Here is a 110,929-nt window from a genome sequence, read left to right as displayed (position 1 = left end):
TAAGGGGGATCAAATATATGGTGATGGAAGGAGAACTGACTGGGTGGTGAACACACAATGGGATTTACAGATGATGTAATACAGAATTGTACACCTGAAATCTATGTCACTTTACTAACAATTGTCACCCTAATAAACTTTAAAGAAAAAAACACATAGGGTGCATGAATGGATAAGAAAAGAAAAACCTTACATATGCTGCCTACAAGAGACTCACTTCAGATTGAAAGTAAAGGGATGGAAAAAGTTATTTCATGAAAATGGAAATTGAAAAACCAAAATCTGGTTTTTCAACCAAAACAACAACAAAAAACAAGCAAACAAAACAAAACCTACAGTGACTGAAACACACATTGTTTTTTTCTTTCTTTCTTTCTTTCTTTCTTTCTTTCTTTCTTTCTTTCTTTCTTTCTTTCTTCCTTCCTTCCTTCCTTCCTTCCTTCCTTCCTTCCTTCCTTCCTTCCTTCCTCCTTTCCTTTCCTTTCCTTTCCTTTCCTTTCCTTTCCTTTCCTTTCCTTTCCTTTCCTTTCCTTTCCTTTCCTTTCCCTTCCTTCCTTCCTTCCTTCCTTCCTTCCTTCCTTCCTTCCTTCCTTCCTTTTCTTTTTCAGGAAGTTAATTTATTGTTAACAAAAGTGTGGCATGGGTTCAGCTACTCGATGGTACCATGAAGGAACCAGGCTCTTTCTAATTTTTTCTTCCTTAATGTGTTGAATTTTCATCTTCATTCTTATCCTCTCATGCTCACAAGATTGCTGTCACAGCTCCAGGCAACACGACTATATTCAAGGCAGAAAGAAGAAAGAAGGAGACAGTGTCAGCTATGTGTGTCTCAGGAAAGCCAAATCCAGTTCAGAAGTTTGCCCCCAGCAAACATCTCATGGCCATAACTGGGACACATAGCCATCTGTAGCTGCAAGGGAGTCTAAGAATGTATCTGGCTCTTCAGCCTCCGAGTGGGAGATGGCCAAGGAGAAGGGAGCTGAGAGTGGTAAGTGCCAGAAGAAACAGCCAAAGACTGGTAAAATAGTTTAAAGTTGCTGCCTCTAGGGTGCAGGACTTGCAGAGGGAGTTGGACAGGATATTGCTGCATTTTATTATGAGCTCTTTAGCACTATTTTGTTTTTCAACAGTGCAAATATTGCTTTGAAGGAAAAATTAAAATTTAGAAATAAAATGTTATGGTTTCTATGACAAAAAAAAAAACATTTAAGAAATAAAAACTGGTGGCAGTTTTCTGTCTCCAGAGGAAAGGACATCAATTCACTTGGAAGCAAACTACCCAGAACAGGTTGTTTACTTAGACTAAGGTATCTCAGGTACCCACCCACTGATCTTAGAGAAGATTGTGCTATCACCATTAACCTGAATATGGCTGGTGGAAACCAGTACAGCATGTTGTAGCAGTTACATGGGTTGGCTGTGGTTTCACAGTCCTGGTGCAATTTCCTGTCTGCCATTTATTAGTTTTGTGACCCTGGGCAGGTGACACCTGGGAGCCTCATTTTCCTTCTTTGAAATGAAGGTAATTCAAGTGCCTGGTACAGAGTAAGCACTCAGCAAATGCTATCCAGTCTGATTAAAATGTTAAATGCTCTGAGCAGTGACATAATTGGGGTGTACTTTTACAGTATTGTGCTTCCTCAGAGTTTCTTTTTCTACGCTAAACATGGGTCTGGACTGGACTGCCCCTGAAAATTATTATTTACTCTTGAGAGCTGTGTGTGCATATTTTTGCCCAGACCTTTGCTCACAGAGACACTCAGTTTGGACTACATCAAGAGATATGCAGGTTTGGATTGCTGTTGACTCTTGTTCGAGAAAAGATTGTAAAGAAGAACTAGACTGGATTGTTGTTTCCACTACGTATATTGTTATTTATCATTAAAAGCAATCCAGTCCATGAAATATGCTGCTGAACATTGTGATTGCCTCAGGTGGGCCATGAGTACCAGGTCAGCACTATGGGAGGCAGGTATGAGAATGTCTGAGGAAGAAAATGTTTATGTGGAGTGTTATGCTGGAGCAGAAAATACATTTGGCCTGGGAGTGGGGAACAGAACAATAACTGCCTCTTTCTAATGAGAAGGTGAGAGCCGTAGATCTGGACTCCAGGTAGGGAGCACATGGCCAAAAACCATTCAGTTGTTGGACAATCGTCTTTCCCACACACATTATCAGGCTAGGGGGCTAAGGAGAGGGACAGCCCGCAGGAAGCCCCTTCAGAGGGGCATTGGTGACATTCTCTTGGAGAGGTAATATCTGATATCCATTTACAATTTTCTTTTCTGTCCTAGTAATTATCATCTGTTATCCTCAAGACTCCAGTTAAGTTCTATTAAGCACACATACACAGAAGGTATTGCATCCATTAAAAAAAAAGGATGCTATGAAAAAGGCACCTTTGGAGAATAAGAAAGACTGCTTTGAAATTAAAAATGACTGCTAAAATAAGAAAGTTCAATAGAAGATAAAGTCAAGAAAATATCCCATAATTCAGGGGTGGGGGGCAAAGACATGGGAAATGTGAGAGAAAAATAAACAGACCAAGACAGTCATCCAGGAGATCCAAAATCCAATGAGAGGTTTAGAAAGAGAGAACAGAGAAAATTAGCAAAGAAATAAAACAGGGATTTCTCAGGAGAGGGACATGATTCTTCAGATTGAAAGGGCCCAACCACCAGGTGCCCAGCAAAACACAGTTCTGGGCTCATCATTGTGATATTTAAAAACATTAAGTATGGATAAAGAAGACGTGGTATATACACACAATGGAATACTACTCGGCCATAAGAAAAGATGAAATACTGCCATTTGTGACAACATGGATGGAGCTTGAGATTATTATGCTAAGCGAAATAAGTCAGACAGAAAAAGTCAAGAACCATATGACTTCACTCATATGTGGGGTATAAAACTGAAGGCAACAAAGGAATAAGACAAACAAATAAAGAAACAAAATCTCATAGACACAGACAACAGTTTAGTGGTTATTAGAGGGTAAGGGGCGAGGGTAAAGGGGGTCAAATATATGGTCAACTATATGGTGATGGAAGGAGAACTGACTCTGGGTGGCGAACACACAATGGGATGCATAGATGATGTATTATATCATTGTACACTTGACACCTATGTAATTTTACTAAGCATTGTCACCCCAATAAATTTTAATTAAAAAAATTAAGGAAAAAAATAAACTTCCAGAGGTGAGGAAAACAGGTCGCCAACAAAGGAATGACAATAATATTAGCACCCAACTTCTAATCAGCAACACTACACACTAAAACCAATACCTACAAAATTCAAAGGAAAAAAAAATTTAACATAGAATTGTAAAGACAAACTATTAATTCAAATATAAAGGTAAAATAATGCTACATTTTTAGACATGTGAAGACCCCAGAATTTACCTTTCTCAGGAAGTAACTTTAGGATGTTTTCCAACAAAATGTGTGATGTATCAGGATTTGGAATGCAAGTAGCAGAAACTGACTCTAGTTAACTTAAGCAGAAAAGGGATTCATTACAAGGTTATCAAGTAGCTCACAGAAGTCTGGAGAATCAGGCAGGAGAAGTCACACTAAGGCCACACTGTGGGAACAGGTGGGTTAGAATGCTGCTACTTGTAGTGCCACCCCCACTTCTGCGACCCCTGGACGTCATCCGACCATCACATGCCACTGCAGTTGAACGCTAACCATCTTCCTGTCTGTTCTCATTTATTTGTAGTCAACTTTGGGATTGTGTTACTCATGCGCTTCAGTGTGTTACTCATGGCATATTATTTTCCTCAGTCCATTCTAGGCTCCTCTTTTGTTTTATTTCATTGTATTATTACTTCTTCCTGTCAGTCCCGATCACCACTCCCATTCTCCTGCCCACCTTAGTGAGTTACACTAGTGTATTTCATGTATATACACTTCCTCCAATCCATCTTCTGTGTTTATTTAGATATATGCATATCCATGAAAATATACAGTCTTGTTTTATATTTATATGAACGGTATTGCAAGTAAATCTCATTCTGTTTTTCTACCTTTTTCACTCAACACTAGGTTTTGGAGACGTATCTGTGAGGCTATAGTAAATTTCACTCATTTCTTTTGACAGAATTGTGGAAATAATCCAACTAGAACAGCAAAACTAAAAAAGAATTTCAAAAAATGACGATAGTATTGTTTTATATTTTCCATCCTATGACTACGCTACTGTTTGCTTATCCAGTCCCATGGTGATGGACAACTGGGTTGCTTCCAATTCTTCACTGCCACAAACAATGCTAGAACTAACAACCTCAATTATAATTCCTTAAGGACCTATGTGAGAATTTCTCTGAAATATATACCTAGGAGCACAATTGCTGGCTTGTAGGGTATACGTAGACAGTAAGTCCTCACTTAACCTTAACGTCATTAATAAGTTCTGCAACTTTAAGTAAAATGACATATAACAAAACCAATTTTATCGTAGGTTAATTGATATAAAAAAGAGTTAAGTTCCTATGACATCTCATGAACATTATAATGAAATGAAGTTGAACAAAACAATGTTCTACTTGCAGGCGGTACTGCCAAATTACTCTCTGGAATATCTGTACCAGTTTATACTTCCACCCACAGTTTTCCTTTCCCTCACATCCTCATCAGCACTTGATAACATCTGACTTTCTACATGTGGCCATTCTTATAGTGATTTATCACTGTTATTTTAATTTTCAGTTTTCTAATTATTAGCAGAGTTGAAAATCTTTTAATACACTCATTTCCCCTTCGGCAAACTGAAGTTTCCCCCTCTGTTAATTACTCTTCATATCCTTTGCCCATTTTCTTATTGGGTTTACTGTCCTCTTTTTCTAGTTATCCATCTTTTGCCAGTTATGCACATTGCAACGATAGTCTCCTAATCTATCATCCATCTGTTAATTTTGTATATTCCTGTCTCCATTGTGTTGCTGACTTCAGATTCAAAGCCATGAACAGAGTATTCAGCCCTTGCTGCATAGTGGGCAGGGAAAGGAAGTATCTGACCAGCTTCGGTTTCAATAGTCAGAAGTGAGGCCCTGCCTCCCAACAAGATTCACTATTGGGGAATCCCCCCAAACAGGACAGAGATTTAGATGCTAAGAAGCCACTAGACTTAATTCCTTTGTGTCCAACATCTACACCTACCCTTCTTCCATTATGTACGCTAAAAAAAAAAAAATGCTTCCACCTAATACAATGCCCCATATAATCAACCATGCATTCATTCCCTCTCTAAAGGGAGACAGCAAAAAGTGTGTTAGAACACTTTTGGTGCAAGCAACAGAAAACCCAATTCAAACTGGCTTAAATAATAAATGCAACTCATTGGCTCACTGTCGTGCAGGAGACCCTGCTCGCTGCGCCATGTGTCGTGCGGGGGACTCTGCTCGCTGGACCAGTTGTCACGCGGGGCGGCCTGCGGGGTCTCAGCTCCCACTCCCCACATAAGAACGCAGGACATGGTGAGGCCAAAAAGGAACACCCACGGAGCCATAGGTAGGGGAATCACACCACTATACTCTCGCTGGCGGCTGGGTTGGAGACACAGGAAACAGGAGCCACACAATTCTCAACCCTCACTGCTCCACTTGCAGGCTCAGCCACCATCTTCTTGCTAGCTCCCCCTTTTTTTCTGCTAGCCTAGCCACGGCAGTTATATTAGTGCCCAATGGCTCACTGGTTACAGCTGACGGCCAACTAGCCACAGCTGATGGCCATTTGATCACAGTTGATGGCCATTTACTACCTGAGCCAGCACCTATCTATGTGAGGCCGAGAGCCTGGAAACTGCTTTTTGGGGCTCTGTCCCCACACTCACTTAACTGAGAAGTCCACAGGCAGGACAGACTTCAGACATGGTATGATCAGGACTATGGTTCCATTTCTCTGTGATTCTCTTGGCTCTGCCCTCTTCATTTGTCAGCTCCATCCTCAGGTAGGCCTTCTGTGTGTTCACAAGATGGCTAACAGTAGTGACCAGACTACATGCTTCTTTGTTCATATCCAAGGGAAGATAGGCCACCTTTTCCCTCAAAAACTGTACAAATGTCCTAAGTTTCAGTGTGAATGGATCATTCCTAAACCAATTGTCACCATGGCAAGGAGGTGAGATTACTCAGATCAGTTTATACCAATAAAGACCTATGCCTAGAGCTAGAGGGGGGGTCAATCCCACTCAAAATGCATAGTTATTATACAATGGGGGAGGAGAGGAATGGATATTGGAGAACAACCACTACAAAGGAGCAAACTAAGAAAGAGGAATACATGGGGTCCAGGAAAGATTGGGTCTACCCGAAGAGTACTGAAGGGATGTCCCAGGATGACAGTTGTGCCACAGGCCTACAGAGCGATCAGTCCAAATTGCAGCAGGAAGATGGAGGGCTCCAGGAGGACATTATCTGGGAATAGGGGGATTCAAATGATTTTATACTTTCCTTGAGAATTTGGAACAACTTAAGAAGGAGATAAAGTCAGACAATGCAAGAGAAAAAGAAAGGCAATTAGAAACTCTGGGGGGGAGGGTGACCGTTAAGAAAAGAAATGTAATCCTAGCACACTAATTGGAGCTTTGGGGAACAACATTTATATAATCATAATACATAAACACTTTATTGACTTTAAACTTTTGGAATGACCTGTCAGCAAAGTATGAATGACTTAATTATGATTCTAGAACAGAATGTAAATGTTGCTAATCTTGTTGATATAAAAGTGAAAGTACAAAAGAGAAGTTGAGAGATTTAAAGAGGGAGTATAAATCTATTGCTTAAAGGTACAAAGGTTAGGAATAGAGGATATATAATTAATGATATGGCTATATTAGGGGCACGGGAAGAGGGCAGTTGGGTGGTATAAATAGCAGGAAATCAACAGGTAATACCTAAAAGAGATAAATAAGTTGATAAATAGAAAATTCTGTATATTATTTAGCAATATGGAGATAATTACCAGAAAAATTAAAAACAAACAGTTAAAATTAAAAAGAAACAGTTATAAATAGTCTAGTATATTTCCAGGTCAAGATGGCAGACTTATCACATGTTTTTCTCCACTCCCATTTGAGGCCTAAATGATAATAAAGGAATTTTTAAAAGTATAAAAAGACAATGATGAAAAAAATGGGAGCAGGTCCATTAGCAAAAGAGAGATTTCAACAAATTTTGGGAAGATAGGAAGTAAATGGAGAAATGGTGACTAATGAAGCATGATAGAGAAAGCCATAGCCTAGAGTATGCATGGAGGCGATGGCAACAAAGAAGGAGTTGATCTTTCTCTGCAGAAGCTTGGAGCGTCTTGGGTCTTAACAATGCCAGGTATGATGTAAAGTGGGAGTGAGATATGGGGCTGAAAACAGGGAGATTAATTGGAAGGCTGTATATCAAACTGTTAACCCCCCCCACACTGTGTGTACGGTTCACAGCAGCCAGGTGTCTACATATTAGGCAAACACCAGAGGGTTCTTACCTAAGGACAACGTCAGAGAAAAAAAAATCTTTGCATTCTGGCATTCAGGGACTATGCAGTCCAGCAGTCGGTTCTCTTTCAATCATCCTAAAGGAAAGCCACCAGTCGCCTAGCCCTGTCCCCCATACACAGAGCTTCCAATCAGATTTTTATTGCTACATTCTTAAATATGAGTAAACAACCATGGATCACCAAGCATTTGAGAAAAGACTGCAAATTGAAAGAGACCAAAATAAGCAAACGGGAAAACAAATCCCAAAGGAAACAGATATTTCAAAGAAAAGAAGGAAATATAAAAATACCTACATTATCCTCAGAAAGATTCAAGATAACAGTGCATCCATTTAACAAGAATAGGCTACTATGAGAAAGGAAAAGAGGACATGAATGGATATTTGGAAATTTTAAAATGTGATTGTCAAAATGAAAAGAAATGCAATAGAAGAGTTGGAAGATAAAATTAAATCTTCTCCCAGAAAGTAAACAAAAACAAAAGGAAGAGAAGGAGAGCTAAGTAAGTAGGGGTGAGGGAGGGAGGAGGAGAGGGAAGGAGAGAAAAGATAAAACCTATAATCAATTCAGAAGGGCTAACATCGAACTTTAAGGAGTCCAGGAGAGAACAAAGATCACAGAAGAGAGGAATGTACCAAAGAAATAAAAGAAATTCCCAGAGTTAAATAACTTCAAAATGAAGAGACCTAGTGAATGACCAGCACAATGAATGACAAATCCTCAAACCTGAATACATAATTATGAAATTTCAGAACATCAAGAATACAATTTTTAAAAAATAACTATTTAAAGAGGGGGTGGATAGAGTAGAAGTACTTTTCCTTAATCCTTTCCTCAACTACAGCTAAAATCCTGGGACATTATACACTGGGGCTGCCAAAAAAATGTATACAAGTGGACACTCTGGTCAACATTGCTCAAGCAGTAGTTCACCGTCATCAGAAGGGTCTGGACACTGATGGAAACCACTTTGAGCACCTCTTGTAATTGCAGAAGTCAAACGTGACTTGTATGCATCTTTTGTTATCAGTATATATTGAGTATTACAATTTTAATACAGTTTTCCTTTCTTAAAATGTGTATACATTTTTTTGGCACTCTCTGTATTTACATAAGAAGACTCTGAGAGGTGGAAAGAAGAAGGCAAACCTGCTGAGGACCTTGGTAGCAGAGTAGCAACAGGGTGGTAAGTTCCCTGGGTTTGCTTTTCACCTCACATAACCCAGACTTAGTGTTGGAGAAGGTGGTAATTAGATAATAACCACTCTACTCCAGCCAAATACCACAGAAAAAAACTGTGGTCCCACTTGCAAAGGCAAAGTGGGGAGTCTCGACTTCCCCCTAACTGAATATAAAGAGTCACCCCTCCCCCTTCCTGCTGGGGTGGTATCAGTGAAGATTGAGTGGGGAGGCGGGACTCCCATCCCCCATCCAAGAGTAATGATGAAACTTACCCCCTGGGGAGTCAACACAAACTGACTGTGGATTCTGGACTTCCACACTCATCTGGCAGTAACAAAGCAGTATCCCTCTTATGCTGCCATTCAGAACAGTGTCTGAGGAGGCAAGCTAAAACAAAATACTTAAGTAAGATCCAGAGTCTCAAAACACAATATGCCAAATGCCCAAATTTCAATCAGAAATCACTCATCATACCAAGAACCAAGAAAATCTCAACTTGAATGAGAAAAGACACTCAGTAGACTCCAATACCAAGATGACAGAGATGTTAAAAATTATCTGCAAGGGTTTTTAAGAAGCCATCATAAAAATGCTTCATTGCACAATTAGGAACATGTTTGAAACAAATGAAAATAATAGAAACTTCTATTTCGGTAAAGAAATAGAAAACATAAAGAAGAACCAAATGGAAATTTTAGAACTGAAAAATACAATCACCAAAACAAAAAGCTCAATGGACGGGCTAACATCAAAATAAGAAGGACAGAGGAAAGAATCAGTGAACTTGAAGATAGTACAATAGAAATTACCTAATCTGGAAAACAGACAGAAAATAGACTAAGGGAACAAAGTGAACAGAGACTATACCAAAATATCTAACATTCATATGACCGGGGTTCCAGAAGGAGAGAAGAAAAAGAGATGCAGAAAGTTACCTATAAAGCAATGAGACTCAGACTGATATCAGACTTCTTATCACAAAAAAATTGGGTGCTAGAAAAAAATGGAGCAATGCCTTTAAAGTTCTGTGGGAAAATGACATTGAACCTCAAACTTTATAGCCAAGTGTAAGGGTGAAACAGATATTTTCAGATATGCAAAGACTCAGGAAGTCTACCTCCTACATAGCCTTTCTGAGAAAGTTACTTGAGAATGTGCACTATCAAAACAATGGAAAAAAGGCAAGTGTCCATCAGATACCCTATAAAACCTTTACAACATTACTGATTATATTCCCGAAACTGTCTTTAGTATCCCTGTGGCAATACTGCGGTTACCAATCTGTGCTTTCTAATCCCCTCACCTTCTCCCTCATCCCCACCCCCCTCCCATCTAGCAACCCTCAATATTTTTCTCTATGTCTCTGAGACTGTTTCTGATTAGCTTGCTCATTTAGTCTATTCTTTAGATTCCACATATAAGTGATCATATGGTATTAGTCTTTCTCCGTCTGACTTATTTCACTTAGCATAATGTTCTCTAGGTCCATCCATATTGTTGCAAATGTAAGATTTCACTCTTCTTTATGGAATACAGCACAGGGAATAGAGTTGATGGAATTGTAACAGCTATATACGATGTCAGAGGGGTTGTAGATTGGGGAGGGGAGTTATCACTTTGTGAGGGGTGTAAATGTCTAGTACATTGTTTTGTACACCTGAAACTAATTTAAAAAGTGGAAAAAACAAAGAAAACAAAAACCCTGGGAATCAGTAAATAGTGGGTATAACCAAGGAAAGCAATGAGGGGAAGTCCCAAAATGAAGGACAGCTTTCCATCAGGAGTAGAGAGCTACTAAGTCCAGATTTAAGAAAGGGGATGGAGGGCTCCAGAAAGAAGGTCTCTTGGGGGGAAAAGGGGGGCTTGATGGAATATTTAATGTAATAGAGATTGTGAAAAGAAAAACAAATGGAATATACAATACAATAAAATAGTGAAAGAGAAAAAAAGAATTAGAAACTTGAGGAAAAATGAAAAACCACTACAAGGAAAAAATTATAAAAGTACATTAATCGGCTCTGCAATGAATATGTATAGTCATATTAATATAACTGTCTATTGCTTTTCAACCTTTAAAATCAAACTATAGGTAAAAAACACACAAAAAAAACTTAGTCGTGATTACAGAACAGAATTCAGTGTTATCAATTTTGACAATATAAAAGACCAGATGACAGAAGTTGGGAGGTTGATGGTGGGGAAGAGAGCAAAAGTAAAAGATATCATCTAACAGAGTTCTGGTCAAGAAATATTCTCTAGTTCATGGAACAAGAAATAAAGGTGTTACTTAAGTTCAGAAAGGTATCTAATAGAGAAACTAAATTATATGAGAAGCAGGAAGGACAAGAGCTGAACTTGGTGTAAATTATCTAAATCCTCATTTGTCATAGCCGGACACCAATGGGTGATATCTGAAATTGATAAAAGACAAATGCCCACATAGCGTATATTTAGATATGGATATAACAATCAGAAGAAATAACTAAAAGTGGTTGGTAATAATTAAATGGTAGAGTGGGCAGTAGGGATGTATGGAGCAGTAGACCCTTGCTTTTCATAATGTCCTTTTGCACTGATTTTATTGATTTGCTTTCTAAATAATGTATATGCCTTATTTCCATTTTTAAATGAACATGTATTTCAAATTGATTTGTAAAAGCATAGAAACAGGACACTGCTGCCCACCACTTAAGCCCCTCCCTGCAAATCCCCTTGTCCCTGCAGCCCTAATGGCAGCAGAACATAGAAAACTTTGGGAAAACTTCACTCTCCCTTCCTGCCTCTCCCTTAAACGCAGCTCTGCTGCAGTCAAACTGGAATATTTGCGAGCCCAAACTTGCCATATTTACACCCACCTCCTTGCTTGTTTTCATGTCTCCCAGGCCTGAAAAGCCCTTACTCCTTATCTTGGCCAGTTGGAATCCTCCCTATTCTTCATGGCTCAGCTCAAATTCCACCTCCTCCAAAGTCTTCCTTAGTCTCTTTGTAGAACTTCTTCCTTCCTCCTCTAGGACTCCAGGGTCTTCATTCACGCCTCAAATGATGACACTTACGTGTTCTTTCTTCAAGTATATTATTTAGGTCAATGCTTCATGTCCCCAGCTGTCTACCAGAGTGATCTTCCTAAAATACGACTCTGACTCTGTCACTCCCCTGCTTCAAACTGTTCTATGGCTTCCCATTGCCTATAGGGTCAAAGTTAAGCTTGATTGCCTGGCTTCTGCCACTTCTTCCACTGCATGGGACAATGCGGGCTCCCCCAAACCCATGCATTTTCACATTCTTCACATAACTGTACTTAGGCAGCTTCTCTGCTTGGAATGTTCTTTACCTGCTTTCCACATGGTAAACACCAACTCTTCCTGTAAGACCCAGTTCGAGTGCCCCCTTCTCTATAAATGTCTTTTCTTAATACTCCCTCCTCCCCACGCCACCCCAGGAAGAACCATCCAATTGGTCCTATATTCTCACTCTGCCTCATCTAGACTTCCGTATATCGTCCATCACACTTGGTGCACTTATCTGCTTATTATCTGAGTTCCCAATTAAACTGTGAATTCCTGGAGTCTAGGGAATATATCTTATACCTAGAACGCAGTGCAGGGCCTGACACACAGCAGGACGCTTCCTGAAGGAATGGATGGAAAAGTGATGACCGAGTAAATACAGGAAAGAACAAATGAGCAAGTGAATGAGTACTTATATTAATGCATGAAAAAAGAAGCCAACATGTAAATGAAAAAATACCTGTACCGGTGAGAGTATGAGGGAAAGAGAGTGAGTCGAGTTTCCACCTCTGTGTCTTGGTTCAAACCCACCTGGAAGAGCTTCTGCCCTGCTCTTCTAAAATGCACAACATGGTGTTAGCCTCTTTTCGATGACAAAGAACAGACATATTCAAGTTAGACATGGAGATTTATTGAAGCATTCCCAGAGAAATAAGGAAGATAAAAACAGCTACACAGGCAGCCTCACGGAAGAGCAGAAACTTGAAAATGGTTCATGATCCAAAGCAGCTCTAGCGCCTGGTTTATCTCGTCACTCCCCTCAGCTGCAGGCATCTGTTGATCCCTTCCCTTGTGTTTCCCAAAATGGTGACTCAACTTCTTTCTGGCTGTATTTATACTCCTACTGCTACTGACAACCTTCTCTCTGCTCCCTTCCTCGCTAGCCCAGGGCATTAGGGGCCTCACAGCTTGTGGACCTCCTGGCTTCTGGGGCTTCAGTTCCAAATAGTCTGGGGCTTCTCTGTGTTGTGTCTTCTGCTTGCCTTGTACCATGTTTCCCCGAAAATAAGACTTAGCCGGACCATCAGCTCTAATGCGTCTTTTGGAGCAAAAATGAATATAAGACCCAGTATTATATTATATTATATTATATTATATTATATTATATTATATTATATTATATTATATTATATTATATTATATTATATTATATTATATTATATTATTATATTAAAGACCCTGTCTTATATTATATTAAGACTGGGTCTTATATTCATTTTTGCTCCAAAAGATGCATTAGAGCCGATGGTCCGGCGAGGTCTTATTTTTGGGGAAACACGGTAATTCCTGCTGCCTCTTCGAAGCCTGTTGCCTTGCTGAGACGTGGTTCGATACCTGTGGCTCTTTCAGTGTCTTCACTTCTGCTGTCTCATGGATCTTATCTGTTTGAGCCTTCTGCTGCCGTATGGATCTCAGATTCAGGGTTTTGTCTCATGGTTTCTTTCCTCATGGCTCCTGCTACATCGTGGCTCCAAACGCTTCATGGCTTCCGTGTCCTTTTGGCCCATTGTTGGCTTCATGCTTCATGGCTTCTGCTATCTTGTTGCCCCACGTTCTCATGCTACAAATGTCTCATAGCTTCTGCAGGGTTCTCCTTGCTTTTGCTATTTGGTTTATGGCACCCCTCATGCACTACCACTTCTGTCTCACTAAACTCTAATTAATTGTTCATTTCTTCTGAATGCCTCACACTCAGCCTCACTGAAAAAAGATCTGGTTGTTTCATACATTGGTCATTCGATACAGACCGTCCCTATCAGGCAGAGTTCTTACATCAGTCCACTTAACAGGCCTCCGGCCAGCCTAGAGATTGGCTGTCCTTGAGTCCGATACTATCCCAACCTAACCATCTGTGGCCAGGGTTATGAGGTCACATGTACAGAGCATGGCCACTTAGGGTTAAGAAATGCCTTAGAAGGGACTGTGGGCATGGCAGGCTTGCTGAAGGTTTCCAGAAGAGGGCAATGTCATTGGCAAACTTCTTTTTTGTCAATCTGTGACTTTTCTTGCATCTTTAAAATATCACAAATAAGTCTGAGGAATCACCCGACATCTTGGTGTTTCTGTAGCTGGACAACATAGATCTTATTCATCAGCCTGCTGAACTGTTCCTTTTTCAGAAACATAGTACCACCCAAAATTTTTCTGATATCCTTGTTTTTAACTGTTGTGACTTGTTGAATCACAGTAGCTGAATTTGATACAAATTCAATATCATTTCCTTCAAAAATTAACTCATCTTTCTGGGCTTGAGATACTGAACAAGCAACACCTGATTTCATGTGAGCCCCATGGGTGTGTTCTTCACCCAAGAAACTTCACATTTCAACAGGAGAACCATTCTCCTGAATAACGCCGTTGCTGAGGAAGTGAGCACACACACAGCTCATCTTGTAACAGAAGCCCAGTGTTACATCCTTGATTATATTATGTACGAGACTACAGATAGGAGCCGGTTCCTTTCTATTTCCCCATCATTTGTCAACCCGGAGCCTCTTCTTTTCTTTCCAAGGAGACTGAGTTCTACATTGATACGATCGAAGTCCCTCCGCAGGGTGCCTCTGGGGTCCTTCCAAATAACTGTGCGTCACTTCACAGTGGTGTTGACATTTTCTGGAATGTCCACAGACTGATTCTGAGAATGGTCTTCAGCCTCGCAGCAGAAGCGGCAAAAAGCAACTGGCAAGCTTCTTGTTTGGCCTGTCCAGTGTATCGACCTTCAAGGACAACCTAAGTCCACCTCCTCCCTGGCCACCTCTGCCTGTCCTGATCTGCGATGGGGGAGATCAAGGCTCTAGGGCTGATGTGGAAAGGAAACAGGTTCCCGTTCTGGCTCCAACACTTCCCAGTAGTAGGGCCTTGGGGAAAGTTCCTTCCCCTCCGAGGGCTTCAGGAAGGCGTTGGGCAGTCTCTAAGTTCCTTCACAGGTCTGACATCTGGGCATCTCACTTTAGGTTACTGCAAAAGGGATGTGAGTCTTACCTGGGGGAGCCCTCAAAAATACCTCCTGAGGTAGGAAAGATAAGTCTGAGTCCTGACTTGGGAGAGCCTCACTGCACACAGGAGGTGCTTAGCCAAGATTTATTGAACTAGATGAATGAATCAATGGCTGGTGGCAGGGGGAGACCACACAGCACAGAGAATGTTTAACCTGAGGGAGAAATTCCAATTGCTGAGGAGTCTGGAAGAAGATTCTGATCCAGATGGATGAGGAATGACTGGGCCAGGGGAGGAATCTTGGCTGTTACCGGCACTCCTTCTATCCTCGGTCAGCGTCCTTATCCAGTCCCGTCCCGTAACAGCTCACACCTTATCACCTCCAAGCCACTCCCGCTGCCCTGGCCTTTGAGGAGGCCTCCTGGTAGTAGGTTGGTGCAAAAGTAATTGCGGGTTTTGCAATTATTTTTAACCTTTTAAACCGCAATTACTTTTGTACCAACTTAATATTTTCAATAGTTTCCCAACTAATCTCCGTCTCTTTCTCTCCCTCACAAATGCATTCATTGATGCATTCACTCATTCAGAAACTATTTATTGGGTGCCTGTTTTAAGTCAGGCACTGTGCTTCCGCTGGGACTATAGCAGTAGCCAGATAACCCTGGGCCCACCCTTGTGGTGCTTACTGCTTACTCAGAGACAAAATAAGCATATACAATACACTGTGAGAACTGAACAGCAGGGAAACTACAGGCATGGGAGCATACAGCATGAGCATCTCAACCCATCCATTTCCGTGCTGGCTGGCCAGACAGGTTTTTTTTTTTTTTAATTCACATCTGATCCGGAGTCTCCCCTGCTCAAAATCATTCCATCATGGCCCCTTCGCAGCCTTCACGCTACGGCTCTCAAACCTGGTTGTGACCTGAAGTCATGGGCTGAACTTCATATCACTCGATTCTGAGGCCCCACCTCAGAGTTACTGAAACTGAATTTTTAGAGGTTGGGGCTGGGACGCCCCATGTGTTTCTGGTATGTAGCCAGTTTGGGAACCACACTGCCCCATGAGATAAATCTGAACTCTGTAGCCAGGTTCCTAGGACCCTCTTCAAATCTGGTTCCGATCTCTCCAGCTTCATTTCCTGCTGCTCCCCCCACCCCAGGACACCTACGCTTCAGTGTTTCTGAACTGCTTTGCTGTTTCTTGCCTTCAGGTCTTTGTGCAGACCAACTCCACTACCTGGAAACTCCGTCCACTTCCTCAACTTGCTAATTCCTACCAGTCCCTCAAGACTCAGCTCAGATGTTACCTCCTAGAGGTAAACTGCCTCCTAGAGGTAAACTGCCTCCTAGAGGTAAACTGCCTCCTAGAGGTAAACTGCCTCCTAGAGGTAAACTGCCTCCTAGAGGTAAACTGCCTCCTAGAGGTAAACTGCCTCCTAGAGGTAAACTGCCTCCTAGAGGTAAACTGCCTCCTAGAGGTAAACTGCCTCCTAGAGGTAAACTGCCTCCTAGAGGTAAACTGCCTCCTAGAGGTAAACTGCCTCCTAGAGGTAAACTGCCTCCTAGAGGTAAACTACCTCCTAGAGGTAAGCATCCTAGAGGATGCTTTCCCTTAACCTGTACCTAAGCCAGATGTCCCTCTTCTTTCTGTGCTCCTCTCAGAACACTGTTCACACTGTACGGTTAGCAGTTGTTTTATGAGTTGCTTACGCAACTGGAGAGTGAGCTCCTCGAAGGCAGGATAAAGACTTGACTTGACTCATGTTTGTGTTTCTGGTGCCCAACACTGTGACCCCCCCGAGTGAATTGCCCCATTGCAGGTAGACACGGTCACGGAGTCCTCTTCAACTCCCAGAACAAGGCTACAGGGCCCAGAGTATAAGGGATTCAACCTAGCGTCCTCCAGTGACCCCTAAGGAAGCTAGTCAGAGCCGGCTTCCTCTTGGAAACACACCACGCTTTCTGCTCTGCTCTCCTCTGAGCGCAGCCTTCCCGGAGCCACGTCACCCTGTGATGATACAGGCAGGACGGCACAAGGGTAAAGCACTGGGCACGCAGAGGATTCAAGCTGAAGTCTAGGCTCTGCCACTGAAACACTCGATTCTCAGACACGCCATGTCACCTCTCCGGTCCTCAGGATTTAAGGCCTTCGTAGTAGTGGTGTTCCTGTGGGCCAGGGCCCTAGCCTAAGGCGTCTCATGTAATCCTTTCCACCCTGTGAAGCAGGAATTAGTTATCCAGATTATTACCCACACCTACTGAATTAGATTTCCAGGGAGAGCAGAGCAAGGAGCGCCACATCCCTTGGACGTGCACCAGGAAACTGCTGCTTTGCATTATAAGCCCTTCTGTACTGTTTATTTTCTAACCAGTGTATACATTGCTTTGATTTTTTTAAAAGGAAAAAGCTTTACAAGTGATTCCAGTGCCCAGTCAAGGTTGCTAACCAGCCTCACAGTGGAGAAAGCCCAAGACTGAATCGGAGAGCCCAGGTTCAAACCCTCACTTCTACCTCACGGCTGGGTCACTTAACCTTCCTGGGCCTGTCTGCTCATCTGTAAATGGGGAGAATAGCAGTCAATACCTTTAAAGGCCTGTGATTATGTAGGTGCCAACTCATTTGCTTCAGGCATATTTCCTTTCGTCCTCCCCACACTGCTGCAAGGTAGGCCGCTATTATCTCCTGTCCTACGTGAGGAAACCGGGGCTCAAGGAGGTGAAGTAATGGGCTCGTTTCTATAGCTGGTGCTGGAACCAGGGTGACTCCCAAATTGTGCTCTCCCACATATGCCAGTACTTCCCAAACTACAGCACACAGTCCCGCACCGGTGGTAGGGGCCTTCTTTAGTTCAACACAGATGCATTTTGTTTTGTTTTGATAGTTATGCCTTTTAATATGCATTACAAAAAACATAACACATCAAACCCGTGATTTCACAGATATCACTACTTAGGATGAAACTGAAATAGGTAACAATGTTAGACCTAAGACAACCTCAGAAAGATATTGAGTAAATAGTACAGGAGGGCAATTTGGAAACATCTATTAAAAACAAAAATATAAATAGTCTATGACTGCAACTCAACTTCTAGGAATCAATCATAGGCAAATTTTCATATACCTACACACACGCGCGATGCTCCTATGTGGTATTTTGTAATAGCAAAATAGTCTTACTATTCCAAGAGAGATGGGTAAGTAAATACGGTAGTCACATGACGGCAATCTACACAGCAATTACAAAAGGATGACCTGAATCTACTAGCAACATGCACACGTCTCAACAACTTTAAAGAAAGCAAACTGCAGAACAGTTTCATGTGCCATTTGCATTAAACACAATAACATTTCCAATGTATTCATATATGTCAATCTTAAAACAAAGTCTAGATAGGTGTACAATAAAGAGAATAGCAGTTAAGGGTGGGGGGAATGGTAGTTGCACGAGGCTAGCTTTATTTCTAATAGTCTAATTTCTTAAAAAGAATGAATTCGTGCATTACTTGGGTAGTTAGTACTGATTTGACTTTTAAGAAAGAAAAATGCAGTGTATGGATTGGGACAAGGTAATGGTGTGACGGTGTCTGTGAACGAGCAAAGGCTGACCCCATGGAAGCAGGCTGTGCTGTCTCGGCACAGTCTCTGCAGCTGATATGGTTAGTTCCCCAAAGGAATGTCACGTGTCACTGGCCGGGGTATGACCCAGGCTACCTCTCCCCCACTTCCTCACAACTCACATTGGGGCTCGGGCACCCAGTTATCACATGATAAACGCTACAGGTTTCCTGAGACCCTCCGCTTACCAGGTAAACCCCACCAGTGCTCTGGAACTTTCCCAGTAGCCAGCACATTCAGCAGCTCCCAGATTCGGAGGCTCCTTTAGTCCCCGACAACCGGGATCAGAAGCCCTCAGGGGTCCAGGCATGAGAAGGCGGTATTCTGAGGGGTTGGCACCTAGTGGACTCCAAGCAGGGATAAGGCCTCCAGCGAGGAGCTTGACAGTATTAAATCCTGAGGCAGGTCTTACTACTAGCCCCATTTCATAGATGAGGAAACTGAGGCACAGAAAGGTCTAATTGGTGAGTGATTAAAAAAAAAATGGGACTAAAACCCGCAAGGATCTGTCCCCAGAACCCGGGCTCTGCTCCTAGTGCCTGACCAAATCCTGCCAGTTTCTCGAGGTCCAGCTCAAATGCGACCGTCTCCAGGACGCCCGGAGGTGATCCTCCTCCTGAAATTCAAAGTGCCTATACACGTGATCCAGCTGCCACAAGGACCCCGAAACCCACCGCACCTCCTTAGTAGGAGGGATCACGTCTCATTCAGTTCTGTATTCCTAGCAAAGAGCCTGACAAACAGAGGGCATTGAGTGTGTCTGATGAATACACAAATAAATAAAAACACAAATGAGTGAATGAGGGCAGTTCCATGTGACTGCCTGACGCCTATGAGGTCCTGAAAACCTTTGCCCAGCTCTGGGGTGCTGTCACACTAAGCTCTTGGAGTCAAATTCAGCCCAGTCTCCTTCTAAAATGGGTCTCCAATATCTTCATTATTTCACAAACACTCCCACATGCACACATGCGGACGCACACATACACACACCCACACACAAGCAAAATGCAAGGGGCCTCATAGACCCATGGTTACGGGTAGATATTGGGGGGGACTAGGAGGGAGGAGAGGGGGATGGGCAGATGGCCCTGTCCAGCTCAGTTCAGTTCAGCTCAGCCTCGCACCTCCTTCCAGAGGCCAGGATGCTCACTCCCGGTAGCTCAGGGGTTTTTGCTCCAGACCTAACATCACCTCTGTTCCTCTTCATGCTGATAGCAGTGCCGAAATCCCATGACTACAGCAAACAGGGACATGAGGTAGGGGAAGGTTGGCAGCCAAATATCCAGAGATTGGAAGAGGGGCAGCTTAGGGATCCAGACAGCGCACGAGGGCAGAACTGCTGCTACTGCTCGTTGGGGTTGGGGTTGGCATCTGGGTACTTGGTAAGGTCGAAGGTCAGGACTTTGCTGATCACACAGTCCCCTTGCTGGATGGAGGGAGAAAAAGAAAAAGGAAACTGTGAGCAGAGAGTAAGAGGCCTCTAGCATCCCAGGGGTGGGGGCCTCAAACCCTCCTCCTTCCACAGCTGCCCAAAGGCCACGCAATGCTTCTCTCTGGGTGCGAGACGAATGCACGCCGTCCTGTGTACCTTCTCTCCCTGCCTACCTCCGCACTCTCCTCCTTTCTCTGCTGTCTGGCTGCTTCTGCTTGGCCTTTCCGCCTGTCCCCAATGCAACGGCCCTGTCCGGCCGGGCTGCCTAAGCCTCCAGGGCAGGGTTCCAACAAGCCCAGATGGCCGTGCAGGACCTAAGTCTCTGCCCCCCTGCCGCCAGCCCCTCCACTGCGGCCTTTCCTTCCTGCCTTGGGGCGCCTGGCAGGGAGTGGGGCTGGCGTCTGAGCCGAGCCCGCCCTACCTCCGGGTAGACGCCAATGAGACTCTCAGCCTTGGTGTAGAACTCCTCCTTGAGAGAGATGACGATGGCCTGGAAGTTGCAAGCCGACTGCTCCTTGATGTAGTTGGCCACCTGTGGGAGGGCCGCAGGCACTCAGCGGGGCTGAAGCCCCAACACTGCCTTGTGTTTTCCAGTCAGAACCAGAGGCAGCGGGGTGGGGTGGGAGGTGGAGGGCACGGGGAAGACACAGTGCGAGAAGGTCACTCACTAGCACGGCGTGGATGACCCTGGGCCCAGGCTCCCAGGCACAGAGAACAGGAGCAGGAACAGCGAGGGCACACTCAGGAGTCGCTCGCTGAAATCCAGCCCCAACCTAGGGGCCTCCTTCCCGGGCCCCGCTTTCCTTGCACCCACCTTGCCAATGTTGGTGTTATCCAGCGCAGCATCAATCTCATCCAGGACGAAGAACGGGGCTGGCTTGTAGCTGGGAGGGAACCAGTGAGTGAGATCACACTGCTGGGGCAGGGGTGTGGTGGGACAGCCCCCGGGCCCACCACACAGGCGCGCTTCCCCTCCACTTCTTCAGAGACTTAAAAACCCAGGCCTTCACGTTCCCTGAGCCTCTAAAGGCCTATAGACCAACTGAGCTCTCCTCTGCATCAGCCCTGTGCTCCCGGCGCCTGCAGAACCAGAAGACATGGTCCTCTCCGGAGCTTCCCAGCTGGCTGGGGAGATAAGGTGTGCCAGGCTCTGGCCACACCAAGCAGGCTACGTGGTGTGCCGCTGCCTGTACGCGTACTGTGCCCTCTCTCTGAAATGCCTACTGGTCTTCCTGGCCACCTTCTCCTCATTGCGTGCATTTCCTGCTCGAGCGTTAGCTGCTCACCCACACCCTCCGCCCACTGGGTGGTGTCCCACCTCTGTGCATCCACAGCATCCACCCTCACCCGTCCTAACACTCAGCTCACTGTCTGTTTGCACATCTGGCTTCCACTAGACCATGAGCTCCTTGAGGACAGAGAGCATGTCTGACTCATCTGTGTCTCTAACCCCCTAACAGGGTCTGGTACAGAGCAGCCCTCAACAAATGTTCGCTGAATGATACTATACAATTAAGCACTAAGTTGTGGGGGGTCAGGTTCAGTGCGACTGGCATTTAGGAGGGGCAGGGCAGAGTAGGCCGGTGGTTAAAGCAGGTTTCCTAGAGAACAGGAGGAGAACGAGACGTAAAGGGGCAGGAGGTGCCAATCAAGCTAGATTTGCATGGAAAGGGCTGAGTAGCCAGCAACCACGGCAGCGAAAGCCTGGTGGTAGGCCTGAGTACCTGCGGGAGCCAGTGAGGGAGGGCGCGCTGCGTGGAGAAGGGTGGATGGGGAACACGGGTCTAGGACAGCAAGGGCAAATGTGCTGTAGTAGGCAGGGAACCAGGGGTACAATCCAGATTCCAGCAGACCATCTTCACCTCTGCAGACCTCTGCACATCCTCGGGCCCCCGAGAGACTCAGTTCAGTCTCTCTGCCACCTGCCCTGGGGGCCACAGCCTTACCTGTGGATGGCAAAGAGCAGGGCCAGAGCTGCCACTGTTTTCTCTCCCCCTGACAAGTTGTCCATAGGCCGGAAGCGTTTGCCAGGGGCCACGCAGTTGTAGTTGATGCCATCCAAGTAGGGCTCCTCAGGGTTTTCAGGGCCCAGGAACGCCTAGCGGGGAGGCAGATGGATCTGGGTCTCGGTCTGGACGGGGATGGGGGCAGGGAGCCTAGAGGGAAAGGCAACTGAGGATGGTAGGAGCTGGATGGGTGAGGGGCCCCCGCCTACCTGGGCACTGCTGTTGCGGGACAGGGCCTTGTAGATTTCGTCAATGTTAGTGGCCACAGACTCAAAACAAGCATTGAAGCGGTCAAAGCGCTCCTTCTTGATCTGCTCGAAGGCCTGCTTGGCCTTCTTGGCTCGCTTTCGGGCCGCCTCAAACTCTGCCACGAGAAAGAGAGAGGTTACCCCTCAGTGCCCGGGTTCTGCCAAGGCTGAGGACCATGCTCTGGCAAGAATGGCCTGCAAATGACAATCCACAGAGCAGGGACATCCCAGAGAGGGAGAGGAACGCCTGGGGAGGGTCCCAGGAGGACGGTCCGCCACCTCCTGTATCCAGTGGGCCAGCCACATAGTGTGAAGAAACACGGGTTTGGAGCCACAGAAACACGGATTCTCCCCTGGGCTCTACCAGCAACCAGCTGTGTGACCTTGGGCAGGTCATTCACTCTCTCTGAACCTCAGCAGTCTTCCATTCTATAAAACACGTGTGATAACCCCTACTGTTCAGGCTTCTTGGGACTTTCAAGAAAGCACGTGAAAACGGGAGCTGCTGTGATGCACCTGACAGGCCCGACACACTCCAGCCTCCTGTCTTCATCTCAGGCCCAAATGAAAGGGGAAAGTCCTACCATCTGAGGTCTCCTGGAACTTGTCTCGGACACTCTCTAGCTTTTCCATGGCCTTCATGTTGGGGGCAGCAATGCGCTGCAGCACACTCTGCTGCTCGTTCAGCTTCTGCTGCAGTGTGTTCATCTCCTGCTTGATCTCCTCCTCAGCCTGGGCATCCTGTAAAGCCAAGGCACAGCAATAGCAAGAAGGGCCAGGCCCCTGAGCCCAGGCCCCCAGAGCTGCTTGATCGCATGGGGCCTGGGGGCCTGTTCCCATGTGGAAGGCAGGTTCTTCCCCAGCTCGGTTCCTCCCATAGAAACCATTCGCACCAGCCCTGGAAATAACAGGCTGACCCTGCTTTCCCATCTCGAGCCCTTCCCCCAGGCTCTGTCAACCTCTCCGTCTCTCAGGAGGAGCAGCTGGTGGTGCCCTTCTCTGGCTCTCAGCCCAGGCCACGAGCCAGCGTCACCCCAGGGTGACCTAGAAGCTCCCACACAGACTGGTCTACACTCCACAATGAGTAAGGCAACTCACGTTTGCTGTCCCGATCACTGTATCTGAGCAAATCCCAGTTGAGTTTGGTTTTAGGTTTCATGGATATGGCAATGCATGTCTGGGCTTGTGCCTTTCTGCCACTTCTAGTCAATAACTATTCACTGAATGGGGGCCTTGGGGCCCCCAGGTCCTGTGAACCATGGTTCCTGTGCTCACAGAGCTCACAGACTAACAGAGGAATGCATATAAGCAAATAATGAGAACACTGTATGGTGATACCACGACAGTGCTAAACACACATGGCAGGCGAGCACACAAGGGCGCCTAACTCAGAGTCCGGGGCTCGGGAAGGCTTCTAGAACGTGTTTAAGCGCAGGCCTCCGGGATGAAAGGTGACGACGGAGCAGGAACAGTCTTCTAGGCAGCAGACTGAGCATCATACGCAAAATCAGGGGTTTGCTCATGGTTCATTCAAGGAATTCAAAGCAATTCAAATAAACTCCAAAAGCCCCCACATACACACAAAAAAGGCAACTCAATATGGCAATAGTAGCAACTGTGTGTACGTGTGTGTGCACACGCACGGGTGCTGGGGGGAGAGACAAGGCAGCCTGATGACGAAGGGCCTTTCAGGTCTTGTAAGAGGTTTGGACTCTATCCTATGGGAGGTGAGACATCACTGAACGCCTTCAAGCACAGGAAGAACGTGAACGTATATGCATGTTAGAAAAGCCCTTCTGATCTCTCTATACTGCTATAAAGTGGTCCTCAGGATATGCTGTAACAAAATGTGAAAAGCATACAATACAATGCTATCTTTTATCTGAGAGAGGGAATATGAACATATTTGCATACAAATATATTGGCATTTGAAAAGTACAGCGGAAAAAAGGATAAACCACAAACTACCTAAAATGGTTATGCCTGGAGGAAGGGAGGTAAAGGGGACAGGAAAGGAAGCTAAACTTCTCTTCATGTACCTTGTACTATACTTTTGGTTTTTAGAACCATATAAAGATTTTACATAATTTTAAATGAAATCAAAATGTGAAAAACACTGGGTAAAAAAATTGTTGGGGAACAAGACAGTCACAAGATGCCCAAGAATTACCCTAAAGATTACTCACAAAGGAGAAAATGTTTAGTGTTGAGATCTGGCAACTGATACGTTAACTGAGGATCAAACTTAGCATCACAAATACAGGACATGCTGACATTCTATGCCTCCTGGGTAACACGATAAAAGGTACACAGCATTGCCAATGACATGTTCTTGTCAAACAATTAGTTAACCCTAATCCATCAAGCCTCCAGGCTAGGTCAAACTTCCAATTTACAGGAAGAACAAGTTAAACAATAATGAAAGGAAACTAAAGAGACAGGACAACCAGAAGCAATATGTGAATTTTGGTTGGATCATAGTTTTAAAAAAACAAAAAAAACTATAAAAGACACTTTTGGAACAACTAGGGAAATTTGAATATGGGCAGAACACTAGATGTGAAATTACTATTAATTTTCTTAGGTGTAATATGCAATTGTGGTTATAGAGGAGAATCCCTTGTTCTCAGCATTCTGAAGTATTTAGAATCGAAGTCTACAACTTCCTTCAAATGGCTCAGCAAAAACAAAAAAGTATAGTGCAGAGGGAGGGAGGTAGGGAAGGAGGGAATCGAGATGAGAGAGAAAGCACACTGGCAAAATATGCATTGGTGAATCTAAGGTGAAAGACACGTGGATGTTCACTATACTATTCTTTAAATTTTTCTATAAGTTTGAACATTTTCAAAATTAAAGTTGGAAAAAGTCAAAATGCTAAAAAAAGCAATCCCTTAAAAACTGGAAACAAAGAAAGCTGACTGTAAACATTAAGCTGGTTAAACATAAGAAATTTTTCAAATTACTTTAAAACATAGGAAACACGACTGTACATGGCCAATGAGCCATTACCTTAACGACAAAAAGAACCTCAAGGAAATCTTAAACAGCATTCAATAATTAAATTGTTACCAATGATATCTAATTGTGATTTTCAGACTATTCTATACAGAATAGCATAAAGTAAATACATTACTATGTTAGTGCTGCTAGGAACCAAGATTTTTAGCAAGAATAACTGGAGACTCAAATATAAAATCAATGATGTTAAACTGTGAGAATTACAATTTCAATTGGAAGTATCAATACAAAATCATAATACATTTTCCCTCAAAGTGAAAAAAATGCATTTCTTAGCCTAGTCTACTGAAAAGTTCTAGAAGCACCAAGCAGCCCAGCAGTCATGAGCACTCCAGTGTCCAGATGGTTTGTTCTGAGCTTTTTATCACTCATGCCCAGCTCCTACTCCCGACTTAGGCAGATGTTGACCACCCACAGGCATCGCCTTGGTAATCACTAAATAATAGCATTTCTCACTAAAAGAAGTCAGACCTTCTAGGAGAAATGGCTAATTCTAGGTCTTGGCATGGGACATGTAGAGGATGAGCCTGGACATACCAGAAAGCAAAGAAGATACAAAAGACTACAAGAGTTCTGTCAAAATGATTCAGAGCCACATGCAATAAAATGAAAAGCCACATGCAAAAGAATGAAAACTAGACTGCTATATGTTGCCATACACCAAAATTAACTCAAAATGGATTAAAGACCTTAAACATAAGACCTGCAACAATAAACCACACGGAAGAAAACATAGGTACTAAACTTATGGACCTGGGATTCAAAGAGGGTTTTATTAATTTGACTCCAAAGGCAAGGGAAGTAAAAGCTAAAATAAACGAATGGGACTATATCAAACTTAAAAGCTTCTGCACAGCAAAAGAAACCATCAACAAAATAAAGAGGCAACCAACTGAATGGGAGAAGATTTTTGCAAACAGTGCCTCCGATAAGGGGCTAATATCCAAAATATAAGAGGAACTCATGAAACTCAACAACAAGAAAACAAACAACCCCATTGAAAAATTGGCAGATGACCTGAAGAGACATTTCTCCAAAGAGGACACACAAATGACAAATAGACATCTGAAAAAATGCTCAACATCACTAATCATCAAAGAAATGCAAATAAAAATCACAATGAGATGTCACCTCACCCCAGTCAGAATGGCTATCATCAACAAGACAAATAGTAACAAGTGTTGGAGAGGCTGTGGAGAAAAAGGAACCCTCATACACTGTTGGTGGGAATGCAGACTGGTGCAGCCACTATGGAAGGCAGTGTGGAGGTTCCTCAAAAAATTACGAACAGAATTACCATATGACCCAGCAATCCCTCTCCTGGGTATCTACCCAAAACATCTGAAAACATCTACACATAAAGACACGTGTGCTCCAATGTTCATTGCAGCTTTATTTATGGTGGCCAAGACATGGAAACAACCAAAGCGTCCTTAGATAGATGAATGGATAAAGAAGTTGTGGTATATATACACAATGGAATGGAACTACTTGGCCATAAGAAAAGACGAAATATTGCCATTTGCGACATGAATGGACTTCAAGATTACCATTCTAAGCGAAATAAGTCAGACAGAAAAAGTCAAGAACCATATGACTTTACTCATATGTGGGATATAAAACTGAAAGCAACAAAGGAACAAGACAAACAAACAAACAAAACCTCTTAGACACGGACAATAGTTTAGTGGTTACCAGAGAGTAAGGGGAGAAGAGGGGTAGTAGAGGAGGGTAAATGGGGTCAAATATATGGTGATGTATTATACAAATGTACACCTGACACCTATATAATTTTACTAACCAATGTCACCCCAATAAATTTAACAAAAAATAATTTAAAAAAAGAAAAATATGAAAACACTTATTCGTAAAGATATAGGTATCCCTTTGTTCATTGTGGCATTATTTATAATGGCCAGGACATGGAAACAACCTAAGTGTTCTTTGACAGATGATCAGATAAAGAAGACGTGGCACATATATACAATGAAATACTACTCAGCCATAAAAAAGATGAAATAGTGCCATTTGTGCCAACATGAATGGATCTGGAGGGTATTACGCTAAGTGAAATAAATCAGATGGAAGAGGAAAAAAAATGAATTTCACTCATATGTGGAATATAAAACAAAAAGTAACAAACAAAACAAACAAAAATAAACTCATAGATAGAGACAATAGAATGGTGGTTACCAGAGGGGAAAGATGGTGAGAGGAGGGAGAAGTGAGTAAAGGGGGTCAAATATATGGTAACAGAAGGAAACTAAACTTCGGGTGCAGAGCATACAACGGTACACAGACATCCAATTATAATCTTGCACACATGAAAATTATATGTTATTAACCAATGTTACCCCAATAAATTTAATTTTAAAAAATGATTCAGAAGCCAACTTAAACAAGTTCCCACTGGCCAAAAATGCGACAACTTGATCAATAAGGATAATAACCACCGCAGAGTACAACACACCAAACGTGTTTAAACCCGTAAGTTCATAATGATTTGCAAACAACTCAGTGGGCAAATCTTGAGAATGCCAAAGAAACAATTCATTATTTTATAAAATGGTAAATCAAGGGAAAGAATGAAGCATATATATCCTGGCTCTTCTATACAAATTGTACTTCAGGGTAACCAAAGAATTGATGAGAGGAAACCTCTGGTATTCCAGCTAATACACAAAAAAGAAATGATAGAATAAAAAGATCACCATTTTGCAACCCCGGATGAATTTATGGACCTAGGTAATGATCACCACGCCTGGAAACTACACAGAAAAGGCCACACAACCAGACATTATAAACCTCCCAATGGAAGTCACAGTGCTACTTATGAAGCAGTCTTCACCAAAACATACCCCAAAACTTGAATCTAATCAAACCTCCACATATGAGCTGTCCAATAAGGTAGTTATTAGCCACATGTGACTATGGAGCACGAAAAATGCAATTAGTGCATCTGAGGAACGAAAGTTTTAATTTTATTGAATTTTGGTTAATTTAACTTTCAAAACTGATATTCAATTCAGTTACTGGAAAACTTTTAAGTATATTTGGAACAACTTGGGTACATGGTTCTGCTTTTTCAATTGTAAATTTTAGGTTATCTAAATACAGATCAAGTATTTCTGAGGAAAAGTTAGCATCCAAATTGAGATATGCTGTAAGCGTAAAATACACTGGATTTTGAAGACTTACTACAAAAAGAGACTGTCAAATATCTCATCAGTAATTTTTAGATTGCTTACACACTGAAACAGAAACTCTTTTGGATGTACTGAGTTAAACAAAATGTAGCATTAAAATTAATTTCACCTTTTTAAAATTACACACGTGGGTAGTAGTATCTCTACTGAGCAGCACTGATCCACATCCAACTCCCCACTTACAAGAGCTATGGGGGATCGCAGAAATCTTTTTTTGCTTTGTTCTGGGGAAAGATTTTTTTAAAAAAATCACAGGATATAATCAATGAAATACAGAATGTAGAAAATCTCCAGGAGAAATGAGCCAATTTCTTCAACAACAAAAAACATAGCAAAGAAAAATAAAAAGGAGGGTGATCTTATAGATTAAATGGGACTTAAGACAGTTATCAACCAATTGCTGTACCAATCAATCATGCATCTATCTGTATCTCTCATCTCACTTGACGCCCAATTCAAACAAGTTAATTACATGTGAGAGAGAGACAGAGGGAGGGAGGGAAGGAAGGAAAGAGAGAGGGGAAAGAAGAAAGAGGGATGGAGGGAGAGGGAAAAGGAGGGAGAGAGAGACAATCAAGGAAATGTGAATACTAACCATAATATTAAAGAATTATTGCTTTTTTAGGTATGAAAATGATTCTACATATTTTATAGAATTATCTCTTTTAGTCCGAAGTATTTACAAATGAAATGACATGATGTCCAGAATTTATTTTTAAATAACCTAGGGATGGGAAGGGAGGGTGGAGTGTACAGGGGTGCACGTAAAAACAAGTTTGGCCATGAGCTGATCACTATTGAAACTGGTGATGGCAACATGAGATAGCATTATATTTTACTTTTACATATGAAATTTTCCATAATAAAAATCTAAAAATAACAAAAACAAAAATCAACTTGAAGTGGCTCCCAATGGCCAAGGATGAGACAATTTAAATATCAAAAAGGAAAATGCCTGGATGGCTCAGTTGGTTAGAGGGCCTGCTCTCAACCACAAGGTTGCCGGTTGGACTCCCGCAAGGGATGGTGGGCTGTGCCCCCTGCAACTAGCAACGGCATCTGGACCTGGAGCTGAGCTGCACCCTTCACAGCTAACATTGAAAGGACAACGACTTGATGTGGGGAAAAAAAGTCCCGGAAGTACACACTGTTCCCCAATAAAGTCCTGTTCCCCTTCCCCAATAAAATCTTTAAAAAAAAAAGAAAAGGGGCAGGCCCGGTGGCTCAGGCGGTTGGAGCTCCATGCTCCTAACTCCGAAGGCTGCTGGTTCGATTCCCACATGGGCCAGTGGGCTCTCAACCACAAGGTTGCCAGTTCAATTCCTCGAGTCCCACAAGGGATGGTGGGCAGTGCCCCCTGCAACTAAAATTGAACACGGCACCTTGAGCTGAGCTGCCTCCCGGATGGCTCAGTTGGTTGGAGCGTGTCCTCTCAACCACAAGGTTACCAGTTCGACTCCCGCAAGGGATGGTGGGCTGCGCCCCCTGCAACTAACAACGGCAACTGGACCTGGAACTGAGCTGCGCCCTCTACAACTAAGACTGAAAGGACAACAACTTGAAGCTGAATGGCACCCTCCACAACTAAGATTGAAAGGACAACAACTTGACTTGGAAAAAAGGCCTGGAAGTACACACTGTTCCCCAATAAAGTCCTGTTCCCCTTCCCCAATAAAAATCTTAAAAAAAAAAAAAAAAAAAAAAAGGAAAATGACTCCAAAAGACTGAAACAGATCAAAATACGTTTAAACACTTATGCTTATAATAGCAACAAATTTCAAAACCTCGCTGGTCACCTTCAAAGATTACAAAGACAACCAACTCATTCTAAAAGCTGGTAAATAAAGGAAAAGAATAAAGTATCCTACCTTCTCTATAGGAACTGTATTTCAAGGCAGCTAAACAGTTGCTGCGAGCAAGTTCTTTTTAAATATCCAATTACTAAGGGGAGGAGGAGTGAAAGCATTAGAAAATTACCATTTTGAAACCATTAAGGGACCTAGGCAATGATCATTAAGAGCTGCTAAAACCAACTCGTGAAAGGCTGACAGGGAACTTCATCAAAATTGACGGAGCTAACAGCACCTGAACTAGTGGTCTTGATTGCTTTTCTTTTGTTAACTTTACGTAAATTTTCAAACATATACAAAAATGCAGAGGATGTAATGATCTCCCATGCACCTATTACCCAGCTTTAATATTTATCAATTCATGGCAAATACATCTATATCCAATTCCTTTCTATATTCAAGTCTTTTAAAACCAATCTCAGACATATTTCATCCATAAATACTTCACTATGAATCTTTAAAACAGGGTTTCTGAATCTCAGCACTACTGACATTGGGCCAGATGACTGGCTGCCGTGGGGTCCTCCTGTGCACCGCACAGTATTTTGCAGCATCGCCGGCGTCTCCCCACTAGATGCCAGTAGTACCTTTGCCCCAGTTGTGACAAGTGGGTGTGACAAGAGTATCTCCAGACATTACCAAATGTCCCCTAGGGATGCAAAATCCACCCCACCTCCACTGAGAACCACTGCTGTAAAAGACAGGATAGATCAACGGAATAGAATTGAGAACCCAGAAATAAAACCACATAAATATGGACAGATAGTTTTTGACAAAGAAGCAAAAAACATACAATGGAGAAAAGACAGCCTATTTCAATAAACGATGCTGGCAGACTTGGAAAGCTACATGCAAAAGAATGAAACTGGACTGCTATCTGTCACCATGTACCAAAATTAATTCAAAATGGATCAAAAACCTAAGCATAAGACATGAAACAATAAACTGCATAGAAGAAAACATAGGTACTAAACTTATGGACCTTGGGTTCAAAGAGCCTTTTATGAATTTGACTCCAAAGGCAAGGGAAGTAAAAGCTAAAATAAATGAATGGGACTGTATCAAACTTAAAAGCTTCTGCACAGCAAAAGAAACCACCAACAAAATAAAGAGGCAACCAACTGAATGGGAGAAGATTTTTGCAAACAGTGCCTCCGATAAGGGGCTAATATCCAAAATATACAAGAAACTCATGCAACTCAACAACAAAAAAACAAACAACCCAATTGAAAAATGGGCAGAGGACCTGAAGAGACATTTCTCCAAAGAGGACATACAAATGGCAAATAGACATATGAAAAAATGCTCAACATCACTAATCATCAGAGAAATGCAAATAAAAACCACAATGAGATATCACCTCACCCCAGTCAGAATGGCTATCATCAACAAGACAAATAGTAACAAGTGTTGGAGAGGCTGTGGAGAAAAAGGAACCCTCATACACTGTTGGTGGGAATGCAGACTGGTGCAGCCACTATGGAAGGCAGTGTGGAGGTTCCTCAAAAAATTACGAACAGAATTACCATATGACCCATCAATCCCTCTCCTGGGTAACTACCCAAAAAATCTGAAAACATTTATCCATAAAGACACGTGTGCTCCAATGTTCATTGCAGCTTTATTTACGATGGCCAAGACATGGAAACAACCAAAATGTCCTTCGATAGATGAATGGATAAAGAAGCTGTGGTATATATACACGATGGAATACTATTGGGCGGTAAGAAAAGATGATACAGGACCATTTGTGACAACATGGATGGATCTTGAGAGTATAATGCTAAGCGAAATGAGTCAGACAGAAAAAGCAGAGAACCATATGATTTCACTGATATGTGGCATATAAACCAAAAACAACAAAAGAACAAGACAAACAAATGAGAAACAAAAACTCACAGACAATAGTTTAGTGGTCACCAGAGGGTAAGGGGGTGGGGGGTGGGAGATGAGGATAAGGGGGATCAAATATATGAGGATGGAAGGAGAACTGACTCTGGGTGGTGAACACACAATGGGATTTATAGATGATGTAATACAGAATTGTACATCTGAAATCTATGTAATTTTACTAACAATTGTCACCCCAATAAACTTTAAAGAAAAAAAAAAGATAGGATTGTTTAAAAATAAAACCCAATACCATTAACTCACCTAAAAATATTAATAGCAATTCATGAACATCATAGATTATCTGGTCAGTGTTCAAATCATCCTGTTTTATAAAAAATATTTTTACACGTTTTTCAAGGCAAGTTCCAAATAAGGTATGCACATTGCGATTGGCTGACACGTCTCTTAAATCTCATTTATTCTATAAGTTCCCCTTTCTCTCTTTTCTTTACAATGGTTTCAAGGGAGAGCCATGTATTCCAATTAGTTCGTTTGTCTCCTATAGTCTATAAAAGTTCTTCCTCTCTATTTATTTTCTTTCTTCCCATTTATTTATGGAAGAGACCAGGTCTTTTGTCCTTTAGTTTCCCAAAGTCTGGATTTGGCTAAATGCATCCCTGTGCTTTCATTAAACATGTTCCTCTGGTACCAGTGTTTCATATAATTGGTGGATATAAAGGCTTGATCAAATCCTTGTTTGAGGTTTTGGCAAGAATATTTCATAAGCAATGTTGAACACTGATCAATCTTATCATCACACAGAGAGAGAACTGACATTCAGCGTCTACTGAACGATACAGGACAAGTACACAAGTACACAGCACCACCTATGATATATTCTTGCCAAAAATACAAAATGAACCCAAATGCAATCAAACCCTCGATTTAACTATCAGTTTACAGGAAGTACAGGGGATGGAAGAACATGTTCAATGACATCATGGGACATCATCAGCCAAATTCAGAATGTAGGAAATTGTGCAGGTCCAATGACTCAGTTTCTTTCATAAATAGGAAGAAAAAAATAAAAAGGGATAAGAAAATGTTATAGACTAGGAGACAACAATTTTACCATATGGACCTCATTTGAATCCTGATATAAACAAACTGAAAAAAAAAAAGCTATTTATGGGACGTTCATGGAAATCTAAACATTTACAGATATTACAGAGTTGTAGTGAAAATTATTTTGGCATCATACTGTGGTTACGTTTTTTAAAAGAGTCCTACGAATGGAATAATATCTGGAATTTGGTTTAAAATAGGCCAATGGGGAGGGGGAAGGGTATACAAAATGAGAGTGACCATATGTTGCTAATTGTTGAAGCTGGGGGATGGGTACCTGGGGTTCATTATAGCATTCTCTCTACTTCTGCGCATGTTTGAAAATTTCCATAACAAAAAGCTTTTAAAAAAATCAAGTTTCCTGGCCATAATAATGGATTGGAAAGCATCAGAAACTATTTAGGAGTCTCCCGCAGCAGTCCATGTGAGAGATGCAAGTAGCCTGCGCTAGAGAGACAGTGGAAACAGAAAAAAGGTGACTAGATATTTAGGAGGCAGAATGGAAAGGGCTTGATACACTGAATACGCCAAGTGAGAGAGGGAGGCAAGAGCAAGGCTCAGATTTCTGGTTTGAACCCATGTGCTTGGCACTGAGGAGAAGGGTCAGGTGTGGGAGGAGGGCTGGCGTCTGAGGTACCTGTGGGACCCAGCATAGCAATGGCAGCTGAAGGCCGGGGAGGGAAATAAAGATCCAGGATGAGAGACAGCCAAGTGAGAAGGAAAGAGTGCCTAGGAGAGCGCGCTCAGGAACCCCGAGGCCTAGCTGTTCACTGTACAGGAGCCTGCTCCGTGCATGTGTATCTGGGCTGAGATGTGCACATGCGCAGAAGGGGAAGACGGGCAGCAAGCAGGGACGGGGGCAACTGGGGATGTGGGAGAAGATGTGCCGGGCTGTGTGTGCATGTAGGAGTGTGGATTGCAACTCGACCCTCTCTCTGTTGCTGGCTTGCCCCATTTTCGTCCCTAGTCTCCAGAGGGGGCCCCCGGATGGGCTGACCCTGCTGTGGACAGCTGAGGTGTCCTTACCCGCCACTTCCCACCCTGAGGCCGGTCCTCACCTTCAGATCCTCACACAGGTCCCCGTAGTCAATCTCGATGAGGGCCTCGCGTGCATAGATACTGGAAGTTCGCTGGGAACCACTCACTGAATCCTCCCCCTGGGAGCTACCCTGCAAAGGCAAAAGGGAATAGAGTGGAGCAGACTGGCTGCAAGGGAGCTGCCAGTCCCTCTAGAAGCGGCTGGGGGCTCCCTTGCAGCCTTCAATGACTGAGAAAGCACCTGCTTTGAAAGAACTGATGGAAGGACAGCAGCTTTGAAGGCAGAAAGACCTGAGTTCAAAATTGGGCTCTACCACTGTCTGCGTGTGATCCTGGGCAAGCCATGCTATCAGACCGGAGTTCGCTCATCTGCAACATGGGACAACACCTGCCTGGCAGTTTGGATTTGAATTAGGAGTCATCATTATGTCATGTGCTACCATGAGGCCTGGCACATTTCTGGTGTTCAAAATATTTTGCAATTTAAATTAGACTGAAATGGCATTTGGGGAGGGGGCAGGGAAAAGGACACGTGGGTCGAAGACAAGATCTACGCAAACCTCCTCTCAGGGAACATTCTCCCCACCTCGCTACCAATCTTCACTTCCAGTGGATAAAATGCCTTGGCTCCTCTATCAGCTGGTGTCCCTCCCTTTCCTGTAACAAAGCTTCGTCACCTCTGCATTGCTGATGTCCCTTACCCAACCCTCTCCTGGCCAACCTCCCTCACTGCAGCTGAGCTGTATCCTGCCTTGGGTCCTCCAGCTTCCGTCTTGCTTTGCTCTTGGCTGTCCCTCAATTCCTGCTCCTACCAATATCCACCACCTGCTGGAGCTAACTGAGCTCAAGTCCCTAAGGTTAGTGGTTGCTTTCATCTTCTCCGGGCTTACTTCCCTCAGCACCTACTGACATACAGGAGTTCTGCCCATGCCACTGCCCTCTCACAGCCACACTGCTACCTTGCACCTCACCGGCCTTCACAGCCTCACCCCGCCATCCCTACTGTCCCTCACCATGCCTGCCCCCCGTCCTTCTCTCTCTCTCCCAGGCCACTTGCACTTTCATCCCGTCCCTGATTAATGTTGTTCACAGCCCGCTCCCACCGACAGCCACGCACACCCGCCACGATACTCACCTCTTCCTGACTAATATCGTCCATGGTGCCCTTAGACAGTGGCAACTTGATGTCCTGCATCTTGCAGGCCTGTAGCAGGTTGTGGCGGTCACTGCGCTTCTGTTCAAGTTTGGTCTCGATGGCTGTCACCTCTTTCTGTAAATGGGTCATTTCCCTAAGAAGATCCAGGGAGATAGGTGAGGCCCAAATCCAGCAGGCTGTCTGCTCAACCTACTTGCCCCAACCCCAGGCCTGAACCCACTCACTTGTTAGCGCCCCCCAGTTTCTTACGAATCTCCTCCATCTCATGATTCTTGTCATTCACCTCCGACTTCTTGGCTAAGTGCTGATTCTTCAGATCTTGTAACTGGGCCATGGTCTCATCTATGATCTTCATGTGTCTTTGCTCCTCCTGGTCCCAGCAGCGGAAACAGGACAATAGGTGAAGGCTTTCCTTATCTCACCTTAGGACCTTCTCCCCTTGCTCCCACCCTTTCCACCAGGCAGTTTGTTGGAGCCTCTCTTCAATGAGCTATCTTCACAAACTCCCATCACCCCTCAAGCTTCTTTTCATCTTATTCTAAATGATCTGGTTGCCCTCTCCCAAACACCCCATTTTACCAGTTGCCTGCTATAGAAAAGTTCAAAGTATAGAAAAAAGTATTAAGTGGGGGGGGGGATCACTCATAATCCTACCAGCCAGAGACAACCAATCAACATTGTAGCCTATTTCCTCCCAGCGTTATTTATAGATAGCTCCACAGCATTAAGACTAGGTTGTAATAAAAACTTGATATTGTGACTTAATGTCACACTTGAGCATCTTTTCCACATCAAAACTAATGTCTTGAGCTATACAACATTAATGTTGTTTTTTTTAAACCCACAAACAATATGGTGTATTTTCTACGAGTACACATACATGAATGTAGAAGGACCTAAGTAAACACCTGCCTGTCTAGCAGAATACACTCCATGGGTTAGCCCCCGGAAGAGTAAGTGGACTGGGATTGAGAGGGGTCAAAGGGGACTGTTGTGTTACTTACAATGTTCTGATTATTTAAAAGGAGAACGTTTTATTTTCATTTTGATCTTCAAGTCACATAAAGGGGATGTGTCGGCAACTTACTCTCAAATGGCTCATAAAAATATGCATACAGAGATGTGCAAAAGCAAATATAGCAACGTGTTAATGACGGATGAAGCTTGGTGATGGGTAGATGGGAGTTCTCTGTACTATTCTACTAGCAACTTTCTGCTAAGTTTAAAATGATTTTAAAATAAAAAGTCAAAAAGTCATAGAAATATATGCTTCTGGATCACCTAGATGTCCACCTCTTTCTGCCCCAGATTTTAGTGCCCAATCTGCATCTGCATTTACAATTCCGGTGACACCAAAAGGACTGTTTTCATCATTGGGGTTTAATGAAAAAAAAAAAAACCACACACACACACACACACACACACAAACCAACAACAACATAGGCAGACAAAGAAGCCATGATACGTTCAGACCAAGTGAGGCCAAATCACCTCAGGAGGGGATGCTGCGAGGAACAGATTTCAGAGAAATGTAAAGAGAAGGGGTGTAGGAAGTGAGTCACCAGACCATAACCGGTGGCACAGGCACGCTCAACTCAAAGGAACTTAGCCGTGGCAGTTAGCAGCACAGGCGCACTGTGAAAAGGGACTCGCTTTCAGCAAAACACCATCATCTGTTGCACTGAATTAACGTGGTTAATTATAAAATTCAATTTGTAACTCTGTCTTGGCTTTCTGGTTAAGTGTTCCAAGTATGTATGTTTGTATATATATCTAAGCAGCATTAAGGATTTTTTAAGCCAACACTAGAGATCTTGGGAGTATTTTTCCTTTAAAAGTGTATTACCTTTAGTGTATTACTAAAATTTGAAGACCATTAAACTACACAACACTTGTATGAATGTAGCATAATTTGCTAAATTCCTAATTCCCAGGGGACACTGGATAGTTTCCCAATGGAACTACAAATGCTTGTAATAAACATCAGCCTGTGTGCACAAAGCTGTGCCAGCATTCTGGATTTGCTCAGGTATTACTGAGTTAGAGGGGATCAACATTCAGAAGACTTGTTATTTGGTTGGAGAAAGTCATCTGACACTTTATGCTTTATTGCTTTGGGGGGTAGGTGCTCAGGAGCTCTTGGTGGGGTGAGCCGGCTTCCTCTTCAGCAACACGGGCTCCTGGCTATGCAGGATGGCGCTGGCTCTGCCGATGGCAGCCACGCACAGGTCCGGGCGGTACTTGTTCTTGCGGATCATCTGCCGGATGCTGCTGAAGGGGGCCCAACTATTCTAGTTGATGGAGATCCACACGTAGGAGGTGGCCGGCTCTCCGCTTCATGATGACCACCATACCTTTGCCATTGGCCGCTGGCTCCAGGCCCACTATCAGGCAGCCTGTTGTAGCAGGTGTGGGCCTTCAGATTACTGGGCTCGGTGCTGCTTGTTCCTTTTGATCAGGAAGCTGGAGCAGTTGTGTAGGACCATCCATTGCAGATGCGCGGACATGGCAACAGTGCCTCTCATTTCGGCAGCCAGAGACGGAAAGAGCCGGAAGACTCTTGATACATGGTGCCATATGGCCTAAGAATGCTGGTCTTATGCGCCACGGCCAGTATTAAGCCTTATCCTTTTAAAAAAAATCTTGAGTAATGTGATAGGAAACAAATTACATCTGATTGTTGTTTTACTTTGCATTTCTCTGATTTCTAGCAAGAAAATTATGTGTGTTTATGGGCTATTTGAATCTCTTCTTGAACTGCTTGTGCCACATATTCCCTTTTTTCCTATTTAGGTCTTGGTGTTTTTCTTATTTCCATTAGAGCTTTATAAATTATGGATATTATCCTTCTAGTATATCTCTTCTAATTTTTCTCGCAGTTTTTAGTCTGTCTTTTCATGCTCTCGTTCCTTACCTTCTTGAGCTTTTCTATCTCATTTTCATCCTTTTTCACTGTCTGTTCCCACATGTGTACTTTATCCTGGTCCTCCTTCAGTTGGTTCTTTTCAAAATCCAACTGGATGCCCAAGCGAGTCTTCTGATTCTCAAACTCCAAACTGTGGGGAGAAAGGAGAACTAGGCCCAGGGCACAGGGGCCCAGGATTACTGCTGAATATCAATCACCACTCAGCTCATCCACCCATATCCACATAAAACCATCCCATGAAGTTGGAGAACTAAGTTCCTCAGCCTAGTGTTGTGGAAATGGCACAAAGCAGGGGAGATTGAGCCAAAAATCCATTAATCATTAATCCCTCTTTAAACACTAGAGGACTCCAGAGCACACTGACCCTGCCCCCGCAACTTCCTACAAGGAAGCACAAAAAGGTCCACATGAACCTACCAGCTATAATTTATTTTTATTAATAAAACTTATTAAGCTTGTGTACTTTTCATACATTACCTCTAATCCTCTAATCAACAGCTCTACAAGGAGACATTGTTATTCTAACTTTGCAAATGAGGAAACTTGGGCCAAGAGGTAAAAGACGTTGCCCAAAGTCACAGAGCTGGTAAACGGCAAATGTGAGACGGAACCCAGGTCTAACACGAAACCCGGGCTCCTTCTGTGGCATCAGTGCAATATAATGTGGTGGGATAGAAGGATTGGTATCCCAACACTGCCACATTTAATAGTAGTGTACTCTTGGGCAAGTTAGTTATCCTCTCCATGCCTGTTTCTTCATCTGTAAAATGGAAATAATAATAGTACTTACCTCAGAGTTACTGGGAGATTTTCCAAACAAGTTAATATGTATAATGTTTTTAGAACTGTCCCTTGCACATAGTAAGTACTCAATAAATTTTAGTTACCATCATTTTTACCAGGTATTTCGCTCATATCGACTCTTTCCAACTACCACCCCCACATGCACACCCTCACCCCAAGATTCCAGAACTTTTAAGCGGCAGAGCTTGAGTAGTAAAAATCATGGAGAAAATACTAGATGCCTGCTATTGCCCTCCTCCCCATCTTTTCAGAAACTCAAATAGCATGTAACCAGCACACAAATATTAGTAAGGCCAGGCAGGGCTAACTTCCAACTGCCCCCTCCCCACAATATCGTGTGACAGATGCTGCCAGATATCATGCCAGCAGTTTAAACCTATTAGTCACTATAATCCAAATGGAATGTAATTAACTCTATATAATTCTAAGCCATGCAATTTTAAGTCCAATCTCCTTAGCGTGACTCATAAAGCCCTCTGTGATCTGGCCCCTGCTGACCTCTCCACCACCCCCACCTTCCACCGGACCCCATTTTTATGCTCCAGACATTCAAAACTATTTAGTTTCCAGAACAAGGCACGGTCTCTCACACCTCTGAGCATGCTGTCCTCACTGCTGGGAACTCCCTTCTGTCTGCTGCCTGGCTGGCTAAAGCCTATTCATTCTACAGGTCTCCTGTTCATCATTCTTCATTCTGTAAAACCGTTTCTGAAGGCGGTAAGCAGGTTCTTTGTTTCTATCACACTTTGTTGGGTTCCTCCCCTTTTGGCCCAGTTGAATTAATCACATCTCACAGTTCATAATACACTTGATTGCTATCTGTGCAAGACCCTTCCTTTGTATCCTCTGATTCAATCCCTGATTTCCATTCCTATTACCTTCCTTATGGTGAACATGTACTCCAAACTGACATACATGCATACACGCATGCATACACATACACACACACACACACACACACCAGGGGTGCCCAAAAAAATATATACACATTTTAAGAAAGGAAAAAACTGTATTAAAATTGTAATACAATGAATGCCGCTAACATTCATTTCATTAATGCCATCTTTTGAGCAAACGTCATACTACACATTGCTACTGTAATTCAACTTTGAAAAGTAATACATAGATAACATGTTTTAAAATGTGTACATTTTTTTGGCCCCGCAGTACATACATATGTATATAGCCTTACAAATGCATATCCTTGTAAAACGTCATTTTGTTTTTAAATTTACACAAATGCACGGTGTCATAAATTTATCCATGGTACTGCCTGCAAATCTAGTTCTTGCTTTGAACTATTCCAGTCAGTATATTTATCACATTTAACTTATACTTCCCCTTCAGCGATGGCTATCTACATTGCCAACATCCTACTATCACAAATTATGCCAAGATAAACTACCCTACATGTGTCCCTTTGTGACCCTGTGGCAAGACTCTCCCTGGGATATACACCCAGGAGCGGCTTGGCTAAGTCATAGGGCTTACGTAGACTTATTCTCACCAGATACCAGTGGACTGTTTTAATTTGATTTCTCTGATTAGGAATGAGGCTGAACATCACTTCACAATTCAAGCTTCTCTTTCCATGAAAGGCTACCTATATCCTCTGTCCAGTTTTCTATTTGGTCTCTAGTTTTCATTTTTCCTCTTGTTGACTTGCAGTTCTTTGACCATCTCCTCTGTACCTTATATGTCAGGTACAGCATCAATCACAGAGTTCTGAAATTGCTGATCTACTTGTTTGTCTGCCCCCCACCATGACTCAACTCCTTGAGGACAAGGACAGTCTCTTAATTCAATTCTGTATCTCTTGAGCGTGGCTTGGGGGTAGAAGAGCAATGAATAGCTCTGTCTGGGCGATGTGCTGGATGAACTGCCGACTACGGTCAGGGTCCCGGGACGACCCGTCAGGGAGACTAGGTCGCATCCCCACCTCCGGGCTCCTGCCGATACCTGGCACAGGACAGTCTGGCACAACACAGGTCCTCAAAGATTTGGTGAATGAATGAATATACTAAAGGGGGGAAGAAAGGAGAAACTGCTATTTTGTTCTTAGGATCCTTCCAACCTAGAACTTCGTTCCTCCTCCCTTGCATTGTCCATCAGGATAATGATAATAATAAAAGCCAATAGTCATTGCTCTTAGTAGGTTTAGTAGGTGCTAAGTATTATGCTAAATACTTTGTAAGAATTATTCCATCTGATCTACCCAACAATGCCATGAGACATTTTATAGATAAGCAAACTGGGGCTCATACAGATCAAGTCACTGCCCAAGACAATGAGCTGTGAAGCTGGGATTTTAACCAAGGTAAACTCTTAACCACTAGACTATGTGACACTGCCTCCCCACGGTCCCTGTTCTATAAGGCTGACCTACAACAAATGCCCACTGTTCTAGGAGCTGCTCCCTGCCTTATGATGGCATCTGACTCCCCCCGACATCAGGCTGAGGGCTCTAAGGCGTCCCAGGCTCCTCTTCTACCCACACTTCCACCTACCGCTTCTTGGCGATTTCATTCTGCCGCTTCACCTTCTCTTCCTCAAACTCCCGGATGTTGCGCACACCGATCTCCCGACAAAACTCTTCAAACACCTCATCCTCTACCTGAGAGGAGAAGCAAAGGAGGGCAAGTGGCCCTTTGGGTCAGAGGGCTGCTTCCAGCCCCGGTTCTGCCCTGATGCACATGCTGGCCGGGCTCATCCCCCACCAACCTGGTTCATCTTCTCCTTCAAGTCTTTCATTTCCCTCTCTCGGCTCTGGATGATCCTCTTGATATCATTGATGCGAGGCCCAAAGTTGGCTAGCTCACTCTCCAGCTTGGACTTTTCCTGCAGGAAACAGGGTTGAGAGGGCAAAAAGAAATCAGGCTCCTTGGAGGAAAAGAGCCACCCCAAGCGCACTGTCCCCATGGGGGACAGGAAAGGCCAGCTCTCCACACACTGAGACAACATGCCTTACTACGAGTCAAGCCTCCATCATTTCTCACTTGAACCAGCACACAGCCTCCTCCCTGGCCTGCAGCCGGCCCGCTTCCGTCAACAGGGCTGGGCACACAGTGAACGTGATTACTTACAGGTACACGCTCCCTTAGCTATAACCCTTGCGGCCAGATGTGTTTTAGGACAGACTCTTGGACAGACTTTTGGATTTGAGAAAAAGGCAAAACAATATACGTACTACATATTACATAACACCCCAGGGTGGTCTGGGGAAGCACCTCATGATCAAACACATTCACATACATGGAAGAGTACCCCTACCCACAGGGACTGAAATGCCTGTAGCTCACTTTCAATTCGTTTTTAGGAGAAGCTCAAATATCTATTAAGTGAATGAATTATACCAATAATAGCACCTAATGTTTATTAAGTACTTATTGGGTACGAGGAATCAGTCTAAGCACTTTACATGCATTAACCAATTCAATCTTCACAACGACCCTATAAAGCACATAGCATTCTAACTCCCATTTTACAGATAACAATGAAAAAACTAACACTGAGAGGTTAAGTAACTTGCCTAACGTCATAGAGAGTTAAGATCTGAAAGCCTGGCTGGTTCTATGCCATGCTTGGTTCCCTGCAGCAGCGTGGGAGGAGAGAGGGAAGTGGGACAAGTGCCCGCCCCCCCGAGAAACCGAGGCCAGGAACGGGAGGACGGCCTTTAGGAAACAGGGCTGAAGGTCAGACCCCACCTGCAGATTCAGGGCTAGGTGTCGTGTCTTGGTCTGTTCTAGGTCACTCTGGGAGTATTTGAGCCGCATCTGCAGTCCGTGGGCCTGAGACTGCACCTGACGTAGCTCTGCCTCTTTCCGCTTTGCCTTCATCTGCTCCTGAAATGGACAAGAAGGAGGGACGAGGTGGGAAGGAGGTGGCCGGCCTGGGCTTAGGACCCCCGCTCCGAGGGACAACGGTGCTTACTTTCAGCTCCTCTGTCAATCGCTCCTTCTTCTCTTTCAACTTGTCTACGGCTTTCTCATCCCAGCGCCGCGCCTTGGCCTTCAGGTCACTGGCCCCACCGGAGATCACTCCTGACTTCTGGAACAGGGTCCCATCCAGCGCCACTGTCTGCACAGAGCAGGAGAAGGAGGAGCTGAACAGAGGACTCTCCACCACGAAGCCTGCCCGGCTGCAGTCTGGGCGGGGGATCCATCCGTACCTTGTGACGCTGGTGGCCGCCAAAGGCAATGCGGCGGGCATCCTCCACGTTGTCGCAGACGAGGGCATTGCCGCAGGCATACTGCAGGGCCTTTTTGATATGTGGTGGCTCATAGCGAATCACGTCAATCACCAGCTTGGCCCCCTTCAGCTCCCGGAGTTTCTCATCTGTAGGTTTCACCTGCGGGGAGAAACGCAGTAGGTGGCAGAGCACAGAGGGCTGGGAGGGGCCTTCACGTGCTGTCCTGACGCCATCCCCACCGGCCTCACCTCCAGGTAGTCCAGAGGCAAGAAGGTCTCAGGCTCCCCACGCTGCTCCTTGATGTACTGAATACAGTCCCGGCCTGTCTTCTCAGAGTCCACAATAATGGCATCCATGTTCTTGCCCAAAACTTTGGTTACAGCGATTTGATACTTTTTTTGTGTGGGCTGGCAGAGGTCAATGAGACGGCCGTACTGAGGAAGTCAGAAGGAAAAAGTAAAGCATGAGGCTTTGGGGCTGGCTCAGAAACCCCCAGTCCCAGCTTGGAAAGGGAGACAGACCAGAATCTGTATCAGGAACACAACCCCCAGGCTATGGAAGAAAAGCCTCCTCTGGCCCCAAAGCAACGACAACTTCAGGCAGTCATGTCTGAATCCCAAGCCATCTTTCTAAACCTCTCTCTTACCGTTTTGCAGACCGCTGCCACTCCAGGCACTACGCCGGATAGCCTATATACACTATCTCAAATTCTCACAATCACTCAGCAAAAGAAATCTCTTTTCCCACTTCACTTCCCCATGCCCCCCAAACCAACAGATAAAGGGAAAGATCTTCAAGGGCAGGGACTAAGCCTAATTCACCCTTATAAACTCTCCAGCAGTGTCTAGAGGAGAGACCAGGAAATACAGACGGTGCCAAAACAACGTACACACATTTTAAGAAAGGAAAAACACTGTATTAAAATTGTAATACTCAATCTATACTGATAACAAAAGATGACTACAAGTCATGTTTGACTTCTGCAATTACAAGAGGTGCTCAAAGTGGTTACCATCAGCGTCCAGACACTTCTGATTACGGCGAACTACTGCTTGGGCTTGAGCAACGTTGACCAAAGTGTTAACATCTCTTAAAACGTGTATACCTTTTTTTAGCACCTGGTATTTATGGAACCCAATTAAGCTGAACCCAGGGATGGGCTTTACAGCAAGATGGACAATATTTAGGGAACCCAAGAACTCAGGATTTGGTCCAAGAGATCTGATAAAGCCTGGTGAATGAGCCAGTTGGTACACGGCAACCAAGCTCATGTTAAAGCCTGCACAGAGCTACTTCTGGGAGACTGATTCTTGTTCCACGCCCCCTCCCCTTCCAAGGGCCTCTCCAGTTTCCCCACCTCCCACAGAGGAGTGGACACAGCACGACAAAACCTTCAGGAAGATGCAATTGGTGGGATAAAAAGAACGTCAGGCTAAGAGTCAGAACAAGTTCGGTTTGAATTGCAGTTCTTCCACTGATAAACTGTGCACCTTTGAGCAAGTCATTTAACCTAAGTCTCAGTTTCCCCAGTTGTGCAAATGCAGTTAGCAATCCCGTCCTCACAGGACTGCTGGGAAAAGGACGACGTGAGCATGAAAGGAAGTGCTCGGGAAACGAGTTCTCTCCCCACTCTTACCACAGAGCCCGGGTACAGGCGCTTGATGCTTTCCATAATCTCTGCCTTTCGCTGTTGGCGGCTGCTCTCCTGGCGGTCGATGCGGGCATCACCCAGCTGTTCCATCACCTGGTTCAGCTCCTTATTGATCTCATCAATACGCCGCTTGGCCATCTCCACCTCCTCTGTTAGCTCCCCCTCCAGCTTCTTCTGCTCCTCCAGAGACTGCCTATAAAGTGAGGGGACACACAAGTTACCCTGGCTGGTCAGGAAATGCTCTCGGCTGACAGTGCCTCTGCCTAGGGAGGGTCAGGAAATGCAGGGTTCACAAGAAGAACCTGTGGTACATTTATACAGTGGAGTATCACGTGGCCGTAAAGAATGAGATCTTACCATCTGCAACGATATGGATGGACCTAGAGAACATTATGCTAAGTGAAATAAGTCAGACAGAGAAAGACAAATACCATATGATCTCACTTATATGCGGAATCTAAAGAAAAGAATAAGTGAATGAACTAATCAGAAACAGTCTCAGAGACACAGAGGAAAAACTGAGGGTTGCTAGATGGGCGGGGGGGTGGGAATAAGGGGGAAGGTGAGGGGATTAGAAAAGTCGGTAACCACAAGATGGCCACGGGGTTTTGAAAATTAATTTGGGGAATGTAATCAATAATGTTGTAAAGCTTTTGTAGGGTATCCGATGGACACTTGTCTCATTAAGGGAGACCACCTCAGGGATGATGTAGATGCCTGATCACTGCACTGTGCACCTGAAGCTGAAGCTGAACAATAATGAATGCCAACTATAATTTTATATATACATATGTAGTTACCAGAAGCGGAGTACAGCATTAGGAATAGAGACAGTGGAAATGTAATGGCTCTGTGCGATGTCAGAGGGGTAGTGGGTGGGGGTTATCACTGTGTGAGGGATAGAAATGATAAATGTCTAACTAGTACATTGTTTGGTGCACCTGACACTAATTAAAACAAAAGTTAAAAAAAAAAAAAAAAAAGAAGAAGAGGCCTGGAAGTAAGAGGGAAGGCTGTGGAGCACATACTTGCTGGTCGTGATGTACTCCTCCAGTTTCTCAATCCGCTTCTGATTCTCTTCAATCTCCCGCAGCTTTTGCTTGATCTTGGCCTGGGAGAGAGACAGATATGCTCCATGACCCGGGGCTGAGCAAGTTAACTCCAAGGCCATGGGGTCTGGGCTGACAGCTCCTACGGCCCACTCATCCAAGAGCCCCCCAGTCTTGGACAATCTATCACAAACGCAGGAGGCATACTGAAAAGCAGACACAGACAGTGCTGGCACGGCTCTGCTAACTGACGGGGCCTCCCCGAGCCCGACGAGACCCTCTCAAAGCGTCCTACCCAGTCTGGCCTATCTTCCTCACCACTCAGGGAGGCTCACACCAAAGCCAAGTAAAGCTTTCAGGGCCTTTCTGCATCCGTTTTCTCATCTGTAAAACGCAGGTAACCTCCCCTTCAGAAATACACATTAAGTGCTTAATATAAGGCAGCTATTAATATTAATGCCTACTGCCGAAGAAGCGCTTAGCAGAACACCTGAACACTGTAGGTTCTTGGGGTACTATAACAACTTTCTATTATTGTTATTATTTTACTATTATTATTAGGAAAACGGTATACTTGATAAGAGTGCGGGCTTTAGATCTATATTGCCGAGGTTCATATCCTGGTTCTGCCACTTAATAATGAAGTGACCTTAGGCAAATTACTTCACCTCTGTGGTAGTTCCCTCACTGGAAAACAGATGAATTCAGGGGGTGAATACATGTACAGTACAGTGACTAGCCCACAGTAAGTGCTCGCTGGATGTTAGCTATTGGCGTTACTGTTAAGGCAACCATCATTGCCTTTCCTCTGGACCATCACCCCATATCCTATGATGCATGCCAACCTCTGTCTCTACTTTCTTCCGCTCTTCCAGATCCAGTCGGTCCTGGTCAGCTTTCTGGTCTCGATTGAATTTCTCCAGCTCCTGGGCCAGGGTAGCTGCTCTCTTGCTGGCTTCTTCTTTCAAGCGGTGGTACTTCTTGACCTGTGTTAGGGACAGGGAAGGAGGACACAGATGACCAGTCAGTCCATGTCAGCCCAGCGATCTCCCCACCCACCTCCAAGCCCCCAGACCTTACCTGATTCTCCTCCAGGGTCAAGTCTCTGCCCTGACTCTGACTCTCCTCTTCCATCCGTTCCTCGAACTCTTGCCGGGCTTTCTCCACCGACAGCATTTCCTTTTCCAGCTCATCCATGTCACCTTTACGCTTCTTGTAATGCTTCTGAGCATTCTGTAGGGACTTCTTGGCTGCTTCCAGCTTCTTGATTTTGTGGGAGGTATTCTCCTTGGCTTTGATGTACTGAGGCCGCTTCTGATTCAGCTCTGAGTCCTTTTCCCTTTAGCAAGAGGAGAGGGAGAAAACCAGTTAACGCTGTCAGAGAAGGGAGGGTTCCCCGGCTTTTTACCCAAAGCAAAGGGGGCCTGAACCCCACCCCTACGCCTAGCCAGCCTCGGAGAACTGCCTAAAAGAACAAGGGCCTGATGCCCCACAGATCCTCAAAAAGGGGCAGTGTGACTACCCCCTGGAATCTTCAGCCTGGCATTCCAGCCACTCCATAAGGAAAAGCGACCACCCCCACCTCAACCAGCCAGGCCAGGCACCTCAGTGAACAACTCCCATGAACACCCCGTGTTCACTTAGCTGACCCGCATCTGCTCTAACCTTTCCAAATTTCTGTCCCGTAAACTCCCAGCGCCAGTTTTCCTCTTCTAGGAAGGCACTCCCCGCCAGTCCAGTGCCTGGGCCTCTCGTTACCTCTAGTTTGGCAAGACCACGCCTCTGTCAAGTTCTAAGTTCTCTCTCTTCTGAGTACCTATCTATCCAGAGCCTGAGTACTTAAATACTCTATTCGTCTAAAATGCAAATCAAGAAATGTGCCTGGTTCTGCCCAAAGCAAGTCAAGGGGAAAACAGAGAAACTAGTATGTGCGCAGGACTTCAGGTTCAGAGAAGCCCTAGGAAACAGGACAGCCTCTTGGTTTCCCACAAGTTGCAGGCCCAGGCCTGCCTCTTACTTGATCTCCTTCTCAATCTGCTGTTGTTCCCGCATCATTTTGCCCAGCTCCTTCTTCTTCTCCTTCAGCTCATCCTCTACCTTGTCCATACGCTTCTTGTCTTTCTCGATCTCCTTGTTCTTAGAAGCCAGTTCCTTATTGAGCTTCTCGATTTCCACTTCGTTATGGTAAAGCTTGAAGAGCTGGAGCTGTACCTGAGCGCGCACCACCTCATCCTTCAGGCGCTGGTACCGGTCAGCCTGTACAAACAGGGGCATGGGGGCAGGAGTACATCAATAAGGCACTGGCTCCCCATCCTGGCCCATCAGGGCTCAGAGGGAGCCTGGCCACCTACCTCTTCTTTCTCCTGTTTGGCCTCCTTGCGCTCAGCTGCAATGTTTTTCTTACGATGGTAATTAAACTGTGTGTCCTCTTCAGCTTTCACCATTTCCTTCTTTCGCTTGTCATACTCCTGAGCCAGCTCCCCAGAGCGACTGATCTCTTCAAATAAAGCTGTCCTCTCTTTGGGATTCTTCATGGCAATAGATTCCACAGCACCCTAGTAAAGATCAAAACACTCTCCCTACTTAGACCCTCGCCAGGCCAGTTCCTCCTATCTACTCCTACTTGATCATTCAGAAAAATTTCACTGACTCCCCCACACATACACACCGGGTGCCATATTTCACATTGGGCTTTGAGGACACATTCCCGGCCTTTTGAGGTGCACAGGGAGAAGAGACAGAAGCAAAGCCGACACTGTGTGTTATGTGCAGTGACAGAAGTAACAAAGAAAAGGCTAAATGAAGCTTGGGGGTAGGAGACGGGTAGGGGTGTCCACATGGGAAGGCTTCCTAAAGGAATTTGGAAGATGGGGAAGAACTAACCAAGAAAGTAAGAGACGAGGTTATTCATGGAATAACATGGAAAAAACGTTAATGTGCAAAGGCCTGCAGGCCAAAGAAGGCAGGTCAATTTAGGGAGCTGGAAATGGTTTAATTAGGCCAGAGTGCAGGGCTGGAGGAGGGGAGGATTGGCAGAGGAGGCGAGGGAGGTGGGCAAGAACCAAAGGATGGTGTTTCCCGGATGACAGGATTTCATGCTAAGGCAATGGTTTTCAAACATTAGTACGCATCATCAGAACCCGGAGAGCCTGGTAAAACACAAATTGCTGGGCTCCACCCCATAGTCTCTAAGTCTGTAGGTCTGGGATGGGGGCTGATACTGTGCATTTCTAGCATGTCCCCAGTTGACGCTGATCTGGAGACTACAATTTAAAAACCACCACTGTAAGGCAACAAGACATCACTGAAATATTTTAAGGTGAGAAGGGAAAGAAACAGATTTCTGCCCTCATAAGATGAACCTGGTCTAGGGGATGAACTGGAAGGGGCCAGACTGGAGTCAGGAAGCCCAGTGAGGAAGCTGCGACATTAGTTCAGAGGAGAGGTGAAGCCAGAGATGGAGCAGGCCCAAAGGCGGGCAAAAAGCAGAGAGCCGATCATGACCACAAACTCCTACCTGGAAGACAAGGAAGTTACGAGCTTTGATGAGAATGCCCAGCTTCTCCAATTCCTCGCTGTACTCATGCAGCTGCACCACTTTATTGTTGATCTTGTACTCCGAGGAACCGCCTGCGAGACAATGCACGAGTCACTCAACGATCAAGTCTCCCTCCCACCCCCGCCAACTGGTCCAGCCACCTCCCAGGACACAAGGAGAGCCTTCCGGCCAGCCTCACCCACCAACAATGACACGGGCAAAGGTGCGGTCCTCAGCACCCTCCTCAGAGTAGACCATGCTGACAAAGGCCCGGTTGGCAGCTGGCTTGCCCACAGGAGCTCCATGGATCAGATCCCTCAGGGTCTTTACGCGCAGGTTGCTGGTTTTTTCACCCAACACAAAGCTGATGGCATCCATGAGATTTGACTTACCTGCGGGAGAAGGGGACAAAACAGAAGAGGAGAAGTCAAGAAGAAGGAGAGGAGAAAAGCAATAAAGGAGACATGGAGAGGAACAGGAATGTTCCCTCAGGACTCAGTGCTCAGACTCACGGGAAAAGAAAACATTGCTCTGCCCTCATAAAGACGGGGGCCAACCAAAGCCCTGAGTCAAAGGCTTCGAAAAACAGTCCCTTTGCAGTGACTACTTACAGCAGCCAAAAAACTAGAGCCCCTTCTAAGGAAATAGTATATTCACAGAATGGATTGTTCTACAACCTTTAATGAAATGGGAAAATGCCCACAATAGGATAAACAAGCAAGATACAAAACCCAATATAGTTTGATCTCAACCAAGGTTTGTTTTTTTTTTAGGAAAAAAAGGGGGGGCTGAGGAAGGGGGAAATGGGGAGTTAATAGGTATAGAGTTTCAGTTTTACAAGATGAAAAATTCAGGAGCTCGGTTGCACCGCAATGTGAATATACTTAACACTACCGAACTGCACACTTAAAAGTGGTGAAGATGGTCACTTTTATGTTATGTGCATTTACCACAATTTTTTTAAAAAAAGGCATATTCCTATTGTGATACAACACGAAGGACACAGCATCATCTATAGTTATCTTGCCAAAATCTAACGTGAACTTAAACAAGCCTTTAGACCTCCCTTCAAGCTGACAGGAAATATAGCAGTCAGAGAAACAAGGTAAATGACACCATGAGGCAATCTTAAGACAAACACAGAATGCGGGATGTTCTACCAGACAACTGGTCCGGGCTTTTCAAAAAGTCAGTGTCTAAAAAGAAAGGTTGGGAGAATCACTCCAGAACATAAGAGGTTACTGGGATGTAAGCAAAGGCAGTATACGAACTCTGATTGGATTCCGATTCCAAAAAAACAAAAAACAAACAAACAAAAAAACCCAAAAAGACATTTTGGGGAGCAATTAGGGAAGGCTGAATATAAGCTGGATGATTGATGACATGAGAAAATTAATTTTCTTAGGTGTGATAATGGTATATTGGTGACACAGGAGAAATGACTTTAGGAGATGAACGCTGAATCCCTTAGGGGTGAAATGTCATTAAGTCTGCAATTTACTTGCAAATGATTAAGCAAAACACACATGTATGCTTGAAAATTTTCCTAATAAAAACTTGGGAGAGGGAAATGCATAGGAAAAAATACAAGAAAATGTAAACAGTGTAATAGTAGGTAACAAACCAGGGAAGAAATGGAGTCTTCTTTTAACTGTATTATAGCCTTTGGTATTTTTTTGAATTTTATACCATATGCATTGATTAGCTATTCAAATACATAAAATTGTTAACATTAAGAGTGACAGTTTTTACTTTCTTCGTTTTAGACTCAGGAAAAAAACATTTTAAAAAATCTGGACTGGGACTGGAGGTGGGGAATAGTTTAATCTCTATAAATTCTATCTCAAGATTCTCCCCAACTATGTTATATGACAGTGAACTTTGGATCTGATTTCCAACACCGATCTACTCAGCTATAAAAACGGTAGCCCAGGTCCTTCCATGGAGGCAGCACAAGACAGATTAAGAGCTCGGGGTCTAGTCCAATAGACCAGGTTGTATAACCTTAGTTTCACTACTCCTTAGCTAACCTTCTATTCCCTCACCTGAAAAATGTGAAAAAGCATGACTCATAGGTGAAGCATCTAAAACGATGCTTGGCACATAGTTGTCTGTTAGAGTGGCAAGAGCAAAAGCTTGCAAGTGTAACAGACATGGGTTCCGATTCTGGCTCTGAGAACCAGTATGCAAGTCATCACAACTCTGTGCCTCAGTCTCCTCAAGTATAAAACAAGGATAACGGGATCTCCCTTCTAGGGTTATTGTGAGAATTTAAATGTAAAAGGTCCCAATAAATAAAGTACTTGACATACAGTAGGTGCTCAAAAAAACAGTAGCCCTATCCTAACAACAGTTCTAGACTCAGCTGTCTCCCTCATCACAGCAGGACTAGCACATCATGCAGACCCGGAGTCAGCCTTTTAGGCACCCATTTCCAACCTTTGGGCTTGTCCCATGCTCTCCAGGAACAGTAAGAATATCTCACAACCCAAGGCCTCCCTACTCACAATCACTCAATATTGTAAACATTTTTAATAACATGTATTATGAGCTGAATGAACAGTGATACAGTTTTAAGGAATGTCTTCTTTGGGGCATTCATAGCACAGACCAGTGATGAAGATACAAAAACATGCCATGAATACGAGACAGGAGAAACCAAATGTTCAAGTGTATCAAGTGTCTACTGTGTGCCTGAGAGGAATCAAGGAATGCCTTGTGGAGGTGGGCACTGAAGAATGGGGGGCGTGGGGGGGCGAGGAGGACAGTCAGACCAAGAGCCTTTTGGAGCAGCTGAGGGGGCTATACAATGAGGGGACTAATGCCAAGAGGTGCATCCTGGCTCTTTCCCCCACACCAAAATACTAAGAAACTGGAGTGGGACCCCAAGTATTAGCCCTCCAGGCCAGTGGTTCTCAAACAAGGTTGGGAGGGGATGATTTCCCGCCCCCTTCAGGGGACATTTGGTAAAATGTCTGGAGACATTTTTGGTTGTAACACCTGGGGGGTAGGGGTAGTACTGTCAGTAGTGGGTAGTAGCCGAGGATGCCGCTAAACATCCTACAATACACAGGACCGACCCCTTAACAAAGAATTATCTCGCTGGAAATGTCAGTAAGGCCGGGGTTGAGAAACCCTGCTCAACCGAGCCAAACCGGGGCAAGACTCCAGGCAAGGCTGTCAGTTAGAGCTACTTCAGCAAGGGCAGCTCCCCTCAGGCTAGGAAATGATTTAGCTAGAACAACTCTGGGGTGAAGCACAGCAGGATTCCAAACAAACACTCGTGGGGGTAGATGGGAGGAATCCATGGTGTATCGTTTAGAGATGGGAAGTTCAGATATGTAACAGAGGCCTTATCTAACCACCCTTTCTTTTTTTCCCAGTTTCACTGAAACAGAACTGACATGACATATTAGTTTCAGGTGTATACCATTATGATTCCACATTTATATAAATTGCAAAATGATCACCGCAATTAGTTAACATCCATCACCTCACATAGTTAACATTTTTTCCTTGTGATGAAAACTTTTAAAATCTACTCTCTTAGCAACTCTCAAATATATAACACAGTACTGTTAACTACGGACCACTCTTTCCAAAGACACCATCCACGTCACTCTATCACATCAACCTGTGTTATTTCCTGCACAGCAGTTATCACAACCGAAAATTATTCTATTTTCTCCTTTATTATTGTCTTTCCCATCTGGAATGTAAATTCCCTGGGAGCAAGGCTTATTCTATTTTCCGCTATTTCCACAGCACCTTGAATAAATTCCTTATAAAACAGTAAGCATTCAACAAATTTGGTGAGCGAATAAGTTCCGAGTTTTAACGGTTTCAGTGGTAGCAAAGGGGCGAGTTCGAGGCATCCCCACCTCTAAAATGGGGACGGGGTGGAGGGTCGAGACGCGAGCGCTGGGTCTCAAATTCAAAAGTGCCGCCTCCGAAAAAGAGTTTAAAAAAAAAAAAGAGGAGGAGGAATTGGAGCGTACCAATGCGAAGCGGGACGGGTAAGTGTACCGTTTGAGACCGGAGGTCACGGGAGGGCTACCAGCAGTCCCACATCTTCCGGAGGGTTCTTACAAGGCGGGGAATCCAGCTAGCTGGCAGCGGGCTCGGGACCGCCACTTTTGGCGGGAGGGGGCAGAGGGCGGGGGAATATAGAATCCGGGGCGTACCACTGGGGCCGGAGCGGGGGCCGCGCGAAGAGCGGCCAACTGACACCTGGGGAAAAGGTTCAAGTCAGAGCTCCTGAACCGGGAAAGCAGGTTTGGGCCGAACCCCCTGAGGAGCGGCAAGGAACCTGTTAGGGTTCCCGACATTTCAAGTGGCACGGGCTGGGCTGTACTACTCTGCTGCTGGATAGGGGGTCCGGGACGTGCCCATGGCCGCAGCCGGGTTTATCTTACCAGAGCCATTGGGTCCAATGATGGCGGTGAACCTCTGAAATGGTCCGATAATCTGTCGACCCTTGTACGACTTAAAGTTCTCGATCTCAATCAATTTCAGGAAGCCCATGACGGCTACGGCGCCGGCGGCGGTACGAATGGCCGCGCCGTGCGCCGAGGAACCGAGGTAGCCTGCGCGGGAAACACCGCAATGCAGGCCGGGCGGACCCCAAACGTCGCGAGAATAAGTGCAGGTCGAACGGGATTCCCAGCTTCCCGTGGGCGGGAGCTAGGGGCGGGGCCTTCGGGCTGACGCGCAGGTTTGTTGATCCGTTGCCAAGGAGCGAGCCTACGACGAGCGTTTGGCCCCGCCTCCCTTTCTTGTTGCTTGGCAACGCAGAGCGCCGCCACTACTGAGAGAATTGCAGAGGCAGCGGTGCGGGAGACTGAACAGCTTTCAGGATCTGAAAAAGCAGACAGAGTTCACTCTTGCTAACACAAGTCTGAAGTCACTACAGGGTTATGCCCTGCAGGGCGAGAGGAAGGTGGGAGTTCGGCTTTAGCCTGGCGGGCCAGAAGGCTCAGACAAGAATAGAGTGGGGTACTGGAAGGACCCCGGGGAGCGGGGAGCCGGAGGCTGTACAGGAAGGAGGGGCCAGCGGGAGGATTCGGTGTTAGATGGGCTCAGATCCTACTATGGCTCGGGGTTGGAGGCGGAGTGGGGTGGAGTTAGAGGTGGGATGGAGTGTGAAGGGGGATGGGGTGTTAAGAGCTACGAGGGTACTCGAGCCACAGGGATAGGGCTGGGGAAAGCCGTGGCCAGAGGTGCTACCCCTGTCCCCTGCCTCCCTCCTTTTCTTCCAAGCAGAGTTCAGAGACTGACGCTGTAGCCCAAGAACAGACTTGGACCTGAGCCACTTGTTGGCTATTTGAACCTAGACCCCACCTAGGAGCTTCAAAATTGGGACGCCTTGATAAGAAAGGTATTTTGTGTGAACCCTTAGGAGTCAAGGTCCCTAACCCAGTGTTCTCCACCTTTATCCTTCTTCTCTTCTCCCCCCTTTATCTATCTCTCTCTTCGTGCCTCACCTCCATGCCATTCCCTCCTCTCCATCCCCCTCTGCCCCATCCCTTGCTTTCCCCTTCCTCTTCTCTCTCTGCCCTCTGTCCTCCACACCCACCAACCGCCCTGTTGCTCTCCTTCTTTCCTTCTCTGCCCCCTCACTCTGCTCTCTCTGTCCCTTTCCTCTCTCTGTTCCCAATCTTTTTTATCCCTCCCCTTCGTCGCCTCATCGCCGTATCACCTTATACCTGCTCATTACCATGGCCATGGCCTTAGCAGTCCAAGAAGTTTAAAATGTCTGCTGAGTCTTCCCCTTCAGTGACCTTATATTGTGGTGACAAATGGAATGAGTAGGCTGGAGTTGGTGCTTAGACTTAGACATGGAAAGGGTCTGGTGGTTGCCATAGCCATTCCTGTAACTATTGTTTAAATGATGTCCAGAGGCTGAAAAGAGTCTTAAAGTTGTAGGACAAGTCCAGGAAAGTGAGCAAGTTTGGTTGATAGACTCTAGTAGAGAAGAGCCATAAATGAAGTTCAACTGGGAGGAACAGTCATGGTCAAGCTGAGGAGTAAAATGGCCAAAGGACAGCAATCTGACGTGAACTATTGTTTCATTTTAAAAGATGAGCTGGAGCTTGGGGGGAAGAATCAAATTGAATCACTGCCTCTCATACCATACACAAAATGCAATTCCAAATGGATTAAAAACTTAAATGAGAAAGGTAAACTTTAGAATTTTAGAAGAATATACAGGAGACTATATGACCTCAAGGGATTCTTAAATAATAAAAACTATTATCAAATAATAATAAAGTGAAAAGACCAGACACAAATTGGAAACGTTTGCCACATATAAACTAAGAAATGGTTAGTGTGTAGAATGCATAAGGAACTCCTAAGATTAATAAGAAAAACAACCTGATTTTTTAAAAAAAGAACAAAAGATATGAATGGGCACTTCACAGAAGAGTAAACAAAAATGGCCAAAACACACATGAAAAGATATGCAACCTCATTAGTGATATGGAAAATTCCAATTAAAATTGGTTATTATAATTTTACACCCACACATTGGCAAAAATCAAAAAGTCTGCAATACGAAGTGTTGGTGAAGATGTGAAGTAACAAGTTTTTATACACTATCGTCAAGGTGTAAACTGGTACAGTGTCCTTGGAAAACAAGTTAACATTATCTTGTAAAGTTAAATACGCTTTAAGTGTTATGATCCAGCACTTACACTCCTAGGTGTAGGCTAGAGAAACCTTCCCACCTGTATATATGTCTCTTTTAATCTACAGGTTCCTCCTCTCTCTTTTTCTCTTGCAATTACAAAAAAATACACTGAGTTTGTGCCACAGAGTCCTAGTCTCTGTTGAACCCACTTCAGTCAGGCTTTTGGCCCCATAACCCCCCCCCAAGAATGTTCTGGTCAAGGTCATCAGCAATCCTCATGTTAGTAAATCACTTCTCAGTCCTCCTCTTAACCTGTCATCAGTTGCTCACTGTCTCCTCCCAAAAGCACTTTCTTCACTTGGCTTCTCTGACTCTCCTGGTTATTCTCCCACCTCCCTGGCCAGTTCTCCTGAGCCTCCAGTGCTAGGTCCTCCTCTCGTCATCTCCCCCTGGGACACTGTTACCCATTTACATGCGCTCCCTTAGAGATCTCTTATAGCCTTAGAGCTTTAAATTCCTTTGTATCAGTCAGGATTGGTTAAATGATGCGAAGGTGATAAACAACCCCCAAATCTCTGCAGCTTATAAAAACAAAAATGTATTGCTCGCTCCCCCTTGTCCATTGTGGGCTGGCTGCATCTCTGCTGTGTCATCATCCCAGGACCTAAGCTGAAGGAGCAGCCCTTACCTGGGACATCACCAGTCTCATAGCAGAGAGTAAAGACAAAAAGTGGCTCTCACCTAACAGCCCGTAGTTCTGCTTAGGAATGGCACGTGTCAATTCTCACACTGGACAGGGCAAAGCAAACGTCATGGCTAACCTCGAGGGCAATGAGATAAGGACGTAGAATGTTCCTGTAGACAGGAGCAGCAAATCTTTTTGAACAATAATAAAATGTATCATACCGTTTGTATGTGATTGATGGACATCTATTAGACTCTCAAACTCAGCAGTCCAAAACTGATCTCCTGACCCTCCCCCCATCCCATACATCCCATCTGCCCACACAGACTGTTCAGTTGATAATAAGTGCATCCCTCGGATTGCTGAGGCCCAAATCCTTGAAGTTATTCTTGATACTGCTCTCACACCATACATGCAACCCATCAGGAAGTCCTGTCGGCTCTGCCTTCAGAATCTAACCACTTCTCACCACCTCTGCTGTTACCAACCTGGTGTGTCTCTATCATCTCCTGTCTGGACAACTGTGACAGCCTCCTGTCTGGTCTCCCTGCGTCTAGCCCTGCCTCCCGTACCTCCAGTCTATTCTTCACACAGCAGCTAGAGTGATCCTTCAGAAATCAAAGGCAGAACACGTCCTTCCCGCTGCTCAAAACCCTCCAATGGCCGCCCATTTCTCTCAGAGTAAAAGCCACAGCCCTTACAGTGGTCTGCAAAGTCCTACATTCTCTGTCCCCTCTGTCATCTCTCTAATGTCATTTCCTACCTACCTCTCCTCCACTCACACGCTTGCCACATGCTGAATGTGTGCCCCTCATGTCCACCATCAGGCCTTAGCACTTTCTGTTCCCTTTGCTTGGAGTACTCTCCTCCTAGATATCTGCATAGGTGACTCCCTCACCTTCTTTAAATATTCGCTTAAATATTACCTTCTCAGTTATGCCTCCACTGACTTCAATATTTAAAATTGCACCCCCATTTCCTTGGCACTTCCAGTTCCCCTTATCCTGTTCTATATTTTTCCCATAGCATTTATCATCTTACAAACTATTTAATGTACTCTTTATTGTATATCTGCCCCCACTAGAAAGTAACATCCACAAAGACTCAGATTTTTATCACTTATGCTGCTTGGTGTCTCCCAGTGCTTCAAGGAGTGTCTGACAGTAAGAACTCCACAAATACGAGGTATGATCAAACAATATAGTGAATGTTTAAATTTGAAAAAATGTGTTACAGTAAAAGACACATTGCCCTTAATCCCCCTCAAAATACTCCCCCTCGCTTCGAACACACTTATCCCATCATTCTTGCCACTTTCTGAAGCAGTTCTGGAAGTCCTCTTTCATTGAGTGTCTTTAGTTGAGCTGTCGTGACTGCCTCAATGTCCTGAATCGATTCAAAACGTTTTCCTTTCATGGTCATTTTGACTTTGGGGAAGAGCCAGAAGTCGCACAGTGCCAGATACGGTGAGTAAGGTGGAAGAGGACACACTGTAATGTTTTTGACAGAAATTGCCATATACCAGAAGTGATGTGTGACATGGAGCATTGTCATGATGGAGGATGAAGTAAAGACATGAAAGGAGACTTCCAGAACTGCTTCAGAAAGTGGCAAGAACGAGGGGATAAGTGTGTTCGAAGCGAGGAGGAGTATTTTGAGGGGGATTAATGGCAACGTGTCTTTCACTGTAATAAATTTTTAATTTAAACATTCACCATATTGTTTGATCACACCTTGTATATTCTAATATTTCATAGTTACAAAATGGTTTTTCAAAAAAGATTGCAACTAGCTAGAAGAAGAGTTGAGGAATGGTGTTGCAAACAAAAGAATGGCAGTGTATAAAGGCGGAGGTGGGAACAGTTGTTTCATTGGAGGACGTGATGGAGGTCAGTGTGCCTGGAGCACTGTCAGCGAGGAAGCCGGCCACATGAGATCAATTCCAGACGTGTGCAGGGACCAGATCTTGAAAGCCCACAGTCAGGAGTTTGGATCTGATTCTAAGGGCGTGGGAAGCCAGTAGAGAGGGTTTTAAGCCGGTGAGAAATATGATCAGATTTATGTTTGCAAAAGTGTTTTTGGCTGTGGCTTTGGCTGGCTCACACGCGAAAAATAGGCTTCCCACAATATGAAGGAACATAGGCAAATTTAAGCCCTCTAGCCTTTCATTTGACAAGAGAATAAGTAATACAAATAAAGGGAGAATGGTGGCACCAGTTACTGAAATGGGGAAAAGTGAAGCATAATGTGAAGGGGAGAGTGTTGTGTGAGACTTGTAAGGTAAGCAGGGATCAGATCATGGAGACCCTTATAAATCTAGCAGAGGAGGTAGGCTTTATCTTGGAAACACTGGGGAGCCATTTAAGTGTTTTAAGCTGAGGGGCACCATGGTCAGATTTGTTTTTAGAAGGATTACTCTGGTCATCAGTGCAGAGGAAGAAATAAGGAGGGTAACACTGGAACAAGGGAGGAGGCACTGAGGCGTCTCGGAATGTTGTCCTGGCACCAGACCGTGAGGCCTGAATTACAGTGGTGACAGCAGAGCTGGAGGACACAAATAGGAAATATATCAGGAAGTGAAATGAGTGGGACTCAATAACTGGTGAGATACTGTGAGGACAAAGGACTGGGGGCGGGGGGTAGCGCTGATGGGCCATCCCACCTCCTCGTTCCAGATGTTTAGGCTATACCTGCCACCAGATCCGAAGGAGGTGGCAGCCATTGAAGCTAGACGAAATCGAGAAAAGGAGAGACAGAACCAAATCTTCAATGTGCGGACTCGAGTCTTAGGGGTGAGTGGGCAGCGGGGACTTTCTTGGCAGCAGGAGCCCCCTTACTCTCGCACCTGGAAAGGAACGTAGCAGTGCCTGGTACAGCACCTCCCTGATTCGAGCAGGCCCTAGGGCTGGAAAAGAAGGAGAGGGGGAAAAGGCACCCCTCCTCCCCAGTCATGGGAAGGGCCTGGGAAGGAGGCTGGGGCTTCAGGAGAAGAGGAGCCGATGACAGCTGACTCTTTAGCCAAGTGGCTTGGTTCTCGAGAGACAAGGAACATGGAGCCAAAAGAAGTGTAAAGGTATTGCATACGCCTCAACTCTTCTGGAAGGCTACATAAGAAACTGAACTGGGCTGCGGAACAGAGAAGGGAGGAACGCGGACTCTTCACTAAATGATATACCCTTTTGCACTATTTTGAACCATTTTAAATGAATTATAGTCAAAGAAAATATTGATAGTTTAAGAAACATAGATTGCTGGGTGGATGCATGGAGGGAGGATGCAGCATGGTATTCTGGAAAATTCCCCATACCTGTGCTCAAGGGCCAGGTCTGCCATTTACTAGATCTGTGGCTTTGGCTACATCCCCTGTCTTCTCTGAGCTCCAAGCTCCTCCTTGGTAAAATGCGGCTAACGGAAGTGTTGAGGTGAGTGTTAACACGTGGTGGCTCGAAACCAGAGCAGAGTACCTGACACAAGCGAGTAGTTGGCTGACGGATGGAGATCCAGCTGGCAAGCATTTCCTAGGGCCTTGTCTGTGCCAAGCACTGGGCTGCCCAGTAGGGAGACAAAGCTGCAGCCCAGCCTCGGCCCTTAATGGGCACACAGTCTGGTAGAGATCATCATTGATAGAGGCCAACTTTTCAATATAATGTGGACAGTGGGTCCGAGATCCTGTGAGACTGGCACCTGCCAGAGGGGTCAGGAAAATGAAGCCTGAGCTGGTCTCCAGGGATGAAAGGAGTTTGGGTAAAGAGGGAAGGAAAGAGTATTCCTTTGGAGGGAGCAGCTGGAGCAAAGGCTGTCGATTCGAAACAGCCCAAGATGTTGGGGGAACTGGAAGCACAGAGCTCCTGGGGGTGGGACGGGGAGGAGGGTATTGAGATGAGTGTCGTGCAGGGAGTCACACAGGCTCTCTGGTCCCGCTCCCCACATTAAGAACGCAGGACATGGTGGGGCCAAAAAGGAACAGCCACGGAGCCATAGGTAGGGGAGTCATATCACTATATTCTCGCTGGCGGCATCCACGTCTCTGCAATCTGCGCTTGCTACCTCAGCCACCGTCTTCTTGCTAGCCCCCATTCTCTGCCAGCGCAGCCATGACAGTTATACTAGTGGCCAATGGCTCACTGGCCACAGCCAATGGCCATCCAATCACAGTTGATGGCCATTTATTACCTGAGCCAGCATCTTTCCACGTGAGGCCGAGAGCCTGGAAACTGCACTTCTGGCTCCGTCCCCACAATGAGGCTGGAGAACGAGGCAGAGGCTAGACCACTGAGGGGCTTACAAACCACACTGAGATGGTAGAATGTTGTCCAGTACGTATTGGGGATCTACAGGAGCATTTTGAAGCAGGTAAATTCTGAGCAGATTGTTTTAGAGCAGTCAAGGCCTGCTGCTGGGTTACCCTTCCTCCCCAATTTAGCTCATTTCTTTGCGATCAGGTGGATGTGGCAGCCCTGAATAGCCAGGTGGAAGAGCAGAAGCTCTGGAAGGCAACAGAGCGGAGCAAGGAGGCAGCTTATGGTAAAAGCCCAAGGCCAGAGGCCAGCCCCGGAGGGTGACGTGAGGGCCTGAGTGGGCTGAGGGAGGGGCAGTTCTGCCTCACAGCGGGGCCTGAGGCCCCGTGTGTGGCGGGGCAAACCAGATGGGCCTCGGGAGCAGAGGACGTGCTGAGTGGGCTCTGTCCCTCCTGGGGGGCCTTCTCCATGTCCCTGCCCACCACCAGGTACCAGCCAGGTGCAGTATGATATGGTAGCCCAGATGCTACAGAAAGAAGAGGCAGAACGGACACGTCGCCTGGCCAAAAAAGTCCAGGAGTTTCGCGAGCAGAAGCAGCAGCTCAAAAATAGGCATGAATTTAACCTTTCGGATCAAGACCAACACTGGAAGGAGTTTCCAGCCCATGCCGGTGATTACGGGCCAGCCAGCATGCAGTGCTTCGCTGGCGAGGATCGGGACAGGGCCACGTGCCTGAGAATGCAGCAGGAGCAGTTCAGGTACAGCCTGGACAAGCAGATGCAAGAGCGCCAGCAAGCCAGGCTTGATGAACAGTATGCAGGTAAGCCACAGGGCCCCCCAGACAGGGAGTCACCCTGAGTCGGGTACAGCATGCAGGAGACCACAAGTGTGGGGGGAGGTACAATTACTCATAGGGCTGCTGCTGAAAGACTGAGCGGACCCCAACCTCCCTCCCTGACGTCCTTCAGTAACTGACAGTTTAGCCGTTGGTCCCCTGTCAGCCCAGCATTCCACATTACCTGGAGGCAGTACAGCAACGACAGACCTAATAGCCCTGCTGCTTACTAGCTGGTTTGGACAAATGAATTTTCCTCTCTGTGCTTCAGTTTCCTCATCTTTCAAATGGGGATGATAATCCATGCCACATAGAGCTTGTATGAGAATGAAATGAGATTCTGTAGGTGAAGCACAGCGTTAGTGCTCAATAACCGGTAGCTACTATTCCTGGGACATCATCTGGGGCCACATCCTCCTCTTCCATTAGAGTAAGCCCTTCGAGGACAAGGACCGTCTCTTACCTACTCGCACTGCTCACCTTTCAAACCACCCCTATTATCGAACGCTGTGCTGTTGTACCACTTATCATAGATGTAACTAACTCTGCAAGTCTTCATGGAATGTCTGTCTTCTCCCCAAAAATGTCAGCTCACTAAAGAGGAGCCACATCTCTCATTTCCACCCGTGTCCCAGTTGCCTAGTATAGTGCCTGCCACAGTGAGGAGCTCAGTAAATCATTGTTGAATGAACAGTTGAAGACCAAAGTAAACAAGACGGGTACCCTGCCCTCCAGAAGCCCATAGAAGTACACCTTCCAGAAAATCAACTTAGAATAAGAGGGAAAGATACATGCAGAAGTCATTCATCAGCAAATGTTTATGCTGTAACATTGTTAGTTCCTCTGACAGGTACTGTGGTAGAAGTGCATACAGGACGTGGAGGGGACATGGAGCGGTCACTTCTTAGGAAGAAAGGGAAGCCGCGTAGGAGGGTGACACAGGTCAGCTGTCAGGAACCAGTTTTGAAAAGTTGGGTACATTTTGCCAGGATGGGGAGAGGGAACAAGAAAAGGCCATTGTAAGCAGAGGGGGCAGCAAGAGGAAAGGTACCAGGGCTGTGAATGGTCTGGGGGTTTAGGATACCCAAACAATCTGTCTCCTGTCAGTGCAGCCCAGGGTTGAGAGCTTGGAGGAAGACCATTTTCCACCAAACTAAGGAACTGCAACTTTACAGTGTAGGCAGTGGGTAACCACTTACCAGTTTTAAGCAGAGTGACAAGACCATTTCAATATTCAGCCATATTAAGCTACCTACTTTGTGCCCGACACAGTGAACAGAACAAAAAAATCCTTGCTGTCATGGAGTTCACACTCTAATGGGGACAGACGGATAATAAACAGGATAAAACAGTGAAATATATAAGGTGATTAAGATAATGGCTAGGGAGAAAAATAAAGCACAAAAGGGGCTATGGGGACTTTTGGAGGAGGGCACACAGTTGCAATTTTAAATCAAGAAAATCTCACTGACACATTTAAATACAGATCTGAAGATGAGGGAGTGAGCAGCACAAATATCTGAGGCCAGGGCTGCCCAGGTAGAGGAAATAGCTAGTGCAAAAGCCCTGAGGCAGGAGGGAGGGTGCCTGCAATGTCTGAGGAATAGCAATGAGGCCGGAGTAGCTGCAGTAGAGTGAGTGAGGGGAAGAGTGGTAGGGAGTGAGATCAGAGAGGTGAGAGGGGCCAGATCAAGTAGGCCTTATGGGCCATGGCGAGGACTTCAGCTTTTACTAAGTGAGGCAGGAGCCACTGGAGGGTTTTGAGTATTGGAGTCACATGACTTGTTTGAGACAAATAACTCTGGCAGCCACTGTTGAGGTTGGATTACAGGGGGAAGACTAGAGGCAAGGAGGTCAGGTGGAAGACTAGTGCAGCCAAGAGGAGGTGGCCACAGGCAGCTGTGTAGCTATATGATCCTGAAGTTCCAGGGCCAGTCCGGGCTACAGGGAGAGATCTGGGGGCCATGGTGGGGGCGTGTGTGCGAATGAGCAGAATGCTAAGCCGAGAGCCTGGGAAAAGGGTGAGCAAATGGTACAATCTGTGAAGACAAAGACCAAAGCTGCCTTGTTAACCACTACAACCCCGGTGACTTACACAGGGCGTGGTACACAGTAGATGCTCAATGAGTGTATCTTGAGTGAATGAATGAGTGCAGGAAAAAGAGCCCATAATAAAGACTGAGAAGGGATCCCAGGGAGGTAGGAAAAAGATGCATAAAACAACAACAATAACAACAACAATAATAATAATAATAGCAGCAAACCTTTATTGAGCACGTACTGTGTACCGCATACTGTGCTAAGCTTTCTACCATGTATGTAACTCATTTAATTATCACCACAACCCTATGAGGCAAGTACAAGGATTATCCCTACTTTCAGCAGAGGAAACTGAAGAACAGGGATATTAAGTAACTTGCCCAAATTCATGTAACTAGTGGGTGACGGAAGCCGGAAGTGAACTCAGGCAGGCTGGCTGCAGAGCCTGTGCTCTTGACCATTGCCCCTTACTTTCCTTCTCAGTCCCCATGAGAAAGTGGGGACTCAGGCCAAGAGAGGACTTTCAGAGGGGGAGTCATCAATAATGCCAAGTGACCTGGAGCACTCCGGACAGGAACAGAGAGCCCTGTGTGTTGGATTTGGAAATGAGGAGTAGTTGGTGATTTTTGTCAAAGCACTTGCAGTGGCACCCAGGGCAGGAGGCAGGCGTATGAGAAGGCAGAGCGAGGCATGGGGACAGCACTACGTGGAGTGAGAGTGACAGGTCCGTGTAGTGTGATGAAAGGAACATGGGCTGATTCCTCCAGAAACCTGGATTCAAATCCCAACCTGCTACTTGCCAGCTGTGTAATCTTGGGCATTTTACTTCACCTCTAACCTCTCAGTGTTCCCATCTGAAAAATGGGGCTGATCCTTTCCTCTCCAGGTTGCTGTGAAGAGTGAAACGAAGCAGCACCCTCCTATTCTCTCTTCCCCCCACCCCAGCCTTGCAGTCTTGAAGGCCGCGTCCCTATGCCTCTTCAAAGCCAAGCCTTCTGCCTGTGCTCTGGACCCTCTTCTCCATGCCCTGCCCCCCAGGATCCCTTCCCCTGTGTTCTCAAGACTTCCCCTTCTGTGCAAGCTGCAAACATGCTTATGTCCAACCCACCTTAAAGAAACAAAAGCCTCTCTCCACCCTGTGATTCCTCTAGATGCTGTCAGCTAGCTGTTTTCCTTCACAGCCATACCTTTTCGAAAAGTCTGCTTCCACTTGCTGTCTTTTCTTCCTAACTTTTCGATCACACCTCAAGCCCCTGAGGTCTCATTTCTCCCTACACACCTTCACTGTCACTACTCTTACTAAAATCACCAGGGCCCTTGGTTATCAGGTCCCAGAGACTGTTTCTTTTTCTCCTTGACTAGACCTCTGACTTGACTCTGGTTACATCTTCCTTGCTGAACCTCTTTTCCTGGCTTCTGTAACAGCACATTCTGCTTGTAAGTCCCTGACCTTCTTTTTGCGTCTGCCCATTGTGAGCAGCTCTTCCTTCTGCTCCTTCCTGCTTGAGACTTTGTCCCTCGCGCACTGCTCTCCCTACATTGCATACTTACTTCAAGTGCCCTCAGCCCTCATTCCGCTTTCAGCTACCATGTCACCACCTCTGTGCTGAGGACTCTCTACCTGCAGAATCAGATATCTAGATGCCAGCTGACCACCTCCAACCCAGCTTCCTAAACAGAATTCACGGGTGCCCCCTGACCTGCTGTTCATTCCGTATCTTCTACTTCCAGCGGTAGCCACACCATGCATCCGGTTATCTAAGCCAGGATCTGGGGAAGCATCCCTGAGTCTTCTTTCTCACTGACTCCCTTCAATCCATCAAGTACTGCTGATGTAACGTCCTGTATATTTCCCCTCCATCCTTCCCATCACTGGCCTAGTTTGAGCCCTCCCAACTGGCCTGCTGCAATAGCCTCCAAGATGTCTCCCCTATCTCCACTGTCCCCCACCAGGAGCTTTCTAAAATGCAAGTCTTAACTGTGTCACCCCTTGCTTAAAATCCTCCCATGTTCCCCACCACACTCAGGTGAAGTTTCTGGCCCTCAGTCTGACCCCTGCAAAGCTCTCTAGCCACTTGCATTTTATGCTCCATAGTAGGCGCTCAAATGAATTCACTGAGCACCTACTATGTGACAGGCTCTGATCTAGGTGCTATTGCATGGTAGTGAATCAAAGAGACAAAAACCATGCCCTCCCAAAGGTTACCTTTTAGTGAAAAGAGAGACAGGCAATAGACAAAACAATTTAAAATGTGGAGTATATTAGATGGTGACAAATGCTAGGGAGAAAAATCAGGGAAGGGGGGATAAATGTTGGAGGCAGGCAGGTTGCAATTTTAGGGAGGAGAGGGAAAGGCTCACTAAAATGATAACAACTGAGCAAAGACCTGACGGAAGCAAGTGAGATAAGCCAAGAATAACATCTCTTGAAACTCCCTGAAGCAGGAGTATCTGGCATGGTCTAGAAACCGCAAAATCAGTATAGCTGGATTAAAAGTGTCAACAGCTTTGGTCATGTTGCACCTGGTATACCCTTTGCTCCTTCTGCCTATATACAACATGTACATCAAGGATCACCTCCTCCTGGAAGCCTTCCTCTCACCCACCACCCAAAGCTCTCATAATGAATGCCCGGTACACATCTCATTGACCTTACCACACTGTGGTATGATCTATGTTTGATCCGTTCTCCTCACTAGATAGGGAGTTCTCTGAGGACATGATCTAATTCTGTGGTGTCCTCAGAACCCAACACACGGCCCTGTGAGGCCGTGAGAAATGAAATGATTTCCCCAAGGTCATTGGGGAAACCAAGGTCATAGCTCAGAAGCAACAGAGCTGCACTGGGCCCCAGATCTATTGGAAGCATCTTTCAGTTAAGCACTTGAGGAATCTTTGTTACTGCCACTGTGGCTGTCCCTAGTCCCACAGAGCTCCTTCCCTATCCCTACAATTAGGACATCACCCCCGTTCCCAAACACACATACACACATATCCCCAACGCTTGTTGAACGAAATGGCTGAATGAGCGAACAAGGAATAGAGCAGGTCAGTATGGTGCTCTGTCCCTATTTCTCTGTGTAGATAAGCTCAGTGACCAGCTGCGCCTGGCCATGGACGCACGGGCCATCCAGGTGGCCAAGCTGGAGGAGTCCTGTCGCTTAGCCATGTCGTCTGCCAGGGCCAACGTCAACAGAGCCAAGGTATGGCCAGAGCCATCCAGTGCTCCGGGCTCTCCCCGACCCCCTGAACAAAGTCCTGGGGAACCTCAGCCACATCTTTCCCCTCACAACCCTTCTTGAATCAACACCAGCCATCTCCTCTACCTGAGGACCTCCCCCTTCACCTTCTGCCCTCTTAGGGCAGAAGATGCCATTCCCTACCGCTGGAGTCAGGATGACATGAGAACAGAACCCTGCCCTCCCTTCCCCAGCCTCTCAGTCTAAGACTTCCAGAGGGCAGGGGGGTTCCCTGCCCATTCCCCCCACTCCACCTTAGGTCATTCAAGGGCCACTCAATATCTCTGTTCCTTCGCTCCCTGAGTGGAGAAGAGTAGGACCACATGTCCTCCTCCTGTGACTGAGAGTTCCCTGAGGTTGGCCTTATATTCGGGGACCCCACCAGGCAGCTGAGCTGGCTGAGCAGAAGCGCCTTGAGCATGAGCACCAACAGGAGGCCAACTTCATGGAGATCCATCACCAGATCATTAGTGACCTACTGACTGAGAACCCCCAGGTTGCGCAACACTCTGCGAGTCCCCGCCGGGTCCTGGCCTATTGCTGGAAAGGCATGACTCCAGAGCAGCGAGCTGCCATCATGAAAGCCCAGGAAATGCAACGTCATGAACAGGAGGCACAGCGCCAGGCCAAACAAGCACTGGATGCCGAATGGGAAAGCCAGACCTCGTGCCTGGCCCAGGCAGCCATGGAACTAGAAGAGCAGGAAAGACAGCTGTGTGCTGAATTCCAGAGGGGACTGGGCTCCTTCAACCAGCAGCTGGCTAAAGAGCAAAAAGCCCAGTGAGTTCCACAGAGTGGCAGCAGGGATGAATGCCAAGGGAGAGGTAGGGAGGGGATGCTGAGGGCCAGGGAGAGAGGGAATGCCCATCAGCTAAGGCCGCTGCACTTCTTTCACAGGGAGAATTATCTGAATTCAGTAATCTACACCAATCAACCTACACTTGAATATCACCTACAGTTCAACACCAGCAGCCGCTAAGCTCAGGATGGTTCTCTCTTCCTTCTCCATCAAACTCACAGAGGCTAGGAGTCAGGAAAATGCTGCACCCCTTCCCCCAATCCATTCCCCAGTGGGAGAGAGCTGAGCCAGCACCCCTACCTTCAACCCTACGTAATAAAGATGTCCACTAAAACCATGGCCATGTGTTGTAATAGGACACAAAAGGTGTGAGGTACTTACTGCCTTTCCCATGCCACCCCTGGGATCTGAGCATCCAGGCCCGTCAGTCTCCGCCCCTTCACCTTTCTTCCCAATGCCCGTTGCCCCAGCACACAGCGCGCTACCCCACTCCCTGTGAGAAATAGAGACTTTATTAGGCACAGCGGGTGACTAGTAGGCAGTTACAGGATGGCTACTGGGCTTCCTCCCAAGCCGGAGGACAATATGCCAGCAGAAGGAAGGATGGAGGAGTATGCGTTTTCCCTGCCTTCTCCCTTCAAGGCTGCATGCGGATGGCCCCATCCAGCCGGATGACCTCTCCATTGATGAACGGGTTCTCAATGATGGCCTGTACCAGATGAGCATACTCAGCAGGGTCGCCCAGTCGTCTGGGGAAGGGCACCTGGCTGGCCAGGAAGTTGCGCACTTTCTCTGGGAGGGTGTTCAGCAGCGGGGTGCCAAATAAGCCTTAAACAAGACAGCCAGAGTCAGAGGCCCGCCCTTGCTTTCCTGTTTGCCTGGTCCCGCCCACCTGAGTCCTACCTGTGGTGCTGCCTAAGCCTGGAGCTAGAAGGCTGCTGCTGCTCAGGGGGCGGATACTTTCCCTTCTCAATTGCCCGTGGATCCCACCCAATCCCAGGTGTGGCAGGGAGGGGATATGTCTACCTGGAGCAATGGTCATCACCCGGATGCCCATGGGAGCCAGATCCCGAGCAATGGGCAGTGTCATGCCCACTATGCCCCCCTTGGAAGCAGAGTATGCAGCTTGTCCAACCTGGAGAAGGAGTGGCGGTCATAGATGGGAAAGCCCCAACAAGTCACTGAGGAGACACGAGCCTTGCCCCTGCCCACACACCTGGCCCTCAAAGGCAGCCACGCTGGCAGTGTTGATGATGACCCCACGTTGGCCTCCCTGGTCTGGTTCATTCTGTCCCATCTCACCAGCCACAAGACGGATCACATTGAAGGTGCCTATGAGATTCACCTGGAGGACCGGTAGAGACATGGTTAGGACCTGAGGCAGAGGCAGCCTTTTCCCCCAAAAAGCTTTGGGGGCACCTACTCCTGGAGACACTCTAAGGCCTTACATTGAGAACTCGCTGGAAGTCCTCCAACGTATGAGCCTGGCTCTTCTTTGAGTTGTATGTCTTGATGGCCACTGCAACGCCTGCACAATTGACTGCTACATCCACTCGGCCAAATTTTTCTTTTGCTAGAGTCAGGGCTGCTTGCACGTCCTTCTCTGAGGTCACCTTCAAAGGGAAAAGTAGAGAAGGCATTCATCTCCCAGCACACACACTCACCACTAAACGTATGGGGGGGAGGGCAGAGTCATGTAATCAAGGGAGAGGCCAAGAGAAAATGAGATGGGGTAAAGGTGAAAACGTTGGGTACTACAGAGCAGTGTTTCAAAACATTTTTCAGATCTATACCTTCTTTTGACAAATTCACATACCCATGGAGATTCTCAATTGCTGTGGATCAGAGAACTGTTTTGAGAATTAGTCATATGAAGGTAGACCAGTTTTGTACCCCTGCCTGCTAAGATGATTTCATCAAGCTTTACTGTCTGTACTTTGTTTCATGAAAAGTTTTTCGACTTTGTAAATATAAAATTACAGGGCACCGTGCGCACTGTCAAACTATACATACCCCCTCCAGGAGATTCTGATGTGTCCAATCCCCAGCCCCACTGTTGTCAAGGGAAAATAGGCACCTATGGGAGGGGATCCCACGGGTTCCCAGGCCGGCGTCGGTGACCGCATGCACACCCTGGAAGAGGTGAGGTGACCCCACTTACATCAGCTGGGGTGAAAACGCAGCTCTTCCCTAACTTCTTGGCCTGGGCCTCCCCATCCGAGTTGGGCATGTCCAGAAGCACAGCGCTGGCCCCCTGCCTCACCAGTCGCTCTGCTGTGGCCAGGCCTAAGCCCGAGGCTCCGCCGGTTATTATGGCGACCAGGTCCTGTGGAAGCACGGTCAAAGGCTACGCTGTGCAGACGCTTTAATCTCCCTGTTCTCCAGGCTGCTGCGAGGGAGGCTCCCTGTCAGCAGCCTGGGTAATCTTAAGGTGTTACCCAGGTGTGCTTCCTCTCCTTACCAATGGGACCGCTAGGTTTCTCATCCCCAGACAGCGCGTCCAGTCACCCCACACACACGTGAGGTGCAGAGTTGACCTTCACCTCCCGAGCCCCACCACCGCACTACCAGGCCGAGATACGCGTGGCCCTCTCTCCCAGCACCGCTCTCTTCCCCCTACTTCCACAGCTGCGCCGTCGCAGCCGGTGCAGCGGGACAAGTCGCAGGGGCGAGGACCGGTGTACCTTCACGCTCCTACACACCGCGGCCATCTTGCGCAGGTCTCTCCAAGGGGGCGGGTTGCCGGTGCTCGCTGATTGGCCGAGGCAAAGCTGCGGGAGGGCGCGGCGAGGGGGGCGGTGCGCCGCGCAGACTTGGGCGTGTGCCGAGAGGGCGAGGCAGCGGTTCCGGCTTTCAGAGTTGTTGCAGCTGCGGAAAGAACCCCCCAAGAGCCGCAGCAGTATACCACCACACCCTGCGCCCGACTCTCTAGCTGTCCCGGGGGCAGGAGGCCAGCTCCGCGGGGGTGGGGGGAGAGACAGGACAGTGAGAGAGTGTCGCTTACTTCTCAGAAAAAGCCTTCATTCAAGTATAAATGTATCTGAGAGACACTTATATGCCAGGCTTTGTGCGGGACACTGGAGATATCCAGAGGAAAAATAAAGGGTTCATGCTATCCAGGAGGGCACAGTTCAGTTGGAAAAGAGGTAATTAACAGCACAGACACAGACAGAAGAGGACAGAGAAACAGATTCTGGGACACAGACATTGATATCCAAAGATGGAGATTCTGAGAGCCATATAGATAGAAATATGTTGAGGGAGAGAGTGAAAGGAACAGATGCCAGATCAGATCACAGAGATACGGCTGTGGAGAACCACTGAGACAAGCTAGGAGTTAGACATTTGGAGACAGAGCTGCTGAGAAGCACAAGCCCAGAGAGGCATGAACAGAGAAGCAAAAACTTCTTTCATCAGTTTAAGCTTTGCTACTGTCCTCTGTGTCTAACGTATTTTAAACCCAAAAGCACAAATCACACGTTGCAGATTGGACCTCAACCAGAGACTGTCATGTAAGACTCAGGTCTTTGGTCATCCTTGAACATTTTTCAACCAGCACCCCAATTACAGTCTTGAGCCCACCTAATCTGACTTCCTTCTATACTTCTCCCCAAACCAAGGTCTTCAGGCCATAAATCTTACTCTACATTTTCAGCCCCATTCGGCTTTCTTTCTGTTTCATCTGAAGTATTTCCCCATGTGCTTTCTCACCCAGGAAGACTGCCCTCTAGGCCTCCTGACTGTTGACAACTACCACACACATGGCCACTACCCCATGTTCATCAAAGGATGTAGTACCAGATTCACAATCCTTCTGACCACATGAAGTCCTTCCTGCAATTTATAGCACTCCTCTCTGGGCCCAATATGCTCCAGCCACAATGGCCTCTTTGTGCTCATCTTTGCATTAGCTGTTCCCTCTGCTTGGAATGCTCTTCCCCGGATCTTTGCATGACATCTGTCTATCTATCTATCTATCTATCTATCTATCTATCTATCTATCTACCTATCTATCTCTATCTATTATTCAGAACTAAGCTTAAATGTCACTTCCCCTCCCTGATCACTTAAGCTGTAACCACCTAATAGTTAATATCCCATTGTGTTGGAGGAGGTCACCAAGAGAATGTGACTGCCAGTTTATCTGCCAGCTGGACCCAGGCAATCGATGCCTCCTCACCCCCTCCTCTGCTTAGAATATATGCTCCGTCCACCATTCCTGCAGCCAGAGCTCTTCTACGGAAGGGCACAGCCTTGAGAGAGGAAGGTGTCGTTGAGACCATCCGGACAGTATATGTGACTGAACCCAGTTAAGGCCTCTATATAAACTTTTAAAATTCTGACGGGTGAGTGCAGATATCTGCTCGTCTTGTGGCCACCCAAGACAAGTCTCATATGTAAGTTCTCTTGCTTATTAAACCTGCCACCTACCAATCTGGAATGGTCTGCCTCTTTCTTCCATCTTTCCTTGCCCTCTGTTTATGGGAGCCAGTTTGCAAACCAACACATTGTATATCTGAATTTTCTGCAAAGCACTTACAGGTCCATAATCTTTTTTTCCAACCTTGGGGCCAGATTTGTTTTGGAATTCAGAGTTTTTTCAATTTTAGAAAGGAAGACATATACTCAATATTACATAACTCTATATACTGCATATACTCTATATTACATAACTACTGAAAAAGATCTGGAGCATCACATAATTAAACATTAATATTTCTAGAGTGAAAAGTATGAAAATTCACACTAAGTGTGAATCAAGATTATAAATAGCCTTGCAATACTTCAGGTCAGGTTTGGTCACCTAATGAGATTGGGCTCCAAAGTATGAAAAAATAACCTCATGCCTTTCAGAAATTTGGGCATTATGGAATTGTGCTTAAAGGCTTTTGAGCCTTACCTAACCTGACCTCGTTTGTGTGGGTCTTTGTGCAGTTCTTCCCCTGTTTGAAGGTATGTCAATGACAGCAGAATCTTGCCATGCTGGTTCACCTCTTGGCTACCCAATGCCAAGAACACTGCCTGGCATGTACTAGATACTCAATATCAATCAACCAACCAACCAACCACTCAATCTTGGGAGAATTTGCAGGCCCAGCTTCATGATTCCTTCATCTACTCAACTTAAGGGACCTTCCTCTCCTCTCTACTTTAACCACCTCCATCTAGGCCCCATTGTTAACCTTGTCATGGCCTGGAATGACTTCCTCCCTCTCCCTAGCATCTACACACCACCGTCTCTCACTCTGGCTCTGGCTGGCTAAGAGGTGACATTGGCCACTATAAAGGACCTCAAATTATGAGTATAAAGAGCATCAAAATGTGTGCCTGTAATATCTGAGTGAGTTGGGGCACAATTCGAATTAATGGTTTAAACTCTGAAGCAGTGTACAGGATATGAGAATGACTGTGGTGAGCCTCTGAGAGGTGTGCTGAGGACACATGGAGCTGAGTGTTTACCATTTTAATTAATGGGGCTGACGTCTGAATGAGCCTGTGTAATGACTTTAGCATTGCCCAAATCAGTGGGGGTGTTCAGTCTTTGTGTAATCAGCACTTCCTGGCTGCATTTGACATGGTTGATCGCTTCCTCCTCCTAGAAATCCCCCTTGGCTGCCATGACACCTCACTCTCCTGGTTCCTCCGACTTCCCTGACTGTTCCTTCTTGGTCTCCTCCCTGGGTTCCTTTTCTTTTGCCCCTTTTCTGGGGAGTTCATCCATCTTCGGGTTTCATTACTGCCTCTCTGCTGAGGACTTCCCAATCTCTATCTCTAGCTCACCTCTCCACTGAACTTCAGAATGAGACAGCCAATCATTCGCTAGCCCCTACACCAGATGGCCCTTAGGCACCTCCAACACATGTGCTAAACTAAACTCAAGCATTGCCCCCTAAACCTGCTCTATCTCAGTTGGTAGCAATACCATCTTCCTAGACACGCAAGCCAGACCCTGGGGCTGATGCCCTATTCACTCCATCTAATCAACTGCCAAATCCTATTGCTTTAAGTCCTACATACTTCTTGAATCTGCACATCCTTCCTCCTATCTTCCCATTATCAGCAGACAAAATCTCTTGTCTGTACTATTGCAACTGGTCAGATCCCACTGTTGTCCCTCTTGAAAGGATCCTCCAAGAAACCAGCAAAAACCTCTTCCTACAACTCACATTTTCTGTTGCCCTCCTTGCTTTAAACCCTTTCAGTGGTCCCCTGTCACTTTTAGGGCTCTCCATAATCTGCCGCGGCTGTCTGACTTCAGCCTGTATAACACTGTACTTTCCAGCAACAATGCACAGTATTGCTACCAGATGAGATACAGGATGCTCGGTAATTATCTTTGAATTTCAAATAAAAAACAAATAATTTTTAGTCTGAGTATCTCCCATGCAATATTTGGGACATACTACTATGAAAATTATTTATTAACTAAAATTATTAGTTATTTATCTAAATTCATATCCGAGTGGGCATCCTGTAATTTTATTTGCTAAATCTGGCAATCCTACCCCACAGATAACCCCCAGGATGGTGAAATGCCCCTCCTCAGACTCCCACCGCTCTGAACCGATATTTACCTCCTGAGATATCAGGGATCTCTTGTGACCTCTGCATCTTTGCTACGCTATACGGGGCTTGGCAGGGAACAGATGGCAGCGTTTGCTGAGTGAATGAATGCATATGCGTGACCTCACTATAAACCTGCATCATTTGGTGGAATCAGTAAGTGTAGTGATCAGTGCACAGTGTCAGTTCCACTTATATCCATCTTGTCTTCACTGCCTTGGAAGAATTACCTCATGGTTGACACATCCACCTAGCAGGAGAGCTAGAAAACTGGGAGTCATTTGCAGGCTTACTGAAACCACTATGGGCCAGCTGGGGATGGTTTGTGGTTTTTGGAGGGAGGGGACAAGTGGGAGAGAGACGACCTGTTCTGACAACATGAAGATGAGGAAGGAAAACAGGCCCGAGCCGCGGAGGGCTGGGGGAGGGGGGGGCATGTGGACAGCCCAAGGAAGGCAGGAAAGCCAGCAGGTAGGAATGAGGGCGAGGAACTGGGAGCCAGCTGGCACCAGAGCGAGGTGTGATAGCCGCAGCCGGCAGGGGACGGGAGCCGGAAGAAGGCAGGCTCTGGCAATGCGGGCAGAACCAATTCTCTTCCTCCGGAACTCCTCCCCACCCCTCCTCCTAATGGAGGCGGCTCGAAAGACCCCGCCCTGCTGCCCTGCGGACGTCAGAGGCAGTCACCCGGGTTTTGGCCCTTCCGGGCTTCCCCACTCCCCAGCCCGGGGCTTAGTCTAGTTTCTCCAACTACTCCCCTGACCCCCAAACCAGGAGGACCAGGGAGAGAATTTGATAATCCCTTCCCCTCCTCGCCTGCCCAGGTCTAGTTAGTAAAGACTCAGAACACAATAAACTGGGGGAGAAGAGTCAGCCTGGACCGGCGGCAGCTGCCAGTGAAACCCCCGCCATTATGATCCGGCAGCACCCAGAAGTGGGGGGGCCCGCGGGGTGGGGGTTGCCCATTCCTGGTGCGAGGCTTTGGAGGCAGTGTGTGTAATAAGTCTTGGGCACTCACCCACTGAGGGAGCAGCTGTGGGACCTGGATCTTTTCGTTTTGGTCTCCCAGCCTGAATTTCCTCCGCTGTGAAATGGAAATGAACATGTGCTTTATCCGGGAGTATTATGTCTGCCATAAAAGGCAGCTGTGCACTCCACCCTAGGCCGCTTGTGCCGTGTGAGACTGTCCCTATGGCGAGGGTGTGGGTCGCTGTTAGAGGATGTTGACAAAGCGGTGTGTGACAGCGACAAGTCAGAGGGAAGAGGAGCATAAGTGCAGCCGCCAGGGACAGTTGAGGCGGGCACAGAGTCCTCGGAGGTTGAAGGGCAGCTGTCGTTGCTCCTTTCGCCTGGATCGCAGTTTGCGGTACCCTGGGGAGACCGAAAACCAGAGGACTGAAGGGAGTGGGTGTGTTAGACCCGGAGGAAAGCCCTCTCAATCCCGTCCTCACATCTCCATGCCCGAGAAGGGGCTCAGTCTGAAGTCCAGTCGTCCACAGATCATCCCCCCTCGAGAGGCTAAACTTGGACGGTAACCGCGCCGCACGCCACCCCCAGCCTACTAGTCAGTTCCAGGGGCCCACCCCACACTCTGGGGGACTCTGAGTCAAAAAGGGGGTCCCGTGGGGCGGGGTGAGGTTTAAAGACCTGCTGTGGAGCCCCCTCTGTGGCTTGGGAGAACCTTTACTTTCCTCATCCGAGGCAGAGCAAGACCCCAGATGGGCCTGACAAACGTCTGGAAGAGTGACGTCAGACCACGTATCAGGAAGTGAAGCTTGAAGGAGATCGGAAGCTGCCCATTGTGAGATCGGGTTAAAACTTTGACCCCAGACTCCAGCAATAAAAAAGACAACATGGATGACCCTAGAGGGTATTATGCTAATGAAATAATTCAGACAGAGAACAACAAATACCTTGTGATCTCACTTATATGTGGAATCTAAGAATCAAAACAAATGAGCAAACAAAACAAAAATAGACTCAGAAACAGAGAACAAATTGGTGGTTGCCAGAGGGGAAGGGTGTGAGAGGATGGGTGAAAAAGGTGAGGGGGAATAAGAGGTACAAACTTCCAGCTATAAAATAAATAAGCCACAGGGATGTGACGTACAGCGTGGGGAATATAGTCAATAATATGTAATAACTTTGCGTGGTGGCAGATGGTTACTAGACTTACTGTGGTGATCACATAGTAAGGTATACACATCTTGCATCACTATGTTGTACACCTGAAACTAATATACTATTGTATGCCAACTATACTTTAATAAAAAATTTAAAAAGAAAGGGAAGGAAGCCATTGGCTGCTCCAGCTGTAGGTGCAATGTCATAGAGCCTTCAGAGACCTTAAAGCCTAGTGCCCCTTATGAACCAGGATCCTGAGACCCAGTCATACTATTTATGTGGCATGCTCTGTTGTGACTGTATTCACTCTGTTAATCCTCACCACACCCTGTGATTACAAGCATCCCTGGTTTAAAGATGAAGAAAGTGAGTACTTAAAAGTTAGGCCACATTCCAAAGTCACAAAAACATTAAGGAGCAAAGCGAGAGTTCCAACTCAGGCAGTCTGGCTTCAGAGCCTGCACCCTCGTGAGCACAAACTCTGCTGCAGCTCCAGGTAAGAGACCAGATAAAAGAGACCCAGTAAAAGGTCAAGATTGGAACTCCCACACGATCGTGTTTCTCTCACACTGTTTCAAATCTTCCCAACAACGCTGGGAGGAAGGAATTGCTAGTTGAAGAAACTGAGACAGAGAGGTTCCATATCTTGCTCCACCTCACATAGCTAGTAGTTGGATCATGTTGATGAAGCAACTGGACTCAAGTTAACTAGTTAACCAAGACGAATGATGAGACTAAAATCTAGGTCTTCTATCTCCCAATCTTTGGGCCTCTTTACTACGTGCATTTTAACATTGATCTGTTCATTCAGCGAATGTTGTGCCAGGCAATCTTGGAGGCACTTAGGATTCAGTAGTGAACAAAACAGACGTGGTTCTTGTCCTCGAGTCTCTGAAGGAGGGTGAAGGTGGAGGATGTCAGAGATAAACAAAGCTGGAGAGTAGTTAAAGCAGTGAAAACAGCAGATTTTATTCAGTAACTACTGACAGTAGTGGAGAGAGCTGAGCCCCATTCCCTTTTGTGCAGAGGTGACCGGGCATTTGAAAGGAGGGAGAGCAGCAAGCAGCGGCTCAGCAGAATCAGGGAAATGACAAATGAAAGTGGAAAAGAGGGTGGGTCAGTGTAAGAGTGGTTAGGCCAGCTGTGTCTGCTGGCTGGCAATGGTCAAAGTTAGGAGTCTCCTCCCACAGAGACTGGGAGACAGAGGACCTAGGCTTCCCGATGATTCCATTTCAAAGGAATGGCTGTCAGGTCCTTCAGAAAGACACTTCTGAGTTGTAGGAGAAACATCTACATCTCAAAGGGACAGGGGAAGATTTCACACTTGTAAGCCCCTTTTAGCAAAAATTGCTGTAAGAAAGGGAGATCAGAAGCCTCTCCTCAGGCATCAGCTTCAACAAAAGGGAAACTCCTTTGACAGCCCTGAGCTTTTCCCGATGGGATCTGGGTCGCTCCAGGAACTCGGCCTTAGTGCAGGGGTGGGGTGGATGTTTGAATGGATTGTTCCTACTGAGAGTTTTTCAAGGGATATGGAACCAACAATAAACATGTAAATTCGACCTTCAGGTGGTACTAATATTGAAGACCAGGGAGGTGTGGGGAAGGGATGGACTCTGCTGGTGAACTGAGAGCCCAGACAAGCACGTCTGGGAAGGGAAAGCAGTCCGGAGGGAAGGGCAAGTGGAAAGATCTGAGGCAGGACTGGGCTTGTCTTCTGCTAAGGGCAGGAGTCAAGGCCAGTGTTCTGGAGTGCAGGTAACAGTGAAAGCAGTGAACGAGAGTGGTGCTAGGACAATAGAAGTCTCGGGTCTTGGGGACAGTCAAGGGCCAAATCACAAGTACTTATTATATACCAGCAGGACCACCCCTATAAGGTTGTGCAAGTTTTCACTGTATAGGACACCTCGTGTTGAGGGAGTGAGAAGGGGGATCTAAAAGTCAGCCTTTCCTGTGTTCATCCAGCTATGCTGTCCATCCTGGATCCGGGCTGCGTCGGCCAGGAGGAGGGGTGCCTTTTCTATTAACCACAAGCTAGTCGGACTGTGAGCCAGAGGGGCTGCCTGTGGGGACAGAGCCCCAGGGAGCAGTTTCCAGGCTCTCGGCCTCACACAGAAAGGTGCTGGCTTGGGTAGTAGATGGCCGTCGGCTGTGGTTAGTTGGCCATCAGCTGTAGCCAGTTAGCCAATTGGCCACTGATAGAAATGCCGCGGCTGTAGTGGCGTCGAGGAGAGTTGGTCGGTTGGCAGAAAATTGGACAGCAGGTCGCACGTCGTGTGAATCCAGCCTCCAGTGAGACTATAGTGGTGTGACTCCCCTACCTATGGCTCCGTGGGTGTTCCTTTTTGGCCCCACCATATCTTGTGTTCTTGTGTGGGGAGCGGGAGCTGAAACCCCGCATGACACCCCGCATGACACATGGCGCAGCGAGCAGGGTATGGTGCTGGCCGAAACTCACCGAAGGATGGTGGAGCAGTTTATGCGCACAAAAGTTCACCTTCGGGAGGCCCACGAGGAGCGACGCCGGGAGCGGGAGGCACGGTCTGCCTGGGAGACTCGAGCCTCCAGATGGCACGCCTCCCTCTTAGCCATGGAAGGCGTTGTCCTCCTTTTGTTGATCTGCTTCTGCTGTAGGCTCCGAGGATTGTGGACATTATACACCAAGGCCTCCACCCACCCAGACACCTGGCACAGCGAGCAGGATTCCGACCAGGTAGGAATGGAGTCTGACTCTGGGCAGGAGGATGTGTGGCCCCCACACAGTGTGTGGTGCCCGGTGGCCACTGTTCTCAGGAGTTGACCCCCAAGGAGGCGTGGGAGGACATGGATGGCTCTCCAGCCAGAATGGAGAGGGCCCTCCAGGCTCTGGCTGAGCAGTTGCCGGAGGAGGCGAAGGCTACAGCCGGCCCTGTGGGCTGGATGTTCCTCACGGCCTTGAGTCTCAACACGGAAAATGCGCTTCATGAAATGGCCCAGGTGCCGGACCAGGTGTCCCGGTTGGAAGCGCTGGAAGCTCGGGTCCGCCTGTTAGAAGACGGGTCCCACAGTGGAGACTCTGATGCAGAGGCGGAGGAAGCGAGTGGAGACAATGTAGCTCCCAACCCCCAAGCCCGGCCAATCTTGAAGCAAAGGGTAAAACATGAGCAACCTTTGGGCCCCCGGGGGCGTTGCTGCAGGCAACCCACCTGTGGCTGAGTTCACAACCTACACCCCATACACTCCCACTGAGTTGCAGGAGCTGGGGAGGCGGTACAGACAGCGCCCTGGAGAGCCAGTCTCCTCTTGGCTATTACGTTTATGGGATGAGGGAGCAGACAACATTCTCTGCTCCCCAGGCAAGATGGAAAAGCTAGCCTTCGTGACAGTGCATCCGTCCCTGCGACAAAGGTCACAGAACTGCCATAGGTTGGCCCACGACCAGGGCAGCCACTCTCTAATGGAGTGGCTCACTGCTGCGGTACGCACAGTATGGGGACAGGCTGGCGAGCTGCCAGACACTGTGAGTCAATGGCAGTCATATACGGAACTTACTCAGATCATCCGTGAAATGGGTATGCGACATGCTATTTTCAACCCTAATATGCAGGGGCCAGATGACGAGCTTTTTACAGCCAGCAGGAGAGATCTGGTTTTGGATACTGCACCTGCGAGTGCTTTTGGATCCTTGGTTGCCATTCTTACACGCTATGTGCAGCGACGGATCCATGAAGTTACAACTGCCATGGCCACCCTAGGGAATGTTGAAAGCCAGAGGTGAAGGAAGTTAAGACAGGAGGTCCACGCAGTTGAGACCTGGAAGCCCAAATCAAAAGTAAAGGGGCGAGGTCACGGGCCTCAGAGAGTGACATGCACACAGATGTGGCATGATCTCGGGGCAGCAGGGGTAGATCTGGAGAAAACAGACCAACAACCCAATGCACTCCTGCTGGAACTTTGGAAACAGTTGCATCCGGAACAGCAATTCCGGAGAAGCCTGAAGGAGAAGTGTGGGAAAGCGCGACCCGTGTCCCTCCAGGACTTCATGCGGCTACTTGAGGCTGACTCCTTTCAGCTTGATTAGGGGTGGGGCCAAGGTACCCAGAGGGGTCAGAGGGGACAAGAAGGGACCGGAGGCCTCACGTGGAACTGTCCATACATTGGTCCCCTTCTAATGTGCAGAGGGTTTTGGCCCTAGTTGACACTGGCGCAGATTGCAGTCTTGTTTATGGGAACCCAGAACTGTTCCCCGGACCAGCAATCTGTATTGATGGCTATGGGGGAAAGACTGTGACTGTAAAAGCTGTTTCCTTACCACTGGGTATAGGAAGGCTTCCCCCTCGTACCTACAAGGTTTATGTCTCCCCCGTTCCGGAGTATATTCTAGGGGTGGACGTGCTACATGGCCTCAGCTTACAGACGTCGGTAGGAGAGTTCCATCTCCGGATCCGGGTGGTGAAAGCCGTGATACGCGGGCATGCTCACCACCCTCCTCAAGTGTTGCCACAGCCCTGGCGCGTGGTTACAGTGCGACAGTATCGCCTGCCAGGAGGGCAGGAGGAGATTGGTCATATAACATTGGAATTGGAGAAGGCACATATTATGAGGCCAAAGCACAGTCCCTTTAACTCCCCAGTAGGGCCTGTCAAGAAGCCAGGTGGGACCTGGCGAATGACTGTGGACTATAGGGAGTTAAATAAGGTGACACCACCCTTGCACGCTGCAGTGCCTTCAATTCACGATTTGATGGATCAATCTGACTGTCCGCCTGGGGACATATCACTACGTAGTGGATTTGGCCAATGCTTTTTTCTCCATTGACATTGCACCCGAGTGTCAAGAGCAGTTTGCTTTTACTTGGGATGGGCAGCAGTGGACTTTTCAAGTCCTTCCGCAAGGATACTTGCACAGCCCCACTATCTGCCACGGGCTCGTGGCCCAGGATTTGGCACAGTGGGATCGCCCATCCTCTGTGGCCTTGTTTCATTATGTCGATGATATTCTATTAACATCAGATTCTCTTTCTGATTTAGAGCAAGCAGCTCCCTCTCTTCTCTGCCACCTGAAGTCACGTGGCTGGGTGGTGAATGAGGAAAAAGTCCAAGGCCCTGGGTTATCCGTCAAGTTTTTGGGTGTTGTGTGGTCGGGTAAGACAAAGGTCATACCTGAGGCGATTACTGACAAAATACAAGCCTTTGCCCGGCCAACCAAGGTCTCCCAACTGCAGACATATTTGGGTCTGCTAGGATATTGGCGGGCATTTGTACCCCATTTAGCACAAATGGCAAGGCCCTTGTACAACATGATAAAAAAGGGGGCCTCATGGGATTAGACAGAGGCCATAGAGCAAGCCTTTGTTGTCACAAAACGGGCAGTGCAGCAGGCACAGGCTCTGCAAGTAGTGGACCCCGGCCGCCCATTTGAACTTGATGTTCACGTAACCCAAGAGGGGTATGGATGGGGCCTCTGGCAATGGCAGGAGCGTCTCCAGTTGCCAGTGGGATTTTGGTCCCAATTATGGAAAGGAGTGGAAGTCCGCTACTCTCTAATAGAGAAACAGCTGGCTGCTGTGTATGCAGTCCTAGTGGCCACAGAAGCCATCACAGGGACAGCACGGGTGTTGGTTTGAACAACCTATCCCGGCCAGGAGTGGGTCCGTTCGTGGACCCAGGGACCCAAAACGGGGGTGGCACAGACCACCACACTTGCCAAGTGGGGTGCCTACTTGGAGCAACGTAGCACCCTTAGTTCAAGCCCTTTGAGCACAGAGCTCTAACAGGTCCTGGGGCCTGTGGAGCTTGTAGCCCAGGCTGAGCCAAGCGCTCTGCCCAGAGGGGAGGACTTGGAGCCCTCGCCCTACAAAGAGGGACAGCCCCCAGTACCTGAGGATGCCTGGTTTACCGATGGTTCTAGCCGAGGGGCTGCAGCTGTTTGGACGGCTATTGGTGTGCAGCCCAAAACAGACACCATTTGGTTTGATACTGGGACGGGCCAGAGTAGCCAGAGGGCTGAATTATGGGCTGTGTGGATGGTAATCAGCCACGAGCCCGGGCCCCTAGTTATTTGCACTGACAGCTGGGCAGTGTTCCGGGGCCTAACGTTGTGGCTCCCTACGTGGAAACACCAAAACTGGTTGGTAGGACACCGTCCACTGTGGGGTCAAGCCATGTGGCAGGACCTCTGGGACCTAGGGCAGAGAAAAGAGGTGACCCTAATGCATGTCACAGGTCACTCCCCCTTAGTGTCCCCAGGTAATGATGAAGCAGATGCCCTAGCACGGGTCCGATGGTTAGAACGGACTCTTGCCACTGATGCACAGGCAAGTCCCATTGGCTGCACAGGAAATTGCAGCACGCTGGAAGCCGAACCATGTGGCAGGTGAGCAGACACTGGGGTCTGCCTTTGAAATGGCAGGAGATAGCAGATGCCTGCTATGACTGTGCCATCTGTGCCCAGGACAGCCCCCAAAGGCGGAGGCTCCTCTGGGAGACACAGCAGATTACGCGAGGGAGGGTGCGCCTCACTCGCTGGCAAGTGGATTACATTGGACCTCTGCCTAAGGCCCGCAATGCGATATACGCATTTACAGCAGTGGACACTGCTACGAGGTTGATGTTTGCTTGGCCGTGTCTGGCTGCAGATGAGCGGCATACAGTGGTCGCTCTTACACGGCTGTATGCCCTCTATGGTCGCCCCCAAGTCATTGAAAGTGACAAGGGGCATTTTACGGGGCAAGAAGTGCAGCGCTCGGCTCCAGGATGGACGTGCTACGGTTGTTTCATACCCTGTATAACCCACAAACAGCTGGCATGATTGAACGCTATAATGGCCTTTTGAAGCAAGGTCTCCGGGTGTCAAAACACCCTCCCACGATGCGTGACTGGGCCTCGCGTCTATGGGACGTCCTGAGAGTCCTGAATGAGAGACCACGGAAGGGAGGGCCCGCACCAGTAGAAGCTCTGCTACATCAAACGGCCGCTCTCATTCAATTACAAGTTACCACCAGTGAGACTCTGTTAAAACCAGGCTATGGCAGAAATGGAAATATTTTGCTGCCAGCACCCACATGCTTGAAAGCAGAGGAACGATAGCAATGGACTTGGCCCTGGCAGGTGAAAAGCCCCCACTGTTGAAGGTTGGGCCTGATAGCCCCATGGGGGGCCGGTTTGACTCATGATTTGCAAGCGATGCCAGGGGTGGTGGCTGAGTGGCCACTGCAAGTGACTGTAGTATACGGAGGTCCCGATACTGGGATGATTTTGCGGGGAACCTATGTGCTCTCACTATGGCCTATTATGGGGTCCCCTGTTCTGTTACATGTTGAAACTATGCAAGGGACCCCAAACACTGCCATAAAGATCCGGTACCACAAACCGGGAAAGGCGCCAGTGGCAGCGACCCTCCTTTCCCAAGACAAAAAGCTAGCGTGTATCCTCCCAGATGGAAGGGATTTGCCATTGTTGGTTCCTAAGACTACTGTTTCTTTTCGTCCGTAGGTGCTGATAAGCTAACATGGCCCAGGGACCCTCGCAGAAGACGCTTGTTGCGTAGATTGTGAGGTGAGACCCTGTAGGGGTGGAGTGTGGGGACAGAGCCCCAGAGAGCAGTTTCCAGGCTCTCGGCTTCATGTGGAGGGGTGCTGGCTCGGGTAGTAGATAGCGGTCGGCTGTGGCTAGTTGGCCGTCAGCTGTAGCCGGTTAGCCAATTGGCCACTGATATAACTGCCGCAGCTGTAGTAGTAAAGTCGAGGAGAGTCAGTCGGTTGGCAGAAAAGCAGACAGTAGGTCGCACGTCGTGTGAATCCAGCCTCCAGTGAGAATATAGTGGTATGACTCCCCTACCTATGGCTCCGTGGGTGTTCTCTTTTGGCCTCACCATGTCCTGCGTTCTTATGTGGGGAGCGGGACCAGAGACTCCGCATGACACCCTGCGTGACACTGCCTCTGCCCAGAAGGGCACCTTTGTCTAAATAGAATGAAGCAGCTAGACGGGCGATCTGTGGCTTGAGTGCCTGGCGCTGAACTAGTTGCCACGGTAGCAGATCAGTTATGAGATTATTGAAAAAGCTAAGCAGCTGTCTTCAAAAAGAGGATCATGAACAATGAATTTATGTTACCTCATTACAGGGCCCACAAGGCGTGTTCAGCCCCTCTATGGAGAAACTATAGCGATAATTGAACAAGGGAGAGTAGGATACGTCTGCTCCTCACTGATACTTGAGCGTGACTTCATCTAGGTGAATGAACCCCCTTTTCCTATCCTCTTGCATCCCCTTCCCTCTCCCCCTTCAAACTCTTCCTGGCTCTCTCTCTCTCTCTCTCTCTCTCCCCTTCCCCCTCTCCCCCTCTCCCCCATTCCTTTTGTTTCCTTGAACAGAACACTTAATGAGCATTCATTACTTGCAGTGCAAGCAAAAATTTCCTCAAGTGATGTCTCTGAAATGAGGTAGAGGAAACAGACAAGTTTCGTTAAAAAAATTATCTTATGAAATCTATCTTATGAAATGGATTTAAAGCAGCTGTCGGTTGTAAAATTTATCGTTTCCTGCCACGATACCAAGGTGGACAAAAGAACTAAGCTAGGGCAAGATGATGGTAAAAATCCCTTTTATTTATTTTGCTTAAAATTTTTATATTATATCTATATGTTGTATATAGTTGTTTTATTAGCTTCTTTTCAAGTGTGCAGAAAAGTAGAGGATACTATAAAACATCCCCAGTTTGATCAATTCTTCACATTTTGTCAGATTTGATTTTTTAAAAAGAAAATAGGAACGACACAGTTGAATGCCCCTTAGCACCCTTCCTTCCCAGGTGCATCCCCCTTTCCTTCCCCAGTTACCATTGTCCTGAATTTGGAGTTTGCCATGCCCAGGCATGTTTTTTGTTTGTTTGTTTTTATTGGGGAAGGGGTACAGGACTTTATTGGGGAACAGTGTGTACTTCCAGGACTTTTTCCAAGTCAAGTTGTTGTCCTTTCAATCTTAGTTGTGGAGGGTGCTGTTCAGCTTCAAGTTGTTGTCCTTTCAGTCTTAGTTGTGGAGAGCGCAGCTCAGCTCCATGTCCAGTTACCGTTCCTAGTTGCAGGGGGCACAGCCCACCATCCCCTGCGGGAGTTGAACTGGCAACCTTGTGGTTGAGAGGACGTGCTCCAACCAACTGAGCCATCTAGGAGCTCAGCGGCAGCTCAGCTCAAGGTGCCGTGTTCAATCTTAGTTGCAGGGGGCGGCGCCCACCATCCCTTGCGGGACTCCGGGAGTTGAACCGGCAAGCTTGTGATTGAGAGCCCACTGGCCCATGTGGGAATTGAACTGGCAGCCTTCGGAGTTAGGAGCATGGCGCTCTAACTGCCTGAGCCACCAGGCCGGCCCCAGCCGATGCATGTTTTGTTCTTCAACTTTATATGTATCCTTAAATGTTTCCTAGTATTTGGTCGTGGCATGAACACTGTATGGCCCCTATGTTAATAGCTCGGATCCAGCTATCCCCTATATTTACATGATGCTCTCCAGCACCCAAAGGACTTTTTGGGGCTGGTATTTCCTGTGATCTTCACACACGTCTCTTAAGTGGCAGAACAAGTGTTATGATCCCCATTGACTCAAGAAGGAACCGAGGTCCAGAGAGTGAAGGGTCTGGCCCAAGACCACAAAGGGACAGAGACGTAAGCTGACCGACTCCCAGCTCAGTTCAGTTCCTATCTGGGTGATACTGTGAGCTGTATCAAGACTAGTTGTGAGCAACCGGAGAGCAGGCAAATGGGAGGGAGAGGAGAGGAACGTGGAGTCAAGGGTAGGGAGGAAGGGTAGACAAAAGGAGGACAAAATAAAAGGGCAGAGCCAGCGGAGGGAGCTGCATGGCTTTAAGTCTACGAGTGACTCTCAGCCTTAACTTTGGAATCACTCTGGGACCTTCAAAACACATTGATGCCTGGGACCCAACCCCAGAGATTCTAATGTATTTGGCCTGCTGGGCAGCCTGAGTAGCAGGATGTTGAAAAGCTCCCCAGTGGATTTGGGATGCAAACAATTGAATAAGCAAAGCAATTTGTCAGGCAGTGAATTGGTTGAGGGGGAGGTACTCAAAGCCTGGCTTGTTAACATTAATAAGATCTTAGACCTCAAAGCCTGGCTTGATAATGCAATATAAATGAGGCGTGGAGATCTTAGTCCTAGATCCTATGGGCAGAAATGGGCTCAACTGAGAGGTGATAATCCAGTTTCTTCAGTGCTGTTTATACTAGTCTTAGACTATTGTGTTCAGTTATTTTACTTGAAGGGGAGAGCAGCAATTTTCACAAAGAACACCAGTAAGCCCCCACAGAGTAATAGAATTCAGCAAACATTCTCTAAGTACTTCCTTTATGCAGGGTCTGTGCTGCACGGAAGTAAGAGAGATGGGAAAATCACAATCCTTGCTCAGACTAACGGGCAACCCAGACAAATATACAGCAATAAACACAATGTGCTCTGAGTGCTAAAGATAAGTCCAAAGTGCGAGGGAACAGAGGGCAAACAACACCTAACTCTACCTTGGGGAGACTAGCAGAGGGGCTCAGAGTGGGCTTCACAGGAGTGCTGCATGAGCTGGGGCTTGAAGAACAAGTATGAGTTGGCTAAGGGTTGAGGCTGGGGTTAGGAAGAGCATGTGCAAAGGCTCAGCTGTAAATGCGCCTGCAGAAAAGCAAATAGTTTGGTGCGGTAGAAACACAGGGAATATGTGGTGGGGGAGGAGCAAGTGGGCTGGAAAGGTGGGCCTGTGTGCCATGCCGGGGTCCGGGCTTCCCCCACCCTGCAGGCATCAGGCAATCATCAAAGGCAGGAAGGTGCAGAGAACAGGAAGGTCCTAATGGAGGAGAGGGCATCTAACTTAGGGCTTGGAAAATGAGTAGAAATTTACCAGACAGGGATGTGGGATGGAGAAGGAGGCTTCCCCAGCGGGGTGGAGGGAGAAGGGGGAACAGTATGAGCAAAGGTGTGGAGGCAGGATGAGCCTGACTTATGTCAGGTGCAGTGAGGGTATCTAAATCTGATAGGAATGATCAAAAACATCTGGGGCACGTTTGGAAACTCACTGCCTGGGCCCCGCTGTCCCTCCTCCTGTAGGGATTCTAATTTCTATGGTCTGGGGGTGGGGCCGGGGCCTTAGTTTCGGGGATTTTTTTCAGTATGTTTGAAAAGTCTCCCAGGTGGTCCTAATATGCAGCTGGGCTTGAGAGCCACAGCTGTCAGGGAGACGGTGAGGACATGGGTGGAAAGTTTGGCTAGATAACAGTGGTGATCAATTGGTTAACGTTTACTGAATGTTAACTGTGTGCCAGGCATTTTATTAATCTAGGTATTTAATCCTCACCACCCTGTGAGGATAGGTACTATGATCCTTGTGTGGCGGATGAGGAAACAGTAATTTGACCAAAGTCGTATACCAAAGTAAATGGCAGGCAGTCTGGCTTCCAAGCATATCCTAGACAGATTTGTATTCCAGCCCAAAGAGCTTGGGTTTGCTTCTGTAACCATCTTTACTAGTTTAGTGTGTACCCATCCAGAATTTCTTTGTGCATATACAAGCAAATATGAATATGTATTCCCCCATTTCTTATACAAAAGGTGGCATACTAGACACACTGTTCTGCATCTTGCTTTAATAAAATATCCTGGAAATCTTTATGAATTAGTACATAAAGAGCTTTCTCATTCTTTTTTTTTTACAGCTCATTAGCATTTGTTTGTGTTCATGTATGATAATTTATTAAATCTTGTGTTGCTTCCAGTTTCTATCAAAATATTATAATAAATAACCTTGAATATGCATCATTTTACATATTCCCAGAAATGGAATTGCTGGGTCAAAGGGTATATGTGCATTTGTAATTTCAATAGATATTGCCAAATTGTCCTCCACAGGTCTTGTTCTAGTTTGCATTTCTACCTGCAGTGAATAACAGTATGTTGGTACTTGTTTTTCTTAATGAAACAAGTTTTACTAATCATTTTAAAGGTCAATGAAATTGAAAATCTTCTAGCAGGGCTGATCAAAGTGGGGGATGAGAATTCAAATGACTAACACCAGGAATAGAAATTAGGACGTCACTATACAGCATACAGATATATGAAGCATAATAAGTAAATACAATAAACAACTTGAACAATTTGATATCTTACAGAAAATGAACAAGTTCTCTGAAAATGAAATTGACATCAGAAGAAATAGAAATTCTTAACTGATCCATAACTATTAAAGAAATTATATTCAACAACATTCCTCCACAAAAAACTCCAGTCCCAGATGGCTTTACCAGTGAATACAATGTAACATTTAAGGAAGAAATAATATCAATCCTACATGATCATTTACAGAAAAAAGAGGATAAGGGATATTTCTCACCTCATTTTATGATGTCAGCTTACTGTGACCAAAAGTTGATTGGCTATATCTTTTCATGTTCATTTGGACAGTTGTTTTTTTTCAAGGAATTGCCCCATTATAATCTAAATTGTGAAATGTATTGGCATAACGTTGTTCATAACCCTGTTTTAATATTTGCATTGCCCATAAGATCTGTAGTGATGTTCTTTTTATTCCTGACATTTGTTATTAGTATCTTGTCTCTTTATTCCTGATTAGTTTTTCTAGGTGTTGATCAATTTTTAAAATAAGTTTTCTAACAACCAACTCTTAGTTATTGATATTTTTGTACGTATGTTTTCTATCTGTTTCTTTTCTGTGCTTCTTTTTTCCCCCTTTTCCTGATACCTTGGTTTTTTTTTTTTAATTTATTGGGGTGACAGTTGCTAGTAAAATTACATAGATTTCAGGTGAACAATTCTGTATTACATCATCTATAAATCCCATTGTGTGTTCAGTACCTGGAGTCAGTTCTCCTTCCATCACCATATATTTGATCCCCCTTACGCTCATCTCCCACCCCCCATCCCCCTTACCCTCTGGTAACCACTAAACTATTGTCTGTGTCTATGAGTTTTTGTTTCTCATTTGTTTGTCTTGTCCTTTTGTTGTTTTTGGTTTATATACCACATATCAGTGAAATCATATGGTTCTCTGCTTTTTCTCTCTGACTTATTTCGCTTAGCCTCATACTCTCAAGATCCATCCATGTTGTCACAGATGGTCCTATTTCATCTTTTCTTACCACCGAATAGTATTCCATTGTGTATATATATCACAACTTCTTTATCCATTCATCTATCGAAGGACATTTTGGTTGTTTCCATGTCTTGGCCACCGTAAACAAAGCTGCAATGAACATTGGAGCACACGTGTCTTTATGGATAAATGTTTTCAGATTGTTTGGGTAGATACCCAGGAGAGGGATTGCTGGGTCATATGGTAATTCTGTTTGTAATTTTTTGAGGAACCTCCACACTGCCTTCCATAACGGCTGCACCAGTCTGCATTCCCACCCACAGTGTATGAGGGTTCCTTTTTCTCCACAGCCTCTCCAACACTTGTTACTATTTGTCTTGTTGATGATAGCCATTCTGACTGGGGTGAGGTGATACCTCACTGTAGTTTTTATTTGCATTTCTCTGATGATTAGTGATGTTGAGCATTTTTTCATATGTCTATTTGCTATTTGTATGTCCTCTTTGGAGAAATGTCTCTTCAGGTCCTCTGCCCATTTTTCAACTGGGTTGTTTATTTTGTTGTTGTTGAGTTTCATGAGTTCCTTGTATATTTTGGATATTAGCCCCTCATCGGAGGCACCGTTTGCAAAAATCTTCTCCCATTCACTTGGTTGCCTCTTTATTTTCTTGATGGTTTCTTTTGCTGTGCAGAAGCTTGTAACTTTCATATAGTCTCATTCGTTTATTTTAGCTTTTACTTCCTTTGCCTTTGGAGTCAAATTCATAAAATGCTCTTTGAACCCAAGGTCACCTTGGGTTTTATTGTGTCTTTTTTTTTTTTTCTAGATCCTTAAGATAAAATCTAAGGTTATTGAATTACAAGCTTTTCTTCTGCCAAGATATGCACTGAAGATGATAAACGTGGGCTGGCCCGGTGGCTCAGGTGTTTGGAGCTCCATGCTCCTAACGCTGAAGGCTGCCGGTTTGACTTCTGGACTCTGGCAAGGGACGGTGGGCTGCGCCCACTGCAACTAACAACGGCAACTGGACCTGGAGCTGAGCTGTGTCCTCCACAACTAAGACTGAAAGGACAACAACTTGAAGCTGAATGGCACCCTCCACAACTAAGTTTGAAAGGACAACAACTGACTTGGAAAAACTCCTGGAAGTACACACTGTTCCCCAGTAAAGTCCTGTTCCCCTTCCCATAAAATCTAAAAAATAAATAAATAAATAAAACATGATAAACGTTTCTTTCAGGACTGCTTTAGCTGTGCCCCATAGTTTTGATATATTTTATGCTCATTACCATTCAACTTGAAATATTTTCTAATTTGATTTCTACATTTACTTTTCTGTTATTTAGTGATATACTGCTTAATTTCCCAGCAGTTCTAGACCTTCTAGTTATCATATTGTTATTTATGATATCATGTATTTCCACTATGATCAGAAGATATGCTTTGAGTGATTTCAATCCTTTGAAATTTATTAAGCCTACTCTATAGCTATGGCTATGGTTAAGATTGGTAAATGTTCTATATGCATTTGAAAAAAGTTTATTCTTTTGTCATTGGTGTGGTGTCCTGTATATGTCAATTATTCATTGTTCATATCTTTTATATCCTCCCAGATTCATGGAGTGGAACAGGAAATGTTTGGGTCAAAGTTCTTCTTAAACTTTTAACCAATCCATCTTTGTTTTTTGGATGCACTCTTACTTCCAGAGGTACCTGGTGCTGTTAATTTCAGAGTCTTTTGGGGATTCCACTTTCAATATGTTTTGTACTGATCTCAGCCTATCAATAACCAATGTTCTGGCTGGACTGACCTTTGTGGTTCTTATTACAATTGCAAGATGCCCTTCAGCAATAACCATCAGCAAACTTTGAAAAGATACAGGTTTATTACTTATAAGACCTGGAAATGACACAGCACAGCTGGGTCATACAGTGAGGTTGGAGGGGGTGGGTGGGAGGGGAGGAGAGGAAGAATCGTCCTGGGGTACTCCTTTTGTTGGGGTTGAGGGTGGCGGCCCAGGGTTTTGTAGGCTTACGCTTTATTAGTGAATTTAAAGCATAAGAGCAGTAAGAGAAAACAAACAAGTAGCCCAAATGGTCAGTTATTGAAATCAACCAAGATCTGTAAAACAACGGAGCCTCAGTGGGGGGAGGCACCTGGGTCTTTATCTAGTCCTGTGGCCGCCAGTGTGCTTATTGGAGATAGCCGGCTTTGAAGTGGATGCCTCTTTGAGATGGATGCCTCAGCAGTCAAAGCTTAAGTCAGGCACTTGCATTACAAAAGAGAACAAGAAACAAATGCCAGTACTTACACTTATACTGATTTTTATCTTCCCAAAAGCTAGTATATGATTTAACTTTCTATGGTCTACTATATCTGTTACTACTCATCCATATGCTTTCCACGTACCAAAATACATTTCAGAATTTTCCTCTCCAATACTTTTTGTCCTTATGGGTTGATGTCTTGTCTTTTCTTTCTTTTTTTTTTGTAGGCATGCTTTAAAGAATTACTTGATTTTTGTTTTTATTTGCATTTTTCTCTCTCTTTTTATTAGTTTCAGATGTACAAAACAATGTAATAGTTAGACATTTATCATTTATTTCCCTCACACTGTGAAAACCCCCTCCCCCATCTATGACCCCTCTGACATCGCACACAGGCATTACATTTCCACTGTCTCTATTCCTAATGCTGTACTCCACTTCTTGTAAATATATATATATATATATATATATATATATATATATATATATATATATATAATTGTAATTGGCATTCATTATTGTTCAGCTTCAGGTATACAGTGCAGTGGTCAGGCATCTACATCATCCCTGAGGTGGTACTTAATTTTTGAATAGGTGATATACATATACTTCAAAAATGAAGGTGAAAAGGTGTGCAGTGGAAAACTCCCTGCCATCACTGTCCATCTACCCAGTGTTCACCCTCCTCACACATTAACCATTATTATTCATTTATTATATAATCTCGTGTTTTCATATTCTCTATAGAGATTAAAAACTTATTAGCGGAACTTTTCAAATATACATAAAAATGAAGAATAAATCTCTGCTCGAATGTCACCTCCTCAGTGAGGTCTGCCTTGACCATCTCATATAAAATAGCAAGCCCTCCCTATCCCCCACTACCTTGCATTCCCTCTCCCTTTTTTCTACTTTGCACTCAGTATCATCATGAGTTTTACATTTTTATTACTTGTTTATTATTTGTCTCTGTCCTGTGAGAAAGTGAGATTTGTGAAGGCAGGGGCTTTGTCTGGTCGCTGTGTTGCTGTGTCCCCAGCAACTAGAACATGGCCTGGTACAGAGTTAAGCAATACATAAATATCTGTGGAGTAAATGCATGAATGAATGCATGGATCTGGCAGAGCGTCAGAGCAGTAGTCCCAGCCCAGCTCAGCCCTCCTGATAATTCTCTCACTGGCTTTCTGTCCATCAGAAGCAGATGAACACCTTACATCTAAGCCCCATCCCCTTCCAAGGATGTTAAGGCAGAAGTAGGGCTCATGGCTCATCTTCAAAGGCTACTGCACATTTCATCACAAAACATACTCCCTTAATCCTAAACACAATAAATATGACTTCTTTTTTTCCTAAGTGAGGGGAAGAAGGGGGAATAAAATACTATCAACTTTCTCTAGGTGAATTCCCAGTACATAGTTACTTGAGTTGCAATAAGTCAATTAGGGAATTTCCTTTGGAAATTTTGGAACAGTTTGGAAACTCTGGAACAGTCTATGTCAGGCTGATGAATTGAGAAAAGGTGATGGAAGCCTATTATCTAGAGCTACACTGTCCAATATGTTAACCACTAGCTACACATGTCTATTTACATTTAAATTAATTAAAATCAAATAAAGTATCTGACACATGCTATAACATAGATGAATTTTGAGGACACTGTGCTAAGTGAAATAAGCCAGTCACCAAAGGACAAATACTGGAGCGGCCGGTTAGCTCAGTTGGTTAGAGCACAGTGCTCTTAATAACAAGGTTGCTGGTTCTATCCCCACGAGGACCACTGTGAGCTGCGCCCTCCACAACTAGATTGAAACAACTACTTGACTTAGAGCTGATGGGTCTGGAAAAACACACTTAAAATAAATAAAAAGGTTTTTTTAAAAGCAAGATTTATAAAAACAACAACAAAAGGGCAAATACTATATGATTCCACTTATAGGTAGTACTTAGAGTAGTCAAACTCAGAGACAGAAAGTAGAATGGTGGGTGCCAAGGACTGGGGAAGGGGGAAATGGGGAGTGATTGTTTGATGGGCACAGAGTTTGTTTTGCAAGAGGAAAAGTGTTCTGGAGATGGATTGTGGTGATGGTTGCACAACAAACAGTGTGAATGTATTTAATACTACTAAACTGCACACTTAAAAATGGTTAAGATGGTAAGTTTTATTTTGCATATTTTACCACAATAAAAAAAATAAACTAAAAAATCAATTCCTCAGTTACACTTGCCACAATTTAAGTTTTCAATAGTCATATCTGGTTAGTGGCTACCATACTGGACATTTCCTTCATTTAGAATGTTTTATTGGACAATGCTGCTCTAGAGTTAAGGCAGAAAGAACTGGAAAATCAGAAAGAGGTTAAAGAAGTTAAAACGGTTGTCTCTGGCGCTGTGATTTGGGGTGGGGAGGGGCAGGCAGAAACCTTGCTTTTCAGCAAAAGCCCTTCAGGACTGTGGAATTACTCCCATGCTCATGAATTACTGTGATAAAAATTTCTGAAGGTCAAAGGGCACAAACTTTCAGTTATAAGACGAATACATTTCTGGTAATCTAATGTACAGCATAGTGACTATAGTTAACAAATACTGTCTTGTATATTTGAAAGCTGCTATGAGAGTAGAGCTTTAATGTTCTCACCATAACAATAACAAAATGGTGATTATATGACGTGAAGGATGTGTTAACTAACCTTATTGTGGTAAACACTTCTCGATACCTACATGTATCAAATCACCACATTCTATATCTTAAACTTATGCAATGTTGTATGTCAATTATATCCAATAAACCTGGGAAGAAAATGTCTCGAGGAAAACCCACTTGCCCAGGCCCCACTAGAGTTAGAACTTCTTCTTCCGCTTCCCCTTTCCTTCTCCCCCTCTTTCTCCTTTTCCTCCTTTTTCGCCATTGAAGTGAAATTCACATAACATAAGATTAACTATTATAAAGTGAGCAATTCAGTGACAATTAGTATATTTACAATGTTGCACAACCACCACCTCTATCTAGTATCAAAACGTTTTCATCACCCCAAAAGGAAACCCTGTACACATGAAGCAGTTGGCCCCATTCCCCGCCTACCAGCCCCTGGCAACCACCAATCTATGTTCTGCCTCTATGGATTTAGCTATTCTGAAATCATAAATATGTGACCTTTTGTGTCTGGCTTCTTTCACATAACACGTTTTCACATAACACGACATACGGGTTGCTTCCACCTTTTGGCTGTTATAGTGATGCTATGAACATGTGTGTATATATATTTCTTGAGTACCAGTTTTCAGTTCTTTGGGGAACCTACCTAGGAACAGAATTGCTGGATCAGTTGGTAACTCTATGTTTACCTTTTTGAGGAACTGCCAAACTGTTTCCACAGTGGCTGAATCATTTTACATTTCTACCAGCTGTGTATGATGGTTCTAATAATTTATCCACATTCTTACATATATATATATATATATATATATATATATATATATTTAATTTTATTATATCCATCCTAGTGGGGATGGTATCTCATTGTGGTTTTGATTTGCATTTTTCTAATGATGAATGATGTTGAGTATCTTTTCATGTGCTTCCTAGCCATTATGTATGTCTTCTTTGGAGAAACATCTATTCAAGTCCTTTGCCAAATTAAAAAATCAAATTAGGAGATTGGGTCCAAGATGGCAGATTATGTAAATGCTATGCTTACTGCAGCCCAGGATCACACCAAAATTACAAATAAATTATAGATCAATCAACCTCAAGAATCATCTGAAGACTAGCTGAACAGAACCCCTCTAACTAAGGATATAGGAGAGGTCACATCAAGACTGGTAGGAGAGAGGGAGATGCAAAGCAGGCTGACCCCAGGCCCATGGATGGTGGTTGAATGCCAGGAGGGTCACCTTGGTGGCAGAGGTCCCCCCTGAAGAGGGAGGGTACCAGCCCCACACCAGACTTCCCAGCTCAGGGATCCTATGCCAAGAAGAGATGTTCCCATGGCATCTGGCAGTGAAGAACAGCAAGGACTTTATCTGCCCTTCCCAGTTGTGGTGGAGGGAGGCTGGAAACCCAGAAACCCTCATGTAGAGCCAGCACACAGACTCGCTCACTTGCAGGCCCTCACCTGGTCTTTGGTGGAGAGGCAGCAGCTCGGGAGGCCCAGGGACATGCACGGAAGGACTGAGTTGTGTGGCTTCAGGAAGGGAGCTGGAGAGACAGGAGCCATTGTTATCCCTGTGTGGAGCCTGACACACATGTACCCTACAGGAAGGTGGTATCTTTTCAGTGTTAAGCCCTCCCTCTAAGCATCAAATCTGGGACCGCATTGGTCTGGTGGAATCCGTGCATGCACACTGCCTTGGAGATACTCTGGGTCCCCGTCCCCTGCACAGCTGGTGCTATATTGCCTGGGACATTCTTGACTGCTGGGCTGCTGGCCCCACTCCACAGGCTGTGGAAGACTTGCTGTAGTGGGCGGAAGGCCCCAGAGGCCTGGGAAATGTTTGCTGGTGGGTGGTAACCTAAGACTGGCACTGCATCATCTCTTGGGTGGCTCTTGGGAACCTGTGGGCCTGAAAGCCATGACTGGCTGTGGTGTTCTTGGGGCATTTTTGTGAGGTGGTTGTGGGCCCAGCACTGGTGCAGGAGCCAGGAATGCAATGACTTTGTAGAAACCACTGACCATACCCCTTAGCTCCCTGGAACCCTGCTCTGCCCACCTAGAGCTGCATGGCCAGGGGCACTCTGGGCACCTGGGTGTCAGGCCCTGCCCCACAAGCTGCAGAGGCCTTTAGCAGCAGTGGATGGCCCACAATGGCCCAGGGAGATTTTGGTGGTGGATAGTGACCCTAAACCTGTGCCGCAACCACTCTTAGGCAGCTCTTGAGGGTTTGTAAGCCTGAGGCAAGTGTTCTCAGGGCACAGTGCAAAGTGGTCACAGGCCAGGCACTGGCGTAAGGACTGAATCTGCAATTAACTTTGTAAAACCAATGGCCCCATCTTGTGACTCCTTGGGACTCCACCCCACCCACCCGGTGCTGCATGGCCGAGGACACTCTCAACACAGGGTCAAACAGCCTGGCCCACACATCTAAGGTGGCTCTTTCAATGGCCGAGTCTTACGGGCAGCCAGCAGGAGGCAATAGGCCTAGGGGGCCCTGGGCCTTTTGCTAAGCTGCCTCAGGCCCAACACTGGTGACAGCTGGCCTCAGTTCGCAGCAAGACTACCCCCACATTCCCCCAGGTCCAGCACAGGCAGCAGCCAACCACATATAGCACTGTGTCTCCTACAAGGTAGCCGCAGGCCAGTAACAGGCAAGGTAGAAATTGGCCTGCATGGAGCCACCTCCTAAGAGATGCCAAAAAACAACACACTCAGAGGCCACCTTCAGACCACACCAGAGCATGACCTGGCTAGCCCACAAGAGGCACACCCAAAGGGGGTTCTCAACAGGCCAAGAGCCCATGCGGACAAATCCTCCTCTGAGTGGTCAACCCCCACACAGCAGCTCATATATTATGGACAGAGCCAGTCCTCACAGTCAGTCAGCCTGGGAGTCAATCCCACCCACTGATGTGCCAAAAGCAATCAAGGCTCAACTACAACAAGAGAACACAAACAACACACTAGGGACACTCATGGAACACATGCACAGAAGATTAGGGAGACTGTGCCACTGGACCACAAAGGAACACATACAACATAAAGCCACCCAGCAAAGACTAAGAGATACAGGAAACCTACCTAATACACAGAAGCAAACACAGAGAGGCAGCCAGAATGAGGAAACAAAGAAACATGTCCCAAACAAAGAGCAGGAGAAACCTCCAGAAATAGAACTAAAAGAAATGGAGGCAACCAACCTACCAGAGACAGAGTTTAAAACACTGATTATAAGAACGCTTAAGGAACAGTGAGAATTTCAAAAGAGATAGCAAACATTGAGAATGACATAGAAACCATAAAAAAGAATCAGTCAGAAATAAAGAATACAATAACTGAAATGGATGAAAACACTAGAAAGAATCAACAGCGGCTTAAATGAAGCAGAGGATAGAATCAGCAATTTAGAAGACAAGGTAGCAGAAAACACCCTATGGGAACAACAAAAAAAGAACAAAAAACAATGAAGATAGTTTAAGGGACCTGTGGGACAACATCAAACATAACAACATTCACATCATAGGAGTACCAGAAGGAGAAAAGAGGGAGCAAGGGATTAAAAACCTATTTGAGGAAATAAAGACTAAATATTTTCTACCTGGCGAAGGAAATAGACATACAAACCCACTAAGCACAGAGAGTCTCAAAGAAGGTGAACCCAAAGAGGCCCACACCAAGACACATTATAATTAAAATGACAAAGGTTAAAGACAAAGAGAGAATCCTAAAAGCAGCAAGAGAAAGACAACTAGTTACTCACAAGGGAGTGCCCATAAGACTACCAGCTAATTTCTCAACAGAAACTTTGCAGGCCAGAAGGGATTGGCATGAAATATTGAAAGTGATGAAAAAACAATGGCCTACATCCAAGACTACTCTACCCAGGAAGGCTATCATTTCAAATTGAAGAAGAGATAAAAAGCTTCCCAGAAAAGAAGAAGCTGAAGGAATTTATTACCGCAAAGCCAGTATTATAAGAAATGTTAAAAGGACTTTTTTAAGCAAAAGAAAGGAGAAAACAAAACAAACAAACCAACGAAGATATAAAATATGAATAATAAAATGGCAATTGCTATGTACCTATTAATAATCACTTTAAATGTAAATGGATTAAATGCTCCAATCAAAGGACATAGGGTATGTGGAATCCAAAGAAAAAAATAAATGAATGAACTAATCAGAAACAGTCTCAGAGACATAGAAGAAAAACTGAGGGTTGCTAGATGGGAGAGGAGGTGGGGATAAGGGGGAAGGTGAGGGGATTAGAAAGCACAGTTGGTAACCACAAGATTGCCACAGGGATACGAAAGTCAATTTGGGGAATGTAATCAATAATGTAAAGATTTTGTAGGGTATCCGTTGGATACTTGTTTCATTAGGAAGACCACCTCAGGGATGGTGTACATGCCTGATCACTGCACTGTACACCTGAAGCTGAAGCTGAACAATAATGAATGTCAACTTCAATTTTATACACACACACACACACACACACACACACACACATAGTTACAAGAAGCGGAGTACAGCATTAGGAATAGAGACAGTGGAAATGTAATGGCTGTATGCGATGTCAGAGGGGTAGTAGATGGGGGAGGGGGGTTATCACTGTGTGAGGGATATAAATGATAAATGCTTAACTATTACATTGTTTTGTACACCTGAAACTAAAAAACAAACAAACAAAAAGACATAGGGTAGCTGAGTGGATAAGAAAACAAGACCCATGCATATGCTATCTACAAGACACCCCCTCAGATCAAAACACACACACAGAGACTGACAGTAAAAAGATGAAAAAGATAATTCATGCAAATGGAAACAAGAAAAAAGCTGGGGTAGCAATACTTACTTTGGACAAAATAGACTTTAAAACAAAGACTATAATAAAAGACAAAGGACATTACATAATAATAAAGAGATGAATCCAACAAGAGGATATAACCCTAGTAAACATTTATGCACCCAACACAGGAGCACCTAAATATATAAAACAAATATTGACTGACATAAAGGCAGAGATCAACAGTAACACAATCACAACAGGGGAATTTAACACCCCACTGACACCAATGAACAGATCTTCCAGATAGAAAATCAACAAGAAAACAGAGGCCTTAAATGATACACTAGACCAGATGGATTTAACTGATATTTCACCCCAAAGCAGCAGAATATACATTCTTTTGTATATGGAACATTTACAAAAGAACATGGAACATTTTCCAATATAGACCATAAAACAAGTCTCAGTACATTTTGAAAGATTGAAATCATATCAAGAATCTTCTCTGACTACAGTGGCATGAAACTAAAAATCAATTACAAGAAAAACACTGAAAAACACACAAACACGTGGAGGCTGAATAACATGCTACTAAATAATGAATGGGTTAACAATGACATCAAGGAAAAAGTCAAAAGATACCTTGAGACAAACAAAAATGAAAACAAAACGACTCAAAATCTGTGGGACACAGTGAAAGCAATCCTCACAGGGAAATTGATAGCAATGCAGGCCTACCTCAAGAAACAAGAAAAATCTTAAATCAACAGTCTATCTTTACACCTAAGGTAACTGGAAAAAGAACAGCAAACAAAGCCCAAAGTGAGTACAAGGAAAGAAAAAATAAAGATCAGGTGGAAATAAATGAAATAGAGACTTAAAAAAATACAAAAGATCAATGAACCAAGAACATGTTCTTTGGAAAGATAAACAAAATTGATAAACCATTAAGGAGACTCATCAAGAAAAGAAGAGAGAGGACCCAAATAAATAAAATCAGAAATGAAATAGGAGAAGTGACAACAGAAACCACCGAAATACAAAAAAATTTAAGAAAATACTGTGAACAACTGTATGCCAACAAATTGGACAATCTGGAAGAAACAGACAAATTCCTAGAAACATATAATCTTACAAGGCTGAATCAAGAAGAACAGAAAACCTGAACAGATCGATTACTACAAACAAAATTACATCAGTAATCAACAAGCTCCCAAAAAAAAAAAAAAAAAAAAAAGTCCTGGACCAGATGGCTTCACAGGAGAATCTTACCAAACATTCAAAAAAGAACTAACACCTATTCTCTTCAAACTAGTCCAAAAAATTGAGGAGGAGGGAAGGCTTCCAAGCTCATTTTATGAGGCAACAATTACCCTGTTTCCAAAACCAGACAGACATTACAAGAAAAGGATAGGCCAATATCCCTAATGAATATAGATGTAAAAATCATCAACAAACTATTAGCAAACCAAATTCAGCGATATATTAAAAAGATCATACACCATGATCAAGTGGGATTCATTCCTCGTATGCAAGGTTGGTTCAATATCCACAAATCAATTAATGTGATACACCACATAAACAAAATGAAAAATAAAAATCATATGGTCTTATAAATAGATGCAGAAAAAGCGTTTGACAAAATCCAGCATCCATTTATGATAAAAACTCTCAGCAAAGTGGGAATAAAGGGAACATATCTCAACATAATAAAGGCTGTATATGACAAACCCACAGCTAATATACTCAACAGGGAAAAGCTAAAAAGATTCCCCTTAAGGTCAGGAACAAGACCTGGATGCCCACTTTTATCAACATAGTACTGGTAGTCCTAGCCACAGCAATCAGACAGGAAAAAAAATAAAAGGTATCCAAATGGAAAAGGAAGAAGTAAAATTTCATTATTTGCAGATGACATATATAGAGAACCCCAAAGATTCCACCAAAAAAACTATTAGAACTGATAAATGAATTTAGTAAAGTAGCAGGATACAAAATTAATATTCAGAAATCAGTTGCATTTTTATACACCAATAATGAACTCTCAGAAGAAATGAAGAAAACAATCCCATTTACAGTTGCATCAAATAAAATACTTAGGAATAAATTTAACCAAGGAAGCAAAAGACCTGTACTCAGAAAATTATAACATTGAAGTGAGAAATTAAAGAAGATACAAATAAATGGAAACATATACCATGCTCACGGATAGGAAGAATTATATAGTAAAAATGTCCATACTACCCAAAGCAATATAGATCCAATGCAATTCTTATCAAAATACTGATGGTGTTTTTCACAGAACTAGGACAAATAATCCTAAAATTTATATGGAACCATAAAAGACCACGAGTAGCTATGAAAATCCTGAGAAAAAAGGACAAAGCTGGAGGTATCACGCTACCTAATATCAAATTATACTACAAGGCTATAGTAATCAAAATACCATGATTTTGATGGTATTTGATTTTTTATTTTTTTGATCAAAATTTGATTTTTGATTTGATTTTTTGTCTGGCATAAAAACAGACACATAGATCAATGGAACAGAATAGACAGCCCAGAAATAAATCCATGCCTATATGGTCATTTAATCTATGACAAAGGAAGCAAGAATTTACATTGGGGTAAAGACAGTCTATTTCAAAAATGGCGCTGGGAAAACTGGACAGATACATGCAAAAAAAAAAAAAAAGGAAAGAAAGCAAGGAAGGAAGGAAGAAAGAAACAAAGAAACTGGACCAACCATCTTCTTAGACCATATACACGAATAAACTCAAAATAAATTAAAGACTTAAGACTCGAAACCATAAAACTCCTAGAAGAAAATATCAGAAGTAGACTCTCAGACATTACCCTTAGTAATATTTTCACTGATATATCTCCTTGGGTAAGAGAAACAATAGAAAAAAATCAACAAATCGGACTACATCAAACTAAAAAGGTTTTTGCACAGCAAAGGAAACCATAAACAAAACAAAAAGACATCCTATGGAATGGGAGATGATATTTGCCAATGGTACATCTGATAAGGGGTTAATATCCAAAATTTATTTTAAAAACTCATACAACTCAACACCAAAAAACCGAACAATCCAATTTAAAAATTGGCAGAGGACCTGAATAGACATTTCTCCAAAGAGGACATACAGATGGCCAATAGACATATGAAAAGATGCTCAATGTCACTAATCAGCAGAGAAACGTAATAAAAACCACAGTGAGATACCACCTCACTCTTTTCAGAATAGCTATCATCAATAAATAAGTGCTGGCGAGGATGTAGAGAAAAGGGAATCCTCATGCACTGTTGGTGGGATTGCAAATTGGTGCAGCCACTTTGGAAAACAGTATGGAGATTCCTTTAAAATACTAAAAATAGAACTACTTTATGACCCAGCAATTGCACTCCTGGGCATTTATCCAAATAAATCCAAAACACTAATTTGAACAAATATATTCTTATGCAACTCCTATGTTTACTGCAGCACTATTCGCAATAGCCAAGATATGAAAACAACTGAAATGCCCATCAACAGACAATTAGATAAAGAAATTGTGGTACATTTATACAATGGAGTATTATTTTGCCATACAAAAGAATGAAATCTTACCATTTACAACAACGTGGATGGACCTAGAGAATATTATGCTAAGTGAAATAAGTCAGACAGAGAAAGACAAATACCTTATGATCTCATTTACATGTGAAATCTAAAGAACAGAATAAATGAGCAAACAAAACAGAAATAGACTCATAGATACAGACTACAAACTGTTGCTAGATCGGAAGAGGGTGAGGTTTGGGTGAGAAATGTGAAAAGATTAAATAGTATAAATTGATAGTCACAAAATAGTCACGGTGATGTGAAATACCATATGAGGAATATAATCAATAATGTTATAAAGACTATGTAGTGTGTTAGATGGATTCTGGACTTATCGAGGGGATCACTTCATAGAGTATATAACTCCTAACCACTGGCTGTACACCTGAAACTAATAAAATAATACTGAATTTCAACTACAGATGCAAATATATGTACAGTCACAAGATGTAAAGGACAGCATAGGGAATATAGTCAATGGTACTGTAATAGCTATGTACGATGTTAGAAGGGTATTAGACTTGGTGGGGTTATCAGTTTGTGAGGGGTGTAAATGTCTACTGATTATGGTGTTTTGCACACCTAAAACTAATAAAAATAAATTAAAAAAATAAAAATTAAAAAATAAAAAATAAAGTTCTAAAAAAAGAAAGAATTATAAAGGGGAAAATTAAAAAATCAAATTGTTTTTCTTTTTGTTGTTGAGTTATAAGAGTTCTTATATTCTGGATTCTAGACCTTTATCAGATATGTGATTTGCAAATACTTTCTCCTATTCTGTAGGTTTTCTTTCCACTTTGATAGTGTTGTTTGATGCACAAAAGTTTTAAATTTTGATGAAATCCTATTTATCTATTTTTTTCTTTTGTTGACTGTACTTTTGGTGTCATATCTAAGAATCAATTTTCAAATCCAAGGTCATGAAGATTTACTAGAGACTATTCTTGGGGTGGCCTCAGCTCATGGTTCTTGGTATCTTGGCAAAGCTCCACTTTGAGATGGACATTGCTACCCCTCATCTTCACTTTCTGACCCCATCCCCATCCTGGCCCTGAGCCCCAATGGAAAGAAGGCCCCCCCCCACTGCCCAGGATCACTCCCTGCTAAGTGACCACGTCAACCCATGCCTAGGGATTTTTTCCCCCTAAGATTTTGCTGTGCCATCGTCCATGCTGCTACTTCTGGGTGCTCAACAGTGGCAGCAAATTGACCCAGACTTGATTGAAGGTATTTGGTACCACCCAGGACTAGAGCAGAACTCAAATTATCTCCAAATCTTCAAGAATTCAGCACATTAATCTTTCAGCAATTTAGCTTTTGTTAGTTGGGTTCTAGGAGATTTGATGGTTTGGTGAATTGGCCACTTAGTCTATTGGGTTTTAACAAGAAAGTGTTGTCTTTTGATAAATAAAGAAGAAGAAATAAGAAAATAGACACATATCTGCTGATTTTTGCAAAAAAAAGAAACACAGGGATGATAAACCATAAATGAATGCAATGTTCACCCCAGGGCCAGGGTGGACATCTGGGAACTCAGAAAGTCTCTTCATTTCTGCCACTTTCAGGGCCCAGGGGGAGGCAGGGGAACCCTCCCTGGAGGGCCTCTGGGTCTGCCCCCAACCCCAGGCCACCGGAAGCTCCTCTCAGCTTCACAGCGCCTCCATGTTGCTCATCTGGGCAGGCATGGTTAGAGTAAAGCCCCTACCCAGCTCCCGGGTGTGAGGTTCTTAGGAGCTGAGGGTGGGTGCAGGGAGTGTGCCTAGTGAGGGAACTGCCAGGTGCACGCTGGCCCAATGCCCTTGACCTGACTGGTTCTATGACTTTACTCTTAGCCCGGTCTGTTCTGCCCTTTGGGGCCATGAGCAGTGAAGACAACAACCGGGGGGTGGGGGAGATTGGAGCCCACTTCTAATACTGGGAAATCTTTTAATCATCCATCCAATTTCTTTTTTGAACACCTGTACTGTCTTAGGTGCTGGGGACGCCATGATGAACAAATCAGACATGAACCCTTGTGTCCAGGAAGCTGCCATTCTGGCGGGGATAGTAAACAGTGAACAAATGAATCAGAATATTATGTTAGGTGGTGATAAATGTCCTGAAGAAAATGAAGCAGGGAGGTGAGGAAGAGAGGACTGAGGGAGGTGGGCACTTATGGTGGTGATTAGGGAAGACCTCTTGAGGTAACAGGTGAACTGAGACTGCAATGACGATCTGAAGGAGCCAGCTATGCATCAGTCCGGGGGATGGCTGTTCTAGGCAGAGGAAAGTGTAAAGGTCCTGAGTTGGGAGTAAGTGTAGCTAGTGACAAGGATCCAGTAAGAGCAGAAATGCTTGGGGCTCAGGTTTTCCCAGGCACACCGCCAGCGTGGCTCATTCTGCCAGCACAGGGGGAGAAGGGGGACAGGAAAAGGAGGGAGTGGAGAAGCTCTCCTGGAGCAGGGCAGGCACAGGTGCTCGTGGAAAGGGCTGTAGGCACAGCAGGTAGGTAGGGGAGTATGGCATTGGGGTGACACAACATAGAGTTACGCCTTGAGGGTTGGGTAAGTCAGGGTTAGAATCTGGGTGGGGGAGGTGGCTAGGAAGGGTGGGAGTATTCTCGGACCTTTGAGAGGGCCACAAAGGGCCACTTCACCTCCCTCCCTCCCTGCCTCCCTCCTTCTTTCCTTTCTTTTCTCCCTCCTTGGGGAAAGCTCTGCATCTGGGGAGAGTCCTGGGTGCAGGAGGCAGGTGCTTCCCACGCAGTGGACTTCTGCGGTGCATGTCTGAGGTTGCACGATGGTGTCCTTGGCCTATGGGAGTGGGTGGGGAGAAGACTAGATCGGACTTTTCTTTTCTTACTTCTTCTCTCTCTCTTTTAAATCAGATGCACAGTCATATAGAAAGGGGCCAGCACAGGCACAGCACCCCGGTCACCCAGAGACACCCATGTACAGTGACCACGTATGACTCTCCCCCACACACAGACACACAAGCATAGACACAGGCACACACACTTTGACACATGGCAACAGCAAACAGAGACACATGCTGACAGTCACCCAGAGACACCCAGTATAGTGACCATCAGTCACTCACAAAGGGATACAAATCACACAGAGACACACATGCCATGCAGAGACACACAGCCCATGAGCATAGACATGGGTAGAGCCCACACAGGCTAACTAACACACAGCAGTACCAAACCAGACCTATGCAGACATAGCCACACAGGTGCACGCACAAGCAAAGGTACTAAGAAACAAAGGGGCTTGCAGACTGGGGTTGCACACACCCAGAACCAGCCACAGAAATTCTCCCCAAACAGTGTCAGACACAGGCACACAGAAGGGAATGTGGTCATGCACATCTGGTGATACCCAGTGTGTCATTTTGGGGATGTGGCAACTATTTGGTGAGCACTGCCTGGATCAATGATTTCATTAGAAGCTGGGTTGGAGTTAATTAAATGAGGTAAGGGAGAGACACTCGAACAGAGGAATCACAATTATGGACCATAGAATTTAGGCTGGGTAAGTTAGGAAGTGAGACATGAGAGAGGTATGGAACAGTGAAAATGTACTAGAGTCAATAAATTCTAGGTCCTAAAGGGGTTGAAGGGTGTGATGACTAATTTTATGTGTCAACTTGACGGGGCCATGGGGTGCTTCCTGTTCCCATGACCCTATGCCGTGCTGGCCTAGAGGAGTTAGTTCCAAAGGGAGGATTGCTTCTTCCTCCCTGAGACGCAACGATTCCTTTAAATTGGAAATTAACACTGCCACCTGGACGCTTTGGGCTCCTCATGCTTTTGTATCAACAGGCAAAGAAGGGAGTTACTGTGCTGGTTGGGGTGATTGATCCTGAATACCAAGGGGAAATTGGACTGCTACTCCACGATGGAGGTAACGAAGCGTATGTCTGGAATACAGGAGATCCCTTAGGCATCTCTTAGTATTACTATGCCCTGTGGCTAAAGTCAATGGAAAACTACAATAACCCAATCCAGGCAGACTACTAATAACCCCGACCCTTCAGGAATGAAAGTTGGGGCCACCCAACCAGGTAAAGAACCACAACCAGCTGAAGTGCTTGCTGAAGGCAAAGGGAATAATGAATAGATAGTGGAAGCAGGTGGTTATAAATACCAGCTACGAGCACATGCTAATTACAGAAACAAGGATTATAATTTTATTTCCTCTTTGTTTTGTACTGTAGATTGAATTTGTGCATACCTTCAAAATTCATATGTTGAAATCTGTGAGATAATAGACCATATATAGTGGTCTCTGCCTGCAGCTCCTGACACAGGGCTTCTGAAACCTTTTCAATTTCCTGGGTGATAGGAGTGTCTTTTGTTCTAATGAGGTGATTCTGGGTGGGCTCCTGGATGGCTCTTGATGAGGGCCGCTCACCAGGAAGACCAAACCACGGTGAGAAGACTCTAATCCCCATTCTCTTGAGAAGGGAGAGGGGCTGAAAATAGAGTTAATGATCAATAATGCCTACATGATGAAGCTTCCATAAAATCCCCAAAGTAGGGGGTTTGGAGAGCTTCCGGGTCGATGACCATGTGGAGGTGCTGAGACAGTGGTGCCTCTGGAAAAGGCATGGAAACTCCACACCCTTGCCACATACCTCACCCTATGGATCTCTTCCATCTGGATGTTCATCTGTATCCTTTATCATATCCTTTTATAATAAACTGGTAAACATCAATAAATGTTTCCCTGAGTCCTGTGAGTTGCTGTAGCAAATTAATCAAACCCAAGGAGAAGGTCTTTGGAACCTCCCATCCAAGGCCTGTCAGTCAGAAGCACAGGTGAATTGTAAGACACCCAGCTGGTGTCACAGAGAAATGTGTGGTGGAAAAACCTACACACATTTGGTAACCAAAAGTGTCAGGAGTGAAGTGTGTTGTGTGAGTAGTAAGGGAGGCTCACAGGAGGTGGAAAGCACTGTATTTTTCCCTACACAGGAGGAGAGCTGTAGGTTTTTCCTTTTCAAATTCCTAACCCCCAGTGTGTTTGTATTTGAATGTGGGACCTTTGGGAGGTGATTGGGTCTTGAGGGTGGAGCCCTCCTGAAGGGGATTAATAACCTTATAAAAGAGACCCCAGGGAGCTCCCTCACCCCTTTCACCTGGTAAAGACATAGCAAGAAGATGGCTGTATATAAATCAGGAAGTGGGCTCTCATCAGACACTGAATCTGCCAGCACCTTGATCTTGGACTTCCCAGCCTCCAGAACCGTGAGAAATAAATGTGTTAAGCCATTGTTAGGCCAGGAGCAGAAACCATCTTATCTTAAAAGCCATCTCTACCTTGTACCTTCCAGCTTGCATTTGCCTTAGGTCTGGAGAAACCACCTGGAAGGTAGAAACCATCTTATCCTAAAAGCCATCTTGTCTTGCTTTGTACCTTGTACCCGCTGGCTTGTTTGTCTCCTAGGAGCTTATGATTGGTGGGCTTGGAGTTCCGGAAGGCAGCACGGGAGCCAGGATGTGGAGCAGGAGGGCATGGCACGCAGGGAAACCCTTTGTTGTGAGAGAATGCAACGAGAACCCCCTGAGGCATAGAAGAGGAACAACCTCATTTATTTATCCCTCCTATAAAACTCCACACCCCTCTTTGCTCGGGGAGGTTATGGTCTTTTCTAACCTGACCTCCCACAGCTCAAACATGCCAAATAAATTCTAATAGACCAATTTTGGTCTCCCGTGACTCATTCCTCCGGCTGTGCCTAACAAAATGTCTGTTGTTTACAAACCTATGGTATTTTTGTTGTAGCAACCCAAATGGACTACGACATTTTGTTATGACTGCATTTGTGTGTGTATCAAATATCTTTGTTTTCTTAGTTCTCTTATCCTCTTATCATGTAACATAAGGTGTATTGACTTTGTATCATAGTACAAGTTACAGGATATTGAGAAGAGTGAACATGATTCAAGGACTTTACCTCCTCTTCTGGGGAAGGCATTAGTGTTTTCTGTAGTACTCAGGATAGTTGTATCATGTTCGGTGGAATTATGACCTTGTTATTGTCCTGATTTGGAGATTTAAGTATTGTTTGAGGAGATATGTATGCACAATAAGTTGACAAGGGGTTGACTTGTGATGGTTAATTTTATGTGATAACTCAGCTGGACCATGGGGTACCCAGATATTTGGTCAAACATTCTGGATGTTTCTATGAGGATGTTTTTTGATGAGATTAACATTTAAATTAGTAGACTGAGTAAGGATAGCATTTGCTCTCTCTAATGTGGGTGGTTCTCATCCAGTCTGTTGAGACCCTGAGTAGAACAATCAGGCTGACCCTCCCCCCAGGTAAGAAAGAATTCCTCATGCTTGACTGCCTTTGAACCGGGACATTGGCTTTTTCCTGCCTTGGGATGTGAACTGAAATATCAACTCTTCCTGGGTCTTGAGCCTGCTGGCCTTCGAACTTGAACTGCACCATCAATTTCCCTGTGTCTCAGGCCTTCAGATTCGCATTGGAACTACACCATTGGCTCCCCTGGCTCTCCAGCTTGCCAAGTCACCCTGCAAATCTTGGGACTTGTTGGCCTCTATACTTGCATGAGCCAATTCCTTATAATAAATCTATGTATCTGTATCTATATATCCTATTGGTTTTATTTCTCTGGAGAATACTAATACAGAGGTGAAGCAAGCTGGAAGAAGAGGTAGTGGTCAAAGAGCAAAAATCTTGAAATTGAGATTGTAGAGAGGCTGCAGTTAATGTTATTCACAAGGGTTAGGGTATAATGATGGGAGTGGGTGGCTGAAAGGGGTTGGGCAAGATCAAGGGAGAAGAAGAGCTCAGGGGACAGAGAAGCCAGAGGGTTGGAATGTCTATTTTGAACCTACCATCAGTGTGAATTTTAAATCACCAAGATTCTGGACAAGAGAAATATTGGAGAGAGTGACAGTGTGCCAACAACAAAAAAATTCTCCAAACCCAAAGGGGAGCAATGAGGGGCTTAGTCAATGACTGTAACAAAGATGCATAGAAGGCCATGTAGTCTGATGTTTGTGCCTCAGTGGAGCTGGGGGACTTCCTGAGGAGGGAGAGAACATGGTCTCGGTGGTGTATATGAAGTGCAAGGAGGATACCTATACCTCCTGAATCACCAGTATGAGAGCTGTGGGAGAGAATTCACTGCTTGAGAGAGCTGCAGTATTGTCCAGGAAGATTCACATTTCAATTGGTGCATGACGGTGAACTCAAGCTTCAGAGAAGAGGTTGAGGAGGGAGGGATTCTGCTGATGACTAAGTGTGAGTTCCAGAAGGCAACATCTCAGGAAATGGGTCAAAAAAGAGAATTTGGGGACTTCTGTTTCCAGCCATGATGAAGTAACAGGGGCTAGATTTACTCTCTTGCCATAAACAACTAAAAAAACAAACAAACAAAAAAACCAAACAAAAAACAAATAAAAAATGATAAAATATGTGGAACAATGGTTTCTAGAATTAGACAACAGGAATCATGGGAACATGATCCCTAAGAGAAAGAGAACAAATGAGTGAATAACATGATTGCCTGGACAGAATTTCTACATGCGGTGAGGGAGGGAGGGACTCAAAAATGCCTGGTGGTCTCCCTGAGTTTAGAAGACCTACTTGGTGTTTGTGGACGTCACAGCATTAGAATTTGCAGGATAGGGCAGAATACTATGGAGGAGGAAGCTGCACACAGAGAAAAAGCCCTGGAGCTCTACAGAGGATTCCCTTCAAGTCTTTAACCAGTACTAATAAGTACATATATGTGAGAAACTGCCTGAAACCAGGGAAAAGGATCAAGA

The 110,929-nt window shown here is 45.4% G+C and overlaps 3 protein-coding genes and 1 pseudogene across 5 annotated transcripts; 1 reads left to right on the top strand and 3 right to left on the bottom strand.

The window, feature by feature from the left end:
• Window positions 1–17,780: 17,780 nt before the first annotated feature.
• Window positions 17,781–54,198, bottom strand: SMC1A (structural maintenance of chromosomes 1A). The gene is made up of 25 exons (XM_033104426.1): window positions 54,009–54,198; window positions 49,797–49,985; window positions 49,573–49,685; window positions 48,407–48,610; window positions 48,073–48,311; window positions 47,136–47,394; window positions 46,901–47,041; window positions 46,035–46,117; window positions 44,992–45,199; window positions 43,604–43,789; window positions 43,335–43,514; window positions 43,097–43,243; window positions 42,871–43,008; window positions 41,888–42,004; window positions 41,674–41,780; window positions 38,351–38,492; window positions 35,661–35,806; window positions 35,416–35,569; window positions 34,301–34,411; window positions 22,795–22,951; window positions 22,172–22,326; window positions 21,903–22,054; window positions 20,771–20,840; window positions 20,378–20,488; window positions 17,781–19,950 (listed from the first exon to the last, which is right to left on the bottom strand). The coding sequence occupies exons 1-25, from the start codon at window positions 54,115–54,117 to the stop codon at window positions 19,867–19,869; spliced, it is 3,702 nt and encodes a 1,233-aa protein (XP_032960317.1). The 5' UTR covers window positions 54,118–54,198; the 3' UTR covers window positions 17,781–19,866.
• LOC117021361 (60S ribosomal protein L28-like) lies at window positions 37,453–38,318 on the bottom strand (annotated as a pseudogene).
• Window positions 54,199–54,383: 185 nt separating the features above from the next.
• Window positions 54,384–68,443, top strand: RIBC1 (RIB43A domain with coiled-coils 1). Of its 2 annotated transcripts, none has more exons than XM_033104380.1 (8): window positions 54,384–54,532; window positions 54,856–54,970; window positions 59,585–59,701; window positions 61,352–61,433; window positions 61,636–61,968; window positions 67,108–67,226; window positions 67,648–68,042; window positions 68,160–68,443. In XM_033104380.1, the coding sequence occupies exons 3-8, from the start codon at window positions 59,585–59,587 to the stop codon at window positions 68,239–68,241; spliced, it is 1,128 nt and encodes a 375-aa protein (XP_032960271.1). In that variant the 5' UTR covers window positions 54,384–54,532; window positions 54,856–54,970; the 3' UTR covers window positions 68,242–68,443. The 2 variants fall into 2 exon arrangements, with proteins under 2 accessions (XP_032960271.1, XP_032960278.1); XM_033104387.1 differs by having other exon boundaries at window positions 54,853–54,970.
• A 110-nt stretch (window positions 68,444–68,553) lies between these two features.
• On the bottom strand, window positions 68,554–70,908 carry HSD17B10 (hydroxysteroid 17-beta dehydrogenase 10). Of its 2 annotated transcripts, none has more exons than XM_033104401.1 (6): window positions 70,746–70,908; window positions 70,223–70,387; window positions 69,510–69,674; window positions 69,278–69,406; window positions 69,088–69,196; window positions 68,554–68,889 (listed from the first exon to the last, which is right to left on the bottom strand). In XM_033104401.1, exons 1-6 carry the CDS (start codon window positions 70,770–70,772, stop codon window positions 68,699–68,701), a joined length of 786 nt encoding a protein of 261 aa, XP_032960292.1. In that variant the 5' UTR covers window positions 70,773–70,908; the 3' UTR covers window positions 68,554–68,698. The 2 variants fall into 2 exon arrangements, with proteins under 2 accessions (XP_032960292.1, XP_032960303.1); XM_033104412.1 differs by lacking the exon at window positions 70,746–70,908 and adding an exon at window positions 70,523–70,719 and having other exon boundaries at window positions 68,558–68,889.
• Window positions 70,909–110,929: the final 40,021 nt, after the last annotated feature.

The sequence above is a fragment of the Rhinolophus ferrumequinum genome, chromosome X (genome assembly GCF_004115265.2).
Source record: "Rhinolophus ferrumequinum isolate MPI-CBG mRhiFer1 chromosome X, mRhiFer1_v1.p, whole genome shotgun sequence".
In the NCBI taxonomy this organism is placed as follows: Eukaryota; Metazoa; Chordata; class Mammalia; order Chiroptera; family Rhinolophidae; genus Rhinolophus; species Rhinolophus ferrumequinum.
Note: the sequence above shows the minus strand (reverse complement) of the source record. Positions and strands in the feature narration are given on the sequence as shown.

Excerpts from the sequence above, each read along its gene's own strand:
- SMC1A (XM_033104426.1), bottom strand. The coding sequence starts at position 54,117 with ATGGGCTTCCTGAAATTGATTGAGATCGAGAACTTTAAGTCGTACAAG. Across the intron at positions 45,200-46,034 it reads GAGTACATCACGACCAGCAA|GCAGTCTCTGGAGGAGCAGA; the intron begins GTATGTGCTCCA and ends CTCACTTTATAG. Across the intron at positions 22,055-22,171 it reads CCCGCAACAGCAGTGCCCAG|GCGTTCCTGGGCCCTGAAAA; the intron begins GTAGGCGGGGGC and ends CCTCCCCGCTAG.
- RIBC1 (XM_033104380.1), top strand. The coding sequence starts at position 59,585 with ATGTTTAGGCTATACCTGCCACCAGATCCGAAGGAGGTGGCAGCCATT. Across the intron at positions 61,434-61,635 it reads GAGCAAGGAGGCAGCTTATG|GTACCAGCCAGGTGCAGTAT; the intron begins GTAAAAGCCCAA and ends GCCCACCACCAG. Across the intron at positions 67,227-67,647 it reads CCAACGTCAACAGAGCCAAG|GCAGCTGAGCTGGCTGAGCA; the intron begins GTATGGCCAGAG and ends GGACCCCACCAG.
- HSD17B10 (XM_033104401.1), bottom strand. The coding sequence starts at position 70,772 with ATGGCCGCGGTGTGTAGGAGCGTGAAG. Across the intron at positions 69,675-70,222 it reads GCGTTTTCACCCCAGCTGAT|GTGACCTCAGAGAAGGACGT; the intron begins GTAAGTGGGGTC and ends TTCCCTTTGAAG. Across the intron at positions 69,407-69,509 it reads ACTTCCAGCGAGTTCTCAAT|GTGAATCTCATAGGCACCTT; the intron begins GTAAGGCCTTAG and ends CCGGTCCTCCAG.